The sequence below is a fragment of the Haliotis cracherodii genome, unplaced genomic scaffold (assembly GCF_022045235.1).
Source record: "Haliotis cracherodii isolate W230 unplaced genomic scaffold, xgHalCrac1.p SCAF_2, whole genome shotgun sequence".
Lineage (NCBI taxonomy): Eukaryota > Metazoa > Mollusca > Gastropoda > Lepetellida > Haliotidae > Haliotis > Haliotis cracherodii.
In genome coordinates this window covers 74,320,341-74,449,734 of record NW_027266275.1, presented here as the reverse complement: position 1 = coordinate 74,449,734, position 129,394 = coordinate 74,320,341, and the positions used below count along the sequence as shown (strand labels likewise).

Genomic DNA, 129,394 nt, shown 5'->3' with positions numbered 1-129,394 from the left:
TTTCTTCAACAGACAAACAGAAGGAAAAACTTCATTCCTTCATTCCTTTTGTTACAAAACGTGGTCACCATAGATACAGTTGCATATCTATCTTCAGACGCTCCGATCGATTTGTCAAACATGAAACTGAATGTCATCTGAAGTTTAATAACAAAACGAAATGTGATGTAAAATTTGGAGAAAGACATTTAGGCAAGTAGGCATCCCCATGGGCACAAATGGCTCCCTTTCTTGTTTATCTGTTTCTTTATGCGTATGAGTCGACATTTCTGCTTGGATTGGCAAAGTCAAAACAAGGTAATCGGGCCACGACGTTTCACCTTAGATTTAGGTATATCGATGATCTGATATCGTTCAATAATCATCAAATAGCCAATTCCCTTCAACTGACCTACCCACCTAAACTAGAGATAAAGGAGACTGCCTCATCTGTTTCATACACATGCAGAAAGATTCATTAAGAGTCAAGTTCCTCAAGACTGTATGACAAGAAGGATGACTTCAGCTTTATGTCGAGCAATATTCCAGCACCTCTAGCCTTTGATGTTTACATTTCACAACTTTTGAGGTACAATCAAGCATGCTCTTTCTACCAAGATTTCAAAGAGCGTCATAAGACTCTAGCTCAGATATCAAGTTGCAGCATTTAAGTTTTCACTTTAGTCTCAAAATCTACCAAAAATCTTCAAAACCCTAGCCGAAGCCTTTTGATTTAAGACACTACAATAGTTTGGTTTCACTGAAAACAGATACAAGCTTTTTACCTGAGTACATCATATACTATATGAGAATGAAACATGTATCTTTTACACGAACATTTTTATGACATTTGAAATTTGTCAGAAATGAATAAAAGTTTGTAAACGATTTCCGCAATATAGCTCAACACATCGTACCAGGCATTGACATAGACAGTGATAACAGTCGCTCTGACATATATATATGTATATCTGTTGAGACTCTTGTTGTATCAAAACATGCTTATGTAGTCCTATAAATTTAGAAAAATAAATATTTTCCTTGGGGGTTTAGAATTAGAACAGCTCCCCAGGAACAGGATTATGCTGGTCGTAAGAGGTGACTTAATGGAACGAGAGGTCAGACTCAGTGACTTGGTTGACATGGATGTTTGGTCATGAAGTCAATCAATGGTTGTCTGGTCCTGACTCGATAATTTACATGCCACAGTCGCACAGCTGCACTATTACTGAGTGTGACGTAATGTACATGCCACAGTCGCTCAGCTGCACTATTACTGAGTGTGACGTAATTTACATGCCACAGTCGCTCAGCTGCACTATTACTGAGTGTGACGTAATTTCCATGCCACAGCCGCTCAGCTGCACTATTTCTGAGTGTGACGTAATTTACATTCCACAGTCGCATAGCTGCACTATTACTGAGTGTGACGTTAAACAACAACAAAAAAACAATAACAAAAAAAAACGAAAACCAAACAACCACAATTCAATTAAAGGACTTCTACCCTGAGTTACACGGCCTTCCAAATGAATGCATTCTAGAGAAAATGGGTATGCCTAACTAATATGTCCAAAGTATTACAACACGTTTGACACCAAAACTCGTTAGATAACTGTGTGCAAAATGTATTCTGATTTAAGCAAAATGTTTTCCGTCCATGCCTTCCAAACAGTTTAGAAATATTAATAAAACATCTATACAGATAGTAAAGAAGTCGTTATTTTTGAGTGTCTTCATATTTACACACTTCGTGAGTAAGGTTACACTGACATTCAAGTGTTCAAGACATTATTAATATGACTAAAATTGGTTAATTCAGAAAAGAACTCTGCAGTCGTTTGATAAAATTTACGTCACCCCTTCAAATGTATATTCCTCGTGAGACATCGGACGCAGTAACAATGATATCTCTCTGGTCATAAACTTAAGTTTAAACAACACCCATAAAAGGAAATTCTCACAGTGGATATAAAAGCGAGGAAATGGACCATCCGCGTGTGGATGAGCTGGCGTTTCGTTTATCACATAGTCGATGTTCAATTCAAAGGTCAGGAGCTGAAGAGCGAAAGTCGAATTGTTAACTGATATCGGCTTTGAGAGTTGTGTTTGAAATATTATAGTCCTTCGCTCTGATTGGCCCTGAAGTGGAATCGAATTTACATTAGATCACGATCGAATTGATGATCGTATTTATTTGAAAGCACTTCGTTCCCGAAACTTCGCGGAAGAAAATCATTGATATTATCTAATTTACACAGCCTAATACCGAGATGATGATCCTGAAGTTTTTAAAAGTCGAAGAACAAAGAAGAACTTTAAAAACCGTCAAAGGCCTTGAAGTGGCATTCACCGTTATTCTCCGACGCACTATGACGTCATGTTTGATCTCAGGCATGCTCCGTCTTAATAATGTCATGACTTCATGACACATTGTGGCATATGTGCTAAACCATGAAATATTCGATAATTTTGTGGCTTTAGAGCTGGACAAGGCTAGGATCAATAGGCAGTCATAGCAAGTTTGATTCTTAAATTATGTGGTATTTATGTGAACTGATATATTTGGATCTAGTCGTGAATGATTACTTTAATTACTCATTGACAATATCGCAGTTTTAAACAGGTCACCAATTAAATTATCTAGACCTGGTCTGAAGCTGGGATACCAATGAAGTTGACTGACTATTATTTTACCCGCTCCTGTAATTGTAGTAGGAATCCTTTGTCTAAAGCACACCTCTCATCCTTTCGTTTCCTTTCGCCAAAAAGCTTGCGTTTTTTGTCCTGCTTCAATGGACCAGCCAACCGTTTGATCATCCAAGAATCGTGAAAGGTTTAAAAAGTGTAAATATTCACTAAACCAATCGGTTGCAAATGACATTATCAGACCTTGAATCTGCATTCGAATCTTCGAAGTTAAAAACACAGCCGGTTTAATTCTAATATGGAAGATCTAAGCGTTATCCTTCTCCGATGAGCAAGAACTTAACGGTCGACTTGAGATTAATGCATTTACCCTCAAATCTCTGTGCACACTGTTGTCATAAAGTAGCAGTCGACGTCGCAGTGGAGATGTAGTTGAGACAGAATCCACGAGAAGAAGGGGAAGAGGTTGGGTCGATCTGTGCCGACGTGTGCCAGTTTAAGTCAACATGGAGCACACAGAGTACTCTCCCTTGGAACAAGAAGTCATGGCGCGTTCAACAGATGTCTACTGTGATACACATAGTCATGTGCCTAGGCTATTAAATGGATGTTATAAACATTACTTGGCGTATACACGTCGCTTACTGCATGTTATGTTCACCACTTAATCCATAGTAATAGAGGTTATGCACACTTATAAAATATGTACACTCTTAAGACTTTGCGTAATGACTTATGAAACTATATGCAACAAAGACTGAAGCGTTATAAGAAGGTACAAAGAAACATTTTCTGTTTGTTTGGTCATTGAGGTTTTGCATCTCAAGACCAGCTGAAACAGCTGTGCCGTATCAGTTTGTATAAATATCGACACTTAATCAAAGATCAGATAGTTTGCTGTCGTTTCAAGAAAGTAGTTTATTTTAAAAATATTACGAGATGAAAAAAATGTACACCAACGTCCACTCCACAACGGATAAACTACACCAACGTCCACTCCACAGCAGAGTAACTACACCAACGTCCACTCCACAACAGAGTAACTACACCAACGTCCACTCCACAACAGAGTAACAACACAAACGTCCACTCAACAACAGAGTAACAACCCCAACGTCCACTCCACAACAGAGTAACAACCCCAACGTCCACTCCACAACAGAGTAACAACCCCAACGTCCACTCCACAACAGAGTAACAACCCCAACGTCCACTCAACAACAGAGTAACAACCCCAACGTCCACTCCAAAACAGAGTAACAACCCCAACGTCCACTCCACAACAGAGTAACAACCCCAACGTCCACTCCACAACAGAGTAACAACCCCAACGTCCACTCCAAAACAGAGTAACAACCCCAACGTCCACTCCACAACAGAGTAACTACACCAACGTCCACTCAACAACAGAGTAACAACACAAACGTCCACTCAACAACAGAGTAACAACACAAACGTCCACTCCACAACAGAGTAACAACACCAACGTCCACTTCACAACAGAGCAACTACACCAACGTCCACGCCACAACAGAGTACCTACACCAACGTCCACTCCACAACAGAGTAACAACACCAACGTCCACTCCACAACAGAGTAACAACACCAACGTCCACTCCACAACAGAGTACCTACACCAACGTCCACTCCACAACAGAGTACCTACACCAACGTCCACTCCACAACAGAGTAACTACACCAACGTCCACTCCACAACCGCTGCTGATTATCAATACCAATGCCCACTTCACTACTGATTATCAATACCAATGCCCACTTCACTACTGATTATCAATACCAATGCCCACTTCACTGCTGATTATCAATACCAATGCCGACTTCACGGCTGATTATCAATTATCAATACCAATGTCCACACCACCACAGATTATCAGTACCAATGCCCACTCCACCACAGATTATCAATACCAATGCCCACTTTACTGCTGATTATCAATATTATTGTCCACTTCACTACTGATTATCAATACTAATGTCCACTTCACTACTGATTATCAACCCCAGTGTCCTCTCATAGCTGAGTATCATATTATTCACACATCGGCCCTACCTGACATGTACCAGGTAATTACAAATACACCGCTATTCGCCACTAATGTCCACTTGTCCAAGAGCCACTATTTGATGTGCAGAGTTGCATGGCTTAGTTGTACCAGGAACCGACGAATGTACATCTCAGAATTGCACCGGTAATGAACCTGGGTCTCGCGTGCTCGCTCAAGTGCACGTGTGACACGTGTGGGGTTACTTCCTCCCATTTTAGTTGACACCACGTTTAACTAAAATACTGTTCAAAGCGGTGTTAAGGCCCTTTCTATCTCTCACCCGCTCATTCATTCTGTTGTTATAATTTCTACCCAAAACAATGCGCGTAGTATTAAACACCAGTTTAGATTTCAGGCACGGTTGATATCAACTCAATGTGTTGCAGTGACGGCTTGATCTGTTTTTCAACAACAGTTAGTGAGTGTTTTTTATTACCCTAAGTTCGTCAATTTTTTCCCATATGACAACGGGCACACCTGACATAAGGTCCAGCTTGATAAGGTGAAAGTTGTTATCCATAAAGCTGTAAGACAACACAATGCCATGTAGAAATTGGCCAAATGTAACCAATGTTATTTTGGGGATATCAACTAAAAAAAGTACTAGAAAATGTACTTTACTAAGAAAGGGTTATCCCAAATATAACAGTTGTTACATAAAGCTGTATGTTTTCTTATTTGAACTGTGTTTTCAAAATGTTCGTACACGTTATTATGACTTTTGACGTGTTGATTTATTGTTTGTCATATAAAAGATGTATATAGTATACACGTCTTTGGTCATATATACTGCAAATACAAATTTCTTGTTTCTCAACATCTTTATCGGTGTTCAATTCATAGATTAAGTAATCGTTTCAGTTACAGTCACAAACTACCAGTTTAGGACACTACATCCTTCAAGACATAAGATCTGGTTGGAATATTTACACTTGGCTGTTATGATTAGGACCCGTAAAGGTCCAGGTTAGAATTGGTCTTCAGCAAGCTTATGCTTGTCGTAAGATACGACTAAAGGGATCGGGTGATCAGGGTCGCTGTCTTAGTTGATGCATGTCATCGTATCTCAATTGTGTGGATCAATGTTCATGATATCAATCACTGGATTGTCTGTTCCAGACTCGATTATTTACAGACCGTCGCCATAGAGCTTGAATATTGCTGAGTGCGACGTTAAACAACACACAGACACAAAAATGTTATGATAAGAATGAATCTTAAGACTTTCAGTTAACACCCCGTGAGCTGTACAAATCATTTTCAAAGACCACTATGGTTGACAGGAAATCTTTGTCTGGCGGCTTCAGACATTACACCTAAAAACACGACACGAAAGCAGCTTATTTCCACCTCACGATAGTCACCCTGTGAAGTGTTTTGCTTCTTGGTAAATTTACGAATGTCCTTTATTTGAAAGTTTAATGAACCTTCTGATGCGCGGGATGAACGACATTCCTTTACAGGCCTTCATACTGTGACCCACTTCACAACAGAGGTGATGTCGTTCGCATAAAAGAAGAGTTACCCCCCTTCCCTCATAAGTCGAGAGCTGTCTTGTGTGGGGGAGTGAAGACTATCAAAACGTATTGCCTGATGTGTGTTGAGACTATGATAATTACTGCCTGCAGGGTGGATCCACACTATCATCGCTAAGGAAATGAAGTGTGTGAGTGCGTGTGTGTGTGCGCGTGCGTGCATGCGTGTGTGTGTGTGCACTTTCATCACTTACTGCCTGATGTGTGTGTACACTATCATCACTTACTGCGTGATGTGTGTAGACTATCATCACTAAGGAAATGAAGTGTGTGTGTGTGTGTGAGTGTGTGTGTACACTATCACTTACTGCCTGGTGTGTGTGTAGACAGGCATCACTAACTTCCTGATGTGTCTGTAGACTGTCATCACATACTGCCTGGTGTGCATGTAGACTAGCATCACTTACTGTCTGATGTGTCTGTAGACTATCATCACATACTGCCTGGTATGCATGTAGACTAGCATCACTTACTGTCTGATGTGTCTGTAGACTGTCATCACTTACTGCCTGATGTGTCTGTAGACTCTCATCACTAAGGAAATGAAGTTTGTGTGTGTGTGTGTACACTATCACCACTTACTGCCTGATGTGTGTAGACTATCATCACTTACTGACTGGTCTGTGTAGACTATCATCACTTACTGACTGGTCTGTGTAGACTATCATCACTTACTGACTGGTCTGTGTAGACTATCATCACTTACTGACTGGTCTGTGTAGACTATCATCACTTACTGCCTGATGTGTGTCTGTAGTCTGTCATCACTTACTGCCTGGTGTGTCTGTAGACTCTCATCACTTACTGCCTGGTGTGTGTGTGGATATAGGCTATAATCACTTACTGCCTGGTGTGTGTGTAGAGTATCATCTCTTACTGCCTGGTGTGTGTGAAGAGTATCATTACTTACTGCCTGATGTGTGTGTAGACTGTCATCACTTACTGCCTGGTGTGTGTGTGGATATAGGCTATAATCACTTACTGCCTGGTGTGTGTGTAGAGTATCATCACTTACTGCCTGGTGTGTGTGAAGAGTATCATTACTTACTGCCTGATGTGTGTGTAGACTAAGATCCCTACACTCTATATGAGTGTGGGTGTAAACATCATCCCGCATTACCTTTTGTGTTGGTGTAGACTACACAGATACATGTTTCCAATAGGCCAGTTGCAGATACTCACATTTTAATTGAATACGCTGTGTGGGTTTAAATAACGTTGCTTAGTTTCTGCTGCGTGGTTGAGGAAGTATGTATAGATTTTGCTCTTTGCACGAGGGATATCCTTACGTATTATTTTTACTTGGAATATAATAGCTTTATATGTTGTGTAAGTGCAGGCTATTTATACAATGTTATTGAACTGTGAGTGCTGAAGAAAACCTTTCAAGTGGGATAACAGAGTGTCTATCCTTGCACAGTGTCTGTTTTGTGGGTGCAGACAGTCCTTACATAGTTCCTCTTCTGTGGGTGCAGACTATCCTTACAAGTTCCTGTTCCTGTTCTGTACAGATCGACTCAAGTTATTTGATCGCTGCTACATTAGCCAAGGCATCAGTAAAACATTCAATACGTTTTATGGCAGACACATGGAAGGCATTTCCACATTTGATTGCATCAGTGACCAAAATTATGTCTGATGTACCCCATGTCCCCATGTTCCTTTAAACGACTTAACACGTTGTTATGCAAATGTATATTGACTGGAGAACCTGATAGAATAAAAAGAAGATAGTTCTTAATGATTTTTCAAATGGCTTTCTCTAAATACATGAATATAAAAAGGATAAAAGACTAAACTCGTTAGAAGACATATGGCAACAACTAGCAATCTATATATCTCTATGGTACCAATAAAAACCCCACCATGATCTATGCAACAGAGATACAAAATATCCTTTGGAAACGTGCCGCTTGGTAATAATAATCTTAGAACGTCTAGGGTTCAAAATGTGAACTAAATTCCCAATTCAAATTTTGCATAATGTACAGATGTACATATATTTTCCAAATGACGCTCAAATGGGTAATAATAGATCTCAAGTCAATATCAACAAAACTTGACATTTCGAGGTGTCATTTTGGCGGACCTGCATCATTGGCTGCGACGACAATGGTGTCAAGGCCACAACTGCGATGGAGACAAGCTTGGTTTAGTGATGAGTCCCGTTTGCTGCTCTGACGTGCGGATGGTAGACGTCGTGTTTACAGGCGTCGCCTGGAACGTTATGCACAAAACTGAATACAGGAAGCGGACAAAATTGTAAGTGGTAGTGTGCTGATGTGGGCGGCCATCTCCTACACTTGTAGAACAAACTGGGAGCAAGTTCTGGGAAATTCAACGGCAGAGCATTACATGGATGAGATTCTTCGGTCACACGTCCTTCCCATTATGCAACAAGCGAAGACAACGACCGACCTCACATGGTAAAACAGCCTTTTTCAGGAATCACAACATCCAGGTCCTGCCATGACCCTCCAGGTCTCCAGATTTAAAACCAATCAAACATTTATGAGATGCGCTGGATCAACGACTGGCAGCACGTCAGCAACAGCCGCAGAACCTCCGACACTTGGCACAAGCACTGCAGGAAGAGTGGGCGAAGATTCCCCAGGCCACAATTCGGGATCTGATTGTTTCCATTGGAAGACGATGCCAGTCGGTTTTTGACTCTAGTGGTGGTCGTAAAATATATTGAGAACAGATGATCATCACCTTGGAAATCTACTGTTCCGTGTGTGCCATGACAATGATGAATACCAATTTTGAACAATCGATGGTTATGATATATAAAATATACATCTGAAATCACTTTTTGGTTTCTCTTTTTTCAGAGTATATATCTCATGACAGCTCTTCTATATATATAGAAAGTACTATGTCTGAAACTGATATAAAGAAGATGATGGACTAACGTGGACTTTATTATTTTATTATATATTAAATGTACACCGAGTGAACAGTTACCTCATTTGTGTGCGTGTGTGTTTATGTATATATATACGCGTGCGTGCGTGTGTGTGTGTGTGTGTGTGTGCGTTCGTGCGTGCGTGTGCGCGTGCGTGTGTAAATGCAATAACTCTGACTTCTGAATATCTCCTTTCCCCCTACCCTATTTTTTTCATGCCCTTAACATGGTTTTGTTAGGTCAATCAATACAATCGTGGCTTTTGTATATGTAAGCTAAAATACATAATTAATAAAATGTCCTCTTGCTTCTTCACGTCAACATTTGACTTGCCCTTGCATGTTTTAGTTTTAGTATGCGCAAATAGCCTTGCCTAGTTATCATGTTTCGATTTGTTATTTGTTTGTATTTCTGCTATAAGGTACATTTGATACTTGAGATCATGCTAAATTAACCATTTGCCACAGAATATTTTAAATCCCCTTTGTCTTATATTATGGACTAAGATAATATACTGCAATCTGATCAAAATAAGTGAGTGAGTGAGTTGTGTTTAACGCCGCTTTTAAAAGTATAACAATTACATCGCGGCGGGTCAGCTTAATGTGGGAGGAAAGCCCGATGTGATACAGGTCTCAGACGTTTACCACTTTTGTGAGTCCAACGAGCACGGGTATGTGCTCGGGATTCGAACCCACAATCATAGGTTTCTGGCGTGCCCAAGGGACGCAACTCTGCACAGCGAATCGCGGCGCCTTAGTCGACTCGGCCACCCGTGCCCCTCGATCAAGATATGGCAGGTGATTCCTCCATAAAGTTGCAACATTATATGAAAATATCATGAAGCAGAACATTGTACAATGGATATAGATGGAATTACTAATCTAAACAATAAAGGGGCCAGAATTTCACAAACTATGCATGCCCACCGGGAGAATACGCAAAATAGAGATCTACTTGAATTTATACGTATTGGTGAGACACTGTTATCCGATTAGTTCTTTCCAAATAGTTTTAACAGACTTTCACTATCTATATGGCGTAACGTGTGAGGTGAGGTGAAATGGTGCTTAACGTCGCGTCCAAGATTATTGCACTTACAGAGCGTCTGTTGCTGACAATAGTGCACAGTGGAGTGTTTTATCGGCTTTGGAAACACAGTACTTCTGCATGGTGTCTTCCTAACTGTCAGTGTGTAGAAATAGTCTTCCTCGAATGTCCTTGAAGACGAAGATCTTTCCGGACACAATATCATTGTGGTAAACCCGTTTTCTTTCCGGACACAATATCATTGTGGTAAACCCGTTTTCTCAGTTCAACCATGTAACCGTCTTCTCTCTGAGTTGTCACCTTTCGACCACCTCTTCGTGGGCAGGCAAGATGGGTGGCACCGTGTTACCAGCCTTGAAATGCTGCCTCTGTGAACAACGTACTATAGTGTGACGGCTATGTGGGTCATGCCCTTGCACCTTTACGATTGGCCGAACCACCTCAGTGGTGGTTAAATGGCACTCAATCATTCTTCAGGTCTTACTGACATCAATTGCTCTCTATTGCAGTCATTTACCATTTGTTAATGAACGTGTTGGATGATTTCTGACTGTCAGAACTTATTGAAATCAAAGCCAAATTAAAGGTTCCAGTAACAATTCGTTGCTGATGAGGTTAACGTGGCCAAAAGCAGTTGTAAGTGTAAGTAGAAAATATATAGAGAAGTTTCTCCGAAGCGTTGCGTTGACTTATCGAAAACCAAAAGAAATTGTGAGCCACAAAAATACATTGTTGCAATACGTCCTATCTAAAATATCAAATGGTCGGTCACTTACAATTTATATTTAAGTAACCGTAAAAAGGTCCTGTTTCGAATATCCTATTAATTAGCTCGCATAATTAATTCAAGGTAGGACATGCTTAATTAATTACATTGAACACCCAAACTGTGACAGAAAGATAGTTTTGTTTTTTTGGTTACTTTGCAATCGGTCGGTTATCTTTCGCCGGAATCGGACTCTGGAAGCTTACGATCTGGGGCGTCGCATACTGTCACAGAAGGCTGCAGTGGTGGGGAGTCTTCACATTCTCCGAAAAGTTCTGGGTGGGACTAGGCAGCGCTTCCTGGGAGAAGTCCCATTCGCTGTCTGGGCTGCGTGTAGAGGGGCCAAAGGCCCTGAGCTGATGATGAGTCTAACCAGCGTGACTGTGCCAAGATCACCCAAACCCTCTTTGCTACATTTTTAATTTTAATCTGTAAATAATAACAATGATAATAATAATAACAACAACAATAATAATAATACATAAAAGCGACAAAACCCTTTCCATAATCAAAAATCTCAATTGTACGATTCCAATTATATCACAAGCAGGTGTTTATACATCGGTGAACCCGTCCCAAAGACACTCAAAGGCAAATCAATTGTTCTAAATTAAAGTAAACGTCAAAATAGTAAATTGCTTCAGACATTTTTGTCAATGATGCGTCAAATTTGTAAATGACCACATGTCCACCATAAAACTGTTTGAAAGCCGCACTAAGGTCTTGGGTGTTGCAACCCTGATCAAACAACTTTTGAGGAAGAGCTGAATGAATCTCTTTGAAAGAACATGCCCCTCTGTTCCTCAAAGGCTGTGATACCATGACGCTAACTACAACGTCATTGGCACCAGACCATGGAGACCTGCCACTCTTAACATATGTTTTGGTGTCTGTCATATCTGGAATAATATGACGTAAATCATCACTCACTCACTCACTCGAGTGTAGCGGTAGTGTTTAGACAACTTCGGAGAATCCCTATTCCAAAACTGTGACACGACAGGTGGGTATTGATTTAGATTTGTGTTCCACATCAAGGCGATGTTCAACATGACGACCACCAAGATGGAATGATGGCTATTTATAATGATATATATAATATCGATCGGTCGCTGACTATGAGTAAATAAATAGGCATATAACCATGATCACTCCTGGCAACAGCACAAAGGAACACTGTGATATATGTCTCTTCACCTTTAGTCAGTATTTGGGTATTGTACCTTATATCTATGACGTGGCTGTCGTGAAATTATATACACGATATGACAACTGACACTCTATTGTACGCACGATATTTGTTGATGGTAACCCGATGTCCTGTGTGTGTGTGTGTGTGTGTGTGTGTGTGTGTATGTGCGTGTGCGTGTGTGTGTGTTTGAGTGAGTGTGTGTGTGTGTGTGTGTGAGTGTGTGTGTGTGTGTGTGTGTGTGTGTGTGTGTGTGTGTGTGTGTGTGTGTGTGTGTGTGTGTGTGTGTGTGTGTGTGTGTGTGTGTGTGTGTGTGTGTGTGAAGCAAGGCCTATCCAAATCTATATGTATTTGCTTTCTCATCCGTCAACTTCTAAGTAATGCCTGTCAATCAATCTGCCATACAAATGTTGCTTTGCTGGACAGGTGTTGTGTTGCTGGACATGTGTTGTGCTGGACACTGTTGTGTTGCTTGCCATTAGATCGCTTTCTTTTCATATGTTCTAATCCCGATCGTGTTGGTCTTGTGTTGTGCAATTTCCCCTGTGGGTTTGTGTAACCATGCACGCGTTGTGTTCCTAGTTCTATGCTGTGCGGCAAATCACGCGTTCCATCGCCTGCCGTGTCTTCCTCTGCCAGTAACGGAGCTGTTATCCCGGCATCTCGCCATGTGAGAGAATTATGTATTTGCTTTACTTCACGTGAACAAACAAATGAGTACTCAACCCTATATTTTCAGGAACTGTGAAAAAAAGTAGAGGAAGTAGCTTTATAAATTTATTGATATAAGAATCGTTGGAACTGGTCTGTATGTTACACATAGTGACTGGTCGTTACAAGAGAGGTCACAGTGCCCTAGATGCAGATGAAGAGGTGCAGCCTGAACAATGAACCATTACTGTGATATATATGAGGTATCCACAACCTCAGCCCAGCCGACTATTTTTGTCAGCCCGGACAGGCTACGGGGCGGTACGGGCAACATACAGTGCTTCACAAAAACAACCAATTACGATCAGCTGAAGATAAAAGCTACGCCTTCCTCGACTAGGCGGAGTCTCTGTGAACTCGTGCTATAAGTCATGTAGTATAATACCTATGTGCCGCCGAGAGGTCGGGAAGCAATGCATTAGTTATCTCGCCGACCCGTCGTGCCCCGACCCTAACACCAAATGACCCGCCATCATGTCAAGCCTGCCGTCAAGGGGTGCACAGAAAACAGTCCACTTCTATATTGAAACACTCATTACATCAGGCAAAGTAAAGTGGATCCAGCTCTAATAATGACATCGATTTAAACGAACACATGTCCTACGATCTGGCTTTGTCTACAATGATAGGCTACGCGGACAAATCACTTGCGATGAGGAAGTTATTAACCATCTGGTGCAGTACAAGATGAGCTATAGGGGAAAACAGTAATTGGGACTACAAGACTACAGGTTTATACAAAAATAGGATGCAGTGACGGCTAGAATACATTCAGGGCTCTCGGTACTAAAATAGAGGGTTATCCGTTCAAGGAAAGACAAGACATCGAGGGGGTTGGAGGAACACGTGGTCAGCAGCTGCAAATGAGCTGCGAAGGGTTAAGTACCTTAGCGAACAGGATCCGCTGATCGTTGGAAAATCCAAGATTCGCCCGATTTGGGATCTTGACATCTTCACCAATGAGGAAACAGTCTAAAGAATTTGTCAGGTTGCTTCCTCACACACTAAAACACGCCGTGATGCAACTTTAGTATTGTTGAAAGCGACGTTCTTCTCCAAATCACTCACTCATCCTAGATATAGACAAGACAACGGTTAACGGGAGTAAAGCACATTTCTGTGTTTGCATATCGTCACATATTACAGCTTAACATCCACATATATTTGCATATGTCACACACATCTCAGTGCTGTAGTTGTACAGGGGTTAAACACCGAGTCGAAACAGGAATTCATTGTCATTCGATTCTCCCGAGTTCGGTAGTGAATACTTGCCCTTCAGTTCAATGTTTACTGCGTCATAATAAGTGCAGTTCCTTTCCCAATACATCTATTAAGTATTAACCTTAGAGTTACTGTCTCTACCCTCCCGCCCCTCCGTGTTGAGCAGACCATCTAAACCGCCCAGGTCTTTACCGCCCTACCACCTAGCCGCTCTGTCCCTTTGTACTACATCTATTGTAGACTCACTAATCCGTTGACGCCCTCTTTACCAGGCATACTCTCCATACCGCCTAGACTCGCTGTTCCGCCCAGCCTCACTAATCCGTTGACGCCCTCTTTACCAGGCATACTCTCCATACCGCCTAGACCCGCTGTTCCGCCCAGCCTCACTAATCCGTTGATGCCCTCTTTACCAGGTATACTCTCTATACAGCCTAGCCCGTTGTACCGCCTAGCCTCCCTAGTCCGTTGATGCCTCTTTACCAGGCGTACTCTCCATACCGCCCAGATCCGCTGTTCCGCCCAGCCTCACTAATCCGTTGATGCCCTCTTAACAAGGTATACTCTCTATACTGCCTAGACCCGCTTTAACGCCTACCCTCCCTAAACCGTTTAGGCCTCTCTTTACCGGGTATCCTCTCTTTACCGCCAAGACCCGCTGTACCGCCTAGCCTCACTAATCCGTTGAGACCCTCTTTACCAGGTACACTCGCTATAACGCCCAAAGTCGCTGTAACGCCTACCTACCCTTGTCCGTCAAGCCCAGCTGGACCGCCCAAACCCTCTGCACCACATAAACTCTCTATAACGCCTAGCCTCCCTAATCCGCCCAGCCCGTCTGTACCGCCCAGCCTCACTAATCCGTTGAGGTCCCTCTTTACCAGGTATACTCTCTATACCGCCTAGAGCCGCCTTAATGCCTACCTTCCATAATCCGCCCAGTCCGTCTGTACCACCAAACCCAACTGTACCACGTAAATTCACCTTACGGTTCCACTCTTATCTCCGAAGCTGGTGTACTATACCCTGGCACTCCACCCCCACTCCACAATCCCACATCCCCCACACCCCAAACACCCAAACACACACACCACACACACATTCCAGTATACCCTGGCACTCCCCTATGCTGGTGCAGTATACCCTGGCACTCCCCTATGCTGGTGCAGTATACCCTGGCACTCCCCTATGCTGGAGCAGTATATCCTGGCAGTCCCCACCCCATATGCCAGTCCAGTATATGCTGGCACTCCATCCCACCCACTATGCTAGTACAGTGTGTCTTGGCGTCATCCCAGTAATACTACAACATTTCCTGGGCGTCCCCATACCATTGAACAGGACGTCCTGGCGCACCCTCTACTAGAGCAGCGTCCTTCCGATTCTAGTACATTCTGTGTTACCCAACTACATTAATGTCAATGCACTACGTCTGTCGGCCAACTGAGTGTACTGACGGTGCGGCTGCAAGCTCCCTACCAGACAACACCTGGAGACGGTAACACAGACAACATCAGAGTGAGCCACTACGCCACAACATGTATATAAAGCTTGTGGGTACCAGTTCTTCGATGTACAGTTTATCTATAAACAACCCGTGTTGAACTTGAGTAGTAAAACGTAACTTGGAATTCCTTGTTAATCAGTCTGTAATGCACACACTGTGCAAACGGCTAGCTAGAACATAGTGTCCACGATGTGAGCCAGCACACAATGTCATCATGTTACTAGCATGCAGTGGTGAACATGGTGTAAGCTAGGTCACAATGAATATCATGTACGTTTACACACATTGACGTGATGTAGGCTAACACCCAATGTACACGTGTAGTCTAACACACACTATCACAAACACACACACACACACACAGATTGAGTCTCACTGTCTCTATCCTACTGTCTTTTACTCACACACAAACACACTAACATCCACCCAAACCCACACCCATATTCTCTCTCTCTCTCTCTCACTCTCTCTCTCTCACACACACCACTATCACACACGTGCACTGCATTGCAGCCGTATTGAATACACACATATATACAGTGTATAATAAATATCATTAATTGTGTTACAGTGTGTGTATCAACTGGTCCGATTTGACTACCAATAGCGTGTGCCAGTAACTTCGCTGTATCCATCTCATACAGTCCGCCACTTACATACAACAGCAGCCCTATTCCATCTTTAATGTGTACAATAATGAGCACTCGTAACGTTCTTCGAGTATTTGTTATACACGACAATCAGCTTCAAATACTCCTCATTATCTATAACATGACATTTGTATGCAGCACAAGGGAAAACATTTCAATTTAGTATCGCCGTAAATGGCAATGTTAATGTTTATAGTGCCATGAATATTGCACAGTCAAAGTTTACGAGACTTCTGTGATAAAGGTGTCGTGTCCTTTAGTTTAGGATAAGCGTGGTTTGAGATAAAGTCCAAGGCTGAATGGTTCTGCTGCGCACAGACAGACGAGGATAAGACACAACTGAGGATATTGCCGTCCTTAGTGCAGAGGAGTGTCACTGTCCCTTGAAGATGACGGTGATACCGACGATGTTGATGATGACGTAGAGGAGGAAGAAGAAACGATCTGTCACACACGCTATGACACGCCACTCTCGAATGTAGCGCTCCCTTTCATCACGAACACGTTTCTTCTCCTCGTTCTTCTCCAGAATGTCCCGGATGCCTCGCACTTCCTCCAAAATGGCGCCTGACCGGAATCCACCTCGATCTAGAAAAGCATCCAAATCGGACCCTTCTGTTTGCGGAGTGACCCGGTAGTCTATACCGTTGTCCAGCAGTCGCACCTTGGAGAACTTAAAGTCAGCGTCGGGGTACTTGGTCTTTGTGTCCGAGTAGGATTTAGATGATGTCTTCTTTGTTTCTATAAGTTCTTCCGGTTCCAAGATCTTATCCCGCAAACACAGAAGCGTGGCGATGCCCTTGATAGTGCACTGAAACACACAAGTACACCATGATAAAACAATACACATGTACACCGTGAACATGCAATACACAAATGTACCATAATAACACCATACACGTGTACCCATTATAACATAACACACAAATACACCATTATAAAACAATACACAAGTACACCATAATGACATAACACACAAATACATCATACTATCATAACACACAAACACATCATATTATCATAACACACAAATACACCATAATAACATAACACAAAAATACACCATACTGACATAACACACAAATACATCATACTATCATAACACACAAATACACCATAATAACATAACACACAAACACACCATAATAACATAACACACAAACACACCATAATAACATCACACAAATACATCATACTATCATAACACACAAATACACCATAATAACATAACACACAAGTACATCATACTATCATAACACACAAATACACATAATGACATAACACACAAATACACATAATGACATAACACACAAATACACCATGAGACCATGAGACCATGAGAGCATAATACACAAATACACCATAGTGAAAACACACACAAGTACACAATAATAACATTATACACACATATCCCATTATAACATATAGACTATAATACACAGTAACATCATAATAACATAACACACAAATACACCATAATAACATAACACACAAATACACCATAATAACATAACACACAAATACACATAATAACATAACACACAAATACACATAATGACATAACACACAAATACACCATGAGACCATGAGAGCATAATACACAAATACACCATAATAACATAACACACAAATACATCATACTATCATAACACACAAGTACATCATACTATCATAACACACAAATACACATAATAACATAACACACAAATACACATAATGACATAACACACAAATACATCATACTATCATAACACACAAGTACATCATACTATCATAACACACAAATACACATAATAACATAACACACAAATACACATAATGACATAACACACAAATACACATAATGACATAACACACAAATACACCATGAGACCATGAGACCATGAGAGCATAATACACAAATACACCATAGTGAAAACACACACAAGTACACAATAATAACATTATACACACATATCCCATTATAACATATAGACTATAATACACAGTAACATCATAATAACATAACACACAAATATATCATGATAACATAGCACACAAATATACCATAATAACATAACACACAAATACACCACAAACACAAATACACAAATCCATCATAAAAGAACACACAAATACACATAATACCCCAAAACTGCAAAAGCATAGATATGTTTCAGAAAACAATACATTAAGCGATATAGACAGGGTTCAACAGATTACCCATAAGACGAATAAACTGAATATGCGATGCTGTGTTTGTTTCTCTTGAAAAGAGAAATTCGTCGGTGTGCGAAACACTCTTCAAATGAATTATATATTTATTATGGCTGAATTTGTCCGTAATATTTCTTTCTGGGCACCTAGTTCTGTAAGGTACTGTCTTAATGGTTTCTATATATCTTAGAATGAATATTTGATAAGTGTATCACAGATGTTTAAGGGGCAAATCCTATGTCATGCATGACTTCTGTTACAGCTACGTGGGCCCCTGCTATGCTATTCCCTCTCCGCAATCAGTTTGAGACCAGAGTCGACTAATGGCCCCATATTACAGGCTATAACTGCCAGGCAGACGTTGTGGAACACCTCTAACGGTCTTGCAATATTCATATCCGTTTAAGAGAAATGATCTTTTCTTGTAAATGTTAGAGGTGGCGTATTTGTCAGCTATTTGGCGCTATTTGTCGGTATGAGCGAACACCCCACAGGACCGGCGGCATGGGGAGGTGTCGGGGAAAGATGTGGCCCGCATCTGTAGTCGCCCGTCTCTCGCTTTCACTCTTAGTCAGGGAAACTGATTAAATATTGACTACTTCTGATGTTGTCTACTAACTGTATCTGCCCTACACGTGCTTGAACTGCCACTGCAAACCATGTTATCTGACTGCGCCTGCCCACGTCGATTGTCTGACCTGCAGGTCACGTAATGTCATTTTACTGTAACTGTTAACGTCGACTGTCTGTCACTGCAAGTCCCACTACAACGCCATTGTATCTGTCAGCGTCGACTGTCTGCCATTACAAGTCCCACGACAACATCATTGTATCTGTCAGCTTCAAATACACTACAACGTCTTTGTATCTGTCAGCTTCTACAACACTACAGCGTCATTTTATCTGTCAGCCTCGACTGTCTGCAATTGCAAGTCACACTACAACGTCATTGTATCTGTCAGCTTCAAATATACTACAACGTCATTGTATCTGTCAGCTTCTACAACACTGCAGCGTCATTTTATCTGTCAGCGTCGACTGTCTGCAATTGCAAGTCACACTACAAAGTCATTTCTTATGTCAGCTTCGAAAACTCCACAACGTCATTTTATCTGTCAGCGTCGACTGTCTGGCATTGCAAGTCACACTACAACGTCATTGTATCTGTCAGCTACTACTACACTACAACGTCATTGTATCTGTCAGCTTCTACTACACTACAACGTCATTTTATCTGTCAGCTTCTATAACACTACAACGTCATTGTATCTCTCAGCTTCTACTACACTACAGCGTCATTGTATCTGTCAGCTTCTACTACACTACAACGTCATTGTATCTGTCAGCTTCTACTACATTACAGCGTCATTGTATCTGTCAGCTTCTACTACACTACAACGTCATTGTATCTGTCAGCTTCTACAACACTACAACGTCATTGTATCTGTCAGCTTCTACTACACTACAGCGTCATTGTATCTGTCAGCTTCTACTACACTACAACGTCATTGTATATGTCAGCTTCTACTACACTACAACGTCATTGTATCTGTCAGCTTCTACTACACTACAACGTCATTGTATCTGTCAGCTTCTACTACACTACAACGTCATTGTATCTGTCAGCTTCTACTACACTACAACGTCATTGTATCTGTCAGCTTCTACTACACTACAACGTCATTGTATCTGTCAGCTTCTACTACACTACAGCGTCATTGTATCTGTCAGCTTCTACTACACTTGGGCTTCACACATTGTACCCATGTCGGGAATCGAAACCGGGGCTTCGGCGTGACGAGCGAAGGCTTTAACTACTAGGCTACCCGACCGCCCCTATTCTTGTATTGAAAATGTTTTTGTATTTATGATTTGCAAACATTAGGGGAATTTATATCTGCAGTCAAGATATTTCTCTTGTATTGATGGTCATTTTTGCCTCGTCAATAATTATACATAGTTTGTTGTGAATCTTCAATGATACTGTTAGATAGCTTATGTTCAGCCCTTTATTTTAATACGTACATCTCCAGTGTAGATATAGTAGTTAGTTTGCAATTTATGTTTTCCCCGTGTTTAGAAACGTTGCAGACGTAATCGTCTAGTTTTGTAGACTATTTGACTCATTCTTAAGTGATAAGCAATCGGTGTTTATTTCCCCTTTGTTTTCTGAGCCGAGGTAATCCACTCATTAGAATCTGGAGTTAACTGACTCCGGTGTTAATTGGTCGCAGCCGACTTAATTGGCAGTCGACGCACGGAGTCCATATCTTGTCAAAGTCTTGTTTTAGCCACTTTCCTTTTTATAGCTGTAATACAGTTGTTTGGCTAAAACTTAGTTGTATATTTGCGCTGATAGAATTAATTTGTGATCTGTGTGAGAGCAGGGTGGATGTACTTGTAATTATCAATAACTAGTAGTTATTTAATAAACTTGTGAACCTATTACCACGTTTTCTTTATCACTGTATTCTTATTTTATGACACCCCTGATCATTGGAGCACAGCTCCGTGACAGACGACATGGAAAACTGCTCATGTCGTGATAAAGTCAGTGGTAGGAAAAATTTGCTTTAAAAAAAGTGGTGTTACCCAATGACAATTGCCAACCCTAAACAAACAATATAGCTGGAATATTGCTTGTGGCGGCATTAAAGCAACAAACAGTCTCTCGCGCAGTTCATTAGGGTCTTAAGTAAGATTACTGAGTTCAACTCGTAAATATTTCTCGGATTAATTATTCAAATTGTCATGGATGATAGAACAGTTGTTGTTACTCACGTGAATGGAAATAAAAAGCTGGTCCCGTGGTACAACGGCTAACGAAGTAATGTGTGCTCACGTTATTAATAACAATAAGGACTAATTACCACAAAAGCGCAATTTATGAATTGATGTGTAACAAAACAATGGAATTTGTCAATATATTGCCTATTGAAAGCCGTCGTCGGATCGCCGTTTCAGTATAGATGAAGGAACTACTAAGAGATGCTCAACAATAGCTTTGTCTCACTAGACACTAGTGCATATTCAGGATTATTTTTCTATTGTGTAAGAATCTATCACGTAGTAATTTTTATTACCAAGTTTGTAATATGAAAAACTATAATTGATTATTACAAGCAAATGGCGGCTGATCAATACATGTATTGGATGGATTAAGTATTTGTTCGTTGGTTTTCTTTCATAATGTATACTAGTACATTGTATCCCGTTTATAACATCAATCTTTCATGAAATATATACTTCGGGTGTTCAAAATGAATACTAGTATAAATTACCATATATATGTAATTGCAAAATGAATATTTAATATAATTACCACTGTCAACATAAAGATAATGATAGGCGGTAAACTATTAGTTTTTTTGTAATCAGTACCAACTGACATGGGCTGTTATAAAATCAGTGATAGGAAAAATATGCTTTTTAAAAAATTGGTATTACCCAATGACAATTGCCAACCCTAAACAAACAACCGTCATATAGCTGGAATATTGCTGATGGCGGCATTAAGGTAACAGTCAATCTCCCAAGCAATTCATCACGTCGTCTAAAGGTATATTACTGAGTTCAACTCGTAAATATTATTCAAATTGTCATGGATGACAGAACAGTAGTTGTTACTCACGTGAATGGAAAAAAAAGCTGGTCCCGTGGTGCAACGTTTCACGAAGTAATGTGTGCACACGTTATTAATAACAATAAGGACTAATTACCAGAAAAGCGCAATTAATAAATTGATGTATAACAAAACAATGTAATTTGTAAATATGTTGCCTATTGAAAGCTGTCGTCGAATCGCCGTTTCAGTATAGATGAAGGAACTACTCAGAGATAGTCAGGATTATTTTTCTATTGTGTAAGATTCTATTACGTAGTAATTTTTATTACCATGTTTGTAATATGAAAAATTATAATTGATTACCACAAGCAAATGGCGCCTGATCAATGCGTGTGTTGGATGGATTAAGTATTTGTTCGTTGGTTTTCTTTCTTAAAACATATCCCGTTTATAAAATAAACCATTCATGAAATATATGCTGTGGGCGTTCAAAATGAATATATTCATAACATATATGTAATTACAAAATGAATATTCAATATAATGACAACTGTCAACATAAAAATAATAACAGGCAGCAAAATATTTTTTTTTTGCAAGCATTAGCAAATGACATGGTCCGTCATAAAATCAGTTATAGGAAAAAATAAATAAATTAGGTGTTACTCAATGACAACTGCCAACCCTAAAAAATGTTAGCAATAAATGTTCCGTTTTATTTTTCAAATATAGATATTTTTCTCGATTGTGTTTGTAAATATTAAGATGGTCCTGAGACAGATATTATCAGGTTTCCAAATAAATATTTAAACTTATTACACGTGCCATTATTCAGGGCCGCGCTTTTGCGATCAGTCATACATTTGTCAGCTACCTCAGCAGCAACCAAGTTCGTTCTATTAAGAAGTACTGAATTACAGGTGCATATGTCTCTGCACTAACGCATGCAACAGCACAGGGCGTTGTTATTCAGATAATTCCGTCTTCAACACCAGAGTCGTGGCTATACATCCGAAGTGTTACAATATGACTAGACCTGCAATACTGACACGGACAGACAGACAGCGCAATGATCACATTAACTAGTGGAGACGGTGGACTACACTCACAGATCTAAGCCACTTGGGAGCTCGATTGATGCGGACTCCCCTGAAGAACATGTTAGCCACGATACAGGCGAGGACTGTCGACACCGTGATCAACACCATGCTCAGACAAAAATAGGCGCCTGAAACATAAACACATCAGACTTAGTAAAACTGATTATAAAGAACTATGCAGCCCTTCACAAAAATATGTCACAAAAGTGCGTTTGCCTCATCTCTTAAGATGAAAGATATACAACTTGAAGCAGTGAGCGAAAATATATCCTGTCTCCACAAATCATACCGCCAACCGCCACCCACTCAAATAACTAAACACAGAAAGACACTTACCTATGTGTGGTATTGATGCAGTGGCACGTGGGGTGGACACTTACCTATGAGTGGTATTGATGCAGCTGCACGTGGATTGGACACTTACCTATGAGTGGTATTGATGCAGCTGCACGTGGATTGGACACTTACCTATGAGTGGTATTGATGCAGCTGCACGTGGGATGGACACTTACCTATGAGTGGTATTGATGCAGCTGCACGTTGGATGGATACTTACCTATGAGTGGTATTGATGCAGCTGCACGTGGGATGGACACTTACCTATGAGTGGTATTGATGTAGCTGCACGCGGGGTGGATACTTACCTATGAGTGGTATTGATGCAGCTGCACGTGGGGTGGACACTTACCTATGAGTGGTATTGATGCAGCTGCACGTGGAGTGGACTCTGCTAAGACCAACAGCAGGAAGAAGAAGGCTACAAAAATACTCATACCTGCAAACAGAAATTATCATGTCTAACAAAGTCGTCTATGTAATCGAATTATATCATTATCTGTGTACGGTGTAAGTCTTATTATAGACATTCAATGTAGATCGGGTTCCTAGTCGGAACGGAATAGGTGGATTTAGCAACGTTGCAGAATGAATTCTTTAAATATATTAGATTAGATATGGTAGTATGCAACAAGATATTTTGTTTGTGTGGTTATGTTATGGTCATTTATTGTAAGGAGTTATTTATCTTCAAACAGAACATCCTGTCATTTGAATATTTTTTTCTAGATTAATATCAATCTATATCTAATAAGGCGGTCACATATTCTAAACTTAGCATGGTACGAAATCAACGTACACTAATTATTCCTCAACATATAAAACATTTTGATAGCTCTGTATTGCAAATATTTTATTTATTAGGTATAGTCATAGATCAAATCTATTTTTGAGAGGATGTTTCTTGCAACCTTTGAGTAAGTTATGAAAATACAGGTGTTGATTAATTGATTGTTCACTACAAATAAACGCAAATCCAATTTCATTTCTAAAAATTGCTTTTCGATAAATATAGTGTCCTACCCTTGTGAAAAATATACAGAACAGCCGTACCCCGTAATAGCCATTATATATGTTTGAGTCGAATTGAACAACATATTAGGTATCACGGTAGATAGCTTAATGGCTTTGTGATCTAAAAAAACAACCCGCACCAAACCAAAACCCCCGCCTGCATCCACCCCCACCCCCACCCCCACCGCTTCAAATATAGGAATATTAACAATGGAATAAAACTACTATCCATTCTGTACACTGTGGAACTCAATTCATCTGAGGAAATACAAATCACCAGTTTTCACATATTCCTGCGTTATTGACTATTAAATATGGGTTATTGCACCCTTTGTGCTTGGATAGGGATTTGAGTAGGAGTTTCATATGCCATAATTTCGTAAACCCACTTTGGAAAGTAGATCTTTTACGTCTAGTTCATATTACAAATGTCACTGAAACAAAAGCTGTTATTTCCTTTTTAGTAGGCTTCACAATACTCATGAACAACAAAACACACACACATAAAGACTTAAAGCACGATATAGATTATTTCCACATTGAGTACAAGTTTGACAGTAACTTTCATTTGCTTAACAATAGGATGACAAATAATGGAAATAGAATATGCACATCGACCAACCGTTCATTCCACTGTCAAATATTCATGATTATTACGAACACAAAGTGTCTCATTTCCATAAAAACGAGATGGCAATTTACCCACTGAAACATCAAGGGCCTTCGTGACAAATGGGTGTTTCAATGTATTGATAATCTAATGCAAATCGACTGACGATACATACACCTTGCATTGTTTGTTTGTATGTATAGCGCTGCATTCAGCAATATTCCAGCTATATGATGCCGGTCTGTAAATAATCGAGTATGGACCAGGCAAACCAGTGATTGATATCATGAGCATCGATCCACGCCGATCCTGTTAGTCGCCTCTTACGACAAGCATAAGGTTGCTGAAGATCAAGTCTCACCGGGATCTTCAAGGGTCTACATTCGTATCACAGACTACAAAATGGAACTATACTATACACTTGGATAGCCTTCTTGGAACCGATTCTATTGTTTCCTAAACGTTGTGTAATGTATCAGAACACTAGCACACAGATAATATATTGCTGTCTTCTGGACATAATTGCGTTGAATATAGAAAACAGAGTAACGTCTCTGTAATGCATGACATTATTATCTGTAGCGGGCACTTCCTTGTAATGACCAAGTAGCCAGTAAATAGCCCTTCTTAACATCACAAATCTATATGTGAGTGTATGTGCAACGTGAAACCTAGCATGACGCATTTTGTTCGCTGTTGAACACAGACAGGTACAATTATCACTGTAGTCTCGCACTGTGTATTGTGTTTGATGATAGGAAAAGGTCTAGATCTGCTCATTAAAAACGCCACATTGTTTTCAATTTCCCAATAGTCAGCTTTCTCTTTATGTCGAGCAATATTCCTGCACCTCCAGCCTTTGGTGTTTACATTTCACAACTTTTGAGGTGCAACCGCGTAGGCTCTTTCTAGAGCGTCATACGACTCTTGCTCAGAACTTGTTTGATCAAGGTTACAACATTCAAGGCCTCAGTAAATTTTTCAATGGGTTTTATGGAGACACGTGGAGGACATTTCCAAATTTGACGTGGCAAAAATGATGTTGGATGCAATTCCCAATTTTGACATATTTTGACCAAATGTTCCCGTGTTTTTTTAAGGGAACAATTGACTTGACTTTGCATGCTCATGATATAATCGGAATCGTACAATGGACTCTATTCTTGGCAGAGATTTCTTATGAATATGGAAAGGGTTTTGTCGCTTTTATTTGGAGAACTATGGCTTGTAGTCACGTCTGTCTTGCAGGGCCATGGCTTGTAGTCAAATTAGTGTTTCAGAATCATAGCATGTAGTCACGTTAGTCTTTCAGAACCATGGCTTGTAGTCACGTTAGTCTTTCAGAATCATAGCATGTAGTCACGTTAGTCTTTCAGAATCATGGCTTGTAGTCACGTTAGTCTTTCAGAATCATGGCTTGTAGTCACGTTAGTCTTTCAGAACCATGGCTTGTAGTCAAATTAGTCTTTCAGAACCATGGCTTGTAGTCACATTAGTCTTTCAGAATCATAGCATGTAGTCACGTTAGTCTTTCAGAACCATGGCTTGTAGTCACATTAGTCTTTCAGAATCATAGCATGTAGTCACGTTAGTCTTTCAGAACCATGGCTTGTAGTCACATTAGTCTTTCATAACCATAGCTTGAAGTCACATTAGTCTTTCAGAATCATAGCTTGTGGTCACGTTAGTCATTCAGAATAATAGATTGTAGTCACATTAGTCTTTCAGAACCACGTCTTGTAGTCACGTTTGTGTTTCAGAATCATAGCTTGTAGTCACATTAGTCTTTCAGAATCATAGCTTGTAGTCACATTAGTCTTTCAGGATCATGGCTTGTAGTCACATTAGTCTTTCAGAACCATGGCTTGTAGTCACGTTAGTCTTTCAGAACCATGGCTTGTAGTCACATTAGTGTTTCAGAATCATAGCATGTAGTCACATTAGTCTTTCAGAACCATGGCTTGTGGTTACGTTAGTCTTTCAGAATCATAGTTTGTGGTCACGTTAGTCATTCATGAGATAGCCAAGTGAACACTTTAAACACAATGAAATGGCATAGCCAAATGAACACTCAACACACAATGAAATGACATAGCTAACTGGAGGCTCCATACACAATGAAATGACACAGCCAACATAACACTCAACACACAATGAAATGACATAGCTAACTGGAGGCTCCATACACAATGAAATGACATAGCCAACATAGCACTCAACACACAATGAAATGACATAGCCAACATAACACTTAACACACAATGAAATAACATAGCCTTCTGAACACTCCACACACAATGAGATAGTGTAGCCAACTGAACACTCCATTCACAATTAATTGACATAGAACTGAATACTCCACACTCGAGATGACATTGCCAACTGAACACCCATGTTCAGCACAAGCTGACCTTTCCAGATAATCAATAGGTACAAGATGACCTACCCAGCTGCAGCTTGGCCGGCGATTCAGGCGGCACCCAGAAGATGACGAGAGTCAGGAGGGACAGCAACGCACAGGGTAGGACCAGGATGAACGTGTAGAACGCTACCTTGCGTTTAAGCTTGAGGCTGAATGTGAGGTCAGGGTAGGGCTCGGGGCAGCAGGTGTAATACTTCACATTGCGGACTGCCTTGTTCTCCACGATGTCCCACTCGTTGCTGGGTACGAAGTCACTCACGTCCATGTGGTGGTTGGCCACGAAGTCTATGTTCAGTTTTGCGCCGTTATACGTCCACGAACCGAACTTAAGGCTGCATTCTTGGGAGTCAAACGGGAAATACAAAGTGTCAAATAAGCAGGAACTCCGCAGAATTGCTTGAGGCATCCACAACAGTTCCCCACTTTCATACACCACCACCAGGGCGTCTCTTTGTTCCTGGAGCCGGTCATCAGCGCTGAAACAGTTAAAGGTCGGAGATGATACAGCTGCAGCCTTCATACAGCATGACACACATCACATACATCATTATCACATACATCATCATCACATACATCATCATCACATACACCACCACATACATCGTCACATACATAATCAACATCATCAGCATCACATACATCATCACATACATCATCACATACAGCATTATCACATACATCATCACCCACATCATTATCACATACATCATAACATACATCATCACATACATCATCAACATCATCAGCATCAGCATGATATGCATCATCATCACATACATCATGATCACATACATCATCACATACATCATCACATACATCATCACATACAGCATTATCACATACATCATCACCCACATCATTATCACATACATCATAACATACATCATCACATACATCATCAACATCATCAGCATCAGCATGATATGCATCATCATCACATACATCATGATCACATACATCATCACATACATCATCACATACATAACATACATCATCACATACATCATGATCACATACATCATCACATACGTCGTTACCATACATCATCATATACATCATTATCACACACATCATTATCACATACATCTTCACATACATCTTCACATTCATCATCACATACATCATCAACATCATCAGCATAACATACATCATCATCACATACATCATCACATACACCAGTATCATCATCACATACACCAGCATCATCATCACATACATCAGCATCATCATCACATACATCATCACATACATCATCAGTATCATCATCACATACATCATCAGTACAAACATCATCATCATCACATACGTTATTATACCATTTCCTGTCCGCCATCTCATATACACCCATTACATACATTTGCAATACATACATCACATCACAACATCACAACATCACAACATCAAATCTCAGTGGGAAAAACACAGAAAAAGGAAATATAATAAACATCGTTCGCGAATACGATGTTGACTGCAGATCGTGATGCTTTGAGCAGCCAAGGATCTTCTTATTGTTATAACGATTCACTCACATTTTTGTTTGGTTTTCAAGGCAACCATGTGAAAAACCCACTTTTGCCACTGCTCACCAATATATTTAGACGTAGCAAGTTACTGTGCAGTGGGGTCTAAGACATTGTTTTCCAATTTTTCGCCTGCTTTGATTTGTTTTTCCTATGGCATCACTGTCCTTTCGTGACACCAGCTACTATGATGTCAAGAGGTTAACTTCAAATCAATGGAAAATTTCATACCATCGCAAAAACACGTATGTTTGGTTCCACCACTGAGTTCCTCTACCAAATTTAAAAACAACAACAAAGAAGATTCCATAAATCTTGCGGAAATGGCTAAATAATGGACAAAATGACTTTTCAAAATGTATGTCATGGTGACCGAGTTTACAATCGAATCGGAATTCTCTAAGCAATTTTACCGTCACTATATATGGAATCTATTAGGCAAAGTTTCAGCTTCAAACACTTTGTAGTTTCAGAGGACTTGGAAAAAAATGCAAAGTTTAACGACGGACAATGAGCAACGACACAGCTGCTATTACTCTCAGTCAAGTGAGTAAATAATGCAGCATAACACATAAGAATTGTCTTGGTCCAAACATAATTGTACATTGTTCATAGTGTATAGTGTATGTACAGTGTATATTCCAGTGGGGTGACAGCATATAGACAGTCTACATTTCAGTAATGTTGTATATATGGGCAGTCTATATTACAACAGCGGTTAAGTATATGGACAGACGTTATTTCAGCGGAGATACAGAATATGGACATTGTATATTCCAGCGAGGATATAACATAGTGGCAGGGTAGAATACAGCGGGGTTATAGCATATGAGGAGTATACAACCCAGGAGGGTTTAGTATATTGACTTTGTATATTCCAGCGAGGATATAACATAGTGGCAGGGTAGAATACAGCGGTGTTATAGCATATGAAGAGTATACAACCCAGTAGGGTTTAGTATATTGACTTTGTATATTCCAGTGCGTCCAGTATATATTGTATATGCTATGTGCTGGATATTGAAAACATGCACGTCATTGTTATCCGACTTAGAGCAAATCAACATCATCACATGTCTGGCATGTTCAACATCTGCAGAAATTCTGCACACAGAATCTTTCAAGGTGTACATTCCATATAGCGTACAACCTCTATAGCATAGAGGCCAAATAGCATAGATCTATGTTGCATACAGTTCATGTAGCATACAGTCCAAATAGCATACAGACAAAATTGCACACAGTCCATATAACGTACTGCCAATAAGCATACGTCCATGGAGGGTACAGTCAATATAGCAGACAGGCCAAATGGCATACAGTACATACAGCCAATACAGTCCATATAGCGTACAGTCCATATAGCAGACAGGCCAATAATCATACAGTCCATATAACGTCGTCCATGTAGCGTACAGTACAAACAGCGGGCAGGCCAAATAGTATACATCCATGTCGCATGCAGTGCACATAGTGTACACCCAATATAGCATCCAGTCCACATACCATACAGTCCAAATAGCAAACAGGGCACACAGCGTACACATCATATAGCGTACACCCAATATAGCATCCAGTCCACATATCGTCCACATAAGTCCAAATAGCATACAGTGCATATAGCATACAGTCCACGTAGCGTACCGTCAAAAAAGCAGAGATCATATACCATAGATTCCATGTAGCATGCAGTCCATACACCATACATGAGTGTAAAACCCTGGTGAAATCACTAGCAAGAAAGCTTCGATAATGCAGAGCAGGATATTTTTTAAATACATTAATCTGAACGTGCATCTTGTTGTGTTGTATTAATCTGTCTCTAAGGCCTACATGAAGTAATCTCAATGCGTCTACCAGTTCTCAATATAAACAAATTGCCAATAAGAGCTCATAGGCTCATGATGCGAATATCGAGACTAGAGTTAGTTACTTTGTCTGGCCACTGTTCCGCTACATTATCTATACACGGTAAAAGTAGTTGATGGCATCGCTCAATGGTTTCCATTACATAAACTCTCAAGGCACAGGAAAACCAAATGTTGAACCAAAGTGCCCCAGCAAAAGCAGATTTTTCATTGTACACAAATGTTGCTGCATTACACTTATTTGCTTTAGTAATCTTGACAGCTTTGAGAGGATTCCGATAATGTGCTTCTGCTTGTGAGGAACAGTCGGGTTGTAACGAAAGCTGCAAGTGTTACGGCGTGCATCAACGGCATGCGTTGGTGTATTCCGCTCCTGGAAGCGTCTCGCCTTCACTGAAATCTATTTTAGTGGAATCAGTTCGTTTAGAGAGAAAGCAGCCCTGTCGACAACATCAAGGCCTTGCAAGGGTATCGAATATTTTGCAAGTATTTCCAATTTACCTCTCTTTACAAGTATTTGAACACAATAAACTTTCGTTTGGCTTGTTGCTGCTGTGCCGCCATTAACCCAGTAGTGCATACCCCATGCCTGTACAAATCAGCATCGATAGATCCTAGAATTGGATGGGATCAAAGTGCTCAATGGCTGCATCCCTGGTTGTAATTACAGCCTGTAATCCTTGATTTACCAGCTCGGACGCTGCTATGCCAAGATGCGACGTTTATCTTCCTGCACGACCAATAAACAGGCCTTTGAGGCGGGAAGATAGCCACAACTGGGATCATGTTTGCTCAACTATCCGACCCCAACTGAAACTCGGCACAAGAGAGCTGAGCACCGTCAAGCCGGGAGTTCTCTCTCCACACGTTAGTGTCAATTAAGTTCTCAGTGCATCTTATCCTTGATAGCGGAGCACGGAGGGATGCGGTCAGAACTTTTCACATCTCACACATACAACGAGCAATGAGAACGCCAACTCGGTGTGGACACAGCTCAAACATAACACTGCAACCCGTGAAAGAATCCACATGAAACCTTCATTAAACTTGACAAATGTTCGCGAGAGTGGCTATTAGAAACACATCAGGCTAGTGTGCGTTGGACAAAAGTTCGACTTGATATATTGTCGGTAAAATGCTTCTTGTCAGTGGAAAGGAGCTGACTTCTTATTGATATTAGTTGGCAAAACAGAGAATATACTCCCCTCCTTCACAACGGTAATATATACACCACTCGCCTTCTCCATCACGTTTTGTCCACTAACGAAAACGTTCCATTGTATAAGGCCTCATACCGTCACTCCATACTGCAAATGTTCGCGTCTTCATTCAGTCACACGAGAGATGCCCAGCCTGGGGGTACAATTCTGGACACTTGGGAAATTGGTTATCTTTGAGCTAAAATATCAATACATGTGATTGGCACATGCAATTTCCCAAAATGGAGGCGTGAAATTACAGAAAGTCCTCAACAGACGTGGCTGGTATGTGGGATGCCTGTCGGACGTGGATTCATATCGACGATAGGAGGAAGAGCTTCGACAAATGTTGTTGTGACGATTCCAATACACCAAACATCTTTACTTATGTAATAGACATTACCAGCGTTGACATAATGTACCAAACACCCTTTTCATCATCAATACAACACAATCTGACACAGTGTACGACCCCCACCAAAACGATCAACACAACACACTGACACACTGTACTGTCGTACGTTCAAGATCAACAAAACACACTCACACAATGCATGTCCCTGATATCTTGATTAACACAAGAGACACAGATGTACACCCCTACTTTCATAATCAACATAATATAATCTGACATAATGTACTATACACACCTACTCAAAAGATCAGCACGACATAAACTGACACAATGTACTACCCTATTTTCACGATCAACACAACACACATTCACACAATGTACTCCCCTACTTTAATGATAGACACAACACACACTCACACACAATATGCCCCCCTACATTCATCATCAACACAATACACACAATATACTCCCCTACTTTCATCATCAACACAACACACACTCACACACAATATACCCCCTACATTCATGATCAACACAATACACACAATATACCCCCTACATTCATGATCAACACAATACAGACAATATACTCACCTACTTGCATCATAAACCAAATACACACTCACATACAATATACTCCCCTTCTTTCATGATCAACACAACACACACACAATATACTCCCCTAAATTCATGATCAACACAACACAAACTTACACACAATATACTTCCCTACATTCATCATCAACACAACACACACTCACACACAATATACTCCCCTTCTTTCATCATCAACACAACACACACTCTCACACAATATATTCCCCTACTTTCATCATAAACACAACACACACTTATACACAATATACTCCCCTTCTCTCATGATCAACACAACAAACACAATATACTCTCCTACTTTTATGATCAACACAACACACACAATATACTCCCCTACTTTCATGATCAACACAACACACACTCTCACACAATATACTCACCTACTTTCATCATTAACACAACACACACTCATACACAATATACTCCCCTTCTCTCATGATCAACACAACACACACACACAATATACTCTCCTACTTTTTTGATCAACACAACACACACAATATACTCGTTTACATTCATGATCAACACAATACACACAATATACCTCCTATATTCATGATCATCAGACACAATATACTCCTCTACTTTCATGATCAACACAACACACACAATATACCCCCTACATTCATGATCAACACAACACACACACAATATACGCCTCTAAATTCATGATCAACACAACACACACTCACATACAATATACTCCCCTACTTTCATCATCAACACAACACACACTCACACACAATATACCCCCTACATTCATGATCAACACAACACACACACAATATACGCCTCTAAATTCATGATCAACACAACACACACTCACATACAATATACTCCCCTACTTTCATCATCAACACAACACACACTCACACACAATATACTCCTCTACTTTCATGATCAACACAACACACACACAATAAACGCCTCTACTTATATGATCAACACAACATAAAACTTACACACAATATACTCCCCTACTTTCATCATCAACACAACACACACTCACACACAATACACTCCCCTTCTTTCATCATCAACACAACATACACTCACACACAATATACTCCTCTTCTTTCATGATCAACACAACACACACACACACACAATATACTCTCCTACTTTTATGTTCAACAGAACACCAGACATGTTGCATCAGGATGTTCATGGTGTACATCACCAGACATGTTGTATCAGGATGTTCATGGTGTACATCACCAGATATGTTGTATCAGGATGTTCATGGGTGCAGAACACCAGACATGTTGCATCAGGATGTTCATGGTGTACATCACCAGACATGTTGCATCAGGATGTTCATGGGTGCAAAACACCAGGCATGTTGCATCAGGGTGTTTATGGGTGCAGATCACCAGACATGTTGCATCAGGATGTTCATGGGTGTAGATCACCAGACATGTTGCATCAGGATGTTCTTGGGTGAAGATCACAGGACATGTTGCATCAGGATGTTCATGGGTGTAGATCACTAGACATGTTGCATCAGTATGTTCATGGGTGCAGATCACAGGACATGTTGCATCAGGGTGTTCATGGGTGCAGAACATCAGACATGTTGCATCAGGATGTTCATGGGTGCAGATCACAGGACATGTTGTATCAGGATGTTCATGGTGTACATCACCAGACATGTTGCACCAGGATTTTCATGGGTGCATATCACAAGATATGTTGCATCAGGATGTTCATGGGTGCAGATCACAGGACATGTTGCATCAGGATGTTCATGGGTGCAGATCACCAGACATGTTGTATCAGGATGTTCATGGTGTACATCACCAGATATGTTGCATCAGGGTGTTCATGGGTGCAGAACACCAGACAGGTTGCATCAGGATGTTCATAGTGTACATCACCAGACTTGTTGCATCAGGATGTTCATGGGTGCAGATCACCAGACATGTTGCATCAGGATGTTCATGGGTGTACATCACCAGACATGTTGCATCAGGGTGTTCATGGGTGTAGATCACCAGACATGTTGCACCAGGATGTTCATGGGTGCAGATCACAGGACATGTTGCATCAGGATGTTCATGGGTGTAGATAACCAGACATGTTGTATCAGGATGTTCATGGGTGCTGATCACAGGACATTTTGCATTAGGATGTTCATTGGTGTAGATCACCAGACATGTTGCATCAGGATCTTCATGGGTGAACATCACCAGACATGTTGCACCAGGATGTTCATGGGTGCAGATCACAGGACATGTTGTATCAGGATGTTCATGGGTGCAGATCACAGGACATGTTGTATCAGGATGTTCATGGGTGCAGATCACCAGACATGTTGCACCAGGATCTTCATGGGTGAACATCACCAGACATGTTGCACCAGGATGTTCATAGGTGCAGATCGCCAGACATGTTGCACCAGGATCTTCATGGGTGAACATCACCAGACATGTTGCATCAGGATCTTCATGGGTGCAGATCACCAGACATGTTGCATCAGGATGTTCATGGGTGCTGATCACAGGACATTTTGCATTAGGATGTTCATTGGTGTAGATCACCAGACATGTTGCATCAGGATGTTCATGGGTGCTGATCACAGGACATTTTGCATTAGGATGTTCCTTGGTGTAGATCACCAGACATGTTGCATCAGGATGTTCTTGGGTGCAGATCACAGGACATGTTGTATCAGGATGTTGAAGGGTGCAGATCACCAGACATGTTGTATCAGAATGTTCTTGGGTGCAGATCACCAGGCATGTTGCATCAGGATGTTCTTGGATGAAGATCACAGGACATGTTGCATCAGGATGTTCATGGGTGCAGATCACCAGACATGTTGTATCAGGATGTTCATGGGTGCAGATCACCAGACATGTTGCATCAGGGTGTTTATGGGTGCAGATCACAGGACATGTTGTATCAGGATGTTCATTGGTGTAGATAACCAGACATGTTGTATCAGAATGTTCTTGTGTGCAGATCACAGGACATGTTGCTTCAGGATGTTCATGGGTGCAGATCACCAGACATGTTGTATCAGGGTGTTCATGGGTGCAGATCACCAGACATGTTGTATCAGGATGTTCATGGGTGCAGATCACCAGACATGTTGTATCAGAATGTTCTTGGGTGCAGATCACCAGACATGTTGCATCAGGATGTTCATGGGTGCAGATCACCAGACATGTTGTATCAGGATGTTCATGGTGTACATCACCAGACATGTTGTATCAGAATGTTCTTGGGTGCAGATCACCAGACATGTTGTATCAGTGTGTTCATGGGTGCAGATCACAGGACATGTTGTATCAGGGTGTTCATGGGTGCAGATCACCAGACATGTTGTATTAGGGTGTTCATGGGTGCAGATCACAGGACATGCAGTATCAGGATGTTGATGGGTGCAGATAACCAGACATGTTGTATCAGAATGTTCTTGGGTGCGGATCAACAGACATGTTACGTCGGTGTGTTCATGGGTACAGATCACAGAATATGTTGCATCGGGGTGGTTATGGATGTAGATCACCCGACATCAGGGTGTTAATGTTACATCTGAACGCCTACGTGGTCTAGTAGCTTGACTTTTACCCAAGAGAGCAATAATCTTGAACGCGACACGACGTTAAACCCCACCACACATGTCACTTTTGACTCACAACAGAGTAAGTTATTGGTGTATATAACAAGCCATGTTACATCACAGTGTGTATTGATGTGTATAACAAGACATGCTTCATCAGAAAATGTATGGATATGTTTAACAACGCATGTTCTTTCTTCATGTTCTTGGATTCTTATGTGTCTGGGAGTTATCAGCGTGACGTCCAAAGGCTAATCACAACGCCTACGGAAGTCGCGTTACGTAACGCAGCACAGCATGTCCTTATGCCTTTTGTAAGCGCCACGATCACTTTCGTCCGTTTGAAGACAGCTTGCCCGGCAATCAGACGGAGACGGAGATGGTGAGTTTGGGGGTAGCAATAATGAAGACAAGACAGGTGTGGTTGCTAGATGAGGTCGTGGTCCCTCTTGGTACATTTACCGCTAGTGCGGTTCTTTATACTGCAGTTAGGAGCGGCCAATCAAGGCGTAAAGTAGATGGGAGTGGCCAATCACTGCGTTGTGTTAATATGCACCGTGTGACCCATACGACCATTCGCTTTAGGCAACGCCAACCAAGATGCTTTTAAACGCAATCGTTCTTATACAAATAGCATATTGACCAACTGCGACCTTTTTGAAACAATACACGACCAACAGCTGATTCAATATTTGTTGAAAAGAAAAATCGACTTCTATTTCAGGACTTTGCTATGGCAATATTGACTGTCGTGTTAATTACCTTTATTGATATGCCTAAATCATGTATGACGAAGCATTGTAATCACGATATGGCCACTGGACGTCCTGTGTTTTGCCTGTGGTCAGCTCTGCGGGTATTTTCCACCGTTACAGAGTGTGTCTGAGGGAATGAATAATACACGAATCGCCAAGTGGGTCTAGCGTGACCAATGTCGGACAATCTGCTTTAATTACCTGAAAACATCCTCAGTGGCGTGAAGTACATACTTTATTCAGTACATTTTGCCATGACAGAAACAGCTACACCTTCTGTCACAAGGCCTGAACGAACAACAATACACGGAACGTTTGTCTCCTTAACGTTTGGCTTCAGTGTGTTTTCCCTGGGGACTTACGATGTAATGTTCTAGGAACGGAGCCTGTTTTTGTTTGAGACAGAGCAACCCTGGCCGTTGCTTCAAGTCATATTTTATTCTGAGCGAAACAAACTTCTTTTGCACAAATAACCACAGTCTCCCGCCACCGTCTCTCACAATCTCTTACAAAAGCATATTCTGATGATTAAGCAGGCATATGTTTAGTGCGGAGGTATCAAGGTTGGCACTGTACCATGACCAACGTAATCTGGAAAAAAACTAGTACCGGGGTCAGGCCTGGATTAGGGTCTTTTTAATGCGGATAGAATAGTGCCAACGAGTGGGATGTGTAATACAGTTTAAACAATAATTGAGTTTGTGTGTGTGTGTGAAATTATTGCTTAAAATCCCGTCTTAGAAGTCAGGGCGAGAATTGATAGTGAAGTTGACAGTCATATTTACAATGCGTTGAATACCAGAATATGTTGTCGACATCTTCACTGTCAACATCGCCGTTACAATATAGACACAAACTAATTAAACTTATTCCACCTTGTGTATAAAGTCTCCCAAATAAATACTTTTCCCATCATATGGACTCATACCAATGTGCAGCAAAAGCCATTTCACTCTTTTACACAAATTTAACAGCGTCATATTTCGCAATATATGGACAATTCTCAACATCGGCGTGTTATGACTGTTATGTGATTGCTTTCCGTTCGCGCGTGTGTCATGCCGATACTGTGTCTACAGCGTTAAATAGGTCTACAATACGCATACGTGCACACCGGTATATTTACCAAGGTTAAACGTTGATATCAACATAGAACACAGGTCGGTTATAATTATTTCCCTTCACATTGTACAGATCATACGGCAGTTGAACTGCGTGCAGTTGGCCTCATCAAAACCATGTGTACACAACGTCCACAATGGAAGGAGGTTCACGCGTGTATCTTTCAGTCTTACACAACGTACATTTTGGCTCACAGTGGCATGTACTTAATAGATTTACATCTCCCTCGCTATACGTGACAGAACACCGATAGGTACTTGTCCCTTCCTTTTCGATTAAACAATCATGCATCCCTTTCATCTAAAATGATAGACTTGGATATCTGGGTTGAGTGGAGGTTATGTGTATCTAGTTGTGAATAGAATATAGTCAATAATATATGAGATAGTTTTGCGTGAATCGTCACAAGCTGATGCTTCAGGCATGCCTCCTCTAAAACCCTCACCGTGGCAAACATTGCATAACTTACACTAACCTCACCTGAATAAACCACACTGACAGCACCTACTGTATAACCACACTGATCAGATCTACTGTATAACTCACACTGACAACACCAACTATATAACTCCCACTGACAACACCTACTGTATAACTCACACTGACAACACCTACTGTATAACCATAGTGACAACACCTACTTTATAACTCACAATGACAAAACCTACTGTTTCACCACACTGACCAAATCTGTTGTATAACTCACACTGACAACACCTACTGTATAACTCACACTCACAACACCTACTGTATAACTCACACTGACAACACCTACTGTTTCACCACACTGACCACATCTGTTGTATAACTCACACTGACAACACCTACTGTTTCACCATAGTGACAACACCTACTGTATAACTCACACTGACAACACCTTCTGTATAACCACACTGACCAGGTCTATTGTATAACTCACATTGACAACACCTACTGTATAACTCACACTGACAACACCTACTGTATAACCACACTTATCACATCGGTTGTATAAGTCGCACTGACAACACCTACAGTATAACTCCCACTGACAACACCTACAGTATAACTCCCACTGACAACACCTACAGTATAACTCACACTGACAATAACTACTGTATAACTCACACTGACAACACCTACTGTATAACTCACACTGACAACACCTACTGTATAACTCACACTGACAACACCTACTGTATCGCTCACACTGACAACACCTACTGTATAACTCACACTGACAACACCTACAGTATAACTCACACTGACAACACCTACAGTATAACTCACACTGACAAAACCTACTGTATAACTCACACTGACAAAACCTACTGTATAACTCACACTGACCACATCTGTTGTATAACTCACACTGACCACATCTGTTGTATAACTCACACTGACAACACCTACTGTATAACTCACACTGACAACACCTACTGTATAACCACACTGACAGCACCTACTGTATAACTCACACTGACAACACCTACTGTATAACTCACACTGACAAAACCTACTGTATAACTCACACTGACAAAACCTACTGTATAACTCACACTGACCACATCTGTTGTATAACTCACACTGACCACATCTGTTGTATAACTCACACTGACAACAACTACTGTACAACTCACACTGACAACACCTACTGTATAACTCACACTGACAACACCTACTGTATAACTCACACTGACCATACCTACTGCAGAACTAACAACGATCACACCCTTTAAAACAAAAGTGGACTAGGGAAAATCTGCCGTATGAAGACGCGCGGTTTCTTTAAACTGGTTGTTACCACCCTCATCCCTCACCCCATTGACCTACACACATATCAAGGGAACCCAGCAGAATTCCATGAGAAAAAACATAAATGCCACTATCTTCAGCAGACACAATCGCATCAACTTCCAATCACCTTAATTAAACAAAATTATGGCAAAGCCACCTTCTAGAAAATAATCCAGAGGTTCCGTATTCTACCTTTTCTGAACTATATCCTGAGATAACCCACGAAGGAAGAGATGTTGTAGCTGCTATAGTCACTCTACTCACAACATCCCTCTGGAAGAAGCGTTAGATGACCTTCGCATGGAAACCACATCAATCATCTAGAAAGTAGATACACCGTTGACAACATCGTCCAGTTGGCAGCCAGCTGTTCCAGGAACTAGGACGGTAAGATGTATCAGCAGGTTCCTGATCTTTCTCTAGGATCACCACTGTCCCTAGCAATCACCGACCGCACGAGAGCGTCCCAGCGTCACTAACCCCTATGTCGGTACAGGGAGGTTGATGTCACCTCCATTATCTGTGACTTTCACCCATCCGATGAGGTATTCCATATCGTGACCTCTCCACGACCCAGACAATGCCAGAATAGGCACCAAACCAGGCGTCACCTTCTCATCAGACAAAACATTTACAACGCCAGTGGAAACAGCACCCACAAAAGGAACCCCAACCAAGAACTGTGTCTTTCAACAAGTGATTGAGAGGGCAACTGTTCAGCTTCCAAAGCAGACAAAGCACACCCAAAGAACACAAAACTACTGACAAAGCTGTTATTCTTCAATGGTTAACCACCATCCAACGTCGGAGGTAGAGGAAGGTGCAAAGAGTCATGGACATGAGACAAACCAAGAACACCGTGATTCGAGATCAACGCGTACTATACAACTATATATACATCTATATATTGCATGAGACCTATATAACAATATGAGCCTTTGTACTCAATCCCATGGGGCTTCTAGGTTAGAAGTGGTTCTAGATGAGTGAGTGAGTGAGTGAGTGAGTGAGTGAGTGAGTGAGTATGGTTTTACGCCGCTTTAGCAATATTCCAGCAATATCACGGCGGGGGACACCAGAAATGGGCTTCACACATTGTACCCATGTCGGGAATCGAACCCGGGTCTTCGGCGTGACGAGCGAACGCTTTAACCACTAGGCTACCCGACCACCCCGTTCTAGATTAGAAGTGGTTCTAGGTTAAAGTGGTTCTCGCCAACCTAAGAGATGATGTTTTGGAACAGATCTGGCTCGGGGACCTGATAGCGCGTCCTCGGACCTCCGCTTCGTGTGATGGTAAGAACATATCGAACAATACTTCGCAAACACAAGTATTACCTGGTGCCCTAGTATATATGGCTATACTTTTCTAGTAGCCAGCAGCTATACCTCTACTGTTCTAGTAGCCAGCAGCTATACTTACAAGTTGTACAGCAGTATGTCAGGGAGCCAGATCTTCTTTGAGGGAACCCGGATGTTGTCGATTTCATCGTGCTCTGTTCTGTTCCACGATAACAAAACATCTGTCCATTTCTGTAAGTTGAAATAATACCGATTTAGTATATACTAGTATGCATACAGGCAGAACATTGTAGTGACACTACCATAGATACGGAGGCTGGAAGACAGGCAGACTAAGTGCGAAAGACAAATAGTAGCAAAAGGACTAGGCATAACGGAACACAAGGTTATGTATTATTATCGGGTTATATGTAGGAAAAACTTGATAGCTGGAACCTGTGTTTGTTTGTTTGTTTGTTTGTTTGTTTGTTTGTTTGTTTAACGCTGCACTCAGCAATATTCTAGGTATATGACAGCGGTCTGTAAATAATCGAGTCTGGACTGTAATTATGAGCATCGATCCACGCAATTGGGATACGATGACATGCATCAACCAAGTCAGCGAGCATGACCACCCGTTGGTCGCCTCTTATAACAAACATAATCGCCTTTTATGGCAAGCATGGGGTTACTGAAGACCTATTCTGACCTGGAGGTTCACGGGTAGGCACCTGTAGTAATACTGGTGGTGATATGTCGCAATAACTAGACATTACGCACCCGAAGTAACATTCGTTGTTTATATGTATCGGCAATATGTGGACTATGTGTGGAAATAACACCTGTTTCCATGGAAACCTTTATGGTCTCTCATACTAATATAACACAAACGGATATTATTATCGTTAGGTACATAATCTCTAGGGAACCAGTGTGACACGTCACGCAATGCATCCACGTGACGGATGCATTGAATGCTAAACAAGGATACCACACGAGCTGCAAACAATCTGACACGTGAATGCGTTGTTATCAAACAGGCCGAAACCGTTCTGCACTTGCATGTCAGTCAACAGTGCGATGCTGGTACATCAAGACAGCCAGCAATCTATGCCTCAGACCACACTAGATTTAGATCAGGTGTCACGTGACTGACATTAGAACGAGACAGCGTGGTGGAGTGCCAGGACAGGAGCTTCATTAGTATAGGTTAGACGGTTTTCAATCAGACATATGGTGCTGCTTCACCGTCAGACAAGGTAGTAGCTTCACGTCATACAAGGTAGTAGCTTCATCAGACAAGGTAGTAGTTTCATCAGACAGGGTAGTAGCTTTACGTCAGACAGGGTAGTAGCTTTACGTCAGACAGGGTAGTAGCTTCAAGTCAGACAGGGTAGGAACTTCAACATCAGACAGGGTAGCAGCTTCACGTCAGACAGGGTAGTAGCTTCACGTCTGACAGGGTAGTAGCGTCACGTCAGACAGGATAGTAGCTTCATCAGACAGGGTAGTAGCTTCATCAGTCAGGTTAGTAGCTTCATTTGACAGGGTAGTAGCATTACGTCAGACAGGGTAGTAGCTTTACGTCAGAGAGGGTAGTAACTTCATCGGTCAGGTTAGTAGCTTCATTTGACAGGGTAGTAGCTTTACGTCTGACAGGGTAGTAACTTCAACATCAGACATGGTAGTAGCTTCAACATCAGACAGGTCAGTAGCTTCATTTGACAGGGTAGTAGCGTCACGTGAGACAGTGTAGTAGCTTTACGTCAGACAGGGTAGTAGCTTCACGTCAGACAGGGTAGTAGCTTTACGTCTGACAGAGTAGTAGCTTCATCAGTCAGGTTAGTAGCTTCATTTGACAGGGTAGCAGCATTACGTCAGACAGGGTAGTAGCTTTATGTCAGACAGGGTAGTAGCTTCCTGTCAGACAGGGTAATAGCTTCACGCCTGAGAGGGTAGTAGCTTCATCAGTCAGGGTAGTAGTTTCATTTGACAGGGTAGTCTGCTTCACCATCAGACAGGGTAGTAGCTTCACGTTATACAAGATAGTACAAGATAGTAGCTTCATCAGACAGGGTAGTAGCTTTACATCAGATAGGGTAGTAGCTTCACGTCAGACAGGGTAGTAGCTTCACGTCAGACAGGGTAGGAACTTCGACATCAGACAGGGTAGCAGCTTCACGTCAGACAGGGTAGTACCTTCACGTCTGACAGGGTAGTAGTGTCACGTCAGACAGGGTAGTAGCTTCATCAGACAGTGTAGTAGCTTTACATCAGACAGGGTAGTAGCTTCATCAGACAGGGTAGTAGCTTTACGTCTGACAGGGTATTAGTTTCACGTCAGGCAGGGTAGTAGCTTCACATGAGACAGAGTACTAGCTTCACGTCTGACAGGGTAGTAGCTTCATGTCAGACAGGGTAGTAACTTCAATATCAGACAGGGTAGTAACTTCAACATCAGACAGGGTAGGAGCTTCATTTGACAGGGTAGTAGCTTTATCAGTCAGACAGGGTAGTAGCTTTGCGTCAGAGAGGGTGGTAGCTTCACGTCAGACAGGGTAGTAGCTTCCCGTCTGAGAGGGTAGTAGCGTTATCAGTCAGGGTAGTAGCTTCATTTGACAGGGTAGTAGCTTTACGTCAGACAGGGAAGAAGTTTCATCAGTCAGGGTAGTAGCTTCAACATCAGACAGGATAGGAGCTTCATTTGACAGGGTAGTAGCTTTACGTCAGACAGGGTAGAACCTTCATCAGACAGGGTAGTAGCTTTACGTCAGACAGGGTAGTAGCTTCAACATCAGACAGGGAAGTAGCTTCATCAGACAGAGTAGTAGCTACATCAGACAGAGTAGGAGCTTCAACATCAGACAGGGTAGTAGCTTCACGCCTGAGAGGGTAGTAGCTTCAACATCAGACAGGGTAGTAGCTTCATTTGACAGGGTAGTAGCTTTACGTCAGACAGGGAAGAAGTTTCATCAGACAGGGTAGTAGCTTCAACATCAGACAGGGTAGGAGCTTCATTTGACAGGGTAGTAGCTTTACGTCAGACAGGGAAGAATCTTCATCAGACAGGGTAGTAGCTTCAACATCAGACAGGGAAGTAGTTTCATCAGACAGGGTAGTAGCTTTACGTCAGACAGGGTAATAGCTTCATGTCTGACAGGGTAGAACCTTTATTTGACAGGGTAGTAGCTTCATCAGACAGGGTAGTAGCTTCAACATCAGACAGGGGAAGTAGCTTCACGTCAGACAGGGTAGTAGCTTTACGTCAGAAAGGGTAGTAGCTTCACGTCAGAGAGGATAGTAGCTTCACGCCTGAGAGGGTAGTAGCTTCATCAGTCAGGGTAGTAGCTTCATTTGACAGGGTAGTAGCTTTACGTCAGACAGGGAAGAAGTTTCATCAGTCAGGGTAGTAGCTTTAACATCAGACAGGGTAGGAGCTTCATTTGACAGGGTAGTAGCTTTACGTCAGACATTGTAGAACCTTCATCAGACAGGGTAGTAGCTTCACGTCAGACAGGGTAGTAGCTTCATCAGACAGGGTAGTAGCTTCAACATCAGACAGGGAAGTAGCTTCACGTCTGACAGGGTAGTAGCTTTACGTCAGACATTGTAGAACCTTCATCAGACAGGGTAGTAGCTTCAACATCAGACAGGGAAGTAGCTTCATCAGACAGGGTAGTAGCTTCAACATCAGACAGGTTAGTAGCTTCACGTCTGACAGGGTAGTAGCTTCATGTCTGACAGGGTAGTAGCTTCACGTCTGACATTGTAGAACCTTCATTTGACAGGGTAGTAGCTTCATCAGACAGGGTAGTAGCTTCAACATCAGACAGGGGAAGTAGCTTCATCTGACAGGGTAGAGACTTTATCAGACAGGGTAGTAGGTTCATGTCAGACAGGGTAGTAGCTTCATTTGACAGGGTAGTAGCTTCATTTGACAGAGTAGTAGCTTTACGTCAGACGGAGTAGTAGCCTTACGTCTGGAAGGATAGAACCTTCATCAGACAGGGTAGTAGATTCATGTCAGACAGAGTAGTAGCTTCACGTCTGAAAGGGTATAACCCTTATCAGACAGGGTAGTAGCTTCACGTCAGACAGAGTAGTAGCTTCACGTCTTAAAGGGTAGAACCTTTATCAGACAGGGTAGTAGCTTCACGTCAGACAGGGTAGAACCTTCATCAGACAGGGCAGTAGCTTCAACATCAGACAGGGTGGTAGCTTCATAATCCGGCAACCATGGCGAAAACTTCAGAATCAGGCGAGGTGGTACCTTCAACCTTATCCAAAGCCTCGCCATAAAAAGGACAAGCAATAGCCGTACCATCAGACGTCAGTATTTGCATACGGACCGAGATGTGCCGGAGTTACAGCCCCCTTGAGGACATGTTTTCATCAACATGGCCAAACCAAATTGCTTCGTAACAGCTATATTCAGGAGGAATGACCTACAACTAACACATAACCAACGCGTTTGATTCTAGACAGATTGCCACTGACACCACAAATTTAGAGACTGATAGTTTTAGTTTTCGTAAGTATGACATGCATATTGAAGGGTTCTGAAAACGGGGATGGAATCAATACGGCCGACCCTGTACTGACACTATCACGGACGCTATGTGGATATTTAATCCCAACAATATCATGCAAGTATTTCTGTTATAGCTTGTTTGGCTCGCACCATCTCCAATGAAGACAAGCCACACCAACCACAACAGATCTGGAAATAACTTCGCTACAGGTTGCCGAATTCAATACACAACGAGATCGATGACTAAAATGTTTTCCAAAACCATGTGTCAACTATTGGGAAGGTTGGTTTTACATCGATAATGCAATGTTGCCATTTAGATGCGAGGGGTGATTGATAAGTTCTGAGACTGACATAGAAAGATTTGACCTGATGACATTCAAATTATTAAGTTTTCAACATAATCCCCTTCCACATTCATACACTTTTGCAGGCAAAATCCAAAGTTTGTAGATGTATTTACCCTACATGCCCAAAAAGTTCTCCACAGCTGCTGTAACGTCGTATTTCGAGTCGAAATGGGTTCCGAAAAGAGCTTTCTTCATGTTTGGGAACAGATTCTCCAGATCAGGAGAATAAAGTGGTTGCTGAGGGAGTTCCAAGCCACTCTCACGGTTTGAAGCAACGACAATGACTGATTTGTGCACTGGCGTATTGTGTTGGTGGCAGGACACACATTTTCTTAGCTTTCCACGTCTCTTCGTCTTAATTTCATTCCGCAATTGCCCCAAACCTGCAGCATTACGTTTTCTTTTGTCTGGCCCTTTGGAAGTATCCATCACAGTGACACCCTCGGCATCTCAGAACACAGACGCCATGACCTTGCCAGCTGAAGGGACAGTCGGTACACTATTTTGATTGTTGTTTGGACTCATTGTTCAAAGATCACAAGCCCATGCTAATTGCACTGACTTTTGTTTTGTGGCTATCCATCTATGACATCTTGTAATGTTCACAACAAAAGATTTCACTGTCACGCAGTTCCTCTTAATGTGATGTTCAGAAACTAAATTAATTTCCAGAAAAGTTCAATCATATCACCTTTAACTGATCCTAGATCCCTTGGCATGCAAAGGTTAAGCACTTAACATGCAACTATCACTTGACAAGAAAGTTGTTCAGGTTATTAAGTACAGGTCAAACATCCAACATGAGCTTGTGTCTCTACTGGACAAAACGCCATCAACATGACCACCGTCGATGGTGAGTTTGTCTACCTCTTGGTAATCTTCCCCAAAATTATTACACTTATATAGCAACGCGCGCGCGTGTGCGTGCGTGCGTGCGTGCGTGTTGCCCGTAGCTTGCACTAGCTTTTATTAGTCCGGGCTTATGTCGAATTTATAGTGTTCAGATACCATGGCGCAGTTTAACATGAATACCCCACTCAGACACAGTAAATCAACTCCGAGCCCACCAGTCCCACTTTGGGCCCATAATGCCGAGCGCCAGGCATACTAACAACAAGTATCATCTTTAAACATTTCTTGGTTTGACGCGGCTGGGAATCGAACCCCAGACCATCCGTTATCCGGGCGGACGTTCTTCGACCAGACCACGGAGGCGGTCGTATTTATGTATCTGTCAGGAATAGATCTAGAAGGCTACACATACGTTATGCACAATCTAGCAAATCAATTTTTCTGACCTTCTTGTGCAGGGGACTACATTGTCATATGGAAGAATATTGTATTATCACTCTACAGAAACACAAAACAATAATAAAGCACATAGAAACTATTACTTACATAGTGATACCATATATTTGTTTTCAGTACTTGGTTTGTTTCGTCTACGTCTAGAATCTGTATGAGTGAAAGGCCAAAGTAAACGGTGAGGTTGTCGTTAGTGTGTATCACCGGTCGACCCACTCGTCCCTGGCGTTCGTAACGCTCCAATAACTTTTTAATGAGGATTTTCTCAGTCGATATTGCCTGCTTAGGTGGAAGGTGCAGGGGAAACCGCTCCACGCTGCGTTCGTGTACGCTGTTCTTCACTGGCACCCCACTGCTGTTCTGTAGTTGGTCCTCTACACTCTCCCTGGATTGAGATGCCGGGTCGTCTATGCCGCCCTGTCCTTCTGTGGGCCTCACTGAAACACGAGAATAATACATCTGTCTACATGACTCGAAGATAGATGAGGAACAGGATTAAGAGTTTTGACTGTCTTGATTACATATTGGAAAACGTTGTTTGACACAGGTTGTACATACACAGACACACATCCAAACACACATGCATATAGACACACAGACAAACAGACAAACATATGCACGCACGCGCACGCGCACCATCACATACAGGCACATGTACACACTATCGCACACACACAAACACAACACACACACAAACTACAGACACACACATACCGGAGGCACATACACAAACACAGACAAGCATACAAACAAACATGCATACAGACACACAGACAAACATATGCACGCACACACACACGCACCAACACATACACATACACGTACAAACTATCACACACACACACATATTCAAACACACACACAACAAACACACACACACACACAAACACACACACAAACACACACACACACACACACACACAAACACACACTAACACACACTAAAACTAACACACTAACACACCATATTAAACCCGAAGTTTGATTTTCGGGGGTATGGGAGTGGAACAATGGAATTTCTTGGGCAGACAATGTATTTTTTTTCAAGATGTTTCTGCGATAAAATGCCAGCACAATCGATTATGTGTTTGGCAGACATTTCTTATGAACATAGGAAGGAGTTTGTCGCTTTTATTTTGATGTCACATTAGTCGTACAGGACCATTTTCGTAGTCACGTTAGTGGTTCGGAACAATTGCTTGTAGTCACATCAGATTTTCAGAACCATGGCTTGTAGCCACGTTAGTCTTTTGGAGTTATCGCTTGTAGTCACGTCAGTCTTTAATAGGTATCACTTGTAGTCACGTTAGTCTTTCAGAGTTATCACTTGTAGAAGTCACGTTAGTCTTTTAGAGCTATCACTTGTAGTAGTCACGTTAGTCTTTTAGAGTTATTGCTAGTAGTCACGTTAGTCTTTTATAGTTATCACTTGCAGTCACGTTAGTCTTTTAGAGTTATCGCTTGTAGTCACGTTAGTATTTCAGGGTTATCACTTGTAGTCACGTTAGTCTTTCAGTATCATGGCTTGTAGTCACGTTAGTCTTTCAGAACCATGACTTCTAGTCACGTTAGTCTTTCAGAACCATGGCTTCTAGTCACGTTAGTCTTTCAGAACCATGGCTTGTAGTCACGTTAGTCTTTCAGTATCATGGCTTGTAGTCACGTTAGTCTTTCAGTATCATGGCTTGTAGTCACGTTAGTCTTTCAGAACCATGGCTTGTAGTCACGTTAGTCTTTCAGTATCATGGCTTGTAGTCACGTTAGTCCTTCAGAATCATGGCTTCTAGTCTCGTTAGTCTTTCAGAACCCTGACTTGTAGACACGTTGGTCTTACAGTACCTTGATGGCTCTTAATCACGACAGTTGTGCAGATCCATGGCTCGTAGACACGTAAATCCTACTTGTTTGTTTCACTCACATCATATATGTCTTAATAGCTTTCAGAAACATGTCCCACAAATCATGTTATCCACCAAACCTCATGATCAATTACTAGAGCCTGGTTCAGAGTGTCATATCTCGTTAATCTACAGAGCCAATATTATCTGACCACCATCGGCATGTCGTTACAGAAGCTGTCGAATAAAGCTATTATTTACATCAAACGTGGCACAATCAGAGCATTGTCTGTTATGCACGTCACAAACATGTTTAACATCGATGTGCGCCCACCAAATCTTTGGGAGCACCACTGGCCCAGGCGTCAAATGCACCGCAATTCGCTGTTCAGAGTTGCGTCCATTGGGCACGCCAGAAACCTAAGATCGTGGGTTCAAATCCCGGTTCGCCCCGGTTATGTATTTGAGTGTGGCAGCAACATACCAAAGTGGTAAACTTGTTAGACCTGCATCACTTCGGACTTTGCTCCCACATTAATCGGACGCGCGGGGATATTACTGAAATACTGTTAAAAGCGTCGGTAAACTCACTCACTCACAAAATCTGTCATTTAGTATGACAGACGACCCTCAACATTATTACAATGCCTTATCTCCATTCAACCACGCGTCAATCCAAACAAAACTATGGCAGCCATACTTGCATTGATTATGTTCTGATCAATAGTCCCATTTATGAGGGGCGGTCGGGTAGTCTAGTGATTAAAGCGTTCGCTCGTCACGCCGAAGACCCGGGTTCGATTCCCGACATGGGTACAATGTATGAAGCCCATTTCTGGTGTCCCCCGCCGTGATATTGCTAGAATACTACTAAAAGCGGTATAAAATCAAACTCACTCACTCACTCCTGTTTATGGAGAACATTGTAAAAATCATGCATTCCAGTGCAGGAATAATGATAAGTAGTAATATAAGAGTGGCTTATAAATACCACATGCCAGTTTTGAAGACCCATTTAAGTCATCCTGGTATGGAAGACCCACATTTCAGTCATGGAGTTTTGAAGACTCACATTCAGTCTTGCTAGTATTGAAGACCCACATTTCAGTCTTGCTAGTATTGAAGACCCACATTTCAGTCTTGCTGATAAGTGTTGGAAACCTAATAGAAATAATATTATTCATCCAGAAATAACATTAAGTTCTATATAATAAAGCTACTCTTTAGCAACTGAAAACTTCGCACATTATCTAAATTTAACGTTTAAAAAAGACTTTGTTAATATAAGAGTGGCTTATAAATACCACATGCCAATTTTGAAGACCCATTTAAGTCATCCTGGTATGGAAGACCAACATTTCAGTCATGGAGTTTTGAAGACTCACATTCAGTCATGCTAGTATTGAAGACCCACATTTCAGTCTTGCTAGTATTGAAGACCCACATTTCAGTCTTGCTAGTATTGAAGACCCACATTTCAGTCTTGCTAGTATTGAAGACCCACATTTCAGTCATGCTAGTATTGAAGACCTACATTTAAGTGATGTTGGTATTGAAGACCCACATTTCAGTCATGCTAGTATTGAAAACCCACATTCAGTCCTACTAGTATTGAAGACCCACATTTCAGTCTTGCTAGTATTGAAGACCCATATTCAGTCATGCTAGTATTGAAGACCCACATTTCAGTCATGCTAGCATTGAAGACCCACATTTCAGTCATGCTAGTATTGAAGACCCACATTTCAGTCTTGCTAGTATTGAAGACCCATATTCAATCATGCTAGTATTGAAGACCCACATTTCAGTCATGCTAGTATTGAAGACCCACATTTCAGTCATGCTAGTATTGAAGACCCATATTCAGTCATGCTAGTATTGAAGACCCATATTCAGTCATGCTAGTATTGAAGACCCACATTTCAGTCATGCTAGTATTGAAGACCCACATTTCAGTCATGCTAGTATTGAAGACCCACATTTCAGTCATGCTAGTATTGAAGACCCACATTTCAGTCATGCTAGTATTGAAGACCCACATTTCAGTCTTGCTAGTATTGAAGACCCACATTTCAGTCTTGCTAGTATTGAAGACCCACATTTCAGTCTTGCTAGTATTGAAGACCCACATTTCAGTCATGCTAGTATTGAAGACCCATATTCAGTCTTGCTAGTATTGAAGACCCACATTTCAGTCTTGCTAGTATTGAAGACCCACATTTCAGTCTTGCTAGTATTGAAGACCCACATTTCAGTCTTGCTAGTATTGAAGACCCACATTTCAGTCTTGCTAGTATTGAAGACCCACATTTCAGTCATGCTAGTATTGAAGACCCACATTTCAGTCATGCTAGTATTGAAGACCCACATTTCAGTCTTGCTAGTATTGAAGACCCACATTTCAGTCTTGCTAGTATTGAAGACCCACATTTCAGTCATGCTATTAAATAACCTGATATCAAATGCCCTGGCAGAACTTCACGTGCACATATTCCTATTTACAAAACAAACTATCAGCAAGTACCGCGGACACGGGCGACTATATATATATCTATTATTCCTTCTTTTGATATTCGTCCTTTCGGAGTGTGTTTACATCGGAAACATCCGTCATCGTCCCGTTGATTTCTTTAGACAAGAAAGCTCATTTTTTTCTTATCGATCTGACCCAAACGGACCTTTTTTCCATTAAGATGTCTGCCGTTCAGTACACCTCGTGAATGTTGATCCTAGCTAGATAAAGTCAATAGACGAGGTATTCTTGTGAAATGTGCCCAGTTCTACCTCCGCTCCCCACATTTCACCTCGGGTTGAGAACTTCCTCTCTCTCTCAGCCTCCACCATCAAACATTCACCCTATCGCCTCCCTCCAGCAATTCAGCGACGAGCTCGCTGCTTGACGTTGCAGCTGGAGATGCTCTTAAGCCGCGGTAATAACCCCCAGCACACTCACGTAGAGTGTCGTTCGTATATATTGTGTTTGTATTGTGTGTTTTACACAACCATAGGTAGAGACGGTTATATGACTACAAGATGGAGCATGGGGACTTAATTTTTGCATTTATACACACTTGCGTAATAACCTATACAGATATTAGCCCTCATTTGGTTGCAAATGCCACTTGTCAGCGTCAAACCCACCACCAGCCGTCAGTAGATAATGTTAAGGAGCGTATAAATCATACATGCATTTCTCCTTTATTGTCGTGGCATGTGAAAGTACATAAGTACATAAGCATGGCTGGCATGTATAAACCAATGCTATTATCCCAGATTATGTGCGTCTCAAATAGTCCTTGGAACTTCCGATCGGGTAGGACATTAATGACGGAATCAATCCAATCCAAACTGTTGTATAACGATACGATACGCCGGCACACCAGAAGCACATTCGAAGATGTATTAATGTTAGTCGGAATGATAGAAATAGGATAGGCTATGCTGTAATGCACATTCGAAGATGTATTAATGTTAGTCGGAATGGTACAAACAGGATAGGATAGGCTATTACAGCATTAACATAGACTCTGTTCATGTTGTATAAGCAGAGACTATGGTATTACAGTATCAGAATAGAATCTGATCGTACAATATTAGCATAGACTCCGACATTGTATCATTAGCATTAACAATTCTTTTTTTTATCTGTTAGCGTGAGCACATATAATGTCATACGGTATTATCATAGACGGCGATCGTATTGTATTAGCGTGTGATGCTATGCTACAGTATTATCATAAACGACGACTGTATTCTATTAGTGTGTGATACTATGTTACATTAGTATAGTGAGTGAGTGAGTATGGTTTAACGCCGCTTTTAGCAATATTCTAGCAATATCACGGCGGGGGACACCAGAAATGTACATTAGTATAGACTACATCTTGACATATTGTCTTAGGACCCGTGAAAATCCGGGTTAGAATAGATCTTCAGCAACCCATGCTTGCCGGAAATACGAGAGGTGCGACTAACGGGATCGGGTGGCCAGGCTCGCTCACTGTCTTGGTTGATGCATGTCATCATATCCCAATTGCGTAGATCAATGTTCTTGATATCAATCACTTGATTGTGTGGAACAGACTCGATTATTTACAGACCGCCGTCATATAGCTGGAATATTGCTGAGTGCGGCGTTAAACAACAAACAAAACATGTTGTCTAAGCATAGATTGTGATCTTGCTGTATTAGCATAGACTATCATCTTACAATATCAACACTCAAGGACTCTGAGACATCATTGAATTTCAAATGTTGTGAGCAGGTCTTGTCTCGGACAAATCCAATTTTGATTTTGGAAGCCCCAATGTTTTTTTATACTAAAGTACATTTGAATGGTAGCCTCGTGCTCCGATGTATGTAAGTCTTGAAAAGCCGAGATTCATCAGACAGTGGATATTAGGTTTTAATTTAACTCCCGAGAGGCAGCAGCGACCTTCCCACAAGGCCTAACGTCAACGAGACAGCAAAGCTTGGGCCACATGGTGATAGAGTTTGGTCTTTATATGTGGAAGGACACCCCGAGGCATAAAGCTTGTAGACACCTACAAGACACTCAACAGACAGTTAAACGCTAGCCTGTATTGCCCTACCCTCAGTAAGCAGAGGTCTAACAACAAAAGTTGAGTAGGCTAGACGCCCTATTATACGAGTCAGGTGCCGGTATGTATAGGCCCAACCGAGGCCGAATTGGTCTGATCTCAAAGGTAAAAACGACTAGGGGTTATACCGTACCAGTAGACGCCGGCATGTATAGGCCCACCCTCAGACCACCTCACAGTACTAGATGGCCTGTATTGCCCTACCCGTAGCAAAAAAAGTAATGACTGCAAAGACACAGTAGAGGCGCCACCACACATGTCGACCAGTGATAAGAGTCCCACCCCACAGACAAAAGGAGCAGGCTTGTGTAGCCCCATCTTCATGAGGCAAGGGAGTTAACTGACTGTAAACGAACTAGGCGGGAATTATGGAGTTATATTTTGGCTGGACTAACGAGTCTTCAAACGAAATAGACATCCGGTTCATAAACAATATGGCGACTGACGTGCCGATTACGGTCGATTGCAGTTTTTGCATTTTGCAGAGCATTGTACTGTCAACTGAGCGCCGACAGATGTTTTCCAAATGTCTTCATGTTTTTAATCAAGGTGCTCAAGTGATTTGATTCTCTTCGCGAGGTAAGGCCCATTTTATTACAATAAAGATCTTGATCATCGATCAGATCGCCTTGACCGGGTGCCGCTATTTTGTTTGAAGAAAATGCAAGTGCAAGGAGAGGTTGAATCTGAAAGGAGGGACATAGAAGGGGCATAACTCGTATTTGTCACTGGTGGTGCTATGATCGAGCAACGAAATTCCAGCCTACTTCGGCAAGGGTGGATGTTTATAGTCAGTTAACTCCCTTGCCTCGGGAAGATGGCATAGTCCTACCGTGTGACAGTAGAGGTCTACCACACGGGACAGAAACAACTAGCATGTGTATTACTCCAGGAAAATGGACGGACCCCACCTTACAAACCAGTCCAGGTCGACCTTTATAGTGCCACACCAGGAGATAGCATGGGTCCCAGCCAGCAAGTCTCCATGCAATATAGTTAAGGCTGCCTGCCACTGTGATTGGACTCCAACGGTGGGCAAACATTTAGACTTCACTAATAAGTATCATGACACTTTGCCTGCAACGCTGTCGATCTACGCCTGCTCTTCCAACAGTGAATCGAACATGGTGGTTCAATACAGAGAGGAGCCATGCGCAGGGACCAGTATGTGTTAACTAGGATTCTGGTGGAGATAGATGACTAGGAAAGCAAGGACTCGTCAACATTGTGAAATACAACTATATGTACAGGGTGCATATTACCTCCGAAATGTAGTTAAAACACATCTATGACACCACAATATTACCTACAGGATCCTTTCTGTTTTCAGTGATGGACAGGGGGTTGTTATGTATTCAAACGTACATAATTGTACATTATGTTGAATCCACATTTCAACTGATGCATGCTTTGGAAATGACGGAATTGAGGGAAATATTTTCTTTGACCTAAGTAATTGATTTCAAATTTTGTCGAGAACGGGTGTCACCGGTGGAACTTGATTTCGCATAGTTTGACTTGAGGACATGCAATTAGTAAATATTTGAATGATGTTTAATGTTGTGCCACATTGTAACCTGCTACGACACTCATGGAGATCCGAGTGAGGACTAATCTTCATTAACCCATGCTTGTCGTTGGAGGCGACTAACGGGATCGGGTGGTCAGGCTTGCTGACTTGGTTGATGCATGTCATCGTGTCCTATTAGCGTGGGTCGATGCTCATGATGTCAATCACAGGATCCTGACTCGATTAATTACAGGTCGCCGTCATAAAGCTTGAACACTGCTGAGTATGGCGTTGCACAACAAACACACCTATTACGGTTTTCATGTCAAAGTAATTACGAAGCTAAAATGTTCTTCTAGGACCCCAAGAGAATGTTAAGAGCATTGTACCATTCATTGTAAAGATCAACTCTCTGCGTAGGACGACGCACGTCATCACCAACAGAGAACACATTACATGAACATCACGCAAGGGCGACTCACACAGTATAAAATCAAACTACAAAGAGTTCTCTTTTATTTTTTTAATATTTTCCATAAATGTTTTGTCAAAGTCTAAAAGTAGAGATGCGTGTTAAGAACAGACTGGTAACTTCAGCGCAAATGAATCGCCTCGCCTCTACAATAGTCACTCGTATGTTTCCTCAGCGGATTATATATGCTGCACAATGAATGCTAGAAAATGTATTCTACTTGGAAAATAACCAAGTGCCAATGAAATACAAAATCCAAAAAAACACGTGAACAAGTTACGAATGCACTGCTTTGGATGTTCTCCACAAAATAATGGGCGCAATTACTGTGGCACTAAAATACAAGATTTAGGCTTTTGGGATATTCTTCAACCCTTTCTCCGCAGTCTATTTTCTCACAGAAACGTGTTTCGAATTAATCTGATTGCGGGGCCGCCATGTGGAGGGGAAAGGCGATGCACGCTTGGTGAGCTATATTGATTATCATTTAAACGCTATAAAGGAACGACTGTATAACAAGACTAATATAGTTATAGTCGGCACCACGGCTGAAGTGGGATTAGTTACAGTACCTGGATAACAACGTTCTAAATCTGACAGAATGGTAAACATTATCCATGTGTCAGAGTCGTAAACAAGATTCATTGCATGTAGGAATTAGTATTGTCAGTTAAGATTGCATTGCGATGTATCCTAAGGCATATTGGTGCCTAGTCTTCTAAGGCGCCGCAATTAGCCGTGCAGAGTTCCGCCCCTTAGGCGCGCCAGAAACTGTTTGTTCTAATCACAGATTTACATCACCCAGTGCCTGTGGGTTTCACCAAGGTGGTAACCGTCTAAGACTCGCATCACTTCATGCTTTCCTCCCAGCCCAAGCTAACATGATATCACTGAAATACCGTTCAGGAATACGTTCAACCAAACTCATTCACTTACAAACTGACGTGTATTACGGGTATCATAATCGGAACGAATTTAGGATTCGAACCAGCAATGATAGGTTTCTTGCACACCTAGCGGACGAAACACTGCACGGCGAATTTGGGCGCCTCAGACCACTGGACCACCTTCCAACCCACATGTGTTTAAGACCCGTGAAGATACGGGCTAGAATAGGTCTTCAGCAATCCATGCTTGTCGTAAAAGGCGATTATGCTTGTCGTAAGAGGCGATTAACGGGATCGAGTGGTCATGCTCGCTGACTTGGTTGATCGTATCCAAACTGCGTGAATCGATGCTCAACCACTGAATTGTCTGGTCAAGACTCGATTATATACAGACCGCTTTCATATAGTGGGAATATTGCTGAGTGCGACGTTAAACATCAAACAAACAAACAACAGTTTTAACAATAGTTAGTAGATACGTCATGACAACGTTAGATATATAATTTAGTGGTATTCCAAGGTTACGTAATGTAAACCTGTGTGCAGTTCTTGTTGACTACATACAGCGATTTAACAAACTGTTAACGCGTACATATTATTAAGAAATATGTTCAGTAAGATCGTATCGACACCTACGGCATTTATTCACTTGTATCCACCCGTTCATGAACATATAACTGCACGTCTAGTTCAAACTAAACGTAGGAGACTAGTTAATATATGAGACCCTGATATACAGTAGAACACGGATAGAGCGAACACGGATAGAGCGAACAAACGGATACAACGAAGTGTTAAAACGTCCCCGATTTATCTCCTAAAAATTATCATATAAAAATGTACGTACATAACGAACTCTCTACAGCGAACTAACGGATATAGCGAACTGATATCTGATCACCGACAAGCCCAAATACCACTAATTAGTGACATGTATAGCGAACTGAGAAATCTCACTCAGTGTCAAGTGTCACTGACAATTGGCTGTACGCAATCAGACGCGAATCAACACAATTGCTGGTGACGATTAAACCTAGTTAAACATGCATAATGTTAATCTTAATTCTCATCAAATAATAACTTCAGATACAATTTCGTCCGACCATTGCATTAAAATGTTGGTACTTTTTAACTGAATCACCGGTAGATGCAGGAGGAAACGTGTATAAATGTGTTTTGTATTTTGGTTTAGCCAAGATGGTGGACGTTTCTGAGCGAAAACGTATATAACGAACAACGAATATAACGAACTGATTTCTCCGGTCACTTGTAGTTCGTTATATCCATGTTCTACTGTACTAGTAAACATACGACACATATCATTTACTATTAAACCTCTCCTGAGTTTACTTTTAACAATAACATGTCTGCATTGTAGTTCAACGCACACCCCTGACGTCCTGACTCCACAACCAGTGCCTACAAGTCGCTTGTCGCGCGTTGCGACGGCAAATCAAAATATTTCAGTCATTTCAACGTGTTGTTTCGTGGAAGTAAGATAAGTATTTATCTAAAGCGGGAATTAAAGCAACTACATTGTGAGAAATGTCTGACGCAAGCTTTGATGTCCTAAATAATTCAGCGGTCTCTATTTTCAGTCTGCAGGGATGTTATCGTGCGCATGCCGGCAATGGTGTCACTCTTTGTGTGTATTCATACGACTTTGGTCTGATTGTAGGAACACCCAGACATGGCGTAAAACTGTTTTCAGCTTCTTAATATGAGGAACACAACGTTTCGGAGTATATCCGTACCACTTCATCGCCTGATACACTTACTATCACCACCTGATGAAGGATTAAGCTTAATATTCGAAACGTTGTGTTCCTCGTATAAGGAAATTGACATCAATAAATTCTCTCTCTCACACATGACACTCGTAAATATGTGACACCAGTAAGGATGTGACACCCTGTCACACCAGCATCGGAATGACACATCAGTAAACAAACGACTGATATACAAACAAATGCATAAGTTTGTCATATAACGGGTGGGTTTCTCGGCAGGATAAAGCCAACGGATAAATACAATATCCGTTGGCGTCATATGCGGATAGTGATGCAAATATCAAAGATCAAGTAGGGACTACTTTCGCTGTTTATAAACAAATGGCGTCGCCCCTGTCATTCGGCGATCGAGTCAGAATTAACCATCGGGAATCTGGAGAAACTACTGGGATAATTGCTATCATTATTTAAAGAACAGTCTAATATACAGAAAATCAGTGTCTAACTGTGACGTAGCTGATGCATTTTACAAGTTAGGCAATCATGGAGATATAAATTGGGAAACAATTTAGCGAGGGCACCAGCCAACCGGAATCACTTTCCATATCTGTGCTTGTGGACCTCTGCGGATTGGAACCTTTCCCACAATTCAAAACAGTTGTATTTGGCCAAAATATGTTCGAATTGTTACTTTGTTTCGTTTTGTCGCTGTGTGTACACCCGACTGCACTCCGTGACGTTATAACAAGACAGGACTCTCAACAACGCCCTAACGTAGACTAGGGTTAGTGTAGCTTCCATTTGATAAAGGGCAGTTACTCTATCAGGCAGACCGATGGATTGCCGCGGAAGGCAAGAACAAACTATTTGTTTAGGCAATTGTTGTTTTGCATATATGTAGTTACGCCACTGTATAAGAAACAGGTTTCTGTTGGAACTATATTGGCTTCTGTCACTGTCCGACTGACACATTATTTACCCTCTGACGATTATTTATATTAAAACGCACGTTCAGGAAAGATTGCAATGTTAAGGTAATGTTTGTAAGAGATGGAAAGAGATTTTCGAGCACAGCATCGTAGAATGACATTATATGATAAAGAGGTTATCACGCGTTTGTGTTGGGGGCTGGCTAAATACAATGTTTATTCCTAATACGGGTTGTTTGCCATCCCCAAACAGACTCGCCTGATAACCTCTATATGTACCAGGAGTGTCTGAAAAGTTCTGAGTCTAACTATGAAGAACTGCGTTGATGAAGTTGGTTGCTCATTATTTTTTAATAAAAAACCTTCCGAGATCCACACACTTACAACGATGCTGGAGTATCTGGATCCCACTTGTGTAGAAGGAATTCTTCTGATGGTGTTAAAAGTCCCCCACAGCTGTAGTGACGCCATCATCATTTGCATAATAAAAATTCTTTCTTCGATTCTGGGATGAAGTGGAAATCTGACGGTGCCAATCTGGTGAATACTGAAGATGTTTAATGAGTTCAAAGCAACAGTCATGGACTAAGCCACGGCCATAACCGACATGTGTACAAGTGCATTGTCCGGTGGAACAACATGCCTTACTGAGTTAAGCCTTGATATTCTCACGCAGTTTCCTGAGCAGATAAGCATAATATTGTCCATTAATGGTCATTCGGGAGGAAGTCCACCAGAAAGATTCCTTAGGGATCCCAGAAAAGCCATCACCTTGCGAACTTTGACAGTTGTTTCGTCTCTGGCTGATAACGATGAACCATTTTTACATATCGCTCAACAAAAGCAGCTGGTTCTGCTTCAATTTAACTTAAAGTTCACAAGAGATGCAGATCCTAGAGTCAAAATCCTTGGAACCCAGCGTGCTAGAATCTTTGTCATTCCCAGTTCATTCCAAAGAATACTCTCATCGTTCTCATGGGGACGGTCGGGTTGCCTAGTGTTTAAGCGTTCGCTCGTCACGCCGAAGACCCGGGTTCGATTCCCGACATGGGTACAATGTGTCCATTTCTGGTGTTCTCGGCCGTGGTATTGCTGGAATATTGCTACAAGCGGCGTAAAACCATACCCACTCATCGTTCTCATGCGAGATGCCTACTGCATCGGCTATGTGACGCGAGGTGATTCGTTTATCATCCACAATCAAACCCTGTACCTTATTAACATTTTCCTTAGTGGTAGCAGTTAATGATCTTCCTGACTTTGGGTCATCTTCGAGGCTCTCTCTTCCCCACTTGACATCCGCTGCCTACATCTTAACAGTGGCAAAGTAGGGGCATCATCCGCTAAAGTGACACCGTGCTCGCATGCATAGCTGTTGGAGACACTTGGTGACAGCGCGGTAGTCAATCTTGTCAATTTGTATCATGAGAGATTACCTTGTCACTTTGATGCCTCCAGAAATATGCTGCCTGGTTGTGTATTTGGTCCCAATGCAGCCTGTAAGCATGGCAAATATTGTATTTGATACATGCAAACCGTTAGGGGGCACTTTACATCCTTCGTAGTTAGGCTCAGATGTTTTCGCCATGTCTCTGACACTCTAATAAAAACAGGCTATCTCACACATGTTGCGCGATATGATTGCAAGCATACACTACACTCATATAATATCAAACAAATGACCCAGACACATTGGTCAAATGAATACAGACAACCCTATCTACGCAGTAAACGAATGGCATCCAACTATGTTCAGAAATGTTATACAACATGTATGCTGGTTCTCAGCTCTCTATGCGCGTCGGCAACTTGCGCAAGCTAGAACAGGCCGGTATTATAAAGGCTCGACTCGTTTGTTTCACGTCGCATCCGGTTCAAGTAAGCTGGATTCCGTCTCTGTTGTGACGTCGACGGGTCCGAGCTTAAGACAATTGAAGCCGACCGTTAGCGGATTGTAGGACAAAAAAAAATTAAATCGAAGTTATTCTGATAAATTTTGATGATACGTAAAATTTAATTAACGTGGTATCAATTTCGCCAATTCGCATGGCACGTTTTTCAAATTTGGGATTGAGAAAAAACGATAATTATCAAAAAACGTATTCATGCGTAGTGAATAGTCCAGGAGCTATCCTGGCTTTTAATTCGTGGATAAACCTGCTGTGTTTTCAATGTAGAGGTTGCAAACGTAGATTCGATATTTGTAAATTTCATTCGAAACCGAACGCGATTTCTTGAGGTTTCGAGTTTGAAAAGTTGACAGATAAGGAATCGAATTTCGAAACCTCAATACTCAACATAAAGTTGGTTTATCCCCATTTTACCATGGCACAAAAAGTGCATGTTCCTGCAATTTAGCATACATGATTGACTACAATATACCAGAATATCTACGACTGACATGAACCATTCAAACACATACACGATTGACTAGACTCTGTACATAATAAATGATTGATTTGCACATACCATCCCTACACATACATGATTGACTAGTATATACCATCCACACATACATGTTTGACTAGTATATATCATCCACTCATACATGTTTGACTAGTATATATCATCCATGCACATACATGTTTGACTAGTATATACCATCCATGCACATACATGTTTGACTAGTATATATCATCCACACATACATGTTTGACTAGTATTTATCATCCATGCACATACATGTTTGACTAGTATATACCATCCACACATACATGTTTGACTAGTATATATCATCCACACATACATGTTTGACTGGTATACATCATCCATGCACATACATGTTTGACTAGTATATACCATCCACACATCCATGTTTGACTAGTATATATCATCCACACATAGATGTTTGACTAGTATATATCATCCATTCACATACATGAACGACTGGTTTATACCATCCACACAGATACATGATTGACTTCTGCCCGGAGAGAGGAAGCTCGTTGGTTCGAGGCCCTGGCCATACAAAAAATGGTACTTGCTGTTGCTTTGCCTGGCGCTAAGTGTAATGGGATACAGTCAGGACTGGTTGGCTTGAAGTCAGTATACTGTGGCTGAGTTGAGTTTTCATGTTTAACTGCTGCACAGGTATATTATTGGGCTAGCGCTAAAAAAACGGTATCGGTCCCGAATAGTTTAAGCAGCACACGCGCGCGCACACACACACACACACACGTGCATATGCATCTATAGGTGCCATTATCTTAAATGCGACGTTGAATCACATTTTACATCACCTGACATGTTTGACTACATATATCTATAAGTGCAATTATCTTAAATGCGACGTTGTATCATATTTTACATCACCTCACATGTTTGACTACATATATGCAAATTATTTGCTTGGCTATCATATACCATCCATACACATACATCTTTGACGAGTACAACACACCATACTTGCTGGAATTGCACATATACATGATTGACTAACATATACCATACATTATTGACTAAAATATACCATCCATACAGCATATATGATTGACTAGCACAGATACACCTTACATGATCGCCTGACATATTCCACCGATACAGCAAACATGATTGACAAGCACATATATACAGCATACATGATAGACTAGCACACATACACATATATGATTGACTAACACCTCCCATTCATACACAATACATGATTGACAAGTACATATACACAACACATGGCTGACGAACATATACCATCAATACACCATACATGATTGTCCGGTACTCACCAGACACACATACAAAGCATATGACCGATGATATAAAGAAGCCATTTAGCCTGGTCCCATCTTCAGGAGTCCCGAGACGGTTAAGTGGATCGACAAAACCCCAAACCAACTACCGAGAGTCTCGTTATAAACCGCTACCCTAACTGCTTGGAAATGGTCTTTCTAGAAGTAATTTCCCTTTAGCCATACAGATAAGAAATACTTTATGACATGACCGGTGAATTGAATGTTGGTGTGATGAGAATCACCGATCTGGGCCTGTCGTGTAGCATGGCCAGCCTGCTTTACACACGCTGACAAAGCCCATTCCGACATATCTTCTCCCGTGAAGTGGCGTTATTACTTAAGCTTGTCTGTCGGAAATGAAAATATGTACCGGATTTCATGAGACCATTGATTACGGAGCCTATTTTCCGCCGTGGTTAACGTTCAAATTGAAGGCAGAATAAGCCACGTGAGTTTTAGTATTAGATGAGACCATTTATGTACTTTGATCATGAAAATATCCAATCCAAGACTGATGTTTTTTGATTTCCAGATAATAGTAGTTAATGTGCAGAAAGCGCGCGTTCGTCTGAGCCTATCTCTCACCCACTGTGCATCTGAAAGTGTCCCTTGCTGAGGGGAGAAGCACACAATGGCTACATGATCTTTATCAAATGGAATGATGGAGCCCTTACATCCCTTCTTAGTCCGAGTTCAACTGCATTGCCATCCCTGCGACAACATCTTCCTTGTGTGTTATTGGGTACAGCGCCATCACAATACACTTATGTGGGGGGATTTGCAGCGTGCATATGCAGTGCCATCTCCCTACATTGATGTTAATTAGTCCCTGAACATTAAATCTCTGTGTCAACAGTATACCTTAAAAGGGTTCTGAAATTATCAAACTGCCTTAAATATTGTAATCATGTTCCCATGGCTACTATACACACAAATGTTGTAAGTCTTGACGTTAGAGTGCAAGCGACTAAAATGGCATGAAATCTCTGCTAAAAGCAGAGGCCATTGTGTAATTCCGACTATTTCAGAGCAGGTGTTTATGAATCGTTATGAAATAGCTCCATCTGAGGTAGAATGTTTGATAATGGAATGATCTACTCCTTGATTTGAGCAGCACGTATGTGAATGTTTGATTATGGAATGATCTACATCCTAATTTGGGCAGTATGCATGTAACTGTTCGATAAACGAATGATCTACTCCTTGGTTTGAGCAGTATGCATGTGAATGTTTGATAAAAGAATGATCTACTTCTTGGTTTGAGCTGTATGCATGTGAATGTTTGATAATGGAATGATCTACATCCTAATTTAGGCAGTATGCATGTGAATGTTTGATAAAAGAATGATCTACTCCTTGGTTTGAGCCGTATGCATGTGAATATTTGATAATGGAATGATCTACGTACTGATGTATGCAGCATGTATGTGAATGTTTGTCAATAGAATATAATGGGTAGATGTGTTTGATGGTAGGGTTCCTAAAGCTCCGACAAGTGTAACACGACATGGATATGTTAGATAATGGAACTACAAGAAACATCATCTATACCTTAAAAGATGTGTCAAGAACTCCGTGGTGACTAGTTCACGTACCAACACACTTGCACATATTCGTTTAACACTACAAAAGGAGAATCTGATTCTTTTCAAAGTAGGTGGAAATGTGCTTTTGAAAAGAGAACATAGTATGTTTTATGGAGTAGTGCTGACACTTTGACTAGCAATTGTAAAGATGTTATATCATCATCTCCACTCAGGATGGATGGAGGCCATCAGCCCATACAGCTTCAACTACAATGCAGCCAGCTAGCAGACTTTGAATTTACACATTAACGCTATTGTTTCTTAATTGCATTGCATAAAATGCAGACATTGCCAAATGCCTAACAATGTCTATGTTATCGACATAAATTAGTATATTTCTGTAAAGTGAGATGTACATAGTATTTCTTGTGAAGATAAATTTGACGCAGGGCTTCCTTTAGCATCATTAACAAGCAAAATGTGATCCTCATTTTAAAATATCCATAATTACATGTTATATATTCTTTCTACTCCTGTTTCTATGTTTAATTTATGGGAACGACATCGAAACTTTATACATAATTGTTTAATCCTTAAAGGCTATATGTTGGACCAGTAACTGATGACGCAGTAAAGACGGGGACACCACTTGACGCAATTGTGGACAAACTACGAGAAAGCTCTACTTGCCGCCATTGATAGACAATCTATGACGCATATATTTGGGCAGATATTGGCAGACAGACTATGACAAATCTCCACAAGCCGAATCTTACAGTATAACAGACAAACTGATGAAGCTTTAGTGTCCTCAGGTAAATGATATTATATTGATAGCCCAAACCGAGGGAAAGCAAAGTTCAGTCATGTTCGAGTTTTCAACAGATGTTCTTAGAGATGTATGTACGTGTAAACCCATCAGTAGGTATATTGCTGTATATCTGTTACGGCAAATGGAAGCGCTTAGTGACTGAAGCGTAATATAAGCCCCTGACCATACGATCCTAGACATCGATACGGGCCTTCTCTACCCAGCCAGGAAGACCCTGTGTTCCATCAATGATATAAACATTTAACTGTACGTAATGTTAAAAAAGGTTTAAACACAAAAAGCAGGTCAAAGTAGGGCACAACGACACACATACCTGATTGTGACAGCGACGACAGCAACAGCAACAGCAGCACTGCTTGGGCTGTTGGAAGCAGGGACACAAAACAACGGGGAATTTTCCAAACTTCGAACATCTTCCTGCATTGCATAGGAGAACGACCCACACCGGGCTACCTGAACACAAATGCACTGTGTCGGCAGCCAATATGTACAATCAAAGACGTATCCCCTTGCATCAAGCGGGTGGCACTGGTTTCACAGTCGTGTGGGTTGATACGGTATCCTTAATTTTCACACCCGGCACTGAACACTCCAGGAACTGACAGACGATGTGACACACGACAGTCTCTGCTGCTGCAGCACGTTGCAGTGCCTTCGTCTGTCACCACAGCGAGTTGGCTGGCGAACAGAAGCGTGTTTATAGCAGAGTCTTCTCGATCTCCCGCCGGCGACTACACAAGCTTCCGATAGGGATCGATGCACATAGAGCTCATCCGAGATAGCTGCAAGAAAAACACATACTTACACGCTGTTTGCCATTCCACCGATTCTGTTAAAATGCAACAACGTACAAGGTATTCTTTCGACTGGCAAGAGATGGACGCCTCGCGCTAAGGTCTGTCGGCACTGATGACGGCACATCTACATCTATTCAACATTGCATCAATTATGTACCGTGTATCGTTGCTAAATGGTGGGCGAGCTAGATGATGAGGCTGTGCTGTGTTTCACAGTTAAAACATATCACACAAGAACAAGAAAGTGGAATGTCAATGTCGCGAATTATACTGACGTGTTCACGGAAAACATACAAATCTGTCTGGCAACTCATACAAACCTGTTTTTAGTAAACATAATAGTCTGTTCTTAGTAAACATACAGATAAATCCTTGCTACATATAACAGCAGTGCAAAACGAAAGTATCCACAGATGAATGATAATGGCTAAACATGCAAAAAACAAGAGATGGTAACTCGATGATGATTTTTTTTATACGGCTATAATTTTTTATCAGAGTAGTGTTTTGGACCTCACGTTTACAACGTTTCGACGATTGTTTTCGGCCTAGTAACGTTTTGATGACGTTTGTGATGCCTTGGTCAGATCTAAATTTCAAGTGTATTCCTTTTCGTGGCCCAGCAGTTTATTTAAATACCATGTATATCCGTATTTAACATATACAAATGTAAACATGGCACATGTAAACATATTAACCCATCCTTAGTAAAAATAATATCCAGTCTTTAGTAAACATACTATCATATTGTTAGTGAAGATACTAGTAAAGCCACACTATCCTGTCATTGATAAACATACTATCCTGTCGTTTACAAGCGTACTAGCCTGTCGATAGTAAACATAATATCCTGTATTAGCGAGTATTTCAACCGTGACACCAGATGTCATAATAAGTCACAATGTCCATCAAATACCATCTGTATTTTTCCCAAAGTACTAACATCGCCTACTGAAATCCTACTGTATGCCCGATGCGTTCTGCTCTTGTTTCCGGACATAAAGCGGACTTGCCGCAACACTCCATGCCTCGTTGTGAGGGGTGACTAAATTCAGACTTCGCTGACTGAGCGCTGTCATATCAAAACGACTTCCACGTTGCTAAACCACTGTTTGGTCTGACTAGATTATATACATTCGTGGCCAAACTACTGAAATATGGCTACCTGTGGCGTTAAACAAGGAGAAAAAAACAAGGAAAGAAATAACATGCGAGGGCAGGTTGATGGCGGTAGCAGAAACAATAGATGCCATCAATTTACAATGTAACCATAACAATAAACTACCAGTGTCACGGTTCAACAGTACTCTATAATTAATTATCTACATCCTAAAAACACATGTGCAGAACCTCTAATCGTAGGAAAACGTTAAAAAATGGGGTGCATCTGTCTCCGATACAAACAATCCGGTAATATACACGTTATGGTATCATGAGCCAATACCTTAATCAAATTAAAACATCTCCAATAGTATATATGTTGAACCATGTTTATCGCAACTACACCGGGGATCGATAACTGGCTCAATGCATTGTGAACGATCAATCGTCAAGTTGCTGGAGAACTCTAGCTTGATCACCCACTAAGAAAACGATACATGATTGCTCTCTCAGCCAAGTGAAGCCAGAGAGCAGAATTACCTTGCAGGAAGAAATGAATTCTTCCCTTCTCTGTATCTTCATCCGGCGATGATGCTGCTTCAAACAAGGGTAACAACTTCAAACCAACAACACCGCCACCTTAAGACACCGTATTAACAGCTTCAAACAGTTTCTCCTTAAATTAGCACCATAACCTCCAGAAACGTATATTCAACTTCAAGTCAAGCAGGCGCTTTGTTTAGCGCCGTTCCTGAGTCACGTGATATATACAGGTTCAAACCCTGTATTCATTTGGTGGGCAATTCTGACTGGAAGCAGAGACGGTTTTAATCAACTGCATCCAATATGCGTTGGTACAGTACGCTGTTTGAGACACAGTGATTTAAACTTGAAGTTAACTATTGCCTGGCTGGAACACCTCTGACACTGCGCGTCTTCTAGTCTGATGGTCTACCTGCACAGGCATCGGGGAGATGAATGATGGGCAGCAGTATGCATTTCCTCCTGTAAATACAGTGCACGGCTTGATCATAGCTACTTCTGCTTGCGACAGGCAGCATCCCAACCACGTCCGTCTTTGTCACAAACAGTCTCGCATTGAAAATAAATTGCCGTGCCATAATTCTCGGGAGTGGAAGTAATCACGGTATGGGGATCAGTAATTGTGACCCCCAACGCATCATTACATTTGGCCAGTCATTTGTTCACTTAGACTTAAGCCTCCCTTGCTCTCAGTTTATCGTCCAAGTTGGCCATCGATCGGCTACCACAAGTACACATGATTGGCTTGTGCGAGCCAAGGAAACCCTGAGACCTTTCAATATTTATCATACGGGATTGGAATAGCAAACCGGCGCTTTAAACCCTCACTTTAATATCGTTGACAAAGTGCCTCCAATTTGTTGTCGTTATTCCTCAGTTTGTCTTTGATTAAAAAAGTTCCTGATTGTGCAAAACTCGTCAACGACTAATGGTTTTTGCCGTGACGAATTGTATTGAAAGAGATATGGTACAGTGGCAGTCGTAGGATGGGAAGTGATGTGTTGCTTGCCCATCAAACGCATCATCTCTCAATCATTGTCAATAGTATTACGCCTTGAGGGTCCGTCAAACGATCTGTACACCGATACCGAATCCCAACGGATCATTAACTACGTCTACACGTAAACAGCGCTGCGCGTACATCACAACTAAATCATTAGAATTGTGCATCGCTAATGAAAACATTACATATACCTACTGTACCTACACGCGCTACATACGGACAGTATCACTAAATAACCAAATATGTAGATCAGTTTTGTTTGTTTGTTGTTGTTTTTTGTTTGATTGTTTGTTTGTTTTAGGCCGCACTCAACAATATTCCATCTATATGACGACAGTTTGTAAATAATCGAGTCTGGATCAGATAGTCCAGTGATTGACATCATGAGCATCGATCCACTTAATTGGGATACGATGACATCCATCAACCAAGTCAGCGAGCCTTACCAGTCGATCCCGTTAGTCACCTCTACGCCTTTTACGGCAAGCATGGGTTGTTGAAGACCTATTTCACCCAGGATCTTCCCGGGTCATGATGAAAAGTACTAAACAAACAGCGTATCAGTTGTGTTTGGTTTATTTGCATTTAGATGCGTTCATTGTTATTGAATAACGACATATCTACAGATGTGCCTCAATATATCAGCTTTTGATTAGCGTCGCTTTAAAACCGAATTTCAGTTATATTACGGCGTGTCAGCTTATTGTAGCAAGAAGACCCGAAGTGATGCAGGTCTTCCACGTTCACAACGTAGGTGAAACCCACGGTCACTGGAAGGTGCAAACAAACCAAGAATAAAAAAAGAGCAAATATTGGATTCGAACGCAGATGCAAGGGATTTTGCGACACCAAAGGGACGCAACTCTGCATAGCGAATTGGACCTTATATGACAAGGCCCTTTAAAATAGAGATCTAAGGGTCTGAATCAATTTGGGCATTCTTCCAAAGTTCATCTGACAAGCCATGATATAAACGAAACACCTTTTAAAACACAGTAAAATCAAATTTTCACTTATCGTAGGACATCGGTACAAATTTTTTACAATATATTATCTACTGATTTGCATACGTACAGGGGTACTGGATAAGCAACCTTACACTCATGGCTGCACCAGAAATCTTGAATCTGTTCGATTTATTACCATTTTTTAAATTTAACACTTCGAACGAGTCAAGGCTTTCGTGCCAGAATTTCTACATTTCACGATTATGTCAAATGAGCATGATAAACACTGTGTGCGTGTATTCCATCCCAGCACATGGTCGTCCATCAGTGTCAGCAGCCGGGGAGTCAGCGCAGAACGTTGTCACACATATAGGAAGGGAACGGCTAATTGGAAACAGTTTTATGAACTGAGTTCTACTTATATTTTTATAAAGGCCGCCCCAATCTGCATTTAGGCAGTAGAGTCAAGCACAGTCGGTAATCAGAATGGACATAGTTGTCAGGGACGCCCTCTATCAGACACCTCGATGCGCAGCAGCGCTATATCTGTCCAGTACTGATGGGAATTAGATTATGACAAATTGCACGGATGAGTCTATTCCCCGGCCTTACTGGATTAAGAGTTGACAAGATAAGAGATCATTTAAGAGGAAACAAGCTCGATCCGCGCCTTGTGATTACCTCCACAGGACGTTCTCTAAACGTATCTTCTCTTTGTACTCAAGCATAGAGAAGTCTCCAGATCGTTGATTAATTTAGACATAGTGCTAACATTTAAGTGAGAAACTGGATTGTCCTTTAATAAACAGAAGACGTCCGCTTGGCGTGGACTCTTCGAACCCTGTCCAGTGTCCTGGAAGTGGTGGAGGAATTGTTGGCACAATCTTTAAATATTTCTGATTATGCCCATATATATGAATAATGCGTTCGGTGATCAGTTTTCAAAGCGCGTCCGACACGGACATGTGCATATGTGACGTCAATTTGGCCTTTATTTTCATGCAGGAGCACCATGAAGCTCCATCTTCTCTCCCAACTGAATATTACAGGGTCAACTTGGCATGACACGGCTACTCTCACGTCCTTGCCTCAGCCGCTCCAGGAGAACGTGTGAGCTGAAGTGAAATTTGGTTTAACGTCGCGTCCAAGGTTATTGCACTTATATATCCACGTGCATGCACGTGTGTGTGGCTGCTTGTACTATTCCTGACTGATGCCGATTTATAGTGCTAGCTCCCTGAGATACCATGCCGCAGTTTAACATGAATACCACACTCAGACACAGTATACTGACTCCGAGCCGACCAGTCCTTGTTTAAGCCCCTTAATGCCGAGCTCCGGAGAAGGTAACAACATGTACCATCTTTAATGTCTTTTGGTATGACGCGACCGGGGTCGAACCCCGGACCTCACGCTCTCCGGGCGGACGCTCTACCACAAGACCATGGAGGCGGTCTCCAGGAGAAGAGGTATAATCGTACTTAGTAGTACTATAGCACACGTCTAGCCTGCTATTGTAGAAGGTAGTGCCTCAACAGCATTGTTGCGTTATATCGGATATTACCCCTACTATAAGACCGTGGCACTATATCAGATAGCACATCCGTTACGGCATAATATAAGGTATTTCCCTTCAATAACATCATCTCATGAGATACTGACCCGTCTGACAACATGGAACAGCAACTGATATGAACCAACAAACACATTATGCACTTTCAGAGCGACAAAACCATTTTAATAATTCTATGAAATCTGCTCAAAGCCGAGATGTACGATTGTATGACTCCGACTACATCATAAACATGTGCTTATACATCACCAATAAATGGTGATAACACCAGGTGTGAGCGTATCCTGCCAAACGACTCATCACAAACACATAGAAAGGCAAGACAAGTGTTTAGAAGAACAAATACGGAAATATGTTGTACAAATCAGCTAGGGTATTGCATAGGATATGTTTTTTTTGCAACTAATGCGTCAATTTTCCAAATGTCCTACACATGCGTACAATAAACCTTATTTTTAGTAAATTAGAAAGTTATACCAAGTCCGTGAATGCTGTCCGTTAAACGACTTTTGAACAAGAGTCGAATGATGCTCTTTGTAACATTCGTAGAAAGAGCATGCTCGAATGTACCACAAAGGTTTGTAGTGTAGACATGAAAGGCGGGAGCTGCTGGAATATTGCTTGACATAAAGGGAAAGTTGACAATGAAATGCTCCGTTAATGCCTGTAGCTATGCGTTTGTATACCCGATACTGTCACTGCTATTACTATAGGTATAGTATGTATCACGTAGATAATCTACTTTACTGGCCATCTATCATCGACAAAGATACACATCCATCTCTTACATCTTGCTCTTAAAAGGACACGCTACAGAGCTCGATGGCATAACGCCCTGATATATTAGCCAAATGGATTTGTAGCAAGCACCACCTGCCTCTGTGAAAGCCTTGTAAAGCTTGCTGAATGTCCATCGTCTTAGACACATATTTATTGTAACATAGAGACTTCCGCCTTTCTTAAATCAAGTTCCCATCTGTGACACTGTCATATTGTGACGTTACTGGAAGTCCTCGTTAACGTGCACTGGGGTACAATAAGTGTCGCCACTCGAATCTCCTAGTTGCTCACTGTGAGGATCTTCATCAAAGCAGACTTGGCGATGCAGCCGTGAATTAAACACTGCCAGACCCTGCCAGTAAAATAACGCTGAGACTATATCTATCAACATTCCCAGAGTCACCATGGTTTCAATGAGAAAAGAAAAGTTTAAGTTGGAGGTAATCCTATTCCTATGCTCTGGTAGTTCTCGTTTTACACAGCCATCAGCTGGGGCACAACTTAACTGCCGTGGATGAGAAGCTCTTGTCTGGAATCAGCGCGCTGGCACGTTCATGTAAACTAACAGTTTGTCTAGCGTGCCCACATCCTCTTTGCACCGGTTTCCTCAAATCCCCTAAAGAGATTCGACTTGATTGAAACAATGTCGCTCTACAGAAAGAATACTTAATTAAAACAAATTTAGTGTAGAATGTGCAGATAATCACCGTGTGTGAAAACCGTGTGGGCCGACACTCGAGCACGAGATGCAGGCAACAACTGGCGTGTCTAAAGTGTAGGGGGGTTGGCATGGAGATGTGGCTCCGGGATGTGGGGTTCAGTGGCTGCATTGTGGGGTAGGAGGGGGGGGGGGGGGGTCAATGTGTTAGTAACACTGTAGAAGGGTATTGCAGGGTAAGGAGCGGGTGTTGCAGTGTTAGTAGCGGGGTTGCGGTATTAGTATCGGGTGTTGCAGTATAAGTAGCGGGTGTTGCAGTTTAAGTAGTAGCGGGTACAAAGTACCAGTAACGAGCACGGTAGTGTTAGTAGGGGCTATGCATAGCAATGATAGTAGCTGTGGGTACAACAGTGTTCTTAATAGGCAATGTTGTTCTAGTAGCGAGCATTGCAATGTTATTAGCAGCTATGGCATCAATGGAAGCTGATATTGCAACGTCAGAAGCAAGGCTTTAATGCAAGTAGATGTTTTTGATAGTTGTGTGGGTAGTGTAATGCTAGCGTCGGGTAATACGGGGTCAGTGTCGAGTAATGCAATGTATAATTGGTAGCAGGCACGACATTCGTCTGTCTGCATTCTGGCTGGGCTGTGATGCAATGTATGCATTCTGGATCATTGTCACAACAATCAACGATAAAAATTCTAATTCGGTAAGCATGATATAATGTTACATGTCACACGGTGCATAGATGTGGGAGATAGGAATAAGTGTTATTCTAATTGAAGGTACAATAGGTGCAAATAATATGCAGCCAGTCGAGCTTACCTGGCAACAGACTGTCGAGGTTTGCAGTGACACAGGTATATACGGCGTGAACAGGCGAGCGGCAAATCTGGTAATAGAAGTCTGTCAGCGTCGAGCTCAATATGGCTCTCTACCTAGCGACAGACAAGCACTAAAACATCAGATCTATGCTATGAACGGCATGCCCAGAGTTTACGCAGATGTGTTTGTAAATATAAATTGTCAATGCAAGAGAATAACCAGCCTAGATTTTCTGCCGAAACAGATTCCGTTTGCCGTAAAAGCAAAACAGCAGCGGAAATTATATGAATGGACCACTGAAAATCCATGATGACACCAGGTGTTCGTCAAATGGATGAGCATCTCTTGCTCCACCGGTAGCACCCGCACTTTATACAATTTGCATAAAGAGTAAGAATGTATTGTCTGACGCCGCATACTAGCAGTCAGCCTGCAAACAAACCAGTTTTTAAAAACTCAGTTTCGTTTTAATGTGTTCAACTGAAATACTTCGACCAAAGTTTCTTCTGAAAAACATGTCAGAAACATAACAATGTAATAAAATGAATTTCTAGATTCACGTCGACCAATGCCTGTGAGAAACATGACTCTGTCAATATATTGCTTCCCCAAGAAACACGTCGGCAACGATGTTGCCAGACAGTATATAGGCAACATGACATTGTCAGTATATTGTTTCCCCAAGAAACACGTCGGCAATGATGTTGACAGACAGTATATATGCAACATGACATTGTCAGTATATTGTTTCCCCAAGAAACACGTCGGCAATGATGTTTACAGACAGTATATATGCAACATGACATTTTCAATATATTGCTTCCCCAAGAAACACGTCGGCAATGATGTTGACAGACAGAATGTATGCCACATGACATTGTCAGTATATTGTTTCCCCAAGAAACACGTCGGCAAAGATGTTTTCAGACAGTATATAAGCAACAAGACATTGTCAGTATATTGTTTCCCCAAGAAATACATCGGCAAAGATGTCTACAGACAGTATATAGGTAACATGACATTGTCAGTATATTGTTTCCCCAAGAAACACATCGGCAAAGATGTTGACAGACAGTATGTATGCCACATGACATTGTCAGTATATTGTTTCCCCAAGAAACACGTCGGCAAAGATGTTGACAGACAGTATATATGCAACATGACATTGTCAGTATATTGTTTTCCCAAGAAACACGTCGGCAAAGATGTCTACAGACAGTATATATGCAACAAGACATTGTCAGTATATTGCTTCCCCAAGAAACACGTCGGCAAAGATGTCTACAGACAGTATATATGCAACATGACATTGTCAGTATATTGTTTCCCCAAGAAACACGTCGGCAAAGATGTTGACAGACAGTATATATGCAACATGACATTGTCAGTATATTGTTTCCCCAAGAAACACATCGGCAAAGATGTTTTCAGACAGTATATAAGCAACAAGACATTGTCAGTATATTGTTTCCCCAAGAAACACATCGGCAAAGATGTCTACAGACAGTATATATGCAACATGACATTGTCAGTATATTGTTTTCCCAAGAAACACGTCGGCAAAGATGTCTACAGACAGTATATAGGTAACATGACATTGTCAGTATATTGTTTCCCCAAGAAACACGTCGGCAATGATGTTGACAGACAGAATGTATGCCACATGACATTGTCAGTATATTGTTTCCCCAAGAAACACGTCGGCAAAGATGTTTTCAGATAGTATATAAGCAACAAGACATTGTCAGTATATTGTTTCCCCAAGAAATACATCGGCAAAGATGTCTACAGACAGTATATATGCAACATGACATTGTCAGTATATTGTTTCCCCAAGAAACACATCGGCAAAGATGTTGACAGACAGTATGTATGCCACATGACATTGTCAGTATATTGTTTCCCCAAGAAACACGTCGGCAAAGATGTTGACAGACAGTATATATGCAACATGACATTGTCAGTATATTGTTTTCCCAAGAAACACGTCGGCAAAGATGTCTACAGACAGTATATATGCAACAAGACATTGTCAGTATATTGCTTCCCCAAGAAACACGTCGGCAAAGATGTCTACAGACAGTATATATGCAACATGACATTGTCAGTATATTGTTTCCCCAAGAAACACGTCGGCAAAGATGTTGACAGACAGTATATATGCAACATGACATTGTCAGTATATTGTTTCCCCAAGAAACACATCGGCAAAGATGTTTTCAGACAGTATATAAGCAACAAGACATTGTCAGTATATTGTTTCCCCAAGAAACACATCGGCAAAGATGTCTACAGACAGTATATATGCAACATGACATTGTCAGTATATTGTTTTCCCAAGAAACACGTCGGCAAAGATGTCTACAGACAGTATATAGGTAACATGACATTGTCAGTATATTGTTTCCCCAAGAAACACGTCGGCAAAGATGTTGACAGACAGTATATAGGTAACATGGCAATGTCATTATATCGTGTGCTCATGACACACGTCCACTAAGACGGAAACGCATGGGAGAAACGATTAAGTTTCGTTTTATTGCAAGACACGGATACATCCAAGGAAGATGTGTTGTGAAGAACCTGACAGCTACCGTTATAGTGGGTGACACAGAAACCCAAAACCCAAAGCAAAACGACTGAGTGAGACGGACAACCATGTGAGAAACAGGACACTTTCATCTCCCACATTTAACAACAAGCATGTCGACTCTAACCAATTATTGTGACAGACAAGCATGTGAAACATACATTGGAGCAGTTTCATCGTCATGTTAATGCAAACGTGTCAACAGAGATCAATTGTTGTTGCTGCTGAGCATGCGAGAAACACTGTAGTTTCATTACGGCGTGTCTCATAGAATGAATACATTTCGACTAAAGACAATTCTTGTGACACACAAGCATTTAGGCATATCATGGCTTCCTTACGTTGTCTCCCATAATAAATAAGTCGAACAAGGCCAGTTAATGTGGCACATTTGCATGAGGATGGATTACAGTACCCCTGCAAGTGCATCATTGCTTAACGTCGCCAACCCTTATTTACCGGCATCCACGGTCTCGGGCACACGCCTATAATTCAACGTTACACTGTTACATTCCTTGGCGTGATGGACGGATTCTCTCCCTAAAAACACTGGGGTTGGTAATATGATAGCCTGAAATGCGTCAATCACACCCCCAATCAGCGTTGTTGGTGAGCATGGACATTGCCTGCTACGACAAAGGCACGAACACTGTCCTCCTTCTCCTGCTCGTTCGGATATTCCCGGTTTTTTCCGCTCCGGATACTGACTACCGTCGTCCTAACAATTACATTATCGATCCTAGCAACAGGCTTCCAGTGCAGTTATGTTTCCGTAAAAGCTTCTATTTTATCATCCTAAGAAAAAGAGAACATAAGGGTTTGAAGTCGCACTGTTTTTTATCTCCACAATTTCCAGCAAACGAACTGATTGTTTCAGAGAAAAGCTTAAACAAACACGTATTTTCCATTTCGGAAGATCCTGCTAATAAAATGTCAAAGAATCTAATTGGTTGTTTCAGTCAAATAGATTTTGCTAGATCCGCGTATTCCCGATGTTATTCATTCATCAGCTGCAGATTTAGAACCGTTATTCCTTCAATGCACATAAAGATTTCCGTTTCTGTAGAAGACAGAAAAGCGATTGACATGAAGATGGCGTATAAGATAATTCACTGACTTAGAACGCGGGGTGTACATATCAATTTACTCATACAAATCAGTCTATTTTGTGTTCACAGTTTGAGCGAGCACGTTAACGCTCGCGTTCTAACTGTGTGACGTGAGATATGCCGATGCTTCTTTCAGGGAGACTGTGATATTGATAAAGTGTCAGTCTAGGAGAATAGGAACACCATTAAGTCACGGATGATCTGCTGTCTATGAGCATTAAAATGTATGTCTACCGCGCGTAATGGTATCACTCATCTTTCTTCATTAATTCATATCAACATTTATCTTGGCTACAAAGACCTTCGCGTCCCCGCCAACCACCTGTGTTGTAAGACCTGCACGTATCAATACCATGCTCCATTGCAAAAGTTTCACATTATCAATAGCTAACCACAGACCAGGAACACACCGAATATACCAGTGGAAGTAAGTAATGCTTGAGAATTTAGACTGTATGAACTTACTGAGTGGTTAATGCTGTACGCCTATAGCTGCCCATATGTATGAATACTAGGAGACACTGGTATGTCTCGCTCGCTCACTCACTCACTCACTCACTCACTCACTCACTCACTCAAGCACTCACTCACTCACTCACTCACTCACTCATCCAACCACCCACTCACTCACTCACTCACTCACTCACTCACTCACTCACTAAACTCACTCACTCACTCACTCATCCAACCACCCACTCATTCAATCACTCACCCACTCACCCACTCACTCACTCACTCACTCACTCATCTGGTGGTTGACGGGAGATATGTAGCTCCTAATATATGGACGTCCACCGGAACTGCCACCTAGGGCCGTTGAGAAGGTGCAAGTCGAAATTATCATCACGCCTCTTGCCCTGTCATGCCAGCCACCTTCGTCCAGTCGATGATGAACCCGCACGGCCAGTCACGCACTCCATATACACCAACATCATTTGACACACATGCACAATAGACCACACATGTTTTCAATGCAATGCTTATATTTAGCAGAATCTTGCACCGTAATCACACGACATCATAAAAGAACGCTTTGATGCTATTTAGTCACAAAGGAGAGTATAAAGTGTCTGCAGAGACGAAGCAGCCCCAGGGCAGAACCTCCGGACACGTTGTCCCTCGAGTGTTCAGGGCAATGGGTACGACAGGTACATAAGGTTAGGGGATGAAAGCCTAGAGTTCGGATTCTGATTGCTTCTGTTTCTAAAGGAGAAGTGTGACAGTTAAGACAAGTATATATGTGATTTGCGACTCAATGACGCTGTTGTCTGTGAAGGTTGGACAGTGCGTATGGGCGTTGTCATACTGGTTACTCCTCCATGGAGGAACACTGAGGAGAACAAAACATCTAGTCAGCCATACAGATTGACCTAAGGTGCACACATGCTGCAGGCAACAACACACAAAAAGTACTTATTTTTCTTTGAATTCTTTACTCCTTATCTTTTCTTAAACCATAGCTCTCTTGTCTTTGACCGAGCATTAGCTAACTGAATTGTTAGTAAAACACCACTTTGCAATAACTAGACTTTTTTTTCCTTTTAATTTACCTTGACGATGGAACAAGTTTTGTCGCCAGGGGAGTTGAATCCGCGAAGTCCGTACCGAAGGCCAACTAAACTACGTGTGATTTGGTTGCTTTTCGTTAATATTACTCTTTTGTTGATCAGGATATGATTGTTCATATAAGACAGAACAACGTGAGATGTCTGATAAAAATGGAAAGGGCTTTGCCGCTTTTAATTAAAACTGCTCTTGACATTCCAAGTCAGCATAACTTGGCATGCATGCATGTCTGTCATACCCCAATAACCCAATCGGTTAGTCTCATTTCTGAATCACCACACATACTGGTTCAATTTTAAGAGCAAAAATGAAATATGACAAAATATAACAGGAAACACCCAAAGCTAAGATACTTCAGGAAACATAATTTTTTTGTCATGGCACGTTCAATCGGTCGTTGTTTTGTGTATTTTATTTCTTTTCACCAGGAGACAAATGGACACTCGCGGTGAAAGTTATGTGGCTATCTGCAGTCAGGTTTGTAATTATTTACGTGTTCAACAAATAAGTGTTCTATCTAAAATGGCATCACTACGATTCAAGTGACACATAATTTCAAACAAAACACAAAACATGTTTTACCTCTGAGTTATAAGATAATCGTTCATGCCTTCAAAGTCCCAGGGGGATAGAGATTTAGAATATTGCATTTCTGACATGTAACTGCCGAGCACGACATGATCAGGTCGAAATGAATCAATGTCAGCACCAAAAAATAGGGCTCTTTTATAGCGGTATTGTGGCCATTGGTGAAGCGAGAGGAAGGTGGCAAATTGCATAGAAGGACCTGTCACATTAGATGGAAGAAAGACGGCCTATCATCGGGAGTGATAAAATGTCCACATGGCTCGAGTGGTCAGGTGGTCTAAAGCAGGGACTGAAAAGGCACAGCAAGATGTGTTATTGAGCTTTGGGTCATACTCTGCGACAGTATACATAACATGGGCAAGAAAACGTGAATCGTGAGATAAATATAGTTTACCAGAAGATGTGATGGAATGTGACATAGAGTTGTATAGTATGTTGAGTCAAATCCTGTGATATCAGCATTGCCCCCTGTAGTAGTTACTTCACCTGTAGCGAAAAGTTGGGTAGTCTAATTATTTGCGTTGACAGTTCCGTCGCCACAAGAATGGTTCATCCCGATTGATCATATTATTTGCGTTGACAGTTAGCCAGCTGCAAGAATAATACATCTTGATTGGTCAATTGTTTGCGTTGACAGTTCACCGGAAGCAAGATGGTTTATTCTGATTAATAATGTTATTTCCGTTGACAGTACACCACCTGTACGAATGGTACATATTGTTTGGCCGTATTGTTTGCATTGGCAGTTCACCAGCTGCAAGAATGGTTCATCTTGATTGGCCGTATTGTTTAAGTTGACAGTTCAGTCGCTGCAAGAATGGATCATCTTTAATGGCCTTATTGTTTACGTTGACAGTTCAGTCTCTGCAAGAATGGTTCATCCTGAGTGTCACATGGTCTGAGTTATCAGTTCAGCCGCTACAAGAATGGTTCATCATGATTGTCATATTGTTTTAGGTGACAGTTCAGTCGCTGCAAGAATGGTTCATCCTAATTGTCATATTGTTTGAGCTGACACTTCAGTCGCTACAAAAATGGTTCATTCTGATTGGCATATTGTTTAAGTTGACAGTTCAGTCGCTGCAAGAATGGTTCATCCTGATTGTCATATTGCTTGAGTGGACAGTTCACTCGCAGCAGCAGGTGGGAAAGTAGAGCAGCCGAATTGATCCTGTGGTTCAGGTGGTTCAAGTGGACACTTCGCCAGCGACAACATCTATTGACCCACTCGATGGTCTTCTTTGTCAATAAAATCAAAGAAGGTTTGCACCACATTTTGTCGAAGAGTATTTAATTAAGGCTTTTCGAGAAAAAAGTCTTTGAAAGATTAGAATAATACATGCGTTCCCAGTCAAATGATTTAACCAACATAAATGAAATGCTATTATAAAAATGTTGATTTATAGACATCCAGCAAACATGAATCTAATCAAGATCAATATTTTGCTACTCACTCACTCAACCCAAACAACAGAAGGCGTCCACAACAAAGGAGACGTTGATAGACTGCTTGTCTGACCTTATCGATCACGATAACAAATCAAGATAATAAAGACCTGATTGAAGCATTATGAATATTAATAGAGGGAATTGTTACGCTGATTGTTATGACAGACCATGTAAACAAAAGAGATCGTTATTACTTCAAATCGCATCTCAATGATGTGTATAGCCACCTACTCAGGTGATGCGGACTTTTCCTTTGATCCTGTCTTCATTCTGGCAGGTATTCGGTTTTAAGGGAGGTTGAAAGGATAACATTCAGTCTATCGTAAATATTTAAATATACGCAGATCACTTGTAAAGTACTGACAGCGTATTGCGTCCTCAGTGTTTGTATGTATGTATGTATGTATGTATGTATGTATGTATGTATGTATGTATGTATGTATGTATGTATGTATGTATGTACGTGTGTGTATGTATGTATGTATGTACGTGTGTGTATGTGGTGTGTGTGTGATGTGGTGTGTGAATGTATGTATGTGTGTGGTGCGTGCAGCGTATGTTTGTAAGTATATTCACGCCATGTAATTCAGCATGTTGTGGTCAGTCGGGTACCTGGTCAAGTTCCTGCATTCCGAACAATGTCGAAATGTTATCATTAATGAGTTCAACTCCATAACCAGAAATGGCAGTGACTGTGACTTTTCATGACCATAGTTATGGGACAATAAAACGCCAGTGCCATATGCCCAATATTTCATCAAACGTATTTGCATCTGTGCTGGTTGTGTTAAAGAAATGGAAGATCGAGGATGTGGAAATCACCATAAAACAACAATTCCACCTACCAGTTTTTCAGTACAAAGAAATGCATAAAACCAAACCCAAAAGGATTCCATGAATCCCCGGCATCGAACTACCAACTTTGTTGTAATAGGAGCACTGCTCACAGGGTCAATATCGGTTACTATGGGAACACTGTTTCTCGTTTAAATGATAAGGTACATTAGACACATGTCCGCACATGAGAGTGTGTTTGAGATGTAAGGCATAGTAACTATGATGAAGTTACTGAGTCAGGAAATGCCTGCATCTGATGGGTTGGAGTCAATCCTGTGTGTCTGTTTCGTCTCAGTGGCCAGGGAGACCCCACGGCTGCTCTCCCTAGCGGCCTGTCATGGCTTCTTGTTGTCACATGCACATTAACAATGAACGATTCTATTGTGTGTGTTCCTGCGTCTTTGAGTTGTTTCACCATGCACTATGGTCTCACTCCTTGTGACGTTCTGATAATTGTTAGAAACGACTGATCTTTAGCAAATTCATTACTTACTGCAGACTGTCTTTAACATTCGTCATAAACTATTTAAAATATCACCGACCACTTTCAAAATTTGCATAAAAAAGTAAGTGTTTGTTTGTGGTCATACAACCGCGGCCTGTAAACAATCATTATTTATTTATATACACTGACACATACCAGTATTAGTTACGCGGTGATGTGACTGGAACGCTAGAATGCAAATTATTAACCGCAGTCGGTTTCTCCTTGTTGTTTTGGATCAACAGATCCAAGAATATTGTAATTCAAAACTCTAATTAAAACATGTACTATAGCTTTTAAATGTCTTGTAAAGATCTATACTATAAAAATTCTAAACTCTTGTTTGGATCAGTCGCATGAGTATAGCTACTTGTGGAGAGATACTGAACAAGGTAGCACAGGGCTTGGTCATACGGACCTGTAAACCATGTTGGGCAGGATACTCTCATAGTAGTTCTCCAACACCTGATTTATCATTGTACGTTTGCGATGAATAAGCTATACATAGCTACATATGTAGAGACACTGAACAAGATAGAACAGGACTTGGTCATACGGACCTGTATACCATGTTGGGCAGGATACTCTCATAGTAGTTCTCCAACACCTGGTGTCATCATTGTACGTTTGCGATGAATTAGCTATACATAGCTACATGTGTAGAGACACTGAACAAGGTAGAACAGGACTTGGTCATACGGACCTGTAAACCATGTTGGGCAGGATACTCTCATAGTAGTTCTCCAACACCTGGTGTCATCATTGTACGTTTGCGATGAATTAGCTATACATAGCTACATGTGTAGAGACACTGAACAAGGTAGAACAGGACTTGGTCATACGGACCTGTAAACCATGTTGGGCAGGATACTCTCATAGTAGTTCTCCAACACCTGGTGTCATCATTGTACGTTTGCGATGAATTAGCTATACATAGCTACATGTGTAGAGACACTGAACAAGGTAGAACAGGACTTGGTCATACGGACCTGTAAACCATGTTGGGCAGGATACTCTCATAGTAGTTCTCCAACACCTGGTGTCATCATTGTACGTTTGCGATGAATTAGCTATACATAGCTACATGTGTAGAGACACTGAACAAGGTAGAACAGGACTTGGTCATACGGACCTGTAAACCATGTTGGGCAGGATACTCTCATAGTAGTTCTCCAACACCTGGTGTCATCATTGTACGTTTGCGATGAATCACGAGTACAGCGGCCTGTCAATATATTGTTTCCGCTCTGTTTCTATTCACGTCATTGAATATCCCTAATTCTCGGACCGATTGAAATATTTCCCCACAACAGCTCACTCCCAATATCGCAAATGAAAACAAACAAATATGGTAATCCGATCTTCAGTTAAAAAGATTGTGCCGAAGGCGTTCAACGTTGTACCGGTCAGACAATTTATATTCATGTTCTACCTGTTGCATCATTAGCCTCGCCTCATGAATTTATCAATATTTTTTCGGATAATGATTATTTACATGAACATATTAATTTACATTAACATAATATATACATATTTGAGATTATTTTTAAGGAACACAACAGCTGTGTATGTCACGTGGTTAATTAGTGTTGTCAAATAGGTCATCAAGTACTGATGTTCATACATATTAATGACAGGTAATTATTACATCTACATTCAATCAGGATATGTTTTTTTAAATTATTTAATTTGCATTGTTTTGTGAGGGAGATGGGGATAAACAGACTGCTGCTTACAACATATAACATGGCTACTTTGGGGCTTAGCTCCTTCTTGTATAGTCAAATTAAAAGAATAGATATATTACCTTGACTGACGAGGATGGCATATTCGTCAAAGGTGCTGCAGTTCGCTATGCATAGCTGTCTATTAGTTAGATTCCGATGACCGCGGGTTCGAATCCCATATTTACTCTGATCATGTCTTGAGTTTGTCTACACCATAATTGTACTTGTGGGCTGTTGTCAGCAATGTGTCAGAAATATAACGATGGGGGACGCCATATTGGATTCACACATTGTACTCGGAATCAAACTCGGGCATTAGGCGTGACGAGCGAACGCTTTCACACCTCGGCTACCCATCCATCTCTGCTTTTCAACTTTCTGCAATGTGACCCAAGAACATGTAAAAATAACTCTATTGTATGTACTCATTTGATTATAGAATGATCAAATTACTTCAGATAAGCCATTTTGCATAAGATCAAATAAATATAACACTACACATTATGCAGCTTGAATTCCAGGATTTTCTCTCATCTCGGTAGCTGGTCGTACACATTGCTACTTTAAGTTTTATAAACATTTTGACATGTATATTTATCATATATATGTGACTGAAACCCTTGAGTAGATTATGCCGTGCGGGTCGGTCAATACCAGTTCTGTCACTGACAAAGCACATTGAAATAACCAGATCTGGCCATTTTTCCCACCATGCGTAGTCACAGTAATACAAAAAAAATCATCCCTCGGGTAGAAAAGACCACAAGTTTTAACTCCTACGGTTGTTCGAAATTAGATCACTTCAGTGGAGTTGATGTGAATAGCCAGCTAATCCAGAAGAGCTTCGTAGCGTTCCTTAAGTGTTCTCTATTGACCATTTTCAGAGCTCGCTGTCAAAACAGCCTTGCATCTATTGATCTACCGCTATACAGTACTAACTTTATTATCGTTTCCTATAAAATTTGACAGTATTCTTTCTGAAGTGTTTGCATGATGTGCTTACAAACAAGTGGGTAAATTTGGGTAGGAGAAAACACTTAACAGCGTTTTCCCAATGGGCGAAGAATTCGTATTGTCCATGTTATGTTCTATGATGTGATTTCTGTATTTTCTATACGTCGTTGATTCTTGTGGACGGTTCAACTCATACTCTACTTATCCATCATTAGTAACTGTCTGTGTCTACATAGTTCATCGGGGCATTGTGTTTAAACTTAATTTAAACCATTTATATTTGTCCCTCTCATATTCTGGCTCGACATATGATATTAAGATAGACCGATTGAATTTGAATGTCATACATTCTATAATTTGATCTAAAAAGAATAGAAGACAAAGCCCCACCAACTCAAAACCAACGATAATGCACATCCCCAGCCAACCCACACCGATACTGTAGATGCTCACCCTACCAGATTTTGGTTCGCCTTTTACATTATTTGTTTTTCTCAAAGCCTGCTTTTATTGATCTCAATCATCTCATATCATCTCAATGTTCTCATATCGTACGAGGGACATTTGGTTTCTTTTGACAAAGTTTCGCGGTGAATCATGATGGCCTGGTTTATTCATGACTTCTACGTGAGTTATAACCATGCAGAATTACCCTTTGCCCGCCCGTCGTCCTTCCGTCGTCAACCCCTTGTAAATGGTCAACCTCTCGCAAACAACATCAAGTTGTTCATGTTTCCTGTGCGATTTTAAACTTGGGCCGCTCGGATACGACATTGAGAATCTGATTAAAAAAATATTTAGAAAATTTTCATCCATTAATGTGTGATCTGATATAAATTAGATTTACTGAAACAATATGGGAAATAAATGCCATGTGCCTATTTTCAGGCCAAAACGCCGAGTATTATTGGTAAAAGTCCTATGAACGTAGACATGACTTAAATCAATACAGTGGCATTTGTTTGCATTATACGACTGTCTATAGACACTGTAAACAATTAATCACATTTTCTGATTATATCTCCACCTGTGACATTAATTGATACATACATGAATTAATATGGCAACGTGAACATTGCTTTCCATAGTAACACTACATATATATAATTAAATAAATGGAGTAAGATTGAACACAGTTTTAATAGGCTAGCGCTTTCAACTCGTACCACGTACGAGTCTCATCAGGCCATAACTGAATAACGGACATATATATATATATATTTAGTATGTAAATTGTGTTGAAACGCATATTACATTTTTTTTAGAGTAGAACAGATTGCATTTTCATCCCAGAGGTTATAAAACTGATAACCTGCTCAAAATCTCAACAATGGCGTCTCTGATATGTGTCCGTAGAACTCAGATCCAAATATAAATTATGTATGCGATACGTGTTATAACAATTTTATCTGTCTCCCGTCCGGCGTTCGTTCAATGCCTGTTCATTTCGGCTCGAAGTGCTAGGCTTATGAAGCTGAATCTTGTATCGAGTATTCCTAAACTGTTGTCTTTGAGAAATCCTTAAAACATTGCTTCGAGAAATCGAAACGGATCATAACCAATACAACATAATGGTCATATTTAGATTGATATGACAACTGTCTTTTATCAATGTATGCTTGGTTGGATGAGTGACTTAGTAAAAAGTACCACCAAATACGTGTGAACATCTCTATGGAATTGTCCTGCCACCGGTGGGGCAGGATACACTCACCTATTCGCGAACACCTGGTATCTTCACTATTTGATAGTGATTCATTAACACATGCTAATGAGGTAGTCGGAATCGTACAATCAACTCTGCTTTTAGCAGATTTCTAATAAATATGGTAAATTTTATGTCGCTTTTGTTTGCAACCGTTGATTGTTACTTAACAACTTCATCGACTGTTCGGTGTGTATATCTGTTCAACACCCCAGGTAATTATTATCTCAGTTTTACTGGCGGTAATACATACACTATGATGGTAAACCTAAATCCCTAAATACATGTATTTGCTGCTGCAGATTCACTGATAATGATAGCAACACCTCACTTGTGGGCTACAGGCCTTTCAATCTTACCGAAATGTTTACTTGTATGATTGTTTATTTTCATGATATGCCATGACTATCACCACATGTTTCAATATAACATAATACAGAAGTTGTTAGTTGGTTGGTTTGTTGTTTAACGCTGCACTCAGTAATATTCCAGCTATATGACGGCGGTCTGTAAAATAATCGAGTCTGGACCAGACAATCCAGTGATTGATATCATGAGCATCGATCCACACAATTGGGATCGATGACATGCATCAACCAAATCAGCGAGCCTGACCAACCGATCCCCTTAGTCGCCTTTTACGACAAGCATAGTCACCTTTTACGGCAAGCATTATAATACAGAAGTTACATCCACTAGCCTGTTCATTTCATTTGTATTCGTCTCATGTTTTTGCATATGTTTAAGCTGGTTAGGATCGATAAAAAACACCTGAGCTAAACTTGATCTTGTCAAGATAAAAAATTCGGTGTTCTTTTAAGTGGAATTAAAGTGTTTTCATTGGCTGTATTTTGGTATCGTTTAAAACATATTAGGTCATCAAATATCAACTATTATTATTCATCATGTTTTTTCTTACTGATTCTGCAACTTGATGGTGAAAGATCTAGACTGCTGTTTTCTCTAGCGTTGTTGACCAGCATCTCCCATCTTTAAGAAGGCTTATTGTCCAGACGAGCCTTTCTCTTCCACAAGACAAATGGCGTAATGATCGCGTAACCAGTTTATAGCCACGAAGGGTCTCATTCTCGCCCTTGGAAATAATTTGTTTGACAGCAAGAAAAAAACTAATCTGTACTTTTGATAATTTATGTCCAAATTAAGTGTGTCTTCTACATTTTCGTTTGTGTACTTGTCATGATTTATATAATAACATTTCGATTTTTTGCTCTCAGTGTATTCTTAATGTGCTTATGGCTCCCAATTCGTGGTAGGGTGTTGCATAGTGTTTCAACGGTAGACCAATCATATTACTGCGGGTGGTTGACAAACGTTGTTTGATGAGATTTGAAGCTCGGAAATCCTTCATGATAAACATCATGTCCCAAGTTTGCATTGCATTCAACATGGGGATAGGAATATTATTCAACATATACTGCGTTTGGTTAATAATCATTAGACCGCCTCCGTGGTCTAGTGGTAAAGCGTCCGGCCGGAGAGCCGAAAGTCCAGGTCATAACAAAAGACGTTAAAAGATGGTACTTGCTGTTATCTTGTCTGGCGCTTGGCTTTAAGGGGCTAAAACAAGGACTGGTCGGCTCGGAGTCAGTATATTGTGTCTGAGTGGGGTACTCGTGTTCAGCTGCGGCATGGTGTCTCACTGAACTAGCACTATAAAATTAGACCGCACTAGTACAAGCGGTCACACACACACACACACACACACACACACACACACACACACACACACACACACACACGTGCATGCACGTCGCTATATAAGTGCAATAATCTTGGACGCGACGTTAAACCCCATTTCACCTCACCTTATAATTATCAAAGTACGGTTTTATTGATATTCAGTTTTCTGCAGTATCCTGTTTAACTGGTTGGTTCTGTTGTCATGGAGGCTTATGACGACAAACAATGTATCATGCATGACGCCATAGCAGCAAATGCTGATTCAGCAATATTCTAGCTAAAAAAACGTCTGACGGTAAATGACATCACATATCTAACCGCGGTTTGAGTACGAGTAAAATCGATACGGGAAATTACCTTTACTTTTTTAATATTCACAATGACGATAAATGTGTTCTTTTATTTCCGTGTTGTGTTGAGTATTCAATGCGATGGATTTCTAACGTTGAAACCCTTAGATTAAGCTTTCGAATACTCAATACTGCCCTCACATCTGAACACATAAAATGTTTATCTCTCAAAAACATGTTTTAAGGGTAAATACGGTATGTGGATATTACGCACATTTGCAGTCTAATATTTTCATCATACTTGATGTTAGGTGTGCTTGGACTGGCGACACAGTTTATAAAGAGAAACATCGAAATAATCATGTGATTGAAAAGTGATTGTGAGGTTATCGTTAGAATGTGTACAATAATTTCAATAACATTTGCCTTAGATCATAAGTGATAACGTGTTTTTAAAATAAACCATTTGGAACATTATCGATTAGAGCACAGCCAGCAACCGCGATGATTGAAGAGAATAAGTTGTTTTCATATGACAAGCAAATCTATGTTAATCTGTATGTGTCGACTCCTTGGGGAGATTATTAGAACTAAGTTGATATTTCTCTTATCAATCACTTCGTAACGTTACAGTGTCATATGTAACGGCAGGGGTTACAACAAACACATTCATTGTTTATGACGCCAGATATAGAAAATCGTGAATGGGCGAGGGAGGTTTTTCGGTCCACTGGACAGTGACAAAATACATTTCAAGGAAAAGGAATATGAATGAGTCTTGACAGGTTTGTTTCTCCTGCTTTCAATGTTTAGACTTACATAGTTTTATAACTCAGATTGTGAAAAAGCCAATTGTCTTTAACTTCAAGGGGCGGTCGGGTAGCCTAGTGGTTAAAGCGTTCGCTCGTCACGCCGAACACCCGGGTTCTAATCCCGACATGGGTACAATGTGTGAAGCCCATTTCTGGTGTCCCCCGCCGTGATATTGCTGGAATATTGCTAAAAGCGGCGTAAAACCAAACTCACTCACTCACTCACTTTAACTTCAAGAGCAAAAATCCGCAACTATGAACCAGTATGTGACCGAAATGTATTTTTAACATATATTTGTTCTGTCGTTATCTTCATCGCGTAATACAATCAGCCCCTAGCAGGCACTTGCTCGTGTTCAAGTATCAGATACATGCCTCCAGATGAACTCGACAATTGTCTAATTTGACATATTCCAGCTTTCCTCACAGATTATTTTATTTTTATAATCAAAATCCCCCAAAGTTCTGGTGTTCTTAAGCTATGCAGATGCTGCTGGCGGAGAGGGTCTATTGCCATACCGTGTCCTTTCAGGCTACCTTGAAGCTTCCGCTATTTGTTTTTACAAAAGGTGGTGTGTCCATATACCACATATTTGATCTGCCTAAATTATTGTGACAAGACATGAACCCCTGTATGACACCATACCCGAGCTCTTGTCTCAAATTTCATGTCTGACATAAGATAACTTTTGCTGGAACCTGCTGTAATTCTATTAGAATATGTCATCTTATTGGGTGAGCAGAGATCTTGTCTCGCATCTCATGTGTTTGCTACCAGCTGTATCCTCTTCGGATGCGGATGTTATACTTCTGTTATCACATTACTGGATCGTATTTGGACGGTGCTTATATTAAACAGCTATGCCCATCATGAATAGGTTAATATAATAAAGAGAGATAACTATGTTGAATAATAAAAGCTGGCGGATTTCGGGTTGGAATAGTTGGGATCCTACATTACGCTAACATTGTGAAGCTATGAAGCCAAGAACCGCTCGAAACTCTTCACATCTACTGGCTAGGGACCAATAGTCGCATTCATTTGTGGACGCATTAATTTCAATATTTACGGTATTTGCCACAAAGGGGAGGACGCTGTATTCATTATTTTACTGTTTGCCTAATTCTGCTCACCGATCAGCCTTGGTAGGTCTATATACATGCAAATTAATTATATTTGCGCTCAAATATTTTGTTCCGAATGCATTTGTTTGGGTAAACGGTTTAGCGAGACACGAATAATAACCTATTGAGCACTGTTAAAGTGCACAATGTGTATCATATTTACATTATCATGTGTGTTAACAATAATTAGATTTCCAGGTATCAGAGGTTAAATAAGTTTATCTAATCAATTACACTTTTGAGACAAACTAATTAAGTTTTTATCATTTCAGTAGTTATCTATCCTTTTTTTATCCAAACCTTCGGGCGAATCCGGGCAAATGGAACAAACTTCAAAGTATGATTGTCGCAGGTAATGGTGAGTGTAGTTCACGTATATGCTGTATTTCTGACTAGCGTTAATGCATCATGTGTCGCATTGCCCGTGATGATGTACTGGTTGGCTTGACGTTAAGCTGTGAATATCACAGATTCATTTTCTGTCGATTTGTCCCATGCTGTTATGCAATACAAAATCGTTATGCATATACCTGCGTTGGGGTAAGGGAGTTGCGTCCCTTAGATGTGCTAGAATTCTATGATCATGGTTTCGAATCTCGATTCGCCCTGAGTATGATTCTTGGTTAGCCAGCGCCATATAAAACTCGTTGGATGCACAAAGTGGAAAATACGACCCTTTTTTACATATGTTAACTTGGCATAGAAGGTAATCACTTACCAACACATATGTTAACTTGGCATAGAAGGTAATCACTTGAAGTCTGTGACCGCCCGGAGATCGGAAGGTCCGGGATTTGATCCCCGGCCGCGTCATACCAAAGACGTTAAAAGATGGTTGGTACTTGTTGTTACCCTGTCTGGCGCTGGGCATTAAGGGGGTAAAACAAGGACTGGTCGGCTTGGAGTCAGTATACTGTGTCTGAGTGGGGTATTCATGTTAAACTGCGACACTGTATCTCAGGGGGCTAACACTATAAATCGGCATCAGTCCGGACAAGTACAAACAGTCAAACGCACACACACTCTCACACATGTGCATGCACGTCGCTATATAAGTGCAATAATCTTGGACGCGACGTTAAACCCCATTTCACCTCAATTCTTTATTCTCATTATGTGTCAGGAATTAACTGCTGGTTGTCCAGTAGTGTGGTATCAATTACTGTATACATGTACTTGGAATTGACGTACGTGTTTGCCTGGACACTCGAATGAATTGGTTTAAATACACACATAGATCGCAAGCAGCGTTTCGCGCTTACAGTGTATGGTTTGCGAACGTGTAATGATAGATCTAGTCTACAGTGACACAAGACAGACTTGTGTGAATTGACTATTACGAACTGAATGTTTGTGTAACCTTGAAAGGTTCAGAAATAATCTAAATAATGTTGTGTTATATTATGTTAACTATTATAATATCATATTAAAATAATTAGATATTCCTCCGATGAAAAAATTGTTAAAAACCCAGGCGAAATATACTCGTTCAGGTAAAGAGCATTGTACCATTGTACCATGCAAAGGATATGGTGGTGGAGGGGGTGGGGGGTGGGGGTGAGGAGGGGGGGGGGGGGCACACAGCATGTAAACAGATTACAGACCACAAAGAGTTCTTTAAGTCACCCTAACTTCGAAAGCTTACACATACCAGTAAACTGCTGTAGGAGAATCGACTCGCCCCTGCGTGACTCGGTGACTTTTATTCAAGAACCAAAAATTACTCGTATTTTACATTAACATTTAATGACTGTCGTTTGTTTCCAGTGCTCCGTGACCAATGGTTATATACGTGATTGCAGCGTGTGTTTAGAGGCGACAGAGGAGCATGGGGGTTGAAAACGTTCGTTCTTCACAAATAGACATTAAGCGTTAATCCAATTCTTGGCCACCATACGACAGGAACAATGCTAGAGTACAATCATACTCACACACTCGAATTCAGAAACGTACGACAATTCTTGATTTAGAAGCCTTTTACATGCTTGTAGCCTTTCGTAGTTTTCTCGTTAAGCAAATAACACATTAAAGAGTGATAGGTCTTATCACATTTTAGTGGATCTTTGTGATCAAATCGTATCGTCGGACACCTTTGACGTGAGTGAGTCTGGCTCTATCTGACCTAAGGGTGGCCGGCTGGCGGACCACAGGAGAGGGACACCATTATACGCGTGGTATAAGTCTCCCATTAATTCAATAGACGAAAATACCAGACGGCCATATATGTAGATTAATATAAATGACGCTCTTTCTGTTCGCTATACATGTTGTCTATGTAAATAGGAAAAGCGTGTGCTTTCTAGTTACACCCAGAACGACCGCTGTAAACTTTATGTCAAACTGCAAAATGAATTGATTGATATAAATGGGAATGTGAAGTTCCCAGCCAGATTGAAGTATCTAAGCACCCTGACTCCCTACCCCACAAAGGAAATGGGCAGATATACGCACGTAATCTTTTCTTCTAAGAGAAGAATCTGTGGTTGTGAAAGGCTTGGTGAGATTCGTATGCATGATTAGCGCGACTCATCGTACACATGTTGACTGTGTGTGTGTGTGTGTGTGTTTGTTTGTGTTTGTGTGTGTGTCTCTCTCTCTCTCTCTCTCTCTCTCTCTCTCTCTCTCTCTCTCTCTCTATATATATATATATATATATATATATATATATATTCGTGCTTGTCAAAACTCCTTTATCCATACAAGATCTTTCGCCGTTCAACGGCTCTTCAGGATTAATGAAAACTTTATTTTCCATTGTAGTCATTGGCCAAAGCAATGATGAATTTATAAAGATACTTGTAGTTGAACGCTGTACTTTTTGTTTGAAAGAAGACATCCATTATTCCTAGATGTATATGAAAATGACCAGGCGGGTAGATACTCCCTTCTGATTGTGTTATATACAGGACAAATAAACATAAAAATAAATTTGTCTTCAACACAAATCCGTAGTGACCTTTCAAAACTTAATTATCTTCCTCTATTCAAATTTAAATCATTCAGACCAAGTCCAAAGCGTATAAATGTATATAAACCTACACTTGTTGATATCATATCTCATAAACATAATACTACATATTAACTGACAAAATATAACTACAAATAAACAAAGCATGTAAAGCCGAATTAGTATTTTAGCACTGTACAGCTGGATGATTCCATAACATAGGTGGTACCTTAAATCAGAATAAAAAGCACAACTAAGTAAGAAATTACATTTATGTTCAAATATGGCTGAATTGCTTGTTGTACAGGCACCATCTTGTACGGAGTTTAATGGCCGAGAGTCGAGGCGTAATGCTCCAGTATGTGTGTGTGTGTGTGTGTGTGGGGGGGGGGGGGGGGGGGGGTGCGAACGGCTAAGGTGCTGAGGTGGTCCCGTGGCGAAAAACGTGAGCAATACGCTCCTCAGTTAAGTGCATTTCCACAAACAGAGTTGGTTCCGTTTATGTGTCCGTTAGGATTCCCACGTCCATTCCTTTAACCGTCCTACAACTCTGAAGTGTCATATTTTAAGAGTGTGCCTCTAACACTGTGTAAGTTCACTTCCACCAGATTAAGTCATTGTGTTAGCGTGTGAGGAGATTTTATCCATTGACAGTTTTATCTCAAATGATTTGTAGTTGCCAGCGGTGCACGGAAACGATTTTGTTCCTTTCTCAGCACGGGTCGGGACTAAAACTTGACCTTGTTTTCTTGACATGTTAAAGTCAGTTCCAATACTGATATTGAGAGGGAAATGTCAAATTGTAAAGTTACAGATATATTTGAGATATTGGTATGAAACTTATCAGTCCTCCTCAAATGGCTGACATGTTGTAGTGTTGTTGATATTGGTTGGGGTGGTTGGACAATCGAATTAAAAAATCAGTTACATTACTCCATGACAATCAGGGCGCCGTGTGACCTACACTAGTAGTGAAGAAATGTGGACTTGTTTTGGCAGGATTCTAAAGATACGAGAAGAGAGATACCTCAAACGTATCACGAAATGGCACTTCAACAGAATGACTGATATCGGCACACAGTGTGAAGACATTTTTAAGGAAGTTAAGGTACATTAACATTAGGTCAGTCTTCTGTTAAATTGAAAAACGGCAGACCCATTCCACAACGTGAGATGCTGTTCACCCCGTAATTCTAACACGGCGATGATGGGTTTGAAGACGTTCCGGTGGGTCTGATTACTAGAGTACCTTCAGTTCATGGCACGGGGGAGCACGCGTCCCCAACAGTAGTCCAGGATGGAATATTCAGCCCACACTTCCACAAATATCCTCTGAGCATATGTTGGTTATCATCTACAATAGGACAAGTTATGATATAACCCATATACAGCGTTAGAAATTGGCACTAGTCCTGTAGTCCTTGCCAAACTGACGAATAGTAAAGGTATCATAAGGATATGGTAACAACAAGTTGTCCCTTTAACAGACCGGAGTCATTGAATTGCCCACTTATCTAGATTTGCTTATTACAAGGATATGAATACTATAAACCAATGGACTCACCATTTAGCACGGCCTTGGAGCAAGGCTATTATACTACATGCAACCTGTTTATTAAGTGACAAATATGTAATTGTTCAGTATCGCTTGATCCGTTTTTACAAATTGTGTTGTCACATCATTTCATACTACGAGTACCACCCACGCATACCAAGCAGCCGGGGATAACGTTTTAGGTTGAAATGTCAGTTCTGAAAAAAATCGTCTTTGTGTATTTTTTCCTACAAACTGCAATGTCAAATAAAAGGTTATCTTAAATATGTCGTAGGGACGATACGCATAACCATTTAAACACGTATGCCAAGCCACAAGTCGTTCTTTAGATAGAATTGCGAAACACATCAGAGTACCATAATGTGACACGACATTTGTTCAGCCACTTAACAAGAAGGCAGGGTGATCAGGGAAAACATTGTGTTACCAGCGTTGACAGCAGTGCTAAGCAAACATTTGTTTAGTGGCAGATTTAACATCGCTTTTTAACACTATTTCAGTTTTGCCAAGGCGTGTCGGTTCAGTGGAGAAGTATTATGAAAACGTGACGGGATGTTGACATTGCTGAAACCCCGCCCACGGATCCTATACTGGTATTAAAAGCGGCAACAAGCGAACCCTTGCAGACTATGAGGAGAGAACTCGGTACATCGGGTTACACCGTCCACCACTGGGCCACCCGAGCAGCCCTTTAACAAAAGTTATGTAAACTGTCGGGCAAAATAAAGTGTACACTGCAAATTAGATTTGACCAAAACATTACATCAAAAGTTACTAGGCTGAAAACAGTCATCGAAACACTTCATACGTTACCCCCAAATACCTCTGTGATGTGATACCCGTAGGAAATACATCGCCATCGAATAACCATTTCTTGTTCGTTTCAATTTTAGCGACCATCAAAAACGGGTGTATACTTTCGGGTAATTTTACTGATAATGGACACTTGGGACATATTTCAAAATACGTTTTGTTCGTCTATCCTGAATTGTAGTCATACTGTGTGGGTGGTTCCGTAAAACAGAAGAATATCTGTTCTAATTGACATATTTTTCTACAAAACTTTCGTTTCGGTATTCATCGTGTTTAGATTTTCAATTCTGATGCGTTCCATCACTCTTGGGTTCGAAGATCTCTTAGTATTATAGCCAAGACCGCTTATTTGAACCATTTTCCTGTCAAATTATCGCTCCCTCTGTAAACAGGTATCTAACCAAGAGGCATGCTTTGGTTACAGTATTAAAGAAACCTGTGTTTAATGATATATTATTTCTGAATGAGAACGTGGATAATACAGGCCTAGAGGAAGAATTGGAACAGATCTGAGATAAGAGATGGGGGAGTGTCTTAAAGGGGCGTTCTGCTGGAAGATATGTAAATAAATGTACACCTTCAACGAAGGAACGTTATAATTAGAGAATCTTTGTATACTTAATTTAAAAAAATGCGAGAGTGGTGGTTTAGTCAAAATAGTTGACACATGTTCATTCGCGTTTATAGAACACTGTGGAGGTAGATATTTTGTTTCCGTAGCTAGAGTGAGTGATTATGGATTTACGCCGCTTTGCGCAATATTTCAGTAATATCACGTTGGGGGACACCAGAAATTGGCTTCATACCCATGTGGGGAATCGAACCCGGGACTCAACGTGAGGAGCGAAAGCTTTAACAACTAGGCTACCCCGCAGCCTATTATAGCTAGAAAGAAGCTTTGATTAAGACTACACTCTGAACACTGAAGTAGGTATAGCAGTTATGCTATGAATTCATTTGATATATTAAAGCAGATAATGTTTCTTTCCTCAAATTGTTAAAATGTACACTCGGTAATTTCATGTGTATGAGCGATTTCTTTGTTCAAATATAAGCCAAGAGATATGTTCATCGTAACAATTGGTTTTCATTTGATAAAATGTTTTATATTGTTGCCTAAGCCTTAGCTGGTTCGAGGAAGGTCAGCAGTAAAGTGATTAAGATCTATGGCTTTGGTCACTGTATGTTTAGTAGCAATTCAGTGCCCCTGAACTCAGGCTTGTTGGGATCTCCAGTATCCGATCCCCCGAAGCTGGTACTCAAGGGGTCAGGATGTAGGGAATTGGCAGTCCTTGTATGTTTGAATCTAGGCATTCAAACATCGCTTTGTCTGCCAGTCAATTACATTTGATGATATATCCATCAAGCATTTAATGACTACATACACAGACACATCGGGATCTAGAATTTGACGCCGGATTGTGGAGCACAAGCCCTCATTAAAAGCTACCGTCCCCCAACAACAACTACACAACGATCTCACCTCTCATATTGCACTACCAACATTGAGGAAAATGTCCAATGATTCCCTGTTTAGCAAAGTTTCAATACGTCGGATAACCCAAGCCGCCATTTGAAAACTTCCGATTAATATAGCTCCTGGCAATGGCTCTAAGAAAAGTCATTAAATGAACCAACGTATGACTTATGTGGCCACCCCTTCTCAAGACCGACCACTAGTTTTGTCTGATTACAAAACATTCTTGACTCGCAATAGGCCATGATCAAGGTCATTCAATGATATACGCACGGGCGTAGACAGCGGCGACGGGTAATCGGTCTTAACGTTAAAGCGATCGTAACTATACGTTTCATGTTTTAACCTTTGCGTGGGACGAATCCAGCGCTAAGATCGCTTGTGGAACAGAGCCCAGGTCAGTGGAGTAGGTAACACAAGTGTTCAAAATACAGGTCAGAGATCATCCTCTTCCATACAGGCAAGTGTCACCCACAAATCCCAATGCGCACTTAGTATTCCAGCAATCATAACCAGCTCGTCCCTGGAGGCAGTGTGTATCACCAACCCTTCTATAGGTGAGTCATCACGCACATCAAATATGAACATTGTAGCTAAAAATAAATCGACTTCGAATATCTTTCAGCTTCAGAAAATAAACATATTATTAAAACCAAACACAGCAAGCTGTGTGTCCTGATCTCTAAAGCACACGTATATGAAGATATGGGGAAAGATTTGGTTTTAGTTGTAAATAAGCGCTATTGATTCTGCTATAAATCAATGAGAGAATAGTAACGTCAAACGGACACACTGCTTGCTGCACTTCTTATCTAATAATCTCTTTCCCCAACACGGTCCGGGCTGTGGGCGGCCTACATCGCCCGCCGTGACAGGGATGGCATCGCCCTCCGTAACACCGCTAAAGTGATGATTGACAGACTGCCACGTCGCCACGAAACTGTTTTTCCTAGAAAAGACGAAATTAACTCTACACTATCCCAGTAGTGTCGTTACCTGTGCCCCGTGACACTGATATGAAGGATCTTGGCGATTAAAAGTGACGAAAAGAAAGTTGAGTAGAATTCGTTTGTAAGCTGCTCCTCTAAGTGGTGGTTCACAAGTTGAGCCATCAAGAGTTTCAGTCATACGGATGTGTTTTTACATGGCAAATGAATAATCGGCCCTCCGTTCAGTCTCCCAGAACTCAGATAATCAATAAGTGCTTGTAAAGACAAGATTTTCTTAGACTCGTGGACGGGAATCAATGTCTGTTTTTTCGTCTATTTACCGGGAGTATGTTTCTGTTGACTATCATATGTCGATTATGGCAAGCACCGTCGTCCACAAGGTGAGATCAACACCCCTCACTGCTCTCAATTTCCATTGATTGTCGACTACTGATCTCAACACTGATACTTCAAGGGCTAGGTGTATCGTCGTCACGAGGCCATTAAAGCTCGCGATTATCACCAATAGGCAGCCGTACCATCGGCCCATACTTGGGATTACGATGGTGCCTGTTCAGCTAAGGCAATATACGATTAATACATAGTCAATAATCTATATGCTCACCACCATGCAATGTTTAGTTTACCACACGCTCTAATACACACAAGAACACAAGTAGAATCGTGGTCGCAAATTACCCGACTGCACTACATTGCACCATGCAGGGATTCTGATGGATCTGTAAAACAGTATTCATCAATTGCATAGCAACTACATGTGGACGCGTGTCATACTTGTCATAGATCCACGCCCTGTGTGCATCATACGTGCCAAGCATCGGTCACAAATACATTCATTTGTATATAGCATTCGTCCTGAAAAAACGACGACGATGTCATGTGAACCAAGCAACGATCACATATATGTCATGTATGCGAAACAACGACCGCATGTATACTATCTTTACCAAGCAACAACCACAGATACATACCGTGTGTATGAAGCAATGGTTAGTTATTTATGTGTGCATTCGATACATTGGTCATATATTTTTGCGCTTTGCGAAACGAACAGTCTCGTTTTGTCGAGTTAGATGAGAAATTACCAGTTCATAACGAAACATTTTCGATAGAATACCAAACGACAAGAAGTGATATTAACTCCATAAATGACCATCGGTCATTATTTTGCCTTGTCAATGTGGAACTACCGTAAAAAGGACGTCAACAGTTTGTGTGGGGGCTGGACACTTACGATAAAGGGAGATAATTAAAGGGGAGTTAACTCCTGTATGACAATAGTTCTGTCAAAGTGTTAGTTCACTGCAGTGAGACATCTAGTGTTATGTTCACCGCAATGAAAATATCCCTTTTCGCAACTTCAGAAAACTCAGTCTTTCCCACTGAAGTATATGATAGGTGTTGTTACTGATTCCCAAATTGAAACAATGTTTTAACCCAGAAATATGTATGCAAAAGAATTTGGTGTGGAACCAACAAATAAAAAACAAATGGAACACAATCAACAATTGTATTACAAAATTAACTAGGTTTAAAAGTAAATGCAAATGTCCGGATGTCAATTACAATGGTAGCACGCGATATAGTGAGAGCACAGTACTCAATGACAGTATAAAATGTGAGAGCAGTGGAAATGACAATCACACGGATAATAATCACCTCGCCTAAACAGCTTTAGAGATAGGCCTAGTCTTGGAATCCGGGGGTGATAAGTGATTTTAACACACCCGCTGGTCTTGATGTAATGTTTGATGAAATGTGATATATGACAGGCATGCACCCTCTCCACTTATATAGTCCAACTAGCTTCCAGAACGTTCCACTCAGTACTCAGTGTCACAAGCACACTACATCCTATAACCCTTGAGATCCATCAATGCTATTCCGGAAGTTTATAGATAATTCGAGCATCTAAATATATTAACTTCCTCACGACTGCCTAGATTTGATAGTACTATATTCCTGATAGCTAATCAGTGTCCCAATACAGTGCATGAGACTGTACTGAAACTTAACAGCAACACTGTAATACAGTTACAATCATTGTTTAAAGTTTGATCACAGTGAGACTGCTAAGTACAGTAAATAATAGTAAACATTATACATTATGATCATGAGATATGTTTTCACAAATGCATATCATATTTGCAGTCAGAATTGATCACATTCAACCATCTCGAGACAATGCATGAGCAATAACACTGTCTTTGCCTTTGATATGCTTGATGTCTAAATCAAATTCTTGCAAAGCAAACTCCAACGCATCAGGTGTTGGTTTCTGTTTTTCATTTTATGAAGAAAAGATAGTGGATTGTGATCAATTTACACTTGAATAGGAAACAAAGAAGTGCCAAAGTACACTTCAAAATATTGCAGAGCTAACAATAGAGGAAGAGTTTCTTTTTCAGTGGTGGAATAATTTCTCTGATGTTTGTCCTATTTTGAACAATAACATGATGACCAAAGCCTGATGTATCTACCTGCAACAGGATAGCTCCAGCACCAATGTCACTAGAATCCAATTTGAAAGATGTTTTTGGTGCTTGGAGAATAGGATAATTCATGAGAATGGCTTTCATTTTCTCAAAAGCAGTCTGACAATTGCTGTCCCAAACCAATTTCACCTATTTGTCCAGAACATAAGTGAAAAAGCTACAACATGTATGACAAAATCTATGGTAGTAACCAGTCAAACCATTTCAAAGTTTCTTTTTGTTTTGTGGAACTTGGAATTTTGAAATAGCTTAAACCTTTGCTTGAACGGACTGTACCTGACCTTGCCTATGACATGACCTAACTTAGTATCCAAGTTATCTAAAAGTTCAGAATTGTTTAACTTAGGGCACGATTCTCACGATTCTCATCAGTGTCACACACTGATACAATATCCACAGGGGAAACAGTGGCAACACACTGAGTAGGTTCATTGTCATTGCTTTCATGATACTTTCTAATTATATTGACATGAGAAAGCTGTGTCTTTTGACAACAGCTGTGACAACATAGTCAGCAACATTGACTTTTCTGTCAATAACATATGGACCCTAGCACGTAATGGTTGACCAGGGACTGGCAAAAACACTAAGACTTTATCGCCAGGACATTTTGTCCTGTGATGCCTTCCCGTTATCCTTAGCAACGTCACAGGCACTTGAATGCCCAGACCGAAATGATGAGACATACTCCAAAAAACTCATCATTTCAGACCTATCATTGAGTCAAGATCCACGAACTGTATGGCAAGACAAGGTAAAAAACACTAAAACCCAGGCACTCCTAAACTGACCCCCTCACAGCAAAGAACATCAAAAGGATGTCTTCATCCCAATCCTTCTCAGTCTCAAAACAGTAAGACATTATCATATTCTTATGAATCTGGTGAAACCTCTGTAAAGCTCTTAAAGATTCAGGATGATATGCACAAGACTTAATCTGAGTAATACCTAACTGGTGCATAGCCTGTTGGAAAACACCTGACGTGAACCCTGATCTGACTGAATAGTCCCATGCAAACCAACCATGGTGAAGAACTAAACTAAAGCCTTGAATATAACCCGAGCTGTAACGTTCCGTAAAGGAATAGCCTCTGGAATCCCACACGTAGAAGCACACATGATAGTAAGTATGTTCTGACCAGCACAATCAATGGCGACCCTGCAGAAAGGTTCCTCAAAAGCTGGAATGGTTTTCAAGTTGCAGCTGGGATTCTCTGATTAGGTGTGCCAACAATTTGACAAACATGGCATGTTTTACAAATTCAGCCACATTATGCCGCAAGTTTGGCAACATGAAGTTTTGTTCACACCCAAATGACCTGCCATAGAAGTTCCATGTGCCAAACTTAAAACATGCTTTCGATATGAATCTGGAAGAATAATTTGATGGAAAACCTTCCATTCATTATCAGCAGGTGGCCTCCATGTCCTCGTCAAAACGCTACCCTTGAAGTTATAGTCACATGGAACCTCGTCAGCATCTTCAAAAGAAAGATCTCGGTTGGTCTTCCCTCTTCTCAGAACTGGTCAGAATACTCTGACATGTATATACCTACAGCCGATTCTCGCTTTTTGTCAGAGCTTCAAGAGGCCAAGATCGATGTCCTGAAGATATTTATGTAAATATTATGTGATTTATATAAACCTTGGCACCACGTTTTTCTTGCCAGGCTTAATGTAAACCTACTCTATCCATCTGCACCAGCTGATAACACGTGAGTTTACTTGCGGTTGTTTGAACGGAGATACGCTAAGGTGGGTATTGAGCGTTGACTCACCAGGATCGATTGAAGATTGGTATGCAGGGCATGCACAGATGCACATGCTGCTGCACACATTGTAATGCAGTTCGATGTATACATGCATCTGTTATGACGAAAAGATGTTTCATGATTCCCACAATGCATAACGTACTTGTGTATGCATAAACCATGGCAAACACATACTATGACGTACATGTGTATACATAACATTATATTTACATACAATGTCATACCTAGAGGGTATTCCCTTTGTCGAGTGAAATATCATGTTTCTCTCATCGAGTTACAGTTTCCCTCATCGCATATGAAATATCCTGTACATAAAATATATTTTTGTGTAGTTGTCAACCGGAATATTTAATTATATAATTACGAACGGACACCCTTGAAAGCTAACTGTTGACTACCCGACACGCAGGGACGTTTCACTACCCCTTGTAATTGCCATATTGCTGCGTTTGCATAATCTTAAAAACAAATATTTGAGGTCAATAACATTCTTAATCATACAATTACCTTATTATATAGCTCATAAATTTAAAAAAAAAATTCTTTAAATCTACGAGACCGCTGTTGGAAGTGAAGAAAATAAGTAAGAAAAACGTACAACTTTATGGATAACAATTTCTGGTTTATTGCGTGTAGCACTCCAGCTTGATGACGGTGTTTACAAGAATCAACATCGAAACGTCGATTTTTTGCAATAAACCATAAGTTGTTATCCATAAAGTTGTACGTTTTTCTTACTTATTTGCCAACTTCTAGAACACCAATCAAACAGAAAGGACCCACGCTGTTCACTTAAGAAATATGGCGCATCGAGAAACGAACAGTCTCGATTGACGAGGAAAATTTACAGTTTATAATGGGACATTTTCAAGAGAATAACAAACGGGGAGAAGCGATATCAACTCCATTAATGACCATATGTCATTGTTTTGCTTTGTCAATGACGAACTAACGTAAAAAAGAAGACAACAGTTTGTGTACGGACAAGACACTTTCGATAAAGGGACGACAATTTTGTGAGACGATGGTTCGATCAAAGTGTTATGTTCACTGCAAATCACTTTTCTCAACTTCAGAAATCTTTGTCTTTCACACTGAAGAATACAATAAATGTCTATACATAACAGTATATACATATATCATCACGTACATGCGTATACACAACAATATATTCATATACCATCACGTACATGCGTATACGGTGTGATATTTGTTGGCTTACATTCCATTTCGCGAAAATTCCAGTTTGCCTTCGCTGAAACTGAAGGACAATTGTCACTAGGTTGTACACATCCATTTACATCCAACACTGTACCAGAGTACAGGATGAACATACATGCAAAGCTTTAATAACGCCTTGAATTTTGCAACCCTTGATCGAACAACTTTTGAGCAAGAGCCATAGACGCTCTTTGAAATCTTCGAAGAAAAATTATGATCGATTGTACCTCAAAAGTTCACCTGGAAATTTACACACATCGCATGTAAACAATTTTATACAAAAAATATCCGCCTGCATCATTCTATTGCCACAGGTACATCCATGCATCCATCCATCCATGCATCCATGCATTCATTCTCACACCCATTCTCAAACCCCTGCTAGGAACAGACTAGTGAAGATCCGAGTTAGAATTGGTCTTCAGCTGTCCATGCTTGTCGCAAGGGGCGACTGACAGGATCGGGTGGTCAGGTTCGCTGACGTGGTTGATGCATGTCATCGTCCAGACTCGATTATTTACAGACCGCCGCCATATATCTGGAATATTTCTGAGTGCAAGGTAAAACAACAAACAAACAAACAAACACAACTGCTCGGAATACATTACACCTGGTATATCAATGCAAACACCTTTTATCACGTCTTATGACGATCGACATTATGGATTAAAAGTGTCTAGGGGTTAAGTGTTATCATTACTTGAACAAGCGAGCGTTAGTGGTAGGAATCATGCTTCCGTGTTTGTCTTGTTCATATTTACTTATACTTTTATACTTGACAGCATCCGAGGAAAATCCGCCACCATCACATCAGGGGAAGGATGCTGAACGATGCTCGGGAAGATGTACCAAGTAACCATTAAACCCACATCACTCTTGTCAATGAGCATTGCGTTTACTTCTCCAACGAGTTATCCAAATTTAAGATATGCCTTGGCAATAAATAACGTGTTACATAGTATGAGAACCAACCCTGATATTGATTTTATGACCACATCCCATATTTCATAACTGCTTAAGTATAGTTGTCAGTGAATTAAACTAATTACAATCTCGTCACATCAAAGGTGAAGCTGACCGTCGTTGATTAAACGCGAACATACATCACAGTAACGGACAGAGGAGACAGCGTGCCTACGATTGAAGTAGGGTATAAATTGCAGACATGCGCCTTGCGTACACTTAAGTTCGGTTCGTTAATATGGTATAGTTTTAGATTCTCTGTCACTTGCAAAATGGGTTCGGCATAATTGAGGTGACAGAACCCAATTAATATTCAGGCACAACCGCATCACATCAGCAGAAGTATGGGACCATGATGATGGTCTTCGTTGCAAAGAAATAAATCAATTAAAAGCTCGTAGCAAAACTTTGTCATCATTGAATACCAGAACGGTCATCAATTAAATCATAAGATAATTTGTGCAAATAAAATGACAAGAAGCGATGGGACAATGGACAATGGACAAAATATTAAAGCGGAATGTTAGAAAGAAACAACAAGAGTAACAATAGGCGATGTAAGAGCGGAATGTGAGAGAGAAACAAAAAGTAACAATGGGCGATGTAAGAGCGGAATGTGAGAGAGAAACAAAAAGTAACAATGGGCGATGTAAGAGCGGAATGTGAGAGAGAAACAAAAAGTAACAATGGGCGATGTAAGAGCGGAATGTGAGAGAGAAACAAAAAGTAACAATGGGCGATGTAAGAGCGGAATGTGAGAGAGAAACAAAAAGTAACAATCGGCGATGTAAGAGCGGAATGTGTGAGAGGAACAAAAAGTAACAATGGGCGATGTAAGAGCGGAATGTGAGAGAGAAACAAAAAGTAACAATAGGCGATGTAAGAGCAGAATGTGTGAGAGGAACAAAAAGTAACAATGGGCGATGTAAGAGCGGAATGTGAGAGAGAAACAAAAAGTAACAATGGGCGATGTAAGAGCGGAATGTGAGAGAGGAACAAAAAGTAACAATAGGCGATGTAAGAGTGGAATGTGAGAGAGAAACAAAAAGTAACAATGGGCGATGTAAGAGTGGAATGTGAGAGAGAAACAAAAAGTAACAATAGGCGATGTAAGAGTGGAATGTGTGAGAGAAACAAAAAAAACAATAGGCGATGTAAGAGTGGAATGTGTGAGTAAAGAAAAAGTAACAATGGGCGACATTAGAGTGGAATGTGTGAGTAAAGAAAAAGTAACAATGAGCGATGTAAGAGTGGAATGTGTGAGAGAAACAAGAAGTAATAATGGGCGATATTAGAACGGAATGTGTGAGAAAACAAAATGTAACAAGGGGCGACATTAGAGTGGAATGTGAGAGAGAAACGGAAAGTAACACTGGGCGATATTAGAACAGCATGGAACAAAAAACAGACGTTAATATTTTGTAATCGTAGAGCAAAACAAGAGGTAAGGAGTCTTTGTAGAATGTCTGAGCGGAATAACAAGTCAGAATGAACAGGCTTAGTGTGGAAATAGATCGTACTATTGGGCTAGCTTAGAACATAACATGAGAAGGTTCAGGAAGTAACCCTGGGCGATATTAGAGCGGACTGTGAGAACAGAAGCGTTCCAGACGGGGCTATGACACGTGTACACGGCAAGGTTGGTAATGAAAGAGTACATGGTGTCATCTTCCTGAAATAATCTGCGGTTCTGTTCAAATGAGTTCATGGTACATTGATTGAGCACATATCCATTGACTGTACACAACCTTCACTGGACCTAAGTGGATGAGCCCAGGGCGGAGCAATCACAGTGATCACACCAAACAGCCCTTCCCAAGTTTGTTTCCCACATCGATACTAAGGGTCATTTAGTACTTCGTCATGTTAAAGATAATTCACAAGACCAACTGATCGAAGACTAGCAGCGTTTTAATCATTTTTTTAGTTTGGAGTAAAGGGTTCCTATGAAATATTCACAACCGTTGTTAAAAGTGATTGAAATGCCTAATGTGCACCTATTTGACACACTGGGTACCTATTAATAAGCTGCCATGCACCGTAGCCCCATTCACACACGTACATGTACGATACCCGTAGGGCCTGCGATGGAACAGGGGTCGGAACACTCCCCAGATATCCAGGGTACCCAATCGTAGACATCATGAACACCTACTGTTAGGTTTACAAGACACGTTTTGCAAGGCTTGCATGACAGCTTTAAGCAGGGTTCCGGGACGCAAGACACCTAGGGCACTGAGTGCCAGATTTTCGGCATGTGTATTCCTACACATCTTGGACACTCATTCGTAAACTTCATGTCGCTTTATACTCCTAGGTCCCCATTACACTAACTCCTAGATATCCAGAACACTTACTTCTAGAGCACTAGGACAGTTATTACTAGATCTCAAGAACACATACTCCTACATCTCCAAGACACTAACCCCTAGATTCCCAGGACACTTACGCCTAGATCTCCAGGACACTTATTCCTAGATCTTCACGACACATATTCCTAAATCTTCGGGACATTTACTCCAAGATCCCCCGGACATTTACTCCTTTATTTCCAGAACACCTACTCTTAGATCCCCAGGACGCACACTCTTAGATCTTCGGGTCAATCATTTCTGGATTCACAGTACACTTACTTTTAGATTCCTATGACACTTACACCTAGATCTCCCGGATACCTATTCCCAGATCCCCATGTCACTTAAACCTTGATACCCAGGACACTTACTTTTAGATCTCTATGGCACTTACACCTAGATCCCAGGACATTTATTCCCAGATCCCCAGGACACTGACTCCTAGATCCCTATGGCACTTACTCTTAAATCCCACGACACTTATTCCTAGATCCCCAGAACACTTACTCCTAGATCCCCATGTCACTTACTCTTAGATCCCCAGGACACTTACTCCTAGATATTCAGGACACTTACTCCTAGATCCCCAGGACACTAACTCCTAGATCCACAGAACACATACTCCTAGATCCCCATGGCACTTATACCTAGATCACCGAGACACTGACTCCTAGTTCCCCAGGACACGTATTCCTAGATCCCAAGGACACTTACACCTAGATCCCAAGAATACCTATTCCTAGATCCCGAGGACTTTTATTCTTAAATCACCAGGACACTTACTTTTAAATCACCAGGACACTTACTCCTAGATCCCCGAGACACACTTTCAAAGACTTCCGGAACACCAGCTCCTGGACTCCTGGAATACCTATTCCTAAACTTGCAGAACATGTATTCCTAGACTTTTTGTACTACTGTTCTAGAACCTATGCGACACATATTCCCAGACAGAAAAAACATACTTTAAAAATAAAAGCTGGTTAAAGTCTGATAATGCGCAGAACTGTATGTTTTATTCTCAGCAACGTTGCACCACTAAGTGTTCATGTTCATTCAGCCTTCACTCGTTTTATTACACACGTTTCCTTTTCAATTAACGTTTCGTGCCAGTGATCATTTCCGACGTAGATCTAACACTGAAGATGTCACAGCACAATGAGCATACACAGTTGAATCATTTGGATGATTCAACAGAACCTTGAAAACACAATTGATTCTTTCACGTACTGATAGCCGTCGTCATAAAGCTGTAATATTGCTGAGAGTGGCGTTAAACAACACACACAACACACGCATGCACAGCACTGCCAGTTAATAATAAATGATTTGAACATGTGAACCAATTGAAATTTTCACAAGCTTCAACCACGGATATTCTAAGAATATGTATGCAATGTACAGTTAAAATCTTGGACATATGAGTCGAATATGAGTCAAGTATGAGTCGAGAATGGCGACTGATTCATGATGGCTTATAAACTATCCACCCATTATGGGCTAAATGCTACTGATTCGCAATGACCAAGCACATATTGCTTAACATGAAAAAATGGAAAATGACAGTTTATTCTTGATGTTCTCTGTCTTGAGAAGGAAATGGCTTTGGTTTTATATAGATTAGTATATATTCATTATCTACGAAAAGACCGCCTCCGTGGTTTCGGGTTTCGGTGCCCCGCCGCGACATACCAAAGACGTTAAAAGATGGTACTTGTTACCCTGTCTGGCGCTCGTCATTAAGGGGCTAAAACAAGGACTGGTCGGCTCGGAATCTGTGGCATGGTTTCTCAGTAGACTAGCACTATAAATCGGCATCAGTCGGGACAAGCAGCCACATACACACACGTGCATGCAGGTCGCTATATAATAATCTTGCGACGTTAAACCCCATTTCCTCACCTCACCTCGCATATATTACTGTGCAGTGTAGATCTTCACAAATGTGATAGCGACGCGATAAATCGCAAAGAACAACGAAAAACAAGGCGTGGTCGATTTCACGATAAACATTGTTCTCTCAATGTCATTCCATGAGATTCGAACTTGATGATCGCAACTTGGTGATCGTTTCCAACAGTGGGAGAGATATGACAGTCAGTTTTGGGAGTAAAGGTGCAGATAATCGTCGTTGGAATAGTGACAATATTCAGAAAATACCAAACTCAACCACCTTGTTCATAAAATGGACTTGCCCGTCATTGCCGAGATGGAATTGTATTCCTCGGGTTTATTGTTCAAGTAAGGGTATATATGTTTAAACCCTGTAAAATGTAATTTTTTTCTGCGCCTTACAGTGTTTATTGTACGATAAACAACACAACACCTCGTCGTTTATTTCGTAAATAGACCACTGTGCAGTGTAGATCTTCATATAGATCACTGTGCTGTGTAGATTTTCATATAGATCACTGTGTTGTGCAGATCTTTATATAGATCACTGTGTTGTGTAGATCTTTATATAGATCACTGTGTTGTGTAGATCTTCATATAGATCACTGTGCTGTGTAGATCTTCATATAGATCACAGTGTTGTGTAGATCTTCATATAGATCACTGTGTTGTGCAGATCTTTATATAAATCACTGTGCTGTATAGATCTTCATATAGATCACTGTGCTGGGTAGATCTTCATATAGATCACAGTGTTGTGTAGATCTTCATACAGATGTAGATCACAGTGTTGTGTAGATCTTCATACAGATCACTGTGTTGTGTAGATCTTCATATAGATCACTGTGCAGATCTTCATATGGATCATTTGGTAGATCTTCATATAGATCTTCGTGTAGATTTTCATATAGATCACTGGGCTCTGTAGATCTTCACATAGATCATCGTGTAGAACTTCATATATATCACTGTGTTGTGTATATCTTCACGTAAATCAATGTATTGTGTAGATCATCACGTAAATCACTGTGTTGTGTAGATCTTCATATACACCTCTGTATTATGTAGATCTTCATATAGATCACTGTGTTGTGTAGATCTTCACAAACACCACTGTGTTGTGTAGATCTTCACATACACCACTGTGTTGTGTAGATCTTCATATAGATCACTGTGTTGTGTATATCTTTATATACACCACTGTGTTGTGTAGATCTTCATATAGATCACTGTGTTGTGTATATCTTTATATACACCACTGTGTTGTGTAGATCTTCATATCGATCACTGTGCTGTGTTGGTATTCACGTAAATCACTGAGTTGTTCATTATATGTGGGCAACACTGAATCAGAGTACAGAGTATCGGGGTTCTGTGTACTCTGTCATGTTGCTCTTACTGAGAGCAGTGGTATAGAATTAGTGTAAAATATCCTTGACGGGGTAGGCCGTTCTATAAATCACAGTGCAGATCATTGTGACAACAAACTAATCGGACATCCGGAAGGTGACATTTCAAACGTTGATCGATTTGGCAAAACGAAAGTCAAAAGAAGCACATATTGAAGTCATTTTGGCACAGCTGAACAGACTTCACACTTTGAAGATTCTAAAGTCAACCTCGAGTGACTGAACGGCTTGAATAGATGATAAATCACAACGTGTTCTGAGCGCAAAATAGTAATAGAACCTGACAGTCTGTATTTGTCCGACCAGAGAAACACCGATCAACGAGACTGGGCTGATATTTCTAAAATCAAAATCTCAAGTGGCTGATTGACTTTCTCATCCGGCCCGCACTAATACGGGATTTGTTCACGAGGCGCGTGGACGATAACGTCCGCCATGCTGTAATACAAACAGGATGATTCAGAACTCGTCTGATTCAATATTCATGTGCCATCTGACTCTCCAGCCTGTCAAAAACGTCTCCCCCTTCCCGGAACCTGACCACAGTACCTATCCCTGAGTTATCCTCGAGACGTCCCCCTGTATCTACACAGTCGCGATATGTCTGCAGCCATGATCAACGGTGATGTTATGTCGCTTAATTCCGAGGCGTGATATATTTGCAAAGAAAAATCTACTATTGAAATATACTGAACAACAGAACTTCCTGTGACATTGAATAAGATTTAATGCAAAGTTATGTTACTTATCAAATCTGAAACAATTTCGGTTTGCAATAGATAAAAGACTCCTGTAAGTGTTCAAATGGTTTAATTTGCCATACTGATTTCAGAAAATGCGTGATTTCTTAAAAAGAACATGAACATGCCAAAATGTCAATTTACAAATCAATAGCGTGTGTGTCCAGCTCTGGTTGCGATACAAGCAACACATCTTCGTCTCATGGAATGGACCAGTCCTGTGGGATATCTGTCCATATCTGCTCGAGCATGTTTCGAAGTTCCTGGAGTGTCTGTGGAACACGTGGTTGACGTCGAAGGCGCCAATCCGTCTCATGCCACATGTACTCGATTGGTGAGAGATCACGTGGGGGGGGGGGGGGGGGGGGGGGTGTGACATTCACGTTGTTTTGTTGAAGAGAGGCCTGAACAAGTCGGGCAATATGAGTCCGGACTTTTTCATGTTAAAAAAAAGGTAATGCTTGGGCCATGACAACGCAAAAACGCTAGAACGCTCGAATCCGTCCATCGCTGTGGCTGAGGTGAAAACGAGACTCGTCAGTGTCCACTTGTCCCCAGCGTCCAGCGTAGACGCTGTCTGCACCTCTGTAGACGTGCTTGACGGTGGTTTCCTGTCAAAATGGGACGTCTGGCGGGTCTTCTGGCGACAATCCCTGCACATCTGAGGCAACGACGTACGGTATGTGAAGATATTCGTCGAAGGCCAGGGATGCTTCTTGCATTCACTCTTCATGTCTGGAATCGATTTCGTAGGTGTGTTGTTCGAATCCAGTTGTCTTGTCGTTTATTGGTTACGCGTGGCCTGCCACTCCGAGGATGGTCTCTGACTCCATTCGTCTGTTACCAACGTTGCCATTAACACCAAATAGTGTTTCTTCGGACGTTAAATTGTCTTGCAACATCACCTTGACTCGATCCTGCTTCAAGCATACCAATGGCTCCCAGACGCTCATTTTCAGGCGTGGCATTTCGTAATGTTGAATATTCACGTAATTTTGTTGTTTTTATGAGTGGTTGTTGTCAGCACGATGCTGAACAATGCGTATGAAATCCCGTTAACGCACATATTTTTTATACCCATTCTTCGGTAGTGAAATGCATTGGGCTTGCATAAAAGTCAACTTGTGCATGAAATGCATGCTTTTCTGTAGCAGTTGTGTTTTTGTGACTTGATTCCATACATGTACTACAATATTGAAAACTGTACTTGTTTGAAAAATACACTTAAATATTGATGTCACGGGAACTTATGTTGTTGAGTATATGATTGTAGAATGTCTTCCACTGAGATTTGTATACAGTGTCTACTACCGAGGTATATCCGTAAAGTGTCTATAATCGTGAAATATCCATAAACTGTCTACGATTGCGGTCTGTCCATAAAGTATCTACCATTGCAGTCTATTCATAAAGTGTCTACGATCGCGGTATGTACGTAAGGTGTTTACCATTGAAGTATAATAATAAAGTGTCTACGATCGCGGTATGTCCGTAGAGTGTCTATCATCAAGGTATATTCATAAACTGTCTACGATCGAGGTATACCCATAAAGTGTCTACCATTGCAGTATAACCATAAAGTGTCTATCATTGAAGACTTAATATATTCATCAAGTGTCTACGATCGCGATATATCCGTAGAGTGTCTATCATCATGGTATATTCATAAACTGTCTACGATCGAGGTATATCCATAAGTGTCTACCATTGCAGTATAACCATAAAGTGTCTATCATTGAAATATATTCATCAAGTGTCTACGATCGCGGTATATCCATTAAGTGTCAACGATCGTGGTATATCCATAGAGTGTCTACCATTGCAGTATAATCATAAAGTGTCTTCGATTGTGGTATATCCTTAAAGTGTCTACCATTACAGTATATTCATAAAGTGTCTACGACTGCGGTCTGTCCATAAAGTGTCTACCATTGCAGTATATTCATAAAGTGTCTAAGACAGCCGTATGTCCGTAAAGTGTCTATCATCATGGTATATTCATAAACTGTCTACGATCGAGTTATATCCATAAAGTGTCTACCATTGCAGTATACTCATAAAGTGTCTACGATCGTGTCATAACCATAAAGTGTCTACCGTTGAAGTATATTCATCAAGTGTCTACGATCGTGGTATATCAATAAAGCGTCTACCATTGCAGGATATTCATGAAGTGTCTACGACCGCAGTCTGTACATAAAGTGTCTATCATTGCAGTATATTCATATAGTGTCTACGATCATGGTATATCCATGAAGTGTCTACCATTGCAGTATATCCATAATGTGTCTACCATTGAAGTATAGTCATCAAGTGTCTACGATCGCGGTATATCCATAAAGTATCTACCATTGCATTATATCCATAAAGTGTCTACCATTGAAGTATAGTCATCAAGTGTCTACGATCGCGGTATATCCATAAAGTCTCTACCATTGCAGTATATTCATAAAGTGCCTACCATTGAAGTATAGTCATCAAGTGTCTACGATCGCGATATATCCATAAAGTGTCTACCATTGCAGTATATCCATAAAGTGTCTACCATTGAAGTATAGTCATCAAGTGTCTACGATCACGGTATATCCATAAAGTCTCTATCATTGCAGTATATTCATCAAGTGTCTACGATCGCGGTATGTCCCTAAATACTCTACGATCGTGGTATATCCATACAAAATTTAGAGTCTGCCATCGGAATATATTCATAAAGTGTCTACGATCGCGGTCTATCCATACAGTGACTCAAACGAACCCACTCAAGCGAAGCACGCAGGCAGCTTGGAATGTTTACTCCTCGGGGAGCTGAGAATGATAACTGGAAAACATACGGATCCACTGTTCGGTGAACAAATATACCACATTTGAGCAGAAACTAGTACCAGTACGGTATAAACATTCATAATATACGGATAGTAGTGTCTAACAGGCAGCTTGGGTTGTATACTCCTGAAGGAGCTGAGAAAGAAACTCGAGTGCACAATGATCCATTGACCAGGGTAATAATCATGTAAGCGCTTTGAACACGCTTCAACGGATGTCCAAAATAGCGCTTTACAAATATCCTTATATTATTATCCCAATATCCGTAATGTGTCTGCTGCGTATGCACCCCATGTTACATCTCTACTGTATCTACCACTGGAGCATATCCCTTATGTATCTACAACTAGAGCATATCCGTGATGTGTTTACCACTGTGGCATATCCCTAATACGTCTACCACTGTGGCATATACGTGATGTGTCTACCACTGGGGCATGTCCGCAATGTATCTATAGCTACCACTTTGCTTCGTAATATGTCTACCACTGGGGTATATCCCTCATGTGTCTACCACTGGGACATATCCGTGATGTGTCTACTACCACTGGGGCACATTCCCAACGTGTCTACCACTGTGGCATATCCGTGATGTGTCTACTACCACTGAAATTCGAAGTGTGTCTACCACTGGGGCATATCCCCAATGTGTGTACCACTGTGGCATATCCGTGATGTGTCTACTACCACTGAGATTCGAAGTGTGTCTACCATTGTGACATATCCCTAATATGTCTACCACTGGAACATATGAGTGACGTATCTACCACTTAGACATATCCATAAAGTATCTACCACTGGGATATATCCGTAAAGTATCTACCACTGGGATATATCCGTAAAGTATCTACCACTGGGATATATCCATAAAGGATCTACCACTTGGACATATCCATAAAGTATCTACCACCTAGACATATCAGTAAAGTATCTACCACTGGGACACATCAGTAAAGTATCTACCACCTAGACATATCAGTAAATTATCTACCACTGGGACACATCAGTTAAGGATATGCCACTTGGCTATATCCGTAAAGTATCTACCACTTAGACATATCCGTAAAGTATATACCACTTAGACATATCCGTAAAGTATCTACCACTGGGACACATCAGTTAAGGATCTACCACTTAGACATATCCGTAAAGTATCGACCACTTAGACATATCCGTAAAGTATCTACCACTTAGACATATCCGTAAAGTATCTACCACTCAGACATATCAGTACATTATCTACCACTGGGACACATCAGTTAAGGATCTACCACTTAGACATATCCGTTAAGTATCGACCACTTAGACACATCCGTAAAGTATCTACCACTTAAACATATCCGTAAAGTATCTACCACTGGGACACATCAGTTAAGGATCTACCACTTAGACATATCTGTAAAGTATCGACCACTTAGACATATCCGTAAAGTATCTACCACTTAAACATATCCGTAAAGTATCTACCACTTAGACCCAATGTGTCTACCACTTAGGCATATCCGTGATGTGTCTACTACCACTGAGATTCGAAGGATCTACCACTGGGACACATCCGTTAAGTATCTACCACTGGGGCATATCCGTCAAGTAGTTACCACTGAGGTACAGTCTGCAATGTAATGACGACGTGTCTTTAATGTTTTCACCTCCGACAAATGACTGTAAAGTGATGATATGCAGCCGCGACATGTCCGTAAAGTAAAGTGTAAAGAATCTGTCAGCTGTGTACCACCGTGACACGTCTATAAAATATAGTAAAAATGTGGCTACCATCGCGGTATATATACAAAGTGTCTATGGCTACGACATGTTCAAACAGTATCCACACCGCGACAAGTACAGTGTTCCCAGCACGACACAGCTCAAACACCGCTTCACATATCCATACCCAAGGGACCCGGGGTAAATCTCCAGTGCCCCATTACTGTTCATACGTGACGATGTAATTATAATCGGGTGGCGAGGCTCTGACACTTGCTTGATTGCGTGTCACCATACCCCGATGACTGGATCGTTATTTATGACTTCAGTCACGGGTGTACCTGGTCCACATTTAAATTTACAGGCCGCAATAAAGCTTGAATATTGCTGGCTGGTGCTTTAGACAACAATTTGTCACTCTAATTGTCAGACTTTTAACATATAAACATTGCAGAACACAAATGGTAAAACTGTTGCCATTCTCTGAAACATCAAGATGTTGTTGACATGCAAGGGGTTAATATTTGACTTGCTGCAACCAAGTATATGAACTCAATTCCCCATTGATAACGGTCAACTTACCTGGAACCTCCAGCCATCCGTGAGGGCACGGGAGCCTAGTCGTCTCCGCTCTCGGAGCTGCTCGGCCAGTACACGGCGGCTTTAGTGAAAGAGGTTATCACTGTCATCACTTATACCCGCCGAGAAATCGAAAGTTCTTCTGGTCGTGCGATTGTCCTAGGGCAGACGTTGGGGACGTGCTGCGAGGGTCGGCCGACGCTGCAGCCAGTGTTTGACTAACGTTAGAACCTTTTACTGAATAAATACTGGTTTCCACTGGCCTATTCCAGCAGTTTCGATCCTTTGGTTTGGGGGATGCAGTGGTCAGTGACGGCACAGAGCACCCCCAACCTGCAGGGACAGTTAGTGAGAACAACGAGAACACAAAGTGCTACCCCCACAACAAATCTGTTCATATGAATTACACTCTTTCTCTCAACACAAACCAACTATTCACAGTTCATAATTTAAAAGGGTAAAAGTTTGGAGGTAAGTTTTTCAGTTCCGTGTGATTTCACAGATCTTCCTTGTCCGTTGTATGGATGCTGATGTCGCTGCCGGTGCGGGTGAAGTAGTCAGTTGTATTAGCGAAGCATCTGTAACACCTCATGCCGCATGCTCTGTCCCCCGGGAACGCTGATGTCCCAATAACGTCGGTTGGCTTCATTCACGGTTGCCCTATTATTCTAGAAGGCTTATATTTCGCGCTGCCGTATTCTTTAATCAATCCTTCACTTTGATGCAGTTCATGAAATATTAATTTCGCGGTTGTGAGATGGATGTCTTTATAGGGCTTTCCGTGTAGCCTCCATGTCGAACGATGCTATGTAACGGACTCAAGTCTGAAAATTGGGAAACAAAATAAATAGACACAAACTACTTCTAAAATTGATGTTCCCGTTAACAGGGGAAGTCATTTGCTAACCAGCTCTTGATTATACAAAGAAAGCCGAGAGTACCTTTGATCGGGGGATATCGATCTCAGAGACGGGATGTTCAGTAAGGGTGGAAAAGTCCGTGTTCACTGGTGTAAGAAAGCATGCGCACACTCCGACAGTAATTAGTACGAGGACGGTATGCTATGAGTATGTAACGCCCAATACATTGTTTACTGGTCTTATGAGAAGGAGCTGTTAAAACATGTCACCAGATATCGAACACACCAACATGGAGTACCATGAGCAGCTTGTGTGGACCAAAATGGAAAACACGAAAAAAACCATTGTCGATCGATTATAGAAGACAGTAGGATATAAGAAACATCGCAACTACGTCACATAAAGTATTAAGACAAGGAACGGCAGGACATACGCTATCGATTTCAGTCATAGCGTCCTGGAAAATTAATCGAATGTTTACTTGCAACTCTTACGGTGTTTGAGATCTAGAGATCGGGTGAAGCATGACGTTCTGGAGATCAGGGCTAGTCTCGGCAGTGCAACCTCTTTGAACTGACACATTATCCAGTGTCATCTAGGTCCGGTACCTGCCTTGAATTCACGCACTATCAAGTATACCCCAAGTCGTGTACCTGCCTTGAATACACGCACTATCCAGTATACCCCAAGTCGTGTACCTGCCTTGAATACACGCACTATCCAGTATTCCCCAAGTCTTGTACCTGCCTTGAATTCACGCACTATCCAGTATACCCCAAGTCTTGTACCTGCCTTGAATACACGCACTATCCAGTATACTCCAAGTCTTGTACCTGCCTTGAATTCACGCACTATCTAGTATACCCCAAGTCTTGTACCTGCCTTGAATACACGCACTATCCAGTATACCCCAAGTCTTGTACCTGCCTTGAATACACGCACTATCCAGTATACTCCAAGTCTTGTACCTGCCTTGAATACACGCACTATCCAGTATACCCCAAGTCGTGTACCTGCCTTGAATACACGCACTATCCAGTATACCCCAAGTCCTCTACCTGCCTTGAATACACGCACTATCAAGATTACCCTAGGTTTTGTACCAACCTTGAATTCTTAAATAATACTGAATGCCCAAGGTCCTGTACCTGCCTTGAACTCCCAAACTATCTAGTTGGCCTTAGGTCCAGTAGTTCCCTTGCATTCACACACTATCCTGTACCTGCTTTGTCGTAATCACACATAGAGTCACGCATGTCCTCAGTTATGTAGCTATCTTAAAACTCACATACAGTCATCTTTATCCCATCTTCCCGAGGCAAGGGAGTTAACTGACTATAAATTCCAGTTTCCACCCTTGCCGATCTGGGCGGGCATTTATGGACTCGCGCTACCATGGCTTTATATCCAGGTTGTTTTCTTGTCTTGAACCCACATAGTGTCAATCTATCCAGGTTGTTTTCTCGTCTTGAACCCACATAGTGTCAATCTGTCCAGGTTTTTTTCTCGTCTTGAACACACATAGTGTCAATCTGTCCAGGTGGTTTTCTCGTCTTGAACCCACATAGTGTCAGTCTATCCATGTTGTTTTCTCGTCTTGAACCCACATAGTGTCAATCTATCCAGGTGGTTTCTCGTCTTGAACCCACATAGTGTCAATCTATCCAGGTTTTTTTCTCGTCTTGAACCCACATAGTGTCAATCTGTCCAGGTGGTTTTCTCGTCTTGAACCCACATAGTTCAAGACATGGTGAGTAGTTTCATTGAGCATAGAATTAACGTGCACATGTTTCTCTAGTCGCGTTACGGGTTTCGGATCAATTCTCACGTACGACTGTTGGCTGAAATATCCTTAATCAAAGACGAAGTTTGGAATTGTGTATCTCAACAACTACCATAGTTTCTACGGAAACGACGAAAACAACTTTTTTAATGTCAGGTGTGAAAACTAAAACAAAAGTTATACAATCGATCCATTTCACGTAGTTTATGTGATGAACAATCACTAAACCTACAATACATGTTTCACTTTAATCTCTAGTATAATAATCAATCTCGGGGGTGTGAAAGTCGCCTATCGACCTTGTCTGATACAGTTGTATGCACGCAATGGAACAGTGTTGCAGTCATATTGGTACAGTTGGGTATCATCACTCCATTGAGAATGTGTCGGTTCACCGATACGTTCAATGTTGATATAATTGTGCAAAACAACTCTTTCAATGTATCTGCCAATACTGTCACGTGTTGTAATGATCTATCCGTCATCTCACATCATGTGTTGTACCCATCTATCTCTCATCTCACATCGTGTGTTGTAGCCATCTATCTGTCATCTCACATCGTGTGTTGTAGCCATATGTCTGTTATTTCACATCATGTGTTGTAGCCATCTATCCGTCATCTCACATCATGTGTTACAGCCATATGTCTGTTATTTTACATCACATCATGTGTTGTAGCCATGTGTCTGTCATCTCACATCATGTGTTGTAGTCGTTTGTCTGTCATCTCACATCATGTGTTGCAGCCATGTATCTGTCATCTCACATCATGTGTTGTAGCCATTTGTCTGTCGTTTCACATCACGTGTTGTAGCCATCTGTCTGTCATCTCACATCGTGTGTTGCAGCCATGGGTCTGTTATTTCACATAATCTGTTGCAGCCATGGGTCTGTCATCTCACATAATCTGTTGTAGCCATGTGTCTGTCATCTCACATCGTGTGTTGCAGCAATCTATTTGTCATCTCACGTCGTGTGTTGCTGCCATGGGTCTGTCATCTCACATCACGTGTTGTAGCCATCTGTCTGTCATCTGACATCATGTGTTGCAGTCATTTATCTGTCATCTCACATCATTTGTTGTACCCCTCTGTCTGTCATCTCACATCGTGTGCTGTAGCAATCTATCTGGCATCTTACATCATGTGTTGTAGCCATCTATCTGTCATCTTTCATCATGTGTTGTACCCATCTATGTCATCTTACATCGTGTGTTGCAGCCATGTGTCTCTTAATTCACATCATGTGTTGTAGTCATCTATCTGTCATCTCACATCATGTGTTGTAGTCATCTATCTGTCATCTTACATCATGTGTTGTAGTCATCTATCTGTCATCTCACATCATTTGTTGTAGCCATCTATCTGCCATCTCACATCATGTGTTGTAGCCATTTGTCTGTCATCTCACATCATGTGTTGTAGCCATCTGTGTGTCATCTCACATCGTTTGTTGTAGCCATCTATTTGTCATCTCACATCATTTGTTGTAGTCATTTATCTGTCATCTCACATCATTTGTTGTAGCCATCTATCTGCCATCTCACATCATGTGTTGTAGCCATTTGTCTGTCATCTCACATCATGTGTTGTAGTCATCTATCTGCCATCTCACATCATGTGTTGTAGCCATCTATATGTCATCTCACATAATTTGTTGTAGCCATCTATCTGCCATCTCACATCATGTGTTGTAGCCATATGTCTGTCATCTCACATCACGTGTTGTAGCCATCTGTGTGTCATCTCACATCATTTGTTGTAGTCATTTATCTGTCATCTCACATCATTTGCTGTACACTTCTGTCTGCCATCTCACATCATGTGTTGTAGCCATCTATCTGTCATCTCACATCGTGTGTTGTAACCATCTGTCTGCCATCTCACATCATGTGTTGTACCCATCTATTTGTCATCTTACATCATGTGTTGTAGCCATCTATCTGTCATCTTACATCATGTGTTGTAGCCATCTGTCTGTCATCTCAACTCATTTGTTGTAGTCATCTATCTGTCATCTTACATCATGTGTTGTAGCCATCTATCTGTCATCTTACATCATGTGTTGTAGTCATCTATCTGTCATCTCACATCGTGTGTTGTACCCATCTATCTGTCATCTTGCATCATGTGTTGTACCCATCTATCTGTCATCTCACATCGTGTGTTGTACCCATCTATCTGTCATCTCACATCATGTGTTGTACCCATCTATCTGTCATCTTACATCATGTGTTGTACCCATCTATCTGTCATCTCACATCGTGTGTTGTACCCATCTATCTGTCATCTCACATCATGTGTTGTACCCATCTATCTGTCATCTCACATCATGTGTTGTACCCATCTATCTGTCATCTTACATCATGTGTTGTAGCCATCTGTCTGTCATCTTACATCATGTGTTGTACCCATCTATCTGTCATCTTACATCATGTGTTGTAGCCATCTATCTGTCATCTTACATCATGTGTTGTAGCCATCTGTCTGTCATCTTACATCATGTGTTGTAGCCATCTATCTGTCATCTCACATCATGTGTTGTACCCATCTATTTGTCATCTTACATAATGTGTTGTACCCATCTGTCCGTCATCTCACATCATGTGTTGTACCCATCTATCTGTCATCTCACATCATGTGTTGTACCCATCTATTTGTCATCTCGCATCATGTGTTGTAGCCATCTATTTGTCATCTCGCATCATGTGTTGTACCCATCTATCTGTCATCTCACATCATCTGTTGTAGCCATTTGTCTGTCGTTTCACATCACGTGTTGTAGCCATCTATCTGTCATCTCACATCATGTGTTGTACCCATCTATCTGTCATCTCACATCATGTGTTGTACCCATCTATCTGTCATCTTACATCATGTGTTGTAGCCATCTGTCTGGCATCTTACATCATGTGTTGTACCCATCTATCTGTCATCTTACATCATGTGTTGTAGCCATCTATCTGTCATCTTACATCATGTGTTGTAGCCATCTATCTGTCATCTCACATCATGTGTTGTACCCATCTATCTGTCATCTCACATCATGTGTTGTAGCCATCTATCTGTCATCTCACATCATGTGTTGTACCCATCTATCTGTCATCTCACATCATGTGTTGTAGCCATCTATCTGTCATCTTACATCATGTGTTGTAGTCATCTATCTGTCATCTTACATCATGTGTTGTACCCATCTATCTGTCATCTTACATCATGTGTTGTACCCATCTATTTGTCATCTTACATCATGTGTTGTACCCATCTGTCTGTCATCTCACATCATGTGTTGTACCCATCTATCTGTCATCTCACATCATGTGTTGTACCCATCTATTTGTCATCTCGCATCATGTGTTGTAGCCATCTATTTGTCATCTCGCATCATGTGTTGTACCCATCTATCTGTCATCTTACATCATGTGTTGTACCCATTTGTCTGTCATCTCACATCATGTGTTGTACCCATCTATTTGTCATCTTACATCATGTGTTGTAGCCATCTGTCTGTCATCTCAACTCATTTGCTGTAGTCATCTATCTGTCATCTCTCATCATTTATTGTAGTCATCTATTTGTCATCTCACATCACGTGTTGTAGCCATCTATCTGTCATCTTACATCATGTGTTGTAGCCATCTATCTGTCATCTCACATCATGTGTTGTATTCATCTATTTGTCATCTTACATCATGTGGTCTACCCATCTATCTGTCATTTCACATCATGTGTTGTAGCCATCTATCTGTCATCTCACATCATGTGTTGTAGTCATCCATCTGTCATTTCACATCATGTGTTGTAGTCATCTATCTGTCATCTCACATCATGTGTTGTAGCCATCTATCTGTCATCTCACATCATGTGTTGTAGTCATCTATCTGTCATCTCACATCATGTGTTGTAGCCATCTATCTGTCATCTCACATCATGTGTTGTAGTCATCCATCTGTCATCTCACATCATGTGTTGTAGTCATCTATCTGTCGTGACATTATGTGTTGTAGCCATCTCAACATGCCTTTTCACTGTCACTATGTGGTCTATTGATCTGTATTGCTGTGGCTCGTGGCCAATTCCCCGAAGCTGTCCCGCGTCGCGGCGGAGAGATAGGGAACACTATCACACTAACAAGATTGGCCTGCCCGTGTAGGCGTGATAAACCCGGATTAGGAACATTTATGGGCAATTGGGGGCCTCGTTTATGGGAGAGAACACAATGATGTTTCAGCGCATCACATGCGTGTGTACAGGCTTGGCCTCGTCTGTGTAAATAACCCACAATATCAACTGGCTGTATATGTTACACGCCTCATTTACTTTTATAGTTTGTTAAAGCTTTCAATTTTACGTTACAATCAAGCTCAACTTTTGCATAAAAGAAGTCATTGCGTTTTATGTTTCCATACCAATTAAGCGTTACTAAAACTTCATACAGCTATTATGCAACAGCTGGTTACCGCTTGTAGAAATATTACCTTACAATTGATTATTTTATAACAGACAGGGTCCCAAGTGCATATTTTTTTAATAGGTAGCTTATTATCACGAGTTTCTCTTTATAAAAATTATCTATATGTTGTTTATCTCTATATGTAAAGAGGCATAAAATTAACTACCATTTTAACATCATTTTTTAACGTTTCATGATTAAAAAAGTATTAGAAGCAAAAGTGAGCTGAAAATTGTTTTGTTCGAAACATGAAATTGGCTCTTAATCGTCATGTATTACTAGCTCGTAACAAGCTTGTAACACGCTGTCGTCATGTATCGTACTAGCCTGTAACACGCTGTCGTCATGTATTGTACTAGCCTGTAACACGCTGTCGTCATGTATCGTACTAGCCTGTAACACGCTGTCGTCATGTATTGTACTGGCCTGTAACACGCTGTCGTCATGTATTGTACTAGCCTGTAACAGGCTGTCGTCATGCATTGTACTAGCCTGTAACACGCTGTCGTCATGTATTGTACTAGCCTGTAACAGACTGTCGTCATGCATTGTACTAGCCTGTAACAGGCTGTCGTCATGTATTGTACTAGCCTGTAACACGCTGTCGTCATGTATTGTACTGGCCTGTAACACGCTATCGTCATGTATTGTACTAGCCTGTAACAGGCTGTCGTCATGCATTGTACTAGCCTGTAACACGCTGTCGTCATGTATTGTACTGGCCTGTAACACGCTGTCGTCATGCTTGTACTAGCCTGTAACACGCTGTCGTCATGTATTGTACTGGCCTGTAACACACTGTCGTCATGCATTGTACTAGCCTGTAACACGCTGACATCATGCATTGTACTAGCCTGTAACACGCTGTCGTCATGCATTGTACTAGCCTGTAACACGCTGTCGTCATGCTTGTACTAGCCTGTAACACGCTGTCGTCATGTATTGTACTAGCCTGTAACACGCTTTCGTCATGCATTGTACTAGCCTGTAACACGCTGTCGTCATGCATTGTACTAGCCTGTAACACGCTGTCGTCATGCATTGTACTAGCCTGTAACACGCTGTCGTCATGTATTGTACTGGCCTGTAACACGCTGTCGTCATGTATTGTACTAGCCTGTAACACGCTGTCGTCATGTATTGTACTAGCCTGTAACACACTGTCGTCATGCATTGTACTAGCCTGTAACACGCTGACGTCATGCATTGTACTAGCCTGTAACACGCTGTCGTCATGCATTGTACTAGCCTGTAACACGCTGTCGTCATGTATTGTACTGGCCTGTAACACGCTGTCGTCATGTATTGTACTAGCCTGTAACACGCTGTCGTCATGTATTGTACTGGTCTTTAACACGCTGTCGTCATGTATTGTACTAGCCTGTAACACACTGTCGTCATGCATTGTACTAGCCTGTAACACGCTGACGTCATGCATTGTACTAGCCTGTAACACGCTGTCGTCATGCATTGTACTAGCCTGTAACACGCTGTCGTCATGTATTGTACTGGCCTGTAACACGCTGTCGTCATGTATTGTACTAGCCTGTAACACGCTGTCGTCATGTATTGTACTGGTCTTTAACACGACATGGAATTGTTTGTTGAAGATGATAACTTAGTATTTGAGATAGGTTATCCGTGTTATTCATCAGAAACTCGGAGATCTTAAACCTAAAGCCATTCAAACAATGACGTCAGTGTCGTTCTAATCGTTCTAGACTGACAGTTCATAGTAGGTGCTTATGTTTTATTATAAGACTGACAGTTCACAGGTCGTGCTTATGTTTTAATATAAGACTGACAGTTCACAGGTGGTGCTTATGTTTTAATATTAGACTGACAGTTCACAGGTGGTGCTTATGTTTTAATATTAGACTGACAGTTCACAGGTGGTGCTTATGTTTTAATATAAGACTGACAGTTCACAGGTGGTGCTTATTTTTTAATATAAGACTGACAGTTTCACATGTGGTGATTATGTTTTAATATTACACTGACAGTTCACATGTTGTGCTTATGTTTTAATATAAGACTGACAGTTCACAGGTGGTGATTATGTTTTAATATAAGACTGACAGTTCACAGGTGGTGCTTATGTTTTAATATAAGACTGACAGTTCACAGGGGGTGCTCATGTTTTAATATCAGACTGATAGTTCACAGGTGGTACTTATGTTTTAATATTAGATTTACATATCACAGGTGGTGCTTATGTTTCACAATTAGAGTGGCATATCACAGGTGGTGCTTATGTTTTAATATTAGACTGACAGATCCCAAATTGGTACTCCATCACTTAATACCAGATTGACAGTTTACAATTGGTGTTTATGTCGTAATATAAGACTGAAAGTTCACAGGCGGTGCTTATGTTTTATTATAAGAATGCCAGGTCACAGGTGGTGCTCCCGGTTTAATATAAGACTGACAGTCCACAGGTGGTGCTCATGTTTTAATATCAGACTGACCGTTCACAGGTGGTGCTTATGTTTTAATATAAGACTGACAGTTCACAGGGGACGCTTATGTTTCAATATAAGACTGATAGTTCACAGGTGGTACTTATGTTTCAATATAAGACTGCCAGTTTACAGGGGGTGCTCATGTTTTAATATCAGACTGATAGTTCACAGGTGGTACTTATGTTTTAATATTAGATTGACATATCACAGGTGGTGCTTATGTTTCACAATTAGAGTGGCATATCACAGGTGGTGCTTATGTTTTAATATTACACTGACAGATCCCAAATTGGTACTCCATCACTTAATACCAGATTGACAGTTTACAATTGGTGTTTATGTCGTAATATAAGACTGAAAGTTCACAGGCGGTGCTTATGTTTTATTATAAGAATGCCAGATCACAGGTGGTGCTCCCGGTTTAATATAAGACTGAAAGTTCACAGATGGTGCTAATGTTGTAATAGTAGACTGACAGATTATTAATTGGTACTTATGCCTTTCCTTAATACCAAATTGACATATCACAGATGGTGCTTGTGTTTCAATATTAGATTAACATATCACAGGTAATGCTTACGTTTTAATATTAGATTGACATATCACAGGTGGTGCTTATGTTTTAATATAAGATTGACATATCACAGGTGGTGCTTATGTTTTAATATTAGATTGGCATATCACACGTGGTGCTTACATTTTAATATTAGATTGACATATCACAGGCGGTGCTTACGTTTTAATATTAGATTGACATATCACAGGTGGTGCTTATGTTCTAATATTAGATTGGCATATCACATGTGGTGCTTACGTTTTAATATTAGATTGGCATATCACATGTGGTGCTTACGTTTTTATATTAGATTGACATATCACAGATGGTGCTTATGTTCTAACACCAGATTGACATATCACCGTTGGTGCTGATGTTTTTAATATTAGACTAATCGTTTATAGGTGGTGCGTGTGTCTTAATATTATACTGAAAGTTCACACTTGGTGTTTACGTTTTTAATATTAGAATAACAACATTTCAGAGATGCTAATGTTAAAAAATAAGTTAACACAATGTGGGGATGCGTATTTGTAAAAAATAGGTGGACATATTCTCGTTAGGGATAATGTTTCAATGCTGTGCTAACATTATCTCGGTGGTGTTTATGATATAAGTATACATTGTCTGGGCTGCATGTTCTAAACCGTCCGATGTTAAGCTTTTGTGTCTTTTAGACGCGACGGACAGAACGGAGGCGGAACATAGTGCAGCACTGGATATACATGGGTAGTGAGTGAGTGAGTATGGTTTTACGCTGCTTTTAGCAATATTCCAGCAATATCACGGCGGGAGACACAAGACATGGGTTTCACACATTTTATCCATGTCGGGAATCGAACCCGGGTCTTCGGCGTCTTCTTAACCACTGGGCTATCCGACCGCCCCTATATACATGGGTAGATCTTACAACCATACCTATAAACCGTCGCACATCACGTGTAGTTATGTTCTTCTATCATAGGACCCTTGGTGAACGTTAAAGTTTCTTCAAGTCAAATTTAAAAGATACAGCTCATCATGCACGCATTAAGGCGGTAATAATACTACCAAACGCCATTTTGTCCCGATCCAAACTGGCATAATCCTATAGTCTGTGTGATCAATGAATATACATGCACTGTTGGTCCTCCGTTCGTCTTTCTCCAACAGTACGTGGCAATTAGAACCATATCGCGAGTTCTCTTCCCGCTGCCATGTTTACTTTCTGCTCCTTACCACACAAGCTACCATTATGCCCAACCATTAACTGCCGCAGTCGGGGATGTTCGGCACAACTCGCTATTGTCCGGGAACAGTATCTCATGTAGACGTTCACTGCTCATTTCCGCTCTATGACGTCAGACAATCGCTATAAAGTGTAATTATCACTTTCACTTGCAAACCGATCGCCCAGTAGTACCCACAACGGCAAATATATCTAACCTTGCATCAATCTGAACTTCAATGTCAGCAACACTGATTGGCGTACACGCCGTCGAGCTTGGGCTATAGTTGACTGTGACAACAATGTATGGAAACTACAGTTTGCCATTGTGTACTGTAACGTAACGTTGATCTTAAATATCCTTCGTACATCAAATATACCCTGATGCATCCAGACAACACGAGACAAGCGATCTCCGTGAATAAATGAGTGAGTTGGGTTTGCGTTTACCACTTCGGTGAAACCCACGAGCGCGGGTATGGTTCTGACAAACCTAGAAACATTATCGGGGCGAATCAAGATTCGAACCAACAATCAAAGGTTTCTGGCGTACCCAAGGGACGCAACTCTGCACAGCGAATGGCGGCGCCTTAGACGACGGGGCCCCCGTGCCCCCACAACGATCTGAACACTCAGCAGGAACTGTATGTGGAGATGTATGGGTAGAGTTGAGTAGGTGACTTTTCTTCAACGCCGCTTTGAACAGTATACCAATAATACCACGACGTGGGGGTCAAGGCTACACGTGGCACTGGTTGTTTTCCACCTTTAGCGAAACCAGGCTTCAGTGCTGCTCCATCCGGGGTAGAATAGGTCTTCAGCAACCAATGCTTGCCTTAAAAACGTCTTTGCTTGTAAGAGGCGACTAACGGGATCGGATGGTCAGGCTCGCTACTTGGTTGATGCATGTCATCGATCCCAATTGCGTGGATAATGCGCACTGGATTGTCTGGTCCAGACTCGAGTATTTACAGACCGCCGTCATAAAGCTGGAATATAGCTGAGTGCGGCGTTAAGCAACAAGCAAACAAACAAACAAATCAGTGCTACTCGTGGGCGCGAATCTATCAGCGGATCCTTGTACTGTTAAGGGACGTAATTCTGCACAGCAACGCATGGATCAGCACGAAGGGGAATGAAAAGTGATGTTTATGGAGACCTAAGTTTTAACAGTTTGCATGATCTCAATACCCGCCATGTAATGTAATTAGACCTGGATACATTTTGTTATTCACAATACCTGCTTATTTTATTTTACAACGTGACAGAATAAAAATATTATTAAAAAAACAATTGTACCCTTTCTATTTCACCTACATAGAAATATCCTGCATATGCTATGTCCACTAATCCAAAGCGAATTCTTATAGAGTTACTATTCTCAACTTTAGGCGAGACTCCAAGACTGTCTTTCTTTATGTGTAAGTTGATGA

The 129,394-nt window shown here is 41.0% G+C and overlaps 1 protein-coding gene across 2 annotated transcripts; it reads right to left on the bottom strand.

The window, feature by feature from the left end:
• Positions 1–15,210: 15,210 nt before the first annotated feature.
• Positions 15,211–116,703, bottom strand: LOC139469630 (neuronal acetylcholine receptor subunit beta-3-like). Of its 2 annotated transcripts, none has more exons than XM_071251856.1 (8): positions 116,641–116,703; positions 66,091–66,559; positions 47,817–48,160; positions 41,680–41,789; positions 27,503–27,954; positions 23,785–23,871; positions 23,106–23,224; positions 15,211–17,046 (listed from the first exon to the last, which is right to left on the bottom strand). In XM_071251856.1, exons 2-8 carry the CDS (start codon positions 66,203–66,205, stop codon positions 16,609–16,611), a joined length of 1,665 nt encoding a protein of 554 aa, XP_071107957.1. In that variant the 5' UTR covers positions 66,206–66,559; positions 116,641–116,703; the 3' UTR covers positions 15,211–16,608. The 2 variants fall into 2 exon arrangements, with proteins under 2 accessions (XP_071107957.1, XP_071107955.1); XM_071251854.1 differs by lacking the exon at positions 116,641–116,703 and adding an exon at positions 68,216–68,737.
• Between the last annotated feature and the right edge of the window lie 12,691 nt (positions 116,704–129,394).

Excerpts from the sequence above, each read along its gene's own strand:
- LOC139469630 (XM_071251856.1), bottom strand. The coding sequence starts at position 66,205 with ATGCAATGCAGGAAGATGTTCGAAGTTTGGAAAATTCCCCGTTGTTTT. Across the intron at positions 48,161-66,090 it reads GTCGTCGCTGTCACAATCAG|TGAGGCCCACAGAAGGACAG; the intron begins GTATGTGTGTCG and ends CTCGTGTTTCAG. Across the intron at positions 27,955-41,679 it reads GACATACTGCTGTACAACTT|CGCTGATGACCGGCTCCAGG; the intron begins GTAAGTATAGCT and ends TAACTGTTTCAG.